General features: G+C 37.4%; 1 protein-coding gene and 1 long non-coding RNA gene across 2 annotated transcripts; one reads left to right on the top strand and one right to left on the bottom strand.

The window, feature by feature from the left end:
- Window positions 1–38101: 38101 nt before the first annotated feature.
- LOC113907769 lies at window positions 38102–38863 on the bottom strand. The gene is made up of 2 exons (XR_003515272.1): window positions 38772–38863; window positions 38102–38604 (listed from the first exon to the last, which is right to left on the bottom strand). It is a non-coding gene; the product is annotated as an uncharacterized LOC113907769 (long non-coding RNA).
- SLC7A11 (solute carrier family 7 member 11) lies at window positions 38504–125459 on the top strand. The gene is made up of 12 exons (XM_027567367.1): window positions 38504–39003; window positions 42512–42638; window positions 48838–48953; window positions 58881–59006; window positions 64260–64359; window positions 71123–71167; window positions 101671–101794; window positions 103711–103814; window positions 104557–104653; window positions 106411–106560; window positions 108026–108203; window positions 117547–125459. The coding sequence occupies exons 1-12, from the start codon at window positions 38727–38729 to the stop codon at window positions 117612–117614; spliced, it is 1512 nt and encodes a 503-aa protein (XP_027423168.1). The 5' UTR covers window positions 38504–38726; the 3' UTR covers window positions 117615–125459.
- The last annotated feature ends 18720 nt before the right edge of the window (window positions 125460–144179 follow it).

Genomic DNA, 144179 nt, shown 5'->3' with positions numbered 1-144179 from the left:
ATGTTTCTAAGCATACCCTTCAATGTAAAGAAAAAATGAAAAATATTGAGAGGTCAGGGATTATGAGGTGGGTTAGAGATTGAAAAGAGATGGAGCAAACCCTAGAATGCTTCAGAAAATAGAGACCTTGAAACAAACAATTAGACATAAGATGCAATATGCTTTCCTGGAAGTAAGAAATTGCCTATTTAGGGCCTCAAAATTCACTCTGCAGCAAGAGAACATACTGTCAGAGAGGCCATGAAATAGAGGTTAGTGAGAAATGAGCTCAAGGGAAGTATAATTGTATGGTAAGAGAATCTGTCTCCTTTCTCCTACACATGAGTTCAAATTTCATGTATAAATAGTTCATACTGAACACAGAATTGTGGACAAGAGCGTGGATTCTAATTTAAGGGTTATCTCTAATTGTAAAATGTAGATAATAATTTTACTTACCAAATGATTAGCATTATTGGAATTCTTATTATAAACTAGGAACACTTTGCATATGTGAACTCATTAGACCTCAAGATAACCCCTTGAGGTAAGTTCTCATGCCCTTGTTATAAAGATTAAAAGGAGAAATAAATGCCGAGCACTTCAATGAATGTAGCAAACTCTCCAAAAAGCTAGCAACTAGGATCATCTTAACGAGATGGTCTTTAAATTACAATGAGTGTAAGTTTATTTTTTTTGTTGAAGTATAGTTGAGTTACAATGTTGTTTTATTTTTTTATTTTTAATACATTTTTTAAAAATTTTATTTTATTTTTAAGCTTTACAATATTGTATTAGTTTTGCCAAATATCGAAATGAATCTGCCACAGGTATACCTGCGCTCCCCATCCTGAACCCTCCTCCCTCCTCCCTCCCCTACCCTCCCTCTGGGTCATCCCAGTGCACCAGCCCCAAGCATCCAGTACCGTGCATCGAACCTGTACTGGCGACTCGTTTCATACATGATATTATACATGTTTCAATGCTATTCTCCCAAATCTCCCCACCCTCTCCCTCTCCCACAGAGTCCATAAGACTGATCTATACATCGGTGTCTCTTTTGCTGTCTCGTACACAGGGTTATTGTTACCATCTTTCTAAATTCCATATATATGTGTTAGTATACTGTATTGGTGTTTTTCTTTCTGGCTTACTTCACTCTGTATAATAGGTTCCAGTTTTATCCATCTCATTAGAACTGATTCAAGTGTATTCTTTTTAATGGCTGAGTAATACTGTATTGTGTATATGTACCATAGCTTTCTTATCCATTCATCTGCTGATGGGCATCTAGGTTGCTTCCATGTCCTGGCTATTATAAACAGTGCTGCGATGAACATTGGGGTACATGTGTCTCTTTCCCTTCTGGTTTCCTCAGTGTGTATGCCCAGCAGTGGGATTGCTGGATCATAAGGCAGTTCTATTTCCAGTTTTTTAAGGAATCTCCACACTGTTCTCCATAGTGGCTGTACTAGTTTGCATTCCCACCAACGGTGTAAGAGAGTTCCCTTTCCTCCACACCCTCTCCAGCATCTATTGCTTATAGACTTTTGGATCGCAGCCATTCTGGCTGGCGTGAAATGGTACCTCATAGTGGTTTTGATTTGCATTTCTCTGATAATGAGTGATGTTGAGCATCTTTTCATGTGTTTGTTAGCCATCTGTATGTCTTCTTTGGAGAAATGTCTATTTAGTTCTTTGGCCCATTTTTTGATTGGGTCATTTATTTTTCTGGAGTTGAGCTGTAGGAGTTGCTTGTATATTTTTGAGGTTAGTTGTTTGTCCGTTGCTTCATTTGCTATTATTTTCTCCCATTCTGAAGGCTGCCTTTTCATCTTGCTAATAGTTTCCTTTGTTGTGCAGAAGCTTTTAAGTTTAATTAGCAGAAAAAGAAATAAAAGGAATCCAAATTGGAAAAGAAGAAGAAAAACTCTCACTGTTTGCAGATGACATGATCCTTTACATAGAAAACCCTAAAGACTCCACCAGAAAATTACTAGAACTAATCAATGATTATAGTAAAGTTGCAGGATATAAAATCAACACACAGAAATCCCTTGCATTCCTATACACTAATAATGAGAAAACAGAAAGAGAAATTAAGGAAACAATTCCATTCACCATTGCAACGGAAAGAATAAAATACTTAGGAATTTATCTACCTAAAGAAACTAAAGACCTATATATAGAAAACTATAAAACACTGGTGAAAGAAATCAAAGAGGACACTAATGGATGGAGAAATATACCATGTTCATGGATTGGAAGAATCAATATAGTGAAAATGAGTATACTACCCAAAGCAATTTATAGATTCAATGCAATCCCTATCAAGCTACCAACGGTATTCTTCACAGAGCTAGAACAAATAATTTCACAATTTGTATGGAAATACAAAAAACCTCAAATAGCCAAAGCTATCTTGAGAAAGAAGAATGGAACTGGAGGAATCAACCTACCTGACTTCAGACTCTATTACAAAGCCACAGTTATCAAGACAGTATGGTACTGGCACAAAGACAGAAATATTGATCAATGGAACAAAATAGAAAGCCCAGAGATAAATCCACGCACATATGGACACCTTATCTTTGACAAAGGAAGCAAGAATATACAATGGATTAAAGACAATCTCTTTAACAAGTGGTGCTGGGAAAACTGGTCAACCACTTGTAAAAGAATGAAACTAGAACACTTTCTAACACCTTACACAAAAATAAACTCAAAATGGATTAAAGATCTAAACGTAAGACCAGAAACTATAAAACTCCTAGAGGAGAACATAGGCAAAACACTCTCCGACATACATCACAGCAGGATCCTCTATGACCCACCTCCCAGAATATTGGAAATAAAAGCAAAAATAAACAAATGGGACCTAATTAACCTTAAAAGCTTCTGCACATCAAAGGAAACTATTAGCAAGGTGAAAAGACAGCCTTCAGAATGGGAGAAAATAATAGCAAATGAAGCAACCGACAAACAACTAATCTCAAAAATATACAAGCAACTCCTACAGCTCAACTCCAGAAAAATAAACGACCCAATCAAAAAATGGGCCAAAGAACTAAATAGACATTTCTCCAAAAAAGACATACAGATGGCTAACAAACACATGAAAAGATGCTCAACATCACTCATTATCAGAGAAATGCAAATCAAAACCACTATGAGGTACCATTTCACACCAGTCAGAATGGCTGCGATCCAAAAGTCTACAAATAATAAATGCTGGAGAGGGTGTGGAGAAAAGGGAACCCTCTTACACTGTTGGTGGGAATGCAAACTAGTACAGCCACTATGGAGAACAGTGTGGAGATTCCTTAAAAAACTGGAAATAGAACTGCCTTATGATCCAGCAATCCCACTGCTGGGCATACACACTGAGGAAACCAGAAGGGAAAGAGACACGTGTACCCCAATGTTCATCGCAGCACTGTTTATAATAGCCAAGACATGGAAGCAACCTAGATGTCCATCAGCGGATGAATGGATAGGAAAGCTGTGGTACATATACACAATGGAGTATTACTCAGCCATTAAAAAGAATACATTTGAATCAGTTCTAATGAGGTGGATGAAACTGGAGCCTATTGTACAGAGTGAAGTAAGCCAGAAGGAAAAACATAAATACAGTATACTAACGCATATATATGGAATTTAGAAAGATGGTAACAATAACCTGGTGTACGAGACAGCTAAAGAGACACTGATGTATAGAACAGTCTTATGGACTCTGTGGGAGAGGGAGAGGGTGGGAAGATTTGGGAGAATGGCAATGAAACATATAAAATATCATGTAGGAAACGAGTTGCCAGTCCAGGTTCGATGCATGATGCTGGATGCTTGGGGCTGGTGCACTGGGACGGCCCAGAGGGATGGTATGGGGAGGGAGGAGGGAGGAGGGTTCGGGATGGGGAGCGCATGTATACCTGTGGAGGATTCATTTTGATATTTGGCAAAACTAATACAATTATGTAAAGTTTAAAAATAAAATAAAATTGGAAGAAAAAAAAAAAAAAAAAAAAAAAAAAAAAAAAGTATTCTTTTCCATTATGGTTTATCATAGGATATTGAATATAGTTTCCTGTACTGTACAGTAAGATAATGTTATTTATCGATTCTATATAAAATAGTTTGCATCTGGTAACCCAGACTCCTACTTCATCACTCCCCTGTCCTTTCTCCCCCTTTGGCAATCATGTCTCTGTTCTGTATGTCTGTGAATCTTCCGTTTCTTAGCAAAGTTCACGTGTGTCATATTTTAGATTCCACATACAAGTGATATGGTTTCTCTTTCTGACTTACTTCACTTAATATGATAATCTCTAGAGCCACCAAATTACTGCAGATGGTATTATTTTGTTCTTTTTTGTGACTGAGTAGTATTCCATTGCATATATGTACTACATCTTCTTTAGCCATTTATCTGGCAATGGATGTTTAAGTTGTTTGCATGTCTTGGCTACTGCGAATATTGCTGCTATGAAAACTGGGGTGCATGTGTCTTTCTAAATTATAGTTTTGTCCAGTCACATGCCCAGGAGTAGGGTTATTGGATCATATGGCAAGTTTCTTTTTAGTTTTCTGAGGAATCCCCATACTGTTTTTTATAGTGGCTACACCAATGTACATTCCCACTAACAATTTAGGATGGTTCCCTTTCCTCCATACCGTCTCCAGGCATTTGTTATTTGTAAACTTCTAAATGATGGCCCTTCTGACTGGTGGGAGGTGGTACCTAATTGTAGTTTTCATTTGCATTCTTCTAACAATTAGCAGTGTTGAGCATCTTTTCTTGTGCCTATTGGTCATCTGTATGTCTTCTGTGGAGAAGTGTCTATTTAGGTCTTCTGCCCATTTTTCCACTGGGTTGTTTGGTTTTTTGTTGTTGACCTGTTTGTATATTTTGGAAATTAAGCCCTTGTGAGTCATATCATTTGCAAATATTTTCTCCTACACCATGGTTGTCTTTTTGTTTATGGTTTCCTTTGCTGTGCAAGAGCTTGTAAGTTTGATTAGATCCTCTTTGTTTATTTTTGCATTTATTTATGTCAGAGAATGTTTTGCCTATGAAAGTGAATGTACGATTACTCAATATCTAGTTAAAGTCATTGTTGGTAGTGGCATGACCAATATCAAGAGAGTAGATGAACAGTTATACATGAAATTATTTATGAATCTGAGACTCATAGTATCTGAAGATCATAACAAACCATCCTGTCTATGTTATGTGCTTCACATTTGTAGTTCAACTAATTTTATTCACTCCTTGTCTTTTGGAAGGTGCCTATTTTTACTGCACAAAGATATGCCTTGAAAATGGGTTTCTAAGGAATACATTTTTTGTTTGTGTCTGCCTGATTCTGCTCAAAATATAAAAAAATACATTGTGTGGGTGTAGTAAAATTTCTGATTGTAGTTGTATTTGGTTGAGTCTTCAAGAATTTTCACCCCTTGTCCACAGTAATTTTGAATGTCTTTTCTCACTATGCCAAGAGCTACCAAAATTTTTGTCTTTTAAAACAGAGCTATGGCTGAGATCCAAAAGTCTACAAGCAATAAATGCTGGAGAGGGTGTGGAGAAAAGGGAACCCTCTTACACCGTTGGTGGGAATGCAAACTAGTACAGCCACTATGGAGAACAGTGTGGAGATTCCTTAAAAAACTGGAAATAGAACTGCCTTATGATCCAGCAATCCCACTGCTGGGCATACGCACTGAGGAAACCAGAATTGAAAGAGACACGTGTACCCCAATGTTCATCGCAGCACTGTTTATAATAGCCAGGACATGGAAGCAACCTAGATGTCCATCAGCAGATGAATGGATAAGAAAGCTGTGGTATATATACACAATACAGTATTATTCAGCCATTAAAAAGAATACATTTGAATCAGTTCTAATGAGGTAGATGAAACTGGAGCCTATTATACAGAGTGAAGTAAGCCAGAAAGAAAAACAGTATACTAACGCATATATATGGAATTTAGAAAGATGGTAACAATAATCGTGTATACGAGACAGCAAAAGAGACACTGATGTATAGAACAGTCTTTTGGACTCTGTGGGAGAGGGAGAGGGTGGGATGATTTGGGAGAATGGCATTGAAACATGTATAATATCATATATGAAACGAGTTGCCAGTCTAGGTTCGATGCACGATACTGGATGCTTGGGGCTGGTGCACTGGGACAACCCAGAAGAATGGTATGGGGAGGGAGGAGGTTCAGGATGGGGAACACATGTATACCTGTGGTGGATTCATTTTGATATATGGCAAAACCAATACAATATTGTAAAGTTAAAAAATAAAATAAAATTAAAAAAAATAATAATAAAGTTTAAAGAAAAAAAAATAGCCAATGACAGAAACTTGTAAAAAAAAAAAAATGAGCTACCAAAATTTTTGTCTTTTACAACAGAGCTTTGCAGCAATAGTTGGCACCAAGGTTCTCCAGCATATTGGAAAAAGCACTTTTTCTAAGGGTCTGGAAATGAATGATTTTAGCTAAAGCCAAAACTTGCTTTCACATCTCCCTGATCTGGGATGCAGAGCAATGAGAGTTAAATAAGATTGGGATACTGAATCCCTGTAACAAATGTAAACTGGTGCCTGTATATATTGCAAATGAATAAAAGGGCAAAAAGTCAATGCCCTTTGAATGTTCCCCCTAGAAATAAAATGAATAAAGTATAATTATGACCTTAAAATATTTAACATTTCCCAGTTTTTGAATAGTGTATTTATATATTGCAATTTAGGGCTTCCTCAATTGCTCAGCAGGTAGAGAATCTTTGCAATTCAGTAGACACAGGAGACTCAGATTCAACCCCTGGGTCAGGAAGATCCCCTGGAGGAAATGGCACCTACTGTAATATTCTTGCCTGAAAAAATCCCATGGACAGAGGAGCCTGGCAAGCTACAGCTCAGTGGATCACAAAGAGTCAGATACTACTGAGGGACTAAGCACACACATATGTACACATTGCAATTTAGTTAAAACAGTTATTAGTCAACAAGTGCAGTATGAAATACACGATAAAGTGATTGGCCAGTTAGATGCACGATTACTTTATTAAGAAAACTATAATTGGACAAACATTTGGGGTATATTTTAGATATAATTTTTAAAAATAGGAGAATGACACAAATCTCTAGCTATGAAATATCCTTGGAGATTGTTGGAAGTAATTTATGCAAGCCAGTCAGCTCAAAATGATAGCATTTTTCTGTTGAGCTTTGATACTTTTCAGAAAGCCAAGAGAGAAAGAGGTGGGAATAGATTTTGAAAAATATTTGTGTTGCTAAAATAATGGTCTCAATAAAATGCAGAAATAAAATATAGGCTGTGCTCCAATAAACTGGTAATCTCCTTGGCAGGGCTCCGAGTAATCCTTTTTTCAGATTGAGCATTTTTTTTCTTTAGGAAGATGCAGTATGCACATTGATTTGTCAGGAAAATAAGCCCCTCTAGAATCAATTGACAACAATTCAACTCTAACTCTGTGAGCATTATATGCTATCTGATATTACTCACACAGAAGAATTTTTCACACTTGTGGGATGTTTTCTCCATCTTTATTTTAATTTCTTTCTTAGTACAGAGAATCTGCCTTGACTCCAGTGGTTTTTTTTTCCCCTTCCTCCTTTTGTTTTTAGTTTTGTCTACATTCTTTTGAAAGTGGCTTCCTTCCAGTGGTTTGCTCTATTCCTTAGTCAACGTTATAAATGAGTTTCTTCCTGGATCCAAGTTATATCTTAAATAGATATCCTGATTATTCTTACGCCATCCCTTTATCAACAGAAGTGATGACTGCCTTCCACAATGGTACAGAGGATGTTTCACTAAAAAGCTATATTTGGAGTTTCACATATTATAAAAAAAAACATAAAAAGAAAGCATTTATCTTTATGGGAAATTGCACAGAGTAGAAATATTTGCACATGCACTTCAAATAATAATTTATCTCTAAGGATACAAGAAAATAATGTGGTTTTAGACTTCAAGACACTTTGAAAATGATATCAGACCTTCCACAGTTGAAGAGTCAATAAAGCAAAGTGCCAAGAACATAGACTTTGGAAAAAGATGCCTCTACATTGAAATCACTCCTCATGGGACTTATTAACCTTGTGTCAGGTTTCTTAAGCTCTCTGAGATTCTGTTCCCTCATCTGTAAAATAAGGATTGTAGCATATAACCCACAGAGTTATTGTAAGCATTAAGTGGGACCATATGTGATTAGAAGGGTAAAGCATCAGTAGCAGTTAGATGGCTGTTGCTAGGGAAAGAAACATTTCATTGAATTATAATAGAAAGTTTTGGGCTTTTCCCATTATAGAAGATATTTCAGTCTTTTTTGGTTTTCTCTGTGAGAATTGAGAATTAAACTATATGTTGCTGCTGCTGCTAAGTCACTTCAGTCGTGTCCGACTCTGTGTGACCCCATAGATAGCCCACCAGGTTCCTCCATCCCTGGGATTCTCCAGGCAAGAATACTGGAGTGGGTTGCCATTTCCTTCTCCAAACTATATGTTGCTGCTGCTGCTGCCAAGTCGCTTCAGTCGTGTCCGACTCTGTGCGACCCCAGAGACGGCAGCCCACCAGGCTCCCCTGTCCCTGGGATTCTCCAGGCAAGAACACTGGAGTGGGTTGCCATTTCCTTCTCCAATGCGTGAAAGTGAAAAGTGAAAGTGAAGTCGGTCAGTCGTGTCCGACTCCTAGCGACCCCATGGACTGCAGCCCACCAGTCTCCTCCGTTCATGGGATTTTCCAGGCAAGAGTACTGGAGTGGGGTGCCATTGCCTTCTATGTTAGGTATACATAAAAATTTTTGTAAGGGAAACCCCATAAACTGTTTCTGACAATGGAGAAAAATAGAGGGGAACATGCTGTTCTGATGATGTTAGAAGTTTGCAGTGCAAATAGGGCCCTGGTCTGGCACTTCCTTAATAGAAAAAAACAAAAACAAAAACAAAAACAAAAAAACGGTTGAGTCATCAATTTAAATAATAGCACCTAAATATCTTATATCTTTGTAGCATTATTCTAGGTAACAATGAACAAATGAGACAAAATTTCCTGATGTCTTAGAGTTTATATGTGGGTGGGAAAGACAAGCATTAGGTAAGATAAATACGTAATTTATGACATATAACAGAAAGGGAGTAAATGCTTTGGAGAAAAATCAGGCAGAAAATGATTGGGAGCGCTGTGTGGAATTAAGAGCTATTTCATCCAGGGTGGTCAGGAATGGCCTCCCTGCTCAAGACTGGAAAGAGGGAGGGAGCTGGCAGATTCCTGGGGCTCAAGTGTTCCAGGCAGTGGAGAGAGCAAGAGTAAATGCCCTGAGACAGGAAGGAATAAGCATTCCCCAGGACTGGCAGGAAAGTGATACAGGAATGGACTGAAGGGAGGAGAAGTAAATGCTGGAGAGAAAAGGACTGAGGGAACTTCCAGGCCCTTCTGCTTTCACAAAGCCCCAATAAAAAGCCAGGGGAGCAACCAAAGGGGACTCAGTGCTTTAGAACAGTAATTACTCTGGGTTTTGCATTCTCAGTGATCTGTGAAAAAGGGAACATGATTTATTTAAAATCTTAAAATGTGAAATGAGTAAGTAAATAAGAGGCATAGCATATGTTTACCGAAAGCTTTACTCAATGGCTAAACCCTGTAAAGATTTAACATTGCACAATATGGAGAAGGGAATGGCAACCCATTCCAGTATTCTTACCTGGAAAATTCCATAGACAGAGGAGCCTGGTAGGCTCCATGGGGTTGCAAAGAGTCAGACATGATTAATACTTTTACTCTCAATCTCATCTAATCCTTACAACTAATTAAGAGGTAGTATATACATTGCTTATTCTCATTTTATAGAGAGGAAAATGAGTTTCAGCAACTTGTCTAAGATCATAAGGCCAGTGAGTCACATTGCTGCTGCTAAGTTGCTTCAGTCGTGTCCAACTCTGTGCAACCCCATAGACAGCAGCCCACCAGGCTTCCCCGTACCTGGGATTCTCCAGGCAAGAACACTGGAGTGGGTTGCCATTTCCTTCTCCAATGCGTGAAAGTGAAAAGTGAAAGTGAAGTTGCTTAGTCGTGTCCGACTCTAGCGACCCCATGGACTGCAGCCCACCAGGCTCCTCCATCCATGAGGTTTTCTAGATGATCTAATTCCACATTTCAGAGTCCAGATTCTAATAGTCTTCTTTAGCAATCTTTGGAGAGATATTATTTAGCCTATCACTGAAAGCAAGCGAAGACTAGCCTTTCTTATAAAATGCAAAATAATCTTACCAAGTCTTACTATCAAAATAGTCTTACTAAGACATTAGATGAGATTTAAAATGTTTATGTCTGTGTATGTGTTTAAAACTTTTTCTTTAAATTCTTATTTTGCTATAAAGCCTTATTATTAGTTTTTAATAAAATACACTGCCTTTTGTATTAATGACCATGAGAAGATGAAAATACCTTCATATTTCCACCTAATATACTTTGTAGCAGGTCTGAAGCTCAGGAAACGGTTTTCTGTGTCAATATCAATATTATTTCAGTTCACATGTTAATACTCAATAGTGTCAGGCTATTTAAAAAATTGATTCATAAATGTGTGCTCTTTACATTTTGACTCATTCCATGAGACTACCTTTACCGTCATACCCAAACTAGACAAAGATACCACTGAAAAAGAAAATTACAGGCAAATATCACTGATGAACACAGACAAAAAAAAATCTTCAACAAAATACTAGCAAATCAAATCCACAATACATTAAAAGAATCATACACCATGATCAAGTGGGGTTTATCCCAGGAATGGAAGGATTTTTCAGTATCTTCAAGTAAATCAGTGATATAATGCATTAACAAATTGAAAAGCAAAAACCATATGACCATCTCAGAAATGCATAAAAAGCTTTTGATAAAATTCAACATCCATTTATGATAAAAACTCTCCAGGAAGTGGGCAGAGAGGGACCCTACCTCAACATAATCAAGGCCATAGATGACAAACCCATAGCTAATGTCATGCTTTATAGTGAAACGTTGATGTACAGTATTGTACAGTACATTCTGATGTACAATTTGGCATTCTAATTAAGTATTTCTAAGGAAATAACAGAGTTTCAACTAGATTCAAGTGAATAGATATTTACCTTCAATCTAAACCTTCTTTTTTTTAATCTTCGAAATGACTTCTGTTCAGGTTCCAGTGACATAGTTAACACGCAAACTTTTCCTGAGAAGCCTGAGGAAATTGTTTAGAGTTCTAGTAGAAATGTGAACATAAGTGAAGATGTTTTCTCTTTTGCATTTCATAAGAAAGGCTAGTCTTAGCTTGCTTCCAGTGATAGGCTGAATAATATCCCCCCAAAGATTACACGTATCCTAGTCTCTGAAACTTCTGATTATGCCATTTTATTGTATTGCAACAAAAAACTTGAAGATGTGTTTAAGGATCTTAAAATGGGATTATCTACGTTAGCCCCTCTGTAATCACAAGGGTTCTTCTGCAAGAGGCAGGAGCTCAGAGGGAAGAGTAGGAAAAAGGAATTTGGAGTGAAGAGGAGCCATGAGTCAAGAAAGCTTGTATGTATGCTCAGTTCTGTCTGACTCTTTGCAACCCCATGGGCTGTAGCCCTCCAGCTGCCTCTGTCCATGGGATTTTCCAGGCAAGAATGCTGGAGTAGTTTGCCATTCCTCCTCCTGGGTATCTTCCTGATCCAGGGATCAAACCTGCGTCTCCTTCTTTGGCAGGTGGGTTCTTTACCTTTGAGCCATTTGGGAAGTCAGGGAGTGTCAAAAAGCTGAGTAAGGCAGGGAAATGGATTGTCCCCTAGAACCTCCCGGAGGAGCCAGCCCTTGCTGACATCTTGACTTTAGCCCAGTGAGACTGATCTTGGAACTTTTCACCTCTAGAAGTACAAGATAATAAATTTCTCTTGCTTTGAGCCACTGAGTCTGTGGTAATTTACTACAGCAACAGTAGGAAACTAGCATACTTCCTATTTCCCTCAGATTTTTGCCCCAGTGTCATGTTACAGGTTGAGTGTCTCCTTAGCGCAGGCTTCATCCTGGAAGGTAGCTTCATCTGCTTAGTTTCAGGAGCCTGGTAGGTCCAAATCCTCCAGCACAGCCACACCACACCTTTCTGTGGTCCCTTTGTGCTCACCTATGAACGGGAGCAGCAGATCCACCTGAAGTTTTGATGCTGTGTAGAACCGGCCCTACTTGGCTCTTCATTGAGTACCTCTTGGCAATGTTTGGCTTCTCCAGCCACCAGGGCCCTCAGAAGTCCCCTCTGCCTTTCCACATTTTCCTTAACAGTTGCAGACACTCTGGTTCTTCAAGCTTTTGATGGATTGTGGCCACTGACTCCTTATTTGGGGATTTGTAATGAGACTCTCACTTAATTGTGTTGTAGATGTTATTTGTGGGTTTCAGGCCTTTGCTGCTTATATGGGAGATATAGAGAGATCCCCAAATAAGCTTTCCATGTCTTATCTTCCCAGAAATTTTTAATGTCATTTGTGTATGTGTGCTCAGTCGCTTGGTCATGTCTGACTCTTTTGTGACCCCATGGCAGACTGTAGCCCACCACGCTCCTCTGTCCATGGGATTTTCCAGGCAAGAATATTGGAATGCGTTGCCATTTCCTACTTCAAATATCATTTGTAAATATGCACAATTTGGGGAATGGAGCTTTTTCTTCTTTGTCTTTGTTTTCTTAAATAGAATATGGAGGAACCTCCAAAAAGCAAAAATACATTATTCAGGGATTTTAAGTCAGAATTTTTAATGACACTTGCTAAATAAACCAAGGGCCCAGTATAAATTTATACTTATTTTTTTCTGTTGATTTTGGCTGGCCTTGGCCTGGAGTGGCTTGAAACAGGATTTCAGTTTCCACCCAGAGACTGAAGTCAGGCCTTAGCAGTGAGAGTGCTGAATCCTAACCACTAGACCACCAGGGACCAGGGGTCAGTGACAAGGCCCTGGCCCATCAGACGTGTAGAAATGGATTTCTATGTAGAGTTGCAGAGTTGTCAAACAAGTAAAGAATTTATTTGGAGTAAAAAAGAGTACCTATGGCTAGACACACGGTTGGACTCAGACAGTTTCACTCTTACGGTAGCTTGAATCACTTTTATGAGGCAGTCATACTGATTTTCCTTTGGTCAGTCATTTTTGTTTGTTTATTTGCCTGGTTCTGAGTTTGTATTTGGTATATCTCAGGGTCCTCCCCATTTTTGTTTTTTTATTTCCCTGGTTCTGAGTTTGTTTTTGGTAATCTCAGGGTCCTCCCATATGTGCACATGTATCTCTTAGCCATGATGGACTCTAGCGAAGAGGCAGCTATGAGCAGTTGATATCACTTACTGTGAGGTGACACCAACTGAGGCAGTCTGAGCGCAGGTTGGAAGAAAATTTCCAGACACAGAGCATTTCAGAAGGAAGTGAGTTTATTAAGGACAAAGAGCAGAGACAATGTGCGTACTACAAGCATAGGGGGCCATAGACCAGGGAGAGTTGACAGTTTTTGTGGGTTAATAGCCAATTTTTATAACCTGAAGATGAAGAAAATTCCTGCTGGAAGGTTGGTGTTAGGTGATTGGTTAGCTCAGCTGGTAAAGAATCCACCTGCAATGCAGGAGACCTGGGTTCGATCCCTGGGTTGGGCAGATCCCCTGGAGAAGGGAAGAGCTATCCACTCAAGTTTTCTGGCCTGGAGAATTCCATGGACTGTATAGTCCATGGTGTTGCAAAGAGTCAGACACGACTGAGCAAATTTCACTTTAGGGCACTTTAGTGGTTATTGGAGTTGGCATCTTTGCCTAACTGGCAGTCAGGAAGCCTGTTAGTGATGACGTGGGCTGGGGGATGAGGTGCTTTTGTTAGTGGTTACAAAGAGACTCAGTCAGCTTCAGACGTGACTTCGGTTCTGGGCACTGCTTCTGTGGCCTTGGTACAGGGCCTCACAGTTGTGGCCTTGGGGCAGAACTCAACAACACCACATCCCTTTTTGATCTCTAAGGAGCCTTTCTGCTCATGTGTTGTCATGAGGGTCTCCTTGACTTTGAGAATGAGGAATATGTGGTCTTTTATCTGCACAGGGCCCAGTTCCTCTTTCACATCTGCTGTTTTGGATTATCTGTCCACAGGGGACAAACTCCAGCTGCTTAGCCCTGGACCCATCTGTCTCCTGCCTCCCTATGACTTCCCTTCTTTTGAAAGGAAGCCAAAAGCATTTTATGTCATCTGTTAGGCACTGCGCTGAGTACTTTGTGTTCATTAGGTCACATGTTCCTCACAGCCTCATGAGGATATGTTAGCTGAATGTGGCAGATAAAGACTCAGGCTTTGTGTATTCAGTTTGCTGGTGGTGGGTGGGAGTTTTACAGAACTCTGGCTCCTGAGAGGGATGGAAGGTCAAGGGCTCATGCAGAGATGCATTCAAGGTAGTAGGGGTCTACTTACAGTGAAGACAACGTGTGGAGAGACTGAGGCAAAAAATTATTCACATGAGCTGGGCTTGCGTGTTGTGGAGTTGAAACAGATTGGGCATGCAGGTGACCAAGAGCGATCTCATTCTTGACTATGGGGGAAATGGTGACAAGACTTTCTGATCCTAACTCCTAGTGAGTGAGGCCGAGCCTCACTGTGTGTGTGCTGTGCTCAGTCACTTCAGGCATGTCTGACTCTTTGTTACCCTGTGGACTGTAGCCTGCCAGCCTCCTCTGTCCATGGGATCCTCCAGACAAGAATACTGGCATGGGTTGCCATGCCCTCCTCCAGGGGATTTTCCCAACCCAGGGATTGAACCAACCCATGTCTCTGTATGGGCCACTTTAGCGAAAGGTGGATTTAGTTGAAGGATTACAGTAGATCAAAAACACAACAAAACATGTTCTGCTGAAAGGAGGAAAAAGGATGATTGAAGGATGACAGCAATAAATAACCTGATTTACCATTTTCCTTAAGTGTGCCACCAAAAATGTTCTCTTTGGAAGACTTTCCATGTCATACATTGCCCCACCTTCATCTTTTAAAATAGCAAAAATATTTTGATTCTGTCAAACCTATAAAAATGGTCGACTTCAATTTCTTCCTCTCATATTTAAAATGTCAGAGAAACATGAGTTATTATAATTGGATGCTTTTCTCATATGGCATTCTCAATTAACATGACCATAAAACATCCAGCCATAAACATATTTTTTAAAAAGTGACTTCCTTCCTTATTTCTCTCCTCTCTCCATCCACCTCTCCCTCCTTTCTTTCTTTCTCCTTTCTTTCCTTTTCTTAATATGCAAACCAGTTTTAACTCAGTTTGCTAGGAAAAGATACATGACACCAGTAGGTACAGTTTGAACCTTACTTTTTGGCATATTAAATATACAAACTTCAGTGCTGTAATTGGTAGAATTTCCTACCATTCTCATTAAGAAGTCAAAACCACAAAAATGTGGTCAAATACTAGTTATGACAAATGCAGTGAATTTTGCAGTTGGCTGTTTAACTGAAATGGATGCATTCTGACTTGATGTTCATGGAAGGAAAAGGCGTCTTTGCCAAATTAAAAACTCACTTCCAACTTAGAGCTTTGCAAATTTAAGTTACTGTCAATCATGCTGTACTGGGGTCTGCAATCCCCACGCACAGCAGAACCACCTGCATTGCTTCAAAATGGTCAACACACTCTCTCCACATCAGCTTCATTTATCATCCTCTCCCTACCTTTTCAGCTTTCTTCTGAACACCTGTCAAGTCTTGATATTTTTTCCTTTACTTTGTGTTAAAAGTGTTTGTTCCAGATTCACTGACACTTTTCCAGGATGTGATGTATGTTTTTGGTTAGCTGTATGCTGGCTTTCCTCTTTGGTTCTTTCACAAGTGTGGTGTTTGATCATCGCAGGCTTGGATGGGACAGATTGCTATGTTGCAGTTTGCTCATTAACTTGGCAGATTGATCAGCTCAGAGTTTCAAGGGGAAGCAGAACAAATGGACACCTTGCTGTGTGTTTTGTGGTTGTCATTTCTAGTTCAATAGAAATACACACACATACACACACAGACTTGAACAACCTATATGGTCATAATGTAATAGGGAAGAGCGAATCTGACACCACATTGAATCTGTTTCTTTTACATTAACCTTTGTGTTCTATTGCTTTTGCTATAAGTTAATCACTAAAGGGATGTTACCTATAGTTTAAAGTATACATATTAGCCCGTCTCTGGGGACTGTGCCTCCCATACCTGACTGTTAAGCTAAAACACCTTTTATTTCGCTCAGGACACATTCTGACCTGACCCACCTGTGAATGGCTTCAGGAAAGAATAAATTACCCTATTCCCTCTGGTGTCTGGCTGGAAACAGGAAATAGTCACAACAATTTATCACCTTTTTACTTTACCTCTCACCTCCTCATCTTTGTTCTGGAAAAGAAATTAGCACCCAAATCCAGACAAGATGGTTCTTTGGGATACTGGTCCACCATTTCTGCAGTCTGCTGACTTTCCAAATAAATTTGCTATTTCTTGCCCCAACAATTCGTCTCTTGATTAATTGGCCTATCTTGTGTGAGCAGTGTGAGCTTGAACTCAGTAACAATCACTGTGCCTGTATTTCTGAGGTTTCTCTTACCACTTGACTGCTCACCATAGTTTAAATTCTTCGTTTCTCCTCACAGTGTGTTATGCCACATATTAGACTATTTCTTCCTATTTTAGAGACTGTTGGATACATAGACATGTTGCAGGATGGATGCTAGCAAGAAGGATTCTGGGAAGTAGACGGACACGCGGTGTCTCCTTTAGACCTTTCCCAAACTCTTCTGGTTAGGGGTGGCTTATTAGTTCCGTATTCCTCATCAGGATCTCCTGTCATAAAACAACTCATGCAAATGGCTACCATGGTACCTGGCCAGGGTGGGCGCTTTCAATCAGTGTGCTTCCCCTAACAGACACACACACATATATGTATACAAGGTGAATAAAACTTGTATTTGTGGGAGAGAATTCCATTATAATTGCTTCAGTGTAGTGCCGCTTCTATAAGGCACTAGCCAGAATTTGTAAACATACTTGCTATAGCATATTTTACCTTTTGATATTATTCCTTTGCGATTGATTTGTTCTGTTTGCTTTTGCTTTATCTTGCGTTTTTATTCACAATTATATTTTCAAAATAATAGTGAGGAAGAAAAAGAACCTGTTAGTTTAAAAACTAGGAAAGAATTCCTCTTTGGTGAAGCAAATGCCTTCTCGAGACCAGGGCTGTGATGGCGATCTGGTCTGTGGAATGATGTCTCTTGGTGTTAAGTATAGACTGGACTAGGAGTGAGGCAAAGGCAAACCAATTGCCATGGCTTGAGTTTCCCTGTGCTGCGCTTAGTCGCTCAGTAGTGTCCGACTCTTCACGACCCCAGGCCCCTTTGTCCCCCGACTGTAGCCCACCAGGCCCCTTTGTCCATGGGAATTTCCAAGCAAGAATACTGGAGTGGGTTGCCATGCCCTCTTCCAGGGGATCTTCCCAACCCAGGGATCGAACCCAGGTCTCCCACATTGCAGGTGGATTCTTTACCGACTGAACTACGAGGGAAGCTCTAGGCGGTCTGAGAATGAGAGAGAAGATGAAAGAAGGTAAGGGGTAACTAGCAACTTTCTAATAGTTGGCATTCTCTCTGGAAGGAGGATTATCAGGCAAAAGTCTCCAGATCAGGAAGGTGACCTCAATACTATGCAACGCTGTTTCCAGGGACTTATTATTGCATTACCCTGGAGAAGGAAATGGCAACCCACTCCAGTATTCTTGCCTGGAGAATCCCATGGATGGAGGAGCCTGGCGGGTTACAGTTCATGGGGTCACAAGAGTCGGACATAACTTAGCGACTAAACCACCACCACCTCTAGTGCGTTACAGTGTTATCTGCATGTAGGAAGGAACTCTGAGCATATTTATCTCATGGTGTAAGTTATGCGATTTGTGCATTTATGTGTATTGATGGCCAAAGGAGATAAAAAGGAACACAAGGAGAAAAACAAAAGGGAGAGGAAGAAGAAACAAGGGAGAGAATAAAAAAGGGATGTCAGAATTCTCCAATGTTTTCAAAATTGATCATGAACTTTCTGTTGGATGCTCTTCTCTCCCCCTTTCATTTTTCTCTCCACTTTTTTCTTTCTGTTCTTTTTTCCTCTTCTTTTATTCTTTCTTCCTTTCTGCCTTCTTGCTCTCATTTATTCCTTTGCAATGAAAGAGGATGGATGGCAAGGTAGGAATGAGGGAAGAATTTTGGGAAAAGGTAGCTTTCAGTCAGTAATTCCTGCATTCTCTTTGGTTTTGCTTATTTGATGCAAGAAAGTAACTGCTCGTGTGTGTTCATGTGAGTCTTTGCACATTCATTAGGATAAAAGATATTTGCCTAACTATGGAGATGGAGGCCAAGTATGAGTTTATTATCAAGGGCAGGTCAGGACATGGGAAAGAAAGGGGTAAGCAGTAGGAAAAGGCTGAGTAAGGTCCGTGGAGTACAGCATCGGTTTTCAGAGAAAAGCAGTATTGGGCAACTGGGATAAAATAAGGAGGGGTGGTTGGTGGAAATCAAGGATGTTCCTGTGCTTTCTCATGGACATTATCCGGACTTTCAGACCATTTCCCTGTCACTTAGACTCCTATAGAATCCTTTCTTACCAATTATTCTAATCAAAATAAACTTATTAGCTGCTTCTGCCCTACTAAACTATAAACTTCATGAAGGCAGGGATGGTAAAGTGTTTATTCAGTGCCAGGTACCAATATATAACACACATTATTATTACCACTATTATTATTTTTATTAGCATACTAAATATTCTCACTTTGTGTAATGCCAGGCACATGATTAAATATGCATCAGATGTTTGCTGAAGGAAGGAGTCAATTGACAGATGCACATGGGAAAAGCATAGATTGAAGAGGTCAATGAATTGGGTTGGTTCTTCCAAAGTGCATGTTCTCATCTAAGAGCTATGTATGGTAGGTTATACGATTTCATATATCATTTATATGCTTTTGCGGGACGTTCAAGTGGAAAGAGAATTTGCTTAAAAAACTAATTCAAATACTTACTAAGCAAATTTTAAAATAATCTAATTTCAGTGAAATAATTTTACATTACTAGTTTTTGATTTTGCAATTTATTTATAGTACTTTGTGACACCTGCTAAAGTGAGTTAGACATTTTATAGAAATTACTTTGGTGAATTTTGGCCCTGAATTTCACAATGAGATTTTCATATAACTCATGACTGAATTAACTAGGTTTGAATTCACAGTTTATTACTTGTTTTGTTTAACAGATAAAATGTGTGAATAAAATGTCTAGTCAAAGCTATGGTTTTTCCAGTGGTCATGTATGGATGTGAGAGTTGGACTGTAAAGAAAGCTGAGTGCTGAAGAATTGATGCTTTGAACTGTGGTGTTGGAGTAGACTCTTGAGAGTCTCTTGGACTGCAAGGAGATCCAACCAGTCCATACTACAGGAAATCAGTCCTGATTATTCATGGGAAGGACTGATGCTGAAGATGAACTCCAATACTTTGGCCACCTAATGTGAAGAAATGACTCATCAGAAAAGACCCTGATGCTGAGAAAGATTGAAGGCAGGAGGAGAAGGGGATGACCGAGGATGAGATGATTGGATGGCATCACCGACTCTATGGAGATGAGTTTGAGTAAGGTCCAGGAGTTGGTGATGGACAGGGAAGCCTGGCATGCTGCAGCCCATGAGGTCACAAAGAATCAGACATGACTTAGCAACTGAACTGAGAGAAAAGGATTTCACCCTCCCTTCCATACAGCAATGATTTAATTTGTAACTACTATTTGGAAAATTTCTTTAATAAGCTTATTCCTGATATGAAGTACAGGGCCTCTAACAATGAATCTACTGAACACTGACATTAATTAGATTGTAGTTATGCTGTCAGTAGCAGTAAAGGGTGTATCCTTTTCAGGGATTATAAGATTTCCAGCTTCTTAAAAGAACAAAGAGTGGAAATCCAAGTTGAGACTTGACTATACCTATATTGTGATGACTCAATATCATGATTGAAATCAAAGAATGTGATTCGTTTATAACTTGAGTTTCTGAAATGGAAATATCATAAGAATCATATTTAAATTGCACATATTTATATCTACATTTATACTTATAATTTGTATCCTTTGTTGTTTCTGAGTATTTTCTCTGGAGTTCACAGATTTTCCAAAAAAAACCAAAGTGCAGAAAGCTGAAGATCTTAATTACTCTAGGTGTTTTGAAATTGCTCATTTATGAATGATTTTAGTTTGTTTAGGTTTAATATAGCCTCAACCATCTGTTACAAAAGAGGGCTTTCAGACATTCCCTGATGACTGATAAAAAATGTATGTTAATAGGAGGATAAGTATTCTTCCCCAGATCTCTTTTGAGTCACAATTTAGACTTAGTTAAGTAAAATAATTACAAGCAAGACTAGACACATCCTACCATACTAAAGATTCCAGTGATTCCCTTACTGGTGTGTGTTGTGAATTCTTCCTGGAGATGATGGTGCTTACTGGGATTTTACATGAACTTTGAAATGTCAGATTTTTGTCATATGATTCCATTACATTTTATTGATGAAATCATTTAAACACACGGAAAACTTGGAAAATAATATAACAAACACAGCGTGCACAATTTGAACTTAACAGAGGTTGTTTTGCCATGTTTTCTGGAGCTCACATTTTGTTTTATTTGAAAGAAATAAAACATTAACAATCCCAGCAGAGCCTCATTCCTATAACTCTTCCCCTCTCTTTTCTCTTCAAAAGTAGCCACTCTTCTGGAGTTCGTTAACTCCCTATGTTTTTTGTTCTTTCACTACATATAGAATGGATTCATAAATGCTATGCAGAATTGTATTGTGTACTTTTAAGCTTTATATAAATGGAATCATGCTGTGTGTATCCTGATGGAACTTGCTTTTTTTCAGTTAATCTTATGTTTTTGAGATGTTAATACATGCAAATTTGGTTCATGCATTTTACCAAGTGTATCACATTTTATAGGAAATAAACAGTTTATCTACTCCTCTATGACAAATGGTTAAGAGGTTTCCACATTTTTTGCCATTATAAACATGTTGCAATGTGAGATCCTGTGCTTGTCTCCTTTAAGCACTTGAGTGGGAATTTCCTTAAGGTAGATTTCTGGAAGTGAAATTTATAACTCATATGGCAAGTGCAACTTTACCTTCTCTAGATATTTCTAAATTGCTCTCTAAAATTGTTGCATAAATTTACACTCTCAGATCAATATTTTGATTTTTCCCCATATCCTCACCAAATGTTGGTGCTATCCATCTTCATATTTGTCAAGCTGAAAGGGGTGAAATGTTAATTTTTTTCATTTCCTGTTGTAAAACAGCTGGTTAAGATTTGTTACCAGGAGACTGGAAGGTACAATTACTACTTTTATTTCCTTTAGGATCACAAGTGTTACATTCATAATATCCCTAGGTTCAAGATGCAAAACCATTACTAGTCCATGCATAGCCATATTTTTATTTACCTGTCTCTTTGTTTATAAATAATGTCATGAATGCATATGAACTCTCATATAGATCCCATAACCCTGAATTTTAAAATGTTTATCATTTCCTTGCCACTTAGGAATTGTTTGTGTGTGTATTTGCTTTTGCTTGCTTTTAAACTTCATGAAAAGAGTTTCCCATTGAGTGGTTTTGGGACTTTATTTTAGTTCACATTATGCAAGATTCAGCCATGTTGTTGCATGCAGCGTATCGTTTCTTAATTTTCACACTCCATCGTGTGGAAAAAACATAATAATTCTGCGGTAGAAGGGAATTTGGGTTGTTTGTAATTTTTTGCTTTCTGGTTGTTCTTGTGGATGTGTAAATCTTTCTCTTAGTTAAATTGCTGAATAGAATTGGTGGGTTTTAGGGTAAGTAATTTCCAACTGTACTACTTTTTAGAAGTTTTGGTAAGATTCATCTGTGAAACCATCTGTGTTACTGTTAACATTCTACAACTCTTCAATTTCTTTAGTAGTTATATTGCAATTCAGGTGTTCCGTGTCTTCACAGATTAGCTATGTTAGCTGAATTTTCTATTAAGAAGTGTTTTATGTTTTCAATTAAATCTAAATAAAATTGCTGATGATATTTGCTTGCTATCTTTTTAAATTTCAATTACATCATCAGGATTATGTTTCCTTTATCATTCATAAAATTTTGTGTGCATTCTGCATCTCTTTCATCCATCTGTATTACCAGAGGATTGCTTTTGTCATCTTTCAAATATCCAACTTAGAGTTTATTGACCTCTTTATTCATCTTCCTCTTTTATTTCATTTTTAAAATTATTTTCTTTTTTTAACTTTCTTTGGGCTTATTGTTTGATTCTAATTTCTTATTTTGGACATTTACTCTTTAGTTTTTATTCATTCTTCTCTTCTAAAGTGAATAGTTAAGGCTATACATTCCCCTCCTAGAAAGGCCTTAAACTATTCTTCACAAATTTAGATACATAATGCTTTTATTTTTATTCATCTCTAAGAATTTTTAAATTTCTTACCATTTATTTTTTGATCAAAGTTTCTGTTTAATGTGTATTTTCATTTTCTTATTTTCAACTTCTAACTTAATTGTATTATGGTCAGAAAACATAATGTGTATACATTTTCTCAGAAAAGGTGTGAAATATGTATTATGGTTTTAGTGTATGTCAACCGTGGTACCTGTTCCACGTGTATTTGAGAAGAGTGTGTTTTTTCTTTTAATTCTGTCTTGGATGAGACTATACTGACCCCAGGGAGGCTTATGAGGCTGGCTAAGATGTCTACGAGTAAGACATACAGAAAGTTATCAAAGAGTGGGTTGTACACTCCTTAAATGGATAAGTTAGACCTGGCCCTGGGGAGGCGGTCCAGGCACTTACTCAGATTAGTTTACATGCAGAATTGCCCCAGGATTATTACATCAGGCCAGATCTGGAGAGTAGTTGCCATGCTAACAGAAAGCCAGGGGGAACTCACTCATCTCATTCGTATGTCGTGGTCGAAAGCTGGTGAATGGTCCATAGATGGTGAAGTCCCATCACTTCATGGCAAACAGGTGGGGAAACAATGGAAACAATGACAGATTTTATTTTCCTGGGCTCCAAAATCGCTGCAGATGGTGACTGCAGCCATGAAAATAAAAGACTCTTGCTCCTTGGAAGAAAAGCTATGACAAACCTAGGCAGCATATTAAAAAGCAGAGACATCACTTTGCCAACAAAGTTCCGTCTAGTCAAAACTACATTTTTCTCAGTAGTTATGTATAGATGGGAGAGTTGGACCATAAAGAAAGCTGAGCTGAAGAATTGATGCCTTTGAACTATGGTGTTGGAGAAGACTCTTGAGAGTCCCTTGGACCACAAGGTGATCAAATCTGCCCATCTTAAAGGAAATCAGTCCTGAATATTCATTGGAAGGACTGATGCTGAAGATGAAGCTCCAATACTTTGGTCACCTGATGTAAAGAATGGACTCATTGAAAAAGACCCTGATGGAGGGAAAGATTGAGGGCAGGAGGAAAAGGGGACGACAGAGGATGAGATGGTTGGATGGCATCACCGACTCTATGGACATGAGTTTGAGCAGGCTCTGGGAGTTGGTGATGGACTGGGAAGCCTGGCATGCTGCAGTCTATGTGGCTGCAAAGAGTCAGACACAACTGAGCAACTGAACTGAACTGATAGCTGGTGAACTTGAACCTCTGTCTATGCCACAGAATGTAGTTAACAACTCTGAGGTATAGACTTGAGTGCACTTGCTGCCTTCTCTGTGCTTTTGGTACATAAACCTCATTTGATTTCCCAAAGTGGTGCTGGCCTCCAGTAACATTTATTACTAGCACTTTTCAATAAAGTGGTTGTGTACCTAATGAGGTACACATTCTTATGTTTTCTCCCAGTTGGGTTTTCTTATCTGAAATATTTGATTAAGTCCTTTCTGTCTTGGATTGTTTACCTTTTCTCATAGATTTGCAAATAGATATTCTAAACTTTGTGTTTCTCTTATTGAAATAATAAATATTATTTTTCAGATAAGGCCTATCTCTATGTTTATGGTAACTTTTGTGTCAACTTAATGTGATAAATTTATAAATACTTAATTTTGGGGGTATTTTTATAATTCTACATGTGTTATTGAGGGAATACTTCATGCTAGGTACTAGGTCTTGGGAAATAGTCTATTTCTATCTCACCAGTGATGAAAAATAAATTGTTATGATGGAAAAATAAAACAGGGTAATTACTTTATATTACTGAGATAGCCTGATGATCACTATGAATTATTATTTAATAAATATGTAAGTATAATACATTAAGAATATAATTAAAGATTTGGAGTTTTTTCTCTTTTATTACTTTGGGTGACAGTTTGCTTAAGACATGAATTATGCATTCTTAGATTGTTTATGGATCTTTCCTACATAGATACCTGTATGCTTTTTGTGCATTTGTTATGCATGATTTTTAAACTGCTGATTAATTGCTATTGAAGAATTTGAAATTTCTGTTTACCCTTGAATCATTGTGGTAATATAAATATATTTTAAAGATGGCTCATTTAATATAATTTTTGAAAAAGTTGTTTTGAATTTGTACTACTTTAGCATAGTTCTAAACCTGTATTTTGTTGGTACATATGAGCCCTATTTTTCTTTTACAAGGATCAACATCTGCCAAGTCTTTTTACTTCGATCCATCTTGCCAAAAGTATGCTTAACTTGATAGCTTTTCATAGAAACCTATGTTGCTTTTGTTGTTTCTTATTTTATTTATTTCCACTTTTATTATTACCTAATTACCCTCTTTCGTCTACGTTTTTTGGAACTTTCTCCATTGTTATAATTTTTGTTGTGGTTATTAAAATGTTAATTCACAGTAGTATCAAATAGCACTAAAAAATGTATATAGTGAGAATTTCCCTCCTATTCTAACCCCATCTGCTCAATTATCTTGCAGAGATCTTATGCAGTGACATTTATATCTGTAATTATTGTCCTTCATATATTTCACATTATATTCCATATATATCACATCATATATATTATATTTTATAAATCTATCTATATTGGCATATATTTAAAGTTTTTTAAAGAGCATATTTGGATAATTATTAAACCATTTCAATTTTGATGGGCATTGATGTTTTGAAACTTTATAACTACAGATTATGATATGATAATATTTTACTGACTTAATTTATCTCTCTTTATAAATATTTTGGTGAACAATTTGGAAATTTGCATGCATCATGACATATATTTCATACCTATTGCTGAAGAATATTTTTCTATGCATCACAATTGTTTTATTAGGCTTAAGGAAATGATCAAAAGTTTCCTATATTATCCAAAAAACACAACTTGTATTTAAATATCCCCAGATTTCCCAAATAAATCTTTTATATTCTTTTTTTTTAAATCTGCATTCCAATTAAGTTTTATAAATTGCATTATGTCTCTTTAGTTTCCTCTAACATAGAATGGGCTTCCCAGGTGACACTGGTGGTAAAGAACCTGCCTGCCGATGTAAGAGAAATAAAAGATGCAGGTTCGATCCCTGGCTTAAGAAGATCCCCTGGAGGAGTGCATGGCAACCCACTCTAGTATTCTAGTCCATGGGAGAATCCCATGGACTGAGGAGCCTGCTGGGCTACAGTTCATAGGGTTGCTAAGAGTCAGATATGACTACCACGCATGCACTGCAATATAGTAATACACCCCCTACTCCCTTGTTTATTACACTGAGTTTTTGAAATTTTAATTGTTAAATAGACTTTCTCCTACTGTGCATTTTTCTGATTGTTTCTTTATCACTCAGTTCAGTTCAGTCACTCAGTCGTGTCCAACTCTTTGTGACCCCATGGACTGCAGCATGCCAGGCTTCCCTGTCCATTACCAACTCCCAGAGCTTGCTCAAACTCATGTCCATAGAGTCAGTGATGCCATCCAACCATCTCATCCTCTATTCCTCCTGCCTTCAATCTTTCTCAGCATCAGGGTCTTTTCCAATGAGTCTGTTCTTCACATCAGGTGGCCAAAGAATTGGAGTTTCACCTTCAGTCCTTCCAATGAATATTCAGGACTGATTTCCTTTAGGATGGACTGGTTGGATCTCCTTGCAGTACAAAGGACTCTCAAGAGTCTACTCCAACACCATAGTTCAAAAGCATCAGTTCTTCAGCACTAAGCTTTCTTTATAGTCCAACTCTTACATCCATACATGACTACTGGATAAACCATAGCTTTGACTAGATGGACCTTTGTCAGCAAAGTAATGTCTGCTTTTTAATATGCACTCTAGGTTGATCATAGCTTTCCTTCCAAGGAGCAAGCGTCTTTTAGTTTCATGGCTACAGTCATCATCTTCTGTGATTTTGGAGCCCAAGAAAATAAAATCTGTCATTGTTTCCATTGTTTCTGCATCTATTTGCCATGAAGTGATGGGACCAGATGCCATGATATTCGTTTTTTGAATGTTGAGGTTTAAGCCAGCTTTTTCACTCTCCTCTTTCACTTTCACCAAGAGGCTCTCTAGTTCTTCGCTTTCTGCCATGAGGGTCATGTCATCTGCATATCTGAGGTTATTGATACTTCTCCCTGCAATCTCGATTCCAGCTTGTTGCTTTATCCAGACTGGCATTTTGCATGAAGTACTCTCCATATAAGTTAAATAAGCAAGGTGACAATATATAGCATTGACGTACTCCTTTCCAAATTTGGAACCAGTCTGTTGTTCCATGTCCAGTTTTAACTGTTGCTTCTTGACCTGCATACAGATTTCTTAGGAGGCAGGTAAGGTGGTTTGCTATTCCCATTACTTTTTAAGAATTTTCTACAGTTCATTGTGATCCACACAGTCAAAGTCTGTAGCATGGTCAATGAAGCAGAAGTAGATATTTTTCTGGAATTCTCTTGCTTTCTCAATGATCCAGTGGATGTTGATAATTTGATCTCTGGTTCCTCTGCATTTTCTAAATCCATCTAGAACATCTGGAAGTTCTTGGTTCACATACTGTTGAAGCCTAGCTTGGAGAATTTTGAGCATTACTTTGCTAGCGTGTGAGATGAGTGCAATTGTGTGGTATTGAACATTCTTTGCCATTGCCTTTATTTGGGATTGGAATGAAAACTGACCTTTTCTGCAAGATTTTACACAAATGATATTGAGTTTTATCAATATTGTTTACATCAATTGTCTTTATTGATGATATTTACTTTGATTACTTAACTAAGGTGGTAACAGATCTCTGGAGAGAGAACTCAAGATTATGTGAATATTTTCTTTTATGACACATTTTATCCACTGATTTTGATATTCAGTATTAATCCTCATCTGAATCAATTATTGCATTGAATTGCAAGAATATTGATTTTCTAATTCTTTCCCTCCTTTTACATATATTAGCAATGAGTCTTTAGAAAACTTTTCTTCTTTTCTCCTTTTCCTTCTCTCTCACTCTCTTTCCTAAGTACACCGTATTTGCTATTATAAAAGTATGTTATAATCTATTGTATTCATTTTCTTTTCTGATACTCAGATTATCCCAAATTTGTACCATAGGAGCTGCTTCAAGAAAGTGTCTTTTTTGACCAGTTCTGTCATTTTTGAATACATCCTTGATTTATGGAATTGTGTTTATTTCAATATGAGTTAGGTCGATTATTTGTTTATATGAATGCCTTTGGTATTTCCTTTTCTATGAAGGGTTTATTCATATATTTTGCTCATTTTCTGTTGGATTGTCTTTTTCCTTATTTCAGTTCAGTTCAGTCACTCAGTTGTGTCCAACTCTTTGTGACTCCATGAATTGCAGCATGCCAGGCCTCCCTGTCCATCACCAACTCCTGGAGTTTACCCAAACTCATGTCCATCGGGTCGATGATGCCATCCAGCCATCTCATCCTCTGTTGTCCCCTTCTCCTCCTGCCCCTAATCCCTCCCAGCATCACGGTCTTTTCCAATGAGTCAGCTCTTCACATGAGTGTCAGTAATGCCTAACGCAGTAATGCCTGACACATGAGGCGGCCAACGTATTGGATTTTCAGCTTCAACATCAGTCCTTCCAATGAACACCCAGGGTTTTTCTTATTTACTTGTATAAAACTATTTTAAAAGGTTAGATCTTTGACTGTGATATTAAAATATCATTCCTATTTTATTTTTTTCATTTGGTTTTTTCTTAATTGCTACATGGATTTTAAATTTCATATCCTCTTAATATTATCATTTTTATGACTTCTGGAGTTTTTAGCAGTTCACTAAACCTCCTTCATTCTTCGATTCTGAAGAATTCTGCCATGTTTTATTATAGGACTTTTAGGATTTTATTTTTCCATGTATACCTTTGACCTGCTAGGGTTTTGTTTCTCTGGTGTTTAGAACTGACCCAACTTTGTTTTTCTAAATGATTATCCAGCTTTGTCCATGTCATTATTGAATAGTCTGTATTTTCCTCTGTAGTTTGAGATGATACTTTTATCATAAAGTTCTGAATGTATTTGGATCAATACTAGGCTCTGTCTTTTCTTCTATTACTCAATTTTTAATGTACTGGTGCCATACATTTTAACTAATGAATGCTGCTGCTGCTGCTGCTGCTAAGTCGCTTCAGTCGTGTCCGACTCTGTGCGACCCCATAGACGGAAGCCCACCAGGCTCCCCCGTCCCTGGGATTCTCCAGGCAAGAACACTGGAGTGGGTTGCCATTTCCTTCTCCAATGCAGGAAAGTGCAAAGTGAAAGTGAAGTCGCTCAGTCGCGTCCGACTCTTAGGGACCCCATGGACTGCAGCCTACCAGGCTCCTCTGTCCATGGGATTTTCCAGACAAGAGTACTGGAGTGGGGTGCCATTGCCTTCTCTGAACTAATGAATAGCTGTAGTATATTTTGATTACCTAGTATTCCCTTAATGCTCTTATTTTTCATAATTAAGAAATAATATTCTTCTGTAAGTGCAGAATCTATTTTCTAGTTAAAAACAAAATTAACTCAGAATTTTCATCTAGATCATGTCCTGTGTATCAACTAAGAAGTTGACAGCTGTATGATATTAGTCTTCCTACCCACGAATATGACATACTCTTCTATTTGGTGAAGCTGATTCTTTTAAAAATACAAGTTTACAAATCTCTTTTAAGTTCACTGTTTAATTTTAAATTTGTCATTGTTATTATAAATGACATAACTGGTTTCATTGTTTTCATTTAACTTTTTGCCTATGTAAATATTTATAATCTATAAATATATTTTTATATTTATTTGTTTTTATTAATTACTTTATAAATTCTTTGACCCTTATAGGAATTTTTATTATTATTGCTGAATGTTTTGTTTTTCCCAGGTAATTTATCATAAAATGGAATTTTTGTCCTCTCTTTTTTATTTTAAATATTTATTTTTCTTGTCTAAATGCGGTGATAGTACCTCATAGATAATATTAAATAATGGTAACAAAATATTATTTTTTTTTACTTAGTTTTGATATTGAGGAATGTTTCTCATGTTCTCAAATACCAAAGAGCTTGCACGGGGCAATGTATTCCTTTCCAATGGTAGGTTTTTTTCCCCCCCCATTTTACCTTAGGCAAGAGTCTTAGTAATTGCAATATAAAAGCCTGAAATGGGCTATACATGCTCTAATTGCCATTAGTGATGGGGTCCTCACTGCCATTTGACAGATGAGTGAGTAAACAACCCTAGCACGTTTTTTTTTTAGAATTTACATTCTGGACTACTTTCAATATATCAATCATCTTAGTTCAGATTCTATAGAAAAAGATTGTGAGATGAAGGATCATATGTAAGCGATTGATAAAGAAATTTTTTCATGAAAACTAGTAAAAGAATACAGAAAGCAGAGCAAGGAGGAGAAATAAGATAGCAAATATGCAACTTTTGTTATACAACTTTTCAGGTAGTTTCAGTTTGATTCTTCAGGAAGAACTCTATAATTAAGAATTATACCTTAGAAAATTTCTCAACTCAAGGCAAGGATTTTGGACTTTCATATAATCAGATCAGTGTGTCATTGATATCTCTTAAGGGATGTAGACTTCGAGGTACTTTCCTTTCTATGAACCTAGGAAATGACTCCAATAGTCTACAGGCAGTCCTCTGAGGACAGTCACAGCTATGCCTTTATAAACCAGAATAACAAGTCAGGAAATGGGTACACAGAAACAAAAATAGTGATATAAGGAAATTTGGTAGAACATCAGTAATTGCCTACAATTGATAAAACTCTTTTTTATTGATTCAACAAATATTAATAGTGTTGATATTACCAAGAACAATTGTGTATGAAATTTTCCTTGTAATTCGATCATAATTGCTTCACTTATTTTGTGTCTATATTTTAGGTACATAAATGTCTTAATTTTCACAATGACTTCATCCATAATAATTCTTTATCTTCAAGTTATTTTGCTTTAATTTCATATGCTCTTTGTAAATAGAACCTAACTGTATCTTCATTCTTTATAATTCAGTCTAAATCATTGTCTTTTAACATATGCTTTTAATCCTTTTAAATTTATTGATATTACTCATATATTTTGATATATTTTTATAATCTAATTTTGTTCATTTTATTTAGCTTGCCCATACTTTGCCCTTTCACCCCTTTTTTCCTAATTATAGTTTGGGATAATTGAGGTTTTGCTCTTTTCTTTTTCCTTTCTTTTGATTTGGGAGTCATGGATCACTTCTTTTTTCTCTTTTTATCCTTCCTGCATTTGTTTCTTCTTTCCTTCCCCTTTTATAATTACTTTTAAATAATTCATATGAATACATGACTATATAATCTAAATTGATTAATATATCTACCTTCCTAATGCTCAAATAAAAAGCTATTAGAAATTTTGATCACTTCCTATTTTTATGCTATTTTATCTGAATTTAGCTATTGTTGTTGTTCAGTCTCTCAGTTGTGTTTGACTCTGTGCAACCCCATAGGCTGCAGCATGCCAGGCTTCCCTGTCCTTCACCGTCTCCTGGAGCTTGTTCAAACTCATGTGCATTGAGTCAGTGACTTTATTTATTTTTTTTGTTTTATTTTAGTCAAAAATAAGATAGTTTGAAAATTCAAGTTATTCTACAAAGTTTTTAACAGGAACAGATGTCCCTATTTTTTAATACCTCTTTTCATTCTTCCCCTACCCTTTTTCTTGCTCCCCAAACACAACACATGCCCCAGAGCCTGATTTTCTCCTATTCTTTGTGTCTATATATCTAAATAATATGCATATCCTGTCATAATACAGTTATTTTTGTTTTTATTATAATTGTAAAATATAAAATTTTATACTTATATACAAATAATATAGATTATATAATATAACATATACATTATAAATTTATATATAATATAAATAAATATAGAATGTAAATTATAATATTATTTATATTTATAATACAGTTATTATTGCTTTGTATGTTATATATCAACTTTTTGCTATGAAAGATAATGATGTGACTTTTTGGCTAGTCCTTTCTTCTCTCAATCCACTCCTATTTCTTTCCCTATAGAGCTATAGAATAATATTGTTTATATTTCAGGGATTTAATAATTGTCAAATATATATCCAATACTTACTAGTCTATAATACATTATAGGGTAGGCATTCAAGATACAGAAATAAAAATTCAGTCCAAGATGAGGGAGCTCACAATCTAATGAGGTACAGAGAAAATTAATAAAACTAACTGAATTAAAATGATTATTTGTGATAAAAGTTTGTATAGGAGGTGAGAATGAGACCTGTAAATGTTAAGGGAATAGAATTTCAGGCAGAGGGAACAGCATTTGCAAATGCCCTAAGTCTGAAGCATATCTATGTTATAGGACTAGCAATCGATGAATGTGCAAGAAGAGTTATTAGTAGGAGAAAATCAAAGAAGAAATGGGTTAGCAGTTCCCTTAGGCCAAGGTCGTCAAACTTTTTGTATGTTCCCTTAGGCCTTTATGATAGCTTAGGCCAGCATCATCAAACTTTTTGTAAAGAGTAGGATGGTAAACATTTTCCACTTTGTGAATTACTCAGTTTCTGTTGCAGTTATTCACCTCTGCTGTGATACTGTCCAAGCAGCCAAATACCATAACAAATAAGTGGGCACGCCAGTGCTTCAATAAAACATTATTTACAGAATCATCTGACATAGTTAGCTCAGTGACTTTGCATTACTTTATCCTATTTGCAATCAAAGTACTACTAGACCAAGTGTTGGTAAACTGCACAAAAGCAAAGAATAATTTTTACATTTTTCTTTTTTTTAAAATTTTATTTTATTTTTAAACTTTACATAATTGTATTAGTTTTGCCAAATATCAAAATGAATCCACCACAGGTATACATGTAAAGTGTTGGAAAACACAAATGCATGCACACATGAAGAATACTGGACAAAGAATATGTGTGGCCTTAAAGCCCAAATATTTACTACCTGGCTTGTTACAGAAGTTTGCTGATTACTACACTAGACTCAGAAAAATGAGTTGGATAGTTACTCTTTTTTTTTCATTTTCTTGAATAACTTACTTAATTCATAAATAAGTTATACAATAAATAAGAACTAAAAAAACTTTTTTAGTTCATAAAAATTTGGTATGCCTCCTCCGTAAATCACAGATTCCTGTGATTCCAGGCTCAGTGATAAAGAATCCACCTGCAAACGCAGGAGACACAGTTTCAATCCCTGGATCTGGAAGATTCCCTAGAGGAAGAAATGGCAACCACTCCAGTATTGTTGCCTGGAGAATCCCATGGACAGAGGAGTCTGGTGGGCTACAGTCCATGGGGTTGCAAAGAGTCTGAAATAACTGACAGAATAAACATGCATGCATGTCTGTAAAGCAAATGAAACCTAGTTTTTTTTTTTTTGCATTAAGGATATCCTTGATTTTCACCTTAAATGGTAATTCGATTTTTCTGTTTGTTTAATTTTTCTCTCTTTTTTTTTTTTTACTGCCATTTCAGTATCTATCTGTTTTCCAAAAAGATGTCCATTTACCGCAGGTTTTTATATTACTGGCACATAGTTCTTTTCATTATATTTCTTTGTTGCTGAAAAACTTTCTCCGTCTTGCTAAGATATTTTCTCTATTTTTATTTTACATTTAATTAATTTCCTAAGTTTTTGTTAAATTTGTCAAACTTTTATATATTAATCTTGGCAAAAATTACAGTTTGCTATTAGAAATGTTTTCTATTGTGCTTTTATTCTTACTTTTCTTACTCCTGAATTTTTTAGTTATCTCAAATTTTGTGTTAAACATGTAACTACTTTGCTCTAAAATTTCCTTATTTTCTTATTAATGTAATTTATAGCTTTCAGTTTTTCTTTAAGTAACTTTTCACGGAGTCTTACAAATTCAAACATATACTTTTTATTATTATACAATTTTAATTATTTTCTGAATATTTTTTCTCACAATCATTCTTTAACCTAAAAACAAGTTGATGGTATGATTTTTAACTTACAGACATGCAAGATTTATTGTCTTACATTTTATGCTGCTGCTGCTGCTAAGTCACTTCAGTCGTGTCCGACTCTGTGCGACCCCATAGACGGCAGCCCACCAGGCTCCCCCATCCCTGGGATTCTCCAGGCAGGAACAAGGCTTTCTAATTTTATTGCATAATGGTAAGAGTGTGTAGCTTGTGTGTAATTTTTTGAAACTTTATTGGGTTTCAGTTGTGTCTTAGACATGGCATTTTGGATAATGCTTTCTATATGCTCTAAAATAATCTGTGTTTTGTTTCTTTGGTGAATAGGAAGTTCTCTATAGAATGACCATCTTAAATTTGTTAATCATAATCTGCAGATTTTCTATGGTGTGCTTATTTGTCTGCTCGATCTATCTATTTTTGAGAGAATGCCATGAATTTCCAATAAAATACCTGTTTTTAAAAAGATGAATTTTAACATGCATACAGAAAAGTATTAAATATAAGTATGCAACCCAGTTAAAAGACATAGGTATTTACCAGGTTGTTAAATTGCACACAGGATCCTAGAACTGCCTCTGTGCCCCCTTCTCCCAATCACTTAAATCCACTTATCCCCCAAAGATAGCTATCAGAGTTTTCACACAATAGAAGTTATTTGTTTTTAAATTTTATGTAAATTAAGTCATACAGTATGTATGCTTTGCATCTATCTTCTAACACTATGTAATAGCTATCAATATTGCTGTACATTGTTATATTGTCCATTCTTTTTCATTATCTTGTAATATTTCACAGAACAAATACAGTGATGCATCTGTCCATTCTACTGTTTATATATATATATGCATTATTTTCAGTACTGGCTACTGTAAGTAAAGCTGCTATGAATATTCTCATCCATGTATTTTGGTACATGAATGTCCTGCCTTGTTATTGGGGAGGCAAATTCATAAGAGTGGGATTTGTTGGTTAAAAGGTATCTATATGTTTAACTTTAGAGATACTATCAAAGAACTTTAAATCCCATTTTAATGATAGCTTTATAGAATTAAAGGAAGATTTTCGGGATCCACAGCCCATCTGGGTTACTTAGGAAGTAAGAGAGGGCTTGATGGTACTGGGACTTTCTAAGTATCCCACTTCTTTCATTACTCTCTTATTTCATGAGGGTTTCCTCAACATGGCAGGGGACAGGGCCACCAGTTGTTCTGGGGTCATATCTTTACAACTTCCAACAGATGAGAAAAAATAAACCTAATCGGTTTAGAAATATCCTGGCTCAGGCCACATTCCTCCTATACCCTGCAGGTGGGGAGATGATTATCTTTGGCCAGGGTATTCATTATATGCCCATATTAATAATCATGGGACAGAAGTTATCACCAGAAAAGGGGAGCTACAATGATATATTACATCTTTTTAAATATTATTTTTATCCCTATTTTACGGAGGGTAAAATAGGATCTAAGATAAAATAGATCATCAATAGCTAGATTCTTTTTTAAAAAAGCAATTAAAAATTTTCCATGAACAGCATTCATGGAAATGAAAATGAAAGAGAAGAAGCCAAATGACAAGGATTCAGTCACCCTAACACCCTGACAAGGCAAACTGAGTTTTCACCCTGCCAAGTCACCCTAACACCCTGACAAGTCAAACTGAGTTTTACCTTCTAGTTCTTGTCTTCTATGCAGACATAATTTTAATGTTTTAATTACTGTGTCAAAAATTGTTCTGTTTTCATTTAATAGCTTTTTATTCCACATAATCTTTGTAAACTTCAATGATCTGTATTATAATTCATAGTTCATGTAACTTCTAGTAACTGGATATTTAGTTTGTTTTAAAAATATTTGTGATTGTAAACAATGTTGCAGTAAACATCACTGGGACTATAGGTTGTCTTTTGTATTATTTTCTTGGGAGGGAGTCAGGGAGCATACATACTTTTATGGCTCTACCAGGCAGTTTGAAGATGGAAAAATTCCTTTAAATTATAGTAAAAGTGTTTGAGGTTTCTGTAGGTTCATTTCTTTTCTGTCCCACAATACCTAATTCTGTGCTTTTATCTATTTGGATCTTTTTTTTTTAACTTTTTACTTTGTATTGGGATATAGCCATTTAACAATATGTGATAGTTTCATGTGGACAGTGAAGGAACTCAGCCATACATAGACACGTATCCATTCTCCCCCAAACTGCCCTCACATCCATGCTGCCCTGGATAGGGCCTTGTTGGTTATCCATTTTAAAGATAGCAGTGTGTACATGTCCATCTCAAACTCCCTAACTATCCCTTTCCTTGATCCTTCCCCTCTGGCAACCATAAATTCAATCTCTAAATCTATGTGTCTCTTTCTGTTTTGTAAGTAGTTCATTTGTATCATTTCTTTTTAGATTCCACACATAAGAGATGCCATTCTATTTTTCTCCTTCTCTGTCTGACTTACTTCATTCAGTTTGACACTCTCTAGGTCCATCCATATCGGAGCAATGCGGTATTTCATTCTTTTTGATGGCTGAGTAATATTCCATTATATATATATGGAATATTATATAAAGAAGATATGGTATATATACACACCGTATCTTCTTTATCCATTCCTCTGTTGGACATTTAGGTAACCCTGCTGTGGTGGCTATTCTTTGGGCACTAAGTTAATATTTGTGAATAACACTAGAATAATCTCCCAATGCTTAAAATAAGGCCTAAAGCAGGGGGAGACTATAAATGCATTTGCTTAGAACTGATTTTTATGGTAACACATATTTGAAGATCATACAATTTTTTAATTTATAAGTTTAGGACTATTGATTTCTAAGGTAATCCTGAAAATAACTCAACATTTTCTCTGTAAACTACATTTTCTGCAGATTTCCATGTGATTGGATGAGATATACTGGTGTCTTTGGTAACTATTTGCTGCTTTGCAGAGTTTTGGAATGTGACTCTATTTATATGATAGTCCAATCCTTTTGGCCATTAGTCAAACTTCAACAACTTTTCTTCAACAACATTTTTTCCCCTCGTTTGGAGGGGGAGTGTTATTTATTCTTAAAAGAATATTTTTCCTCCTTTAGACTTTATCTAACTTCTGTCTGAGTGCAGCCTTACTGTCAATTTATTAGCTCTGTCATTTAGCACAAAATTTAAAATTAAACTGTGGCTGTATGTTAGTTAGAGATGGGAAACTGTTCCCTGAGATTCTAACATGCTACTTTTAACTCATATTTCTTCACAGCTAATCTGTTTCCCCTTTTTGGAAAACAAAGGCCTCTCCTCTCTTCATTATGTACATGAATCAAGAGAATTGTGTGATTGAAGGACATGTAGGAGGAGGAAGAGAAATAGAGGAAGAATTTTCCTTTAGCTTCTTTTTTTTCCCCTTTTCTTTCTTTCTTTGGCATTTCAACAAGATTGAATGAGGAAAACTAACCATTTTCATTTTTTTGAAAAACATGCAGCTGGGAAAAAGTATTTATTTTGGCTTGATAAAAACCCTAACTTGGTATACTCAAAGCAAAGTACTTGGGTTTAGGTAGATTATACAAGAGGGAAATGATGCAGCCTCAGTTACTTGCATTGATGTGGTGTAATCTGCTCAGGTGCCAACAGAACAGAAAATGGTCTGATCTCCACTTTTACGTGGCTGCCTCTTTCCTGTGTCATCCTGGCTTCCCTCCTCATCCCCATTGCCACCTCTCACACGCACGTTTGCTGTTGTTTTTGCTCAGATGTTCAGAAACATATTTAATAGTGTTTGTAAATGTAGATTCAGAGTAATGATAACTCATTCTCCTCACTAAAACCCACAGCCACCTATGACCACAGCCAAAAGTGGTAGCTGAGATTTCTTTTGGTATTTGTTTTATGAACACTTGATTAAGAAAGTTAATAGGGTTTAAACATGTTTGCCTTTCTTACTATTTCAAACAAAACATTTTAATTTTAGCTTATATTTCTAATATATTTAAAATTTATAATCATAATGTAACAATAGTCTGTACACTTTAGACAAAAATCCTATATAATGTGAATACTTTCTCAATTTTATTCTATGTATCTGTTTTCAAGTTTTGTTATATGCATGTTTTTATATCATTTAAATGTTAATTTTGAAATTAGATATTTTTGGTAATTGGTTGGAATAACATGCAAATGAAGGGTATATCTTTTATGAATACTTAGTTTAGGAGGTCACCTAGCACTAATAAGAATCAAAAAATGTCTATTTTCTGGAGTCACTAATTTTTGAAGTAGTCCTACTCAGGTGGCAATTTTAAGTACTGGTGTATTATTGGTAGTAAGAAATAGTTTTTATCTTTAAGTAAAGCTCACAGTTTGTGCGTGACAGCAGCTATACAGAATCCTTCTAGCTCTGTAAATATTAGATTTGACTGTGTTGCTAGGAAACCCCAAATAAAAAGAAATTTAAGTAAGCAGGAAGCATTATGAAAACTAAATTTTGTTTTTATAAACAGTGCAGCTTTGTATTATGCTCCGTGATTAAAAGGTTGGTGTAAACTATTTCATATGTACATTAAAGAAGAAAAAAAAAACTTACAACGTAGTGATCGTTTCCTGTTTCATTTTTAATTTTCTTCTCGTGTAAAGAGCTTTCACTAGGAGTTGCTTGAAATCTCTGGGAAGGTCTGTTCTGAATTTACTACTTCTGGATTGGTTAAAATCCCTTTTAAGTGTGTGCTTTGTTCTTTGAAAGCTTTGGTCAGTTGAGCAACTTGCTGCTCGTGTTAAAAAAAAAAAAAAAAAAAAGAGCTGAGTAATGCTGGAGCTTTTTCATGTGGCTGATGCAAACCTGGAGAATTTGCATCATCATCTAGCTGGAGTAAGTTGGTGTGACAGGCAGGCGCTTAAATACCAGCCCATGAGGAAGCTGATCTGGTCTGTAGTGATAGGGCGGCAGCAGCAGCCGCAGCAGCAGAGGTAGTCGGGGAGGTGAACGAGCCAGAACACCATGAAAGACCACACAGGTGTTTCTGAGGTGTGATTAGATCGCGGAAGGTGAAAATACACCTTAGATCTTTTACCTGGCAGCACAATATCACTGAGAACGAATCTGAAAGCAAAAAGGAGAGATCAGATCGGTCAGTCACCCCAAGAGACACCACAGTTGAAAGTTTGGAATTAAAAAACAATTTTTTTTTTCCATTTCCTTTTTCCCCCCTGTGGGTCACTACCATGGTCAGAAAGCCTGTGGTGTCCACCATCTCCAGTGGGGCTTACCTGCAGGGCAGTGTTAATGGGAGGCTGCCTGCCCTGGGCGGCAAGGAGCCACCTGGGCAGGAGAAAGTTGTCCTGAAGAAGAAAATCACTCTGTTGAGAGGCATCTCCATCATCATTGGCACCATCATCGGAGCAGGAATCTTCATCTCTCCTAAGGGCGTGCTCCAGAACACAGGCAGCGTGGGCTTGTCCCTGGTGGTCTGGACGGTCTGTGGGGTCCTGTCGCTGTTTGGTGAGTGCTCCTGCTTCTCTGGGGGTGTGTCTGTGGGGTTGAGCACTGTGCTGTCTGGGAGAGCAGAGGGAGATTTCAAAGCAATGGCAAAGGCTACCCCAGATTTTTTGATTTTAGGGGAGGTATGCGAGCTATCTAAGCACACTGTCCACTGTTGGCAGAATGCTGAGTTCCCTGAAATTGCATCCTAAATCTATGCTCTTTTTTCCTGACCAAGGCACTCTATGTTCTGACTTTTCCCTTTGGCATTGAATGTTGATGCTAACTTTGATGACCCAGTAAAATACAGGTGAACTTTCTGTACCCGGCACTTGTGCTCAGTTAAGGTATGTTTGGGGTGTCTTGGCAGCTGGCAAGCTGAATGAAACACCTGTGAAGTGAAACCCAGTGTGGCCTATTTAGACACAGAACTGAGTGCTCAGCAGAAGTTTTACTGACTTTTTATTGGCAAAACAAATGGATGGCAGTCTTTTCCCTTTTAATTTTTTTACTTCATGTGCTTGTCAGTTCCTAGTCTTCTTTCAAAAGTCCTTGAATGTGGATCGAAGTGTGATGGCACATAATTCAGCTCCTTTTGTAATGGATTATTGCAAGGGTGTGAGCATATTTCACATTTTTTTATACTTTTCATCTCTCCCCAGTACCCATAAATTTTTGCAATATGAATTGTAAAATTGGAATTGGGTATTAGTTTGCTTTTTGCCCAGCTGTTTTCTTCGTTTACAGTTCACTTGATCTTTGGAGACACAGGTCATTGGTCCACCTATCTGCAGAGTTAGTCTCAACAGAACTGGTAGAAAAATGTGATTTTTAACTTTTTTCAAAACCTAGATCTCTTTTATTGATGTGATAATTAATAATAAAGAGGTAATAAATGTCCCCTCATGAGGTGTGCATATGACTGGAATGCTTCTTGGGTTAGCTGTAAAGGTGTTAAAGACTGGTGAATGGTCAAGAAAATTAAATTGTATTTATACTATGGGGAAAATGTCTAAGACATATTTGCTCTTCTCTGGCAAATAGTGCTTTTTTATTCCAAAAGATACTGCTCTTTAAAGGTATTAACTCTTTGTCCTAACTCTCTAGGACCAAGTACTACTAACTCTTGGTCCTACATGGACCAGCCTGTTTATTCTGAAGGTCTTGGCAATGTTTTCATGCATTGGTTTGAGCATTTATCTAGAGAACTCAAATTTTCATGGTTAGGAAGAAAGTATTTTAAAGAAAACTTGTTGAAATAAAAACTTAGTATAGAAATATCAACAGAGGAATTATATTTAGGTGTTTACAAAGGGTTTATGGTATTCATATGGTGTGGCATACACATTTATAGACAAAAAGAAACCTAATTATTGATCTTCTTAAATGATTTTGTGTGCCCTCAGCCTTTAATCTTCTCCAACACTTGGTATATTCAGAATAAATCAATCTAATAGGAGAAACCATAACCAGTTTCCTGGGTTTTATGTCCTGTGTGCATGCAGCTCCCAGTACGTAGTTCCATTTTTGTACACTATAAAAGGCTATTCAGATATGATAAAATGGGTGGCTCTGAGCATTAACTAGTTAAAGTGGTGTTGACTTGTACTAAGAAAATATGCTTCTGCGTAAGTATGTCATCTCAAGTGATTAAAAATAAGCTAATGGGACTAGCTAAGTTTACACTTGAGTTGGTATTCTTTGATTACTAATCACAGGGAATATGCTTCTATACTAATCTATTTATCGATGTTTGCATTACATTGGTCACTTGAGCTACTAGGAACTTTTGACAGGAATGCCTTCCTAATAGGAAGCAAAGCAAAATATAAGGGAAAAAATTCTTTGTCCTAAAACTCTGGAACTAAGAGCATAGAATGTGTATATTGTGTTTACAATTTTGTTTAAAGCCAGGTTTAATACATGGGTTCTTGCATCCTATTTTGAACTGTTTTCATCTGACTAATATGGTTATGGAGCTTGAGACCTTTAAATGAAAATTTCACTTCCCCAGAACTCAATTTAAACCTGGGGCAACCATCCTGGAGTTTAACCAAAGAACACACAGGTCTAGGTATTGAGTCTCTGGAGATAAATTCTGAGGTTCTTAAGGCACTTTCCAATAACATTTAATATTGGATGATTTTTTGTACAGCCTACCAACATGGCAACTGGTTTCCAATAGAGAATGAACTGCAACTAATTATAGTTAGTTTTAAATGGACAAACTGTATTGGTAATTCCCAACTATCCATCTGTAGACTAAGTTACTTTAGAATTAGCTGTGCTAATTTTAAAATAATAGATTTTCTTTGATGCCTCTGTTGAAGAGTCTGGCCTTTCTTGATCAGAGAGTAGGTCTGGGGGATGGCCTTAGTGCTAGTATTTTTTATTTTAATTAAAAAATTGTTCCCAGGTGACTCTGATACAGTGCTAGTTTTGGAAATAGGATAAGCAACACTAAGATTTTGCTGAATATCCAAATTACATTTATGTTGGACAGTTCTACCTGAAGCTCTACTGATTAGTAATGATTTCTCACGCTTTTAGTCTCCAGAATAGCTCAGGCAGAAATTATGTCTTACATTTGAGTACTTAATAGTATGGGTAGAACTTTTCATATAATGTCAAGATATACTTTTCATTATATATACAATAAGTTGCTCATAGTAGTAGGTAAAGCTGCATTTCATGAGGTGCTCTCAGTGTACCAGGCCTGTTACTATTCTTGGCATTCATTTTCATACTTATACACACAATCCCCTTATGAAGTGAGAATTAAAATCTTTATTTCTCAGAGGATGAAACTGAGGTTTGGGGAGATTACATAATCTGCTCAAGCCTTTGTGAATTTTATTGCTAAATGTTAAAAATTGGTTCGTAATTAATTTTATCTCCATGTTCATAAATATGTTAAAGCATCTCTTTTTCAGAACTTTTATTTCAGTCACCCAGGAAGGATACTCTGAAATACATCTATAACAAACTTTCCTAAAAATAGAATATCTGAGTCAAATTAATTTTGTTGATAAACAAAATATATCCTATAAATTGAATGAAGGCTTCCAAAACCTTGAGTCCATACTTTACAGAAGAGAGGAATTTTATTTATTTTGATGTGTCACAAAAACATTATTTATTAAAAGGATGCTCAATATAATGAGGTCAATATAATTCTTTGTCTTGATGTGAAATTATGTTCAAAAATGGATTGTTATTGGCATCTTTCTCTTGTTCTCAGATTTGAGATTTAAAATTCTTAATAATATTATATTGTTTTAGAAGTTTGTCTTTACCATTTCAAATAAAATTATCTTGAACAGAATGAACCAGAGTTCAAGCATGAGGAAGTTACAAGGGGAATTTGGAGGTTCTTAGGAATTTGATTCGTATTGTTTATTTTGAAAAAGGGTGTCATTCAAACCAAAGGATGTAGTATCATCTCATGAAATATTGCTGTGTCCATTCTACTGCCGGATGACTTGGTAATATTTTAACTTTGTGCCTTTTTATCACAATTATTTCACAGGAGCCTTGTCCTACGCTGAACTGGGAACTAGTATAAAGAAATCTGGTGGTCATTACACATATATTCTAGAAGTCTTTGGCCCATTACCAGCTTTTGTGAGAGTCTGGGTAGAACTGCTCATTATACGGTAAGAGCCTAGACAGAAAAAAGATTAAGGAAAAATAAATCTATTCATTATCCCATTTTTGAATCACTTTGATTATTTTTAAATAATTAGAAATACGCATGACTTTGTGGTAAATAGGTCTCCTTCAGGACATAAAATCTGGGATGAAATACCTTTCTCAATTAATGTTTTTAGTGCCATTTTGCCGCTGGCAGTAATCTTCTAACCATGCCAAACTTTCAAAACATCTGCTTGTTGTTAATATTCAGCTATTCTCTAAGTCATTTTCAGGAAAAATGCTGACCTAAAAGAATATGAATTGTCAAAATCTACCATGATAAATCAGACCTTTTGTTTGATTATAAATTGTAATTTGACAAAATTTAAATGTTCTCCTAGGAACTGGGGTTTTCCTTCTTGTAGATTACACCATTAAGCCGTCTTAAGTTTACTCAGTTTTTTGTGACTAGGAAACCTCTATTCCTAGCAACTTAGTATGTCATCGAGTTTTATATTCTACCAAAAAAAAACACAAAACAAACACACACACACTTGTCACAATGACTCATAACCTCATATTAAACAAATCAGTGAACTACAGTTGCAAAACGCTTTTTGATTATATTGTTGTGAGAATACATTCCCCTTCCTGATTGCCTTGGTTTAAAATCAAACCAAATAATGCTAAGTCACTCTGAATAGCAAATTTCCTCCAGTTTTGTGGGAAACTTATGATGTCACATGAGAACTTCAGATTATCCTTAAGGCAAACTGCTTCCATGAAATGTGACTAGCACCTTCTAACAGCAGAATTTAACAGAAATAATTAAAGAAACTTGTTCTTACTGTAAACTTATCAGACTTACACAGCTGAAAGCTCCTGTGAGCTCTTATCCTATCATTTAGAGCTAAGTGGTAAATGCAGAGCTAATATGTATTGACTTAACACTAATCTTGATTTTTATAGTCCTAGGAGTCTCTTTTGTAGTAAAAAGCTTAGAATAGTATTTACATCTTTGTTAAGTCTGTTCTCATTTTAAGCAATTTTGCATTATTTAAAACTTTTTATTATGAAATAATGATAAAGAAGTATTTTGTTCCTTTTCTAAACTCTGGGATTTGCCTGGGAGGTGCCTTCCACTATTTTCTGATAACATGAAGATTACTCTTCAAAGGTCAACTTAAGTTCTATCTTTTCCACAGTTAATTTCCTGTTCACCCTGGTTTATAGTATTTCTTTCCTCTCTTAATTCTTCTGAAAAAAAAAAAAAATGCAGTCTCTGCTTCTCATTTGACATTGAACATGCTGGCTTATATTCTTATTGAATATTTTAGGAATCTGTGCTCTGTTTTCTTGTTAAAACTGCAAGCATTTCAAGTATATAAAACCAGGTCTCTCACTTTTTGTAACTCTAATACTACTTATTGTCATATATTAAATGCACTGATTGTCATATATTAAATTCTTTCTGAATAGCAGTTGAAAAATTTAGTAATCATTCAATCTTTCAGTAAGTTATATTGGGTTGGCCAAAATGTTCATTCAGGTTTTTCCATTAAGATGGCATGGAAAATCCTTAACAGATTTTTTTTGCCAACCCTAATCAGTTCAGTTCAGTTCAGTCACTCAGTTGTGTCCAACTCTTTGTGACTCCCTGAATTGCAGCACGCCAGGCCTCCCTGTCCATCACCAACTCCTGGATTTCACCCAGACTCACGTCCATTGAGTCAGTGATGCCATCCAGCCATCTCATCCTCTGTTGTCCCCTTCTCCTCCTGCCCCCAGTCCCTCCCAGCATCAGGGTCTTTTCCAATGAGTGAACTCTTCGCATGAGGTGGCCAAAGTATTGGACTTTCAGCTTTAGCATCAGTCCTTCCAAAGAACACCCAGGACTGATCTCCTTTAGAATGGACTGGTTGGATATCCTTGCAGTCCAGGGAACTCTCAAGAGTCTTCTCCAAAACCACAGTTCAAAAGCATCAATTCTTTGGCACTCAGCTTTCTTCACGGTCCAACTCTCACATCCATACATGACCACTGTAAAAACCATAGCCTTGACTAGACGGACCTTTGTTGGCAAAGTAATGTCTTTGCTTTTGAATATGCTATCAAGGTTGGTCCTAACTTTCCTTCCAAGTAGTAAGCATCTTTTAATTTCATGGCTGTAATCACCATCTGCAGTGATTTTGGAGCCCAAAAAAATAAAGTCAAAACATCTATTTCTACTTTATTGACTATGCCAAAGCCTTTGACTATGTGGATCACCATAAACTGTGGAAAATTCTGAAAGAGATGGGAATATCAGACCACCTGACCTGCCTCTTGAGAAACCTATATGCAGGTCAGGAAGCAACAGTTAGAACTGGACATGGAACAACAGACTAGTTCCAAATAGGAAAAAAGAGTACGTCAAGGCTATATATTGTCACCCTGCTTATTTAACTTATATGCAGAGTACATTATGAGAAACGCTGGGCTGGAAGAAGCACAAGCTGGAATCAAGATTGCCGGGAGAAATATCAATAACCTCACATATGTAGATGACACCACCCTTATGGCAGAAAGTGAAGAGGAACTAAAAAGCCTCTTGATGAAAGTGAAAGAGGAGAGTGAAAAAGTTGGCTTAAAGCTCAACATTCAGAAAACGAAGATCATGGCATCCGGTCCCATCACTTCATGGGAAATAGATGGGGAAACAGTGGAAACAGTGTCAGACTTTATTTTGGGGGGCAATAGTTTGAATAAAATACACTCAGTATTCAAATAAGTACAATACTTATTTAGAGTGGTGGCCTGTCAGAATAGTGGGCTTTGGGGCCTGATGCAGCTGAGCTTGAGTCCCTCTCCAGCCATGTACTGGCTAATTGTATTGGCTGGTTAGCCATACTTTGGTTAATTGCTCAGCGTTATAATGGACTTGATCATTCCATTTGCAGTAGTAGCACCAACACAGTGCTCATTCATTCATCTATTCATTCCACAAACTGCTACTGAATGGTGTATGGCAAGTTAAAAAGATCTGAAGTGAAGTGAGCCTCAGTTCTTATTCTCAAGTAGCCTATAATCATATTACCTTAGATAGCTACTTCACTGGGTATGTGTTTATGGCAGCAATTACCTAACTATATTCTAGAAGCTTTTGTAATGGATTCATGTATTTCTTTGTAATATGGATTCACATTACTCAGTTGTTCTCTCAGAGTAATGAATGACTTGAAGCTTGACAAAATACCTGAGTAATATAACATTCCTCTTCCATTGAAAGTACCCATGGTACCTAAATATTTACTATTAAAATTGTACTTCAGATTAAGCCACTTTTGTCAGAAATAATCTGTAACAAATCTTAAAAAGAAATCATACATCAGGGGTCATTTGAATTCATACATTCACCATGTATTTATTAGTTTTCTGTTGTGTGACAGACACTTTACTAGACACTTTACCCATACACTGAGGATGAAATAGTGATTAATATGGACACAGTCATATGCATGAAGCTCATGGTCAAGTGAGGGAAACAGTTATCAATCAAGACATCATGTAAGAGAATAAAAAGTTACTACTGTGATACACATGTGAAAGGGGAGCTATGAAGTTCCATATGAGAGTATACTCTGGGAGATCTAATGCAATCAGAGGACTGAAGAAGCTTCCTTGGGAAAAAGATTGAACTAAGACCTGAGATATAAGAAACTGTCAGTGAGTTTCAGGGGCTCTAGGCAAAGGGTATTCAGATCCTTCTAGTGGGAGGAAGCACACTGAAGAGGAAGGAAAAGTTTTGACCAGATGGAGCCTTGTACTGAAGAATTTTTGTGGATTCTATGTTTGGAAAGCACTAAAATGACATGACTAGATTTTAATTTATACATCAGAAATTTATAAATGATATAGAATAAGAAAAATGTCTTGCTGTGGTCAGGAGGAGATTGTCTTGGGGAAAAAAAATCAAGAAATCTCACTTCTGCACATCTACACCAAGGAAATGATAATTGAAAAAGACACAGGCACCCAAGTATTTATCACAGCACTGTTTACGATAGCCAGGATATGGAAGCAGCCTAGATGTCCATTGACAGATGAATGGATAAAGAAGAAATACATATATACAATGGAATGTTGCTCAGCTATAAAACAGAACACATTTGAGTCAGTTCTAGTGAGGTGGATGAACCTAGAGCCTGTTATACACAATGAAGTCAGAAAGAGAAAAACAAATACCGTATATTCACCCATATGTATGGAATCTAGGAAGATGGTACTGATAAACCTATTTGCAGGGTAGCAGTGGAGATGCAGACCTAAAGAACAGACTTATGGACATGGGCGAGGAGGAGAGTGGGGTGATTTGAGAGAGTAACCTTGAAACATCTACATTACCACAGATAAAATAGATAGCCAGTGGGAATTTGCTATATGATGCAAGGAGGTCAAATTTGGTGCTCAAATCTGGTGCAACCTAGGGGAGTTGGGGTTGGGTGGGAGCTGGGAAGGAGGTTCAAGAAGAAGGGGACATATGTATGCCTATTGATGCATGGCAGAAACCAGCACAATATTGTAAAACAGTTATCCTCCAATTAAAAATAAATAAATCTATCTTGCTTTCTAATACCAGCAGGTCAGGGTTGGAATGCATAATGGTGGTTGGTTTCCTGACAATCTAGGGGTTGGACCTGGAGGTTGAGTAAGCATGAGATGGGAGATAAACTGAAATGGAAGACTTGGCATGGGAAATTTAATAATTCCATTGACTTGCCTGTGTACTAACAAACATGCATTCATATGCAGTATATTTAAACTGGAAAGGCCTGTGTCATTTTCTAACAGAAAGTTGAAAAGCTAAAATAGAATCATTTGCTACCTGTTTTACTATATACCTGACCTTATTTCATTTTCTTATCTCATTCATGTTTTCTCTATAAAATTACAAGACTAATTTTGTTTTTCAACACATACTTTTCACCTAAATATTTCTATGGAATTAAGAATAATCACTTGGCTCTCAAGGTTTTTCTGTTTGGAAAAATCTAGACTAATACAATGTCAAGCATGTAAGCATATATTTGCAATGAACACTTATTAATACTAATTTTTTAAAGTTGAGTTCTGTGTTCCTTTTCTGAACCCATTAGACTGTGCTATTAAAACTCATTCCTACTCTGCTGGAGTTTAATTGTTGACTTACTGAGAAAGGAGACTATTTCTTGTGTGGCCCAGCCCTGTTGGATCTCAAGTAAAAACTAGATTTTTAAGAAAAAGTCAAATATGGGATGGAAGAGGAAAAACTGATAGCACCCAGCCTTGTTCCTAAGCAGATATGAAGTTTAAAAACTAGCTATCAAAGTTGCAGACAGTATTTCATTTGGAATATCTGTGAGAACCTAATCAAATATAGGCTAAAAACTCAACTGTCAGAAAACTAAGATCATGGCATCCAGTCCCATCACTTCATGGCAAATAGATGGGGAAACAATAGAAACAGTGACAGACTTTATTTTGGGAGTTCCAAAATCACTGCAGATGGTGACTGCAGCCATGAAATTAAAAAACGCTTGCTCCTTGGAAGAAAAGCTATGACAAACCTAGACAGCATATTAAAAAGTAGAGACATCACTTTGTCAACAAAGGTCAGTCTAGTCAAAGCTGTGGTTTTTCCAGTGGTCATGTATGGATGTGAGAGTTGGACTATAAAGAAAGCTGAGTGCCAAAGCATTGATGCTTTTGAACTGTGGTGTTGGAGAAGGCTCTTGAGAGTCCCTTGGACTGCAAGGAGATCCAACCAGTCTATCCTAAAAGAAATCAGTCCTGAATATTCATTGGAAGGACATGCTGAAGCTGAAACTCCAATACTTTGGCCACCTGATGTGAAGAACCAATTCATTAGCAAAGACCCTGATGCTGGGAAAGATTGATAGAGGGAGGAGAAGGGGATGACAGAATATGAGGTGGTTGGATGGGATCACTGATGAGATGGACATGATTTGAGGAGGCTCCGGGAGTTGGTGATGGACAGGGAAGCCTGGCGTGCTGCAGTCCGTGGGGTCACAAAGAGTCGGACACGACTGAGTGACTGAACTGAATCAAATATAGATTTCTAAAAATCATAGACTTCTCTATTTATGTTCCATGTGCTGAGTAACAGTACCTCAAGGTAGAAAAAGTTAGTGAAAGTGCTATTTTTTTTTTCCTGTGGTTAACCTAAATATGCATTTCTTCTAGCCCTGCAGCCACTGCTGTGATATCTCTAGCATTTGGACGCTATATTCTGGAACCGTTTTTTATTCACTGTGAAATTCCTGAACTTGCAATCAAGCTCATTACAGCTGTGGGCATAAGTGAGTATCATAGGTATAAATATGAAAAATAAAACAGTCCCTACAAAAGTGATTGGAGACAAAATTTCTTGACACTTTTTGCATAGTGGTACTATTCCTCACATGGTGTTCTTGCTTACAACTGCTCACCAGGTTTGTGTTGGAAAACAAAGAAAAGAATAAGGGTTTGGTGTAATGCCTGATACGACATTATAAGCCTATTTTGTATTGGGTCAATATATGTGATGGCTAATCTTTTAAAACAGGCAAACAAAACACCTTGTTAGTAAAATAGTAACTTGATTGTGCATAAAAAGAGACTTTTACAAGGGAAAACCCCATTTTTAAATGGGTGTTCTGAATGATAAAATATCCTTCCTTAGCAATAACATGGAGAAGTATAAGCACTTACCCTCATGGAATGGTGTTTGTGTGTTGGGTGTGTATGTTATGTTCATGAATTTTCTAGTGTTACCACCTGCCACTCTGTGTTCAGATTTTAGCTGTCCATTGATGGTCACTAGAGTCTTCTTCCAACATTTGATTATTAGTAGCATTTCTCAATGGAGAAGGCAATGGCACCCCACTCCAGTACTCTTGCCTGGAAAATCCCATGGATGGAGGAGCCTGGTGGGCTGCAGTCCATGGGGTGGCTGAGGGTCGGACACAACTGAGCGACGTCACTTTCACTTTTCACTTTCATGCATTGGAGAAGGAAATGGCAACCCACTCCAGTGTTCTTGCCTGGAGAATCCCAGGGACAGGGGGAGCCTGGTGAGCTGCCGTCTATGGGGTCACACAGAGTTGGACACGACTGAAGCGACTTAGTAGCAGCAGCAGCAGCATTTCTCAAATAGGAGTTTTCTTTATCATTTCCGAATTAGGAAGTTGCTCATTTTCATCATTGGGCCCAGATATTAGAACCTTTTTTTAAAAAAAAGGAAGTAAAAAAAGAGGAACATGCACATCATGACATAAGTGATGTGAGGCGCAATATGACTCCAACTTCCTGTTGTGAGAGAAAGGTGAACATTTCACAGTAGACAGCTGGGTGATTAGCAGGAAAGAGTGAGGAGTTACACACAAAATATCTCTAGTACGGGGTCCATATTTCTGCACTTAAATAGATTCATCCTGGATTCCCCCCTTAATTCATGAAACAAAATAATTGTTATGTGGAATATTTGAAGGGAGACCAAGAAAAATACTTGAATGAGATATTTCTAAGTTCTGGAGTGGTAATCGTGTTCTCGATTGATCTTACCCTTTCCACACACTACGGCTGTGAGACTTGGGGTCAAGTCACTTCTCCTTTCTGCACCTGAGTGTTCTTATTTAGAGGATTAAATGATATTAAAAGAGTGTATATACAGTGTTTTGAGTAATGCTGCTGCTGCTGCTGCTAGGTCGCTTCAGTCATGTTCGACTCTGTGTGACCCCATGGACTGCAGCCTACCAGGCTTCTCTGTCCATGGGATTCTCCAGGCAAGAACACTGGAGTAATGCTAGAAAAGTTTAAAGAGTGAAATTACAAATGGTAGCTTTTTATACTCTTGTGGGAACACGTCTTATCAAGTTCCATAAGACCAGGGGATTAACTAACTGCTGTGTTTCCAGCCCTTCACATAGCCCCTAGTATATTGTTTGTGCTCAACAAATATTTGTTCGTGATTGATTTTAATTAGAAGAGATATAAGCATTCTTCTCTTGTAGAGAAGCTAATGGAATGCCTATGTGTTAAACTTAGAGGATTACACATCTTCACGTTTCTCAAGCAGCAGGAAATGGAGGTAAATGAAATAGATTTTGCTCAGATCTAACACCATGAAATTTTGATTTTTGGAACCATTTTAGCACTGTGGCTATAGCTCAGGCTCTGGAGGCAAACAATCTGCAACTGAAACAACTGGAATAGTGTAGGGGTTCTCAGTTATGTGATTTGGGGCTAAATATTAAATCTCATTAAGCATCAGTTTTATTTATTCGTAAAATATCTGTGAGATGATAATTTATCTTGAATGGCTCTGGAAGGATGAAGTTAGATTTTTAAGACTTTAGCAGAGTGGTGCCTTGTTCATAGAAAGTTTTTGATAAATCTAGTGTTCCACTTAGGGACTGGATCAGTAGCCACTGTTATACTCATTTTATTTTTGTTTCTCAACTGAGTGAGGCAGAATCATATCACAAGTATTGTATTTGAAAAGAGAAACACAGTGGTAGCATTTTGAGAGCTCTGTAAATTGCCAATCAGAGGTTACTGATTAAAAGCTGTAACAGCAAACTTTCATTATATATTATGTAAACATTTACAAATCCACAGCTTGGATTGAGAAGGACTGGTAATGAATTAGATAATGACAACACATTACCATTTTGGTAAATCTAGATAGCTCTTTTATTTGTCCCAATTCTGTTAAACATTTTAAAGGGAAAACTGTATTTTAGAAGAGTAAATGGAAACTGTTCAAATCAAAAAATTAAAGCAATTATAGGTAAGAATGATTAAATATGTTGCAGTTTACAAAAGCTGTAGTAGAGTTTGGTGATGGTGTAACTAACAAAGAGCCTGAGTAAATCTTGGATGAACTTAGTCATGTTCTTCCATTTTTACCATTAGTTATAACATCAATTTACAGATTTTGATGCAAGCTTGAGTTTCTGAGGAAATTTGTTCCTAAGATCAGAAGCACTGAAAGATGAAATGAGATAGTCTTGCAACTCGGTGGCAGGTGATATAAATCAATGGCCTAATTGGGAAAGTCAGACTGTCTCTGAGAACTTAGCTTTAAAGCAACAGCAGGTGGAGATGGAGATAGAAAAGGAGACATTTACCTGGGGGCAAATCTCACATTCTGTAGGGTTCAAAGCGAGGAGAGAGGTGATTTTCTGCCTGCCGGGGGTGAAAGGTTAGTGAGATGTAGAAAACAGAGTTTAATTGTGTGAATTGCTTCCCTGTGTTCTCCTACAGGGATGGAAGCAATTTGTGGTAGTTTGAATTCTCTAGTTCAAGTGTAGAAGAACAAACTTGAAGGATATTGTTATCATCAGATCATAGAAGAAAAGGAATTTCAGGGTTTGTGAAATGTTAACCGATCACTTGAGAAGTGAGAGTCGGGTGGGAGTGTGGCATTGCTAAATACTAATTACCCCTCTGGGGCTTCCCTGGTGGCTCAGACAGTAAAGTGTCTGCCTGCAATGCGAGAGACCTGGGTTCGATCCCTGGGTTGGGAAGATCCCCTAGAAAAGGAAATGGCAACCTATCCCAGTACTCTTGTTCCAGTACTCTTGCCTGGAAAATCCTGTGAATGAAGGAGACTGGTTGGGTTTACTCCTCTCCTCTTTTGAAAGTATTCAACTTCATTTCTCTCAAATTAATAAAGGTGAAAAGTTTTGGAGTACTTCTCTGGTGGTCCAGTGGTTAAGACTTCTGCCTTCCAGTGCAGAGCATGCAGGTTTGATCCTTTGCATGGTACTGGATCCCACATGCCTCGCTCAGTCGTGTCTGGCTCTTTGTGACCCCATGAATCACAGCGTGTCAGGCCTCCCTGTCCATCACCAACTCCCGGAGTTCACCCAGACTCATGTGCATCGAGTCAGTGATGCCATCCAGCCATCTCATCCTCTGTCGTCCCCTTCTCCTCCTGCCACCAATCTCTCCCAGCATCAGAGTCTTTTCCAATGAGTCAACTCTTCGCATGAGGTGGCCAAAGTACTGGAGTTTCAGCTTTAGCGTCATTCCTTCCAAAGAATTCCCAGGGCTGATCTCCTTCAGAATGGACTGGTTGGATCTCCTTGCAGTCCAAGGGACTCTCAAGAGTCTTCTCCAACACCATAGTTCAAAAGCATCAATTCTTTGGCGCTCAGCTTTCTTCACAGTCCAACTCTCACATCCATACATGACCACAGGAAAAACCATAGCCTTGACTAGACGGACCTTTGTTGGCAAAGTAATGTTTCTGCTTTTGAATATGCTATCCAGGTTGGTCATAACTTTCCTTCCAAGGAGTAAGCGTCTTTTAATTTCATGGCTGCAGTCACCATCTGCAGTGATTTTGGAGTCCCGAATGATAAAGTCTGACACAGTTTCCCCATCTATTTCCCATGAAGTGATGGGACCAGAGGCCATGATCTTCGTTTTCTGAATATGGAGCTTTAAGCCAACTTTTTCACTCTCTTCTTTCACTTTCATCAAGAGGCTTTTTAGTTCCTCTTCACTTTCTGCCATAGGGTGGTGTTATCTGCATATCTGAGGTTATTGATAGTTCTCCCAACAATCTTGATTCCAGCTTGTGTTTCTTCCAGTCCAGCGTTTCTCATGATGCACTCTGCATATAAGTTAAATAAGCAGGGTGACAATATATAGCCTTGACGTACTCCTTTTTCTATTTGGAACCAGTCTGTTGTTCCATGTCCAGTTCTAACTGTTGCTTCCTGACCTGCATACAAATTTCTCAAGAAGCAGATCAGGTGGTCTGGTATTCCCACATGCCTAAAAACCAAAAAACTGAAACATGAAACAGAAGCAATATCATAACAAATTCAGTAAAGACTTTAAAAATGGTCCACATTAAAAAAAAAAATCTTTAAAGAAAAAAGGGTTTTGCGTACTCCAAGTCTTGTCCATTCTGGCAAGCATGTCAGGCATGTGGAAGTTGAGTAGGGAAATCTTATATATTCACATTTGTCTTCTCTCCTCTAGCCCAGTGTCCCTAGGTAAAGGGACATTGCTCCCTTTACTTTCTATGGAACTTCATGAATTTTCACTCTCCTTGAAGCTTCAATAAACACTGAAGTATGTTCAAAAGTTAAAATGACATTTAGTTTTTGGTTCTGGTCTCCTGAAACCAGACCCTGTTTAAGTATACACTTGAGTAGCAGAATATTCTAATAAAAGTACCTTATGTCAGATGTGGGCTCTTATCTCAGACACATCTAACAACCTCTCTGAGTCTCAGTTTTCTTATTTAATTTACATAGGTGAATAAAGAACGTTATTCACCTGTGGGAATAATTGGAGAAAGCAAACAAAATAACACTTGTGATTATGATGTGAGAAAAAGAGATAGCTATTTCTATAAATGCATTACTGTATTTTCTCAAACTGTACTAGCATCATTAAATTACATGAAAGAAAGTCTAGGCTGAGTTCTGTGCTAGCTTTTCAAATATTGCACATAAAGTGGCTCTGTTTAAACCCGAAATTGGACTATCTTTACTCCTCTTCTACCGTAACTAAATACCATGACAACCAATTCTTAGGTAGAGATATGTAGTATTGAAATATACAAGGACTTCAAAACAACAATCATACCCTTCAGAAGGATGAGAAATAAAATGTGGAATCTAAGTGTCTTGAAATCCCAGCCAAGATAAACATGAGCCTTAGCAGAGAGGAGGGACTTCCCTGGTGGCTCAGATGGTAAAGCGTCTGCCTGCAATATGGGAGACCCAGGTTCGATCCCTGGGTTGGGAAGATCTTCTGGAGAAGGAAATGGCAACCCATTCCAGTATTCCTGCCTGGAGAATCCCAGGGATGGAGGAGCCTGGTAGGGCCTTGCGACCCCGGGGTCGCAAAGAGTCAGACACGACTGAGCTACTTCACTTTAGCAGAGAGAGAGCATCAGATGTTTGAGAGAACTTGTGAAATCATATGTGTCTTTTGACCTGCTTCCTCATTGTTACCTGTGCACTGCTGGTAAAATTGTGGACTCTGGAGTCAGCTTACTTGGCTTCAATCTTATCTTCACCTTTAGCTTTGTGTACATGGACAAGTTAAGTAATATCCGGGTTCTCAGCTGTTCATCTGAAAAATAATGTTAATGATGGTAACCAAGTCATACAGATATGAGGATTAAATAATATTCATGTAAGGTCCTTGCACAATATGTGTCATATAATAGTGTACATTTGTTTAATGCTTACCATTTTTATTCCCAATAGTGAGATCCTAGATATAGCCTCTCTCCTTCATAAAGGTGTTTATTGCTACATAGCTTCTGTGCAATGAATCTGTCCAGGAAACAAATGCTAACAGAAAAATGGAGGCAACCCAGGCAGCTGCTACAAAGAACAGTGGAACAATTCACTTCAGCTCACCATGATGCATCCATACAGTGTCCATATATTTTACCAGCTTAGCAAAAAGTAGCCAGAAGCCAGGGAGAACCTGAACCTGGGGGGGAAAAAAACCCAATATATCCAGACTTAGTAACCTCACTCTGCAAAACAAAAGACAAACTTGAATTACTGAAGTACAGAAAGAAATGCTTGCTAGTCCTTAAATCACTGTATCAGTTTTTAACACTCCCCTAAATATCCTCTTCAAACACAATTCCCTTCCCTATGTATTTCTGATTGCCAGAGTTTATACCTATAACTTTCATTGCTGCATTTCAGTTCTTAGGAACCAATCAGCACCATTAATAAGTAAATAAAAGCTATATGTCTATTTTCATTTTGGTAACATTTAAGGTCAGCAAAAAAAATAAAATAAAATAATAAGCTCAAATCAATACAGGTAATTTCTAATGCATGAATTTAGCAATTATTATTCAAAGGAAGGAAAGCTAGGATGAAAGCTTGCTCAGATTTCTTTAATCATTACGGTGTAAGTAGATAGTGTATAAAAACCAGAGTAGATACTATTTGTTTCAGAAACTCTGAAAGCTCTTAGCATTTAGTGAATCCCAAATCCCTTTTCAATATTGTTGGGTAAGCAACATACGCGGACTTAAACTTCTGTGTAAAGACACATGATGGAACAGCAGTTCTCGCCACTTGAGGACCTCCGCAGGCCTCAGTACTGGCTGCCTCGGTGCTTGTTAAGCTGTATCCCTTCAGGGTCATAGAGGTACATCTCAGCTGGAATTTGGCGTACGGAGTAATGAGGGCGATTTCTGGATGCTCAGATAAAGCAGGGTTCTGAGAAACCTTTTGAGAGAAATCAGGCTTAACCAGAATTTTGATTTCAGCTGCCTGAGAGGAAAGCAAGGTGAGATTATCAATTCATATTTGTTTGATTTTTGTCTTCCATTTTTCTAAGAAAACTTTACAAAATATAAAATCCCCAGCACTCAGTTTTGTTTTCTATTTCAATAGGCATTGGATTCTAACCCTCTATGAAAGTAACAAACCTTCTTTCCTCTTCCCAAATACATAGAGGTTCTAATATGAGGATGCCTCTCCTTTCCCTCCCCCCTCCTTCTTTTCCTTCCTCTCTCCCTCTATTCCTTTTTCTCTTCTTCCTTCCTCCTCTTTTCCCTTCCTCTCTTTACAATAGCTCTTTTCTACTGTGGAGTACTCTCAGAAATGGTGTTTGGGTTTTTAGGAGCTCTGCTTAAAAGGAAACAGTGCTCTTTTGTGTTGGTGGGAACATGAGTCCAGTTATTTTCAGACCAATGCTGAATCTCCTTAACTAAAAAAACAATCCCTTTCATATGATGATTCATTTATCACAGAGTCATTTGCATAGAAAAAGGACAAGAATCACTGGATGATGACGATGAGTGCAGAGTTGCATTAAATTATTTTCAGTATATAAGTGCTTTTTACAGGGATGAGAAAAATCATTTTACTTTTTATCTTTCTGATAAAATAATGCACTTGGCAATTAACAATGGACCTGTCTAGTTCTTCATGTTTCCAGCTTCAAACACAGGTAGAATATTTCTCTCAGCCTACCATATAGCTTATTCGGGGCTTCAGCCTTTCTAATCATTCTCATCATTTCTCCTTTGAAACATTTCTTCATTAGTAACCCCCTATTTAACTTTGTATGGTTCCTTATTCTTCCCATCTTTGAGCTTCTTTCAAAGATGAAAATTGCTTTTTTTGATTTTTTTTACCTAATGCTTCATGTTCATTGTAAGAATTATTTTAAAAGTGTAGAGAAATAAACTTTTAAACTTAAAACTTATTCCATATTCTATCATCTATAGATACCTTCTCTTCATGTTTTGGTAAATAGTCCTTCAAAATTTTTCCTTTCCTTTCCTTTCTATGTTTGTAGCTTTGTCTTCTATCTATCTTCCTGTATGTCAATTTAGCATGTTATGAACCATCTTTTATGTAATAAATATTTAACTGTGTCATGATTTTAAATGGCTGCATAGTAAACTCTTAAAAAGATATACCTTAATCAGCCTACTTTTAGAAGGCTAGATTATTTAAAATATTTTTGCTATTGTATATTATGTGTTGAAAACATTTGTACCAATTCTTAAATTCTGAAATGAGCTAATGATTGTATCAGGCAATGAAGATCAGTCATTAGTGTACATATGGAAAGCTTTCTATTGCAACCTGAATTGTAAGAATTCTGTTTTTTTTTTTTTTAATCCCCCAAGAAGTATTTTCATTCATTTTTGTTGTTTGTTTAGGGAGAATATACCTTTTAAAAATAAAGCTTGTAGCTAATAACTACAAATGTCAGGTATGAAGCAGTTTATTTGTTGGGAGTGGGGAGGAGAGGGTGAGTGACACCAAGTGTGAGGGTTTAGAAAGTGTATAAAGTTGAAATCTGCTGTCTAGAATAACTCAGTCATTCTAGAATAGTATAGGAGGCCTGGCCTGAAAGTACCACCATTTATTTCACGCCTTTTTGGCTGAAGGTATTATAGATTTTTTTAAAAACTGAGGATCCAGCTCATTCATTTATTCAACAAAACTGTTAATGGTCTTCCTGGGCCATGGATGAAGCTGGATACTAGCAAGACAGAGATGAGTTATGCTTGTTCTGTTCTCAAGATTCTCATGGTCCACAGTGCGGGCGAGTGGCTGGTTGAATACTGCAGAGGACTTTGTAGATAGCATCACCAAGAAAGAGAGATTCTGCTGGCTTCAGACCCCGTGTGCACCCTACTCTGGAAACACTTTTGGATTTATCATTCAAAACATTTTTTCAAGTTCCAAAACATATCTTGGAAACCTGTACATTTAGGGTAGGTTGAAAGTCACTCCTTACTATGCTGATTGGAAAGTAGAGACAAAATACAAAAAGTTCTGGCTAAGGCTAATTCTGAAAGTAGAATAAAGTCCCAGCCCACTTTTCCACACATTGTCCCTTCTTGAGTGTGATCCCAACTCTGTCCCTTTTTTAATGTGATCCCAAGTTGGCAGGTGACTCTGCATGTGGACGAGGGAGGAGAAGAGCTGTTGCTGTGTCAGGCTAGAGTCACAGTCTGCGTGGGCTGACCTCAGGATTTGCTTAGAAGATATTTTTATATGATTGTTCAGATCAGATCAGATCAGACCAGTCGCTCAGTGGTGTCTGACTCTTTGCAACCCCATGAATTGCAGCACTCCAGGCCTCCCTGTCCATCACCAACTCCCAGAGTTCACCCAGACTCATGTCTATTGAGTCAGTGATACCATCCAGCCATCTCATCCTCTGTCGTCCCCTTCTCCTCCTGCCCCCAATCCCTCCCAGCATCAGAGTCTTTTCCAATGAGTCAACTCTTCACATGAAGTGGCCAAAGTACTGGAGTTTCAGCTTTAGCATCATTCCTTCCAAAGAAATCCCAGGGCTGATCTCCTTCAGAATGGACTGGTTGGATCTCCTTGCAGGGCACCACAATCCTTGTTCACTCTTACTGACATAAACAAGGAATCAAACTATGGTCTCCTGCATTGCAGGCAGATTCTTTACCAACTGAGCTATCAGGGAAGCCCATACAAAGAACAAGAGATAACTTTTTACTGTCTGCAGATTTTATCCAGTTTCTCAAACCTCAGGGTGCATAAAAATCACCTAGAGATCTGGTTGAAATGCATGTTTGTAGTCCTTAGGTCTGGGGTGGCATCTGAGATTGTGCATTTCTAAAATGCTTCCAGGTAATGAATGGCAATACTGCTGGTTCACGGTTGGGACTTTGAGTAGCCAGGACCTAAGACGTCTTCACGTATACTAGTGAGGATTCACCTTTTGAAACTTCATCTGTTTGTTTGCAGCTGTGGTGATGGTCCTAAATAGCATGAGTGTCAGTTGGAGCGCCCGGATCCAGATTTTCCTAACCTTTTGCAAGCTCACAGCAATTCTGATAATTATAGTCCCTGGAATGATGCAGCTAATTAAAGGTATGGACTGAAAAGTAAATGCTTTTTAAAATACGTGTCTGCTTTTGGTCTCTTCCAACACTGGCTTTCACTTGTACTAGCAGAATCCCTTAATTAGTCTCTCTGCTCATGGAACTTAGACTCTATACTGTCATCTAATTGATTTGAAAGCCTACAACAGTGGGGGGAGAATTGGTATTTACAGCTGATTGGCAACAAGAGGATTAAGCCTGGGCCAAGCAGCAAAATAAGGCATCAGTGAATTTTCTCTTGGTCTAAACTGTTTGTAGTGAAAACACAAAGTGGAAAAAAAAATAAGCTGTTAGCTTTAACTATAGATAAATATGTCTTCTTATTTTTACTTTAAAGTAGTTCAAGCATATATTAAAGATTAGAGAGAGAAAAAGATATCTGGAAAATAATGAAAAATGATAAAATATTGTTTTACTTTTTCTTAATTATTCCTTTTACCTTGAGAATGGAATTTTGACAGAAGGAGAGTCAGATATGGAAATAGCATTCATTAAAAAAAATGCTATCTGACAATAAAAATAGTTGTAAAATGTATTTTATTGTTACCTTTTTTTAATGTAAAATCTGCATTTCTGTAGAAATGTAACACCAATTTCTGGGAGTATTTGCCTTTCTAGAGTTGAGATGGTTGAGAATGATGTCATTTAGAGTTTTAATTGTTCTAGGTAAGAAGGCACAGGCAATTGCTTGGATTCAGGGGAAATTATTGGGTGAGAAGGAGGTCTGCTGCTGCTGCTGCTGCTAAGTCACTTCAGTCATGTCTGACTCTGTGCAACCCCATAGATGGCAGCCCACCAGGCTCCCCCGTCCCTGGGATTCTCCAGGCAAGAACACTGGAGTGGGTTGCCATTTCCTTCTCCAATGCATGAAAGTGGAAAGTGAAAGTGAAGTCGCTCAGTCGTGTCCGACTCTTCGCGACCCCATGGACTGCAGCCCACCAGGCTCCTCCATCCATGGGATTTTCCAAGCAAGAGTACTGGAGTAGGGTGCCATCACCTTCTCCGGAGAAGGAGGTCTAGTGAGTTATTTAACTAACAATGGGTACAGTAGTAGGAAATACGTAAGGAAGTAAGAAGAAATGATAAAGGAGTGATGTGTAACTTTGGCACATAAAATATTTCATGTTCACATTGATGTTGTCTGTTCCAAGAAAAGGAGTTTATAGAGAAATTTAATGAAGTTGCAAGAGTAGGATCACTCAAGACAAAAGGAAATTCCAAAATTAAACAAAAAACCATTGCTGATGGTAGAAGCCTTAAACGACAACAAAGGTGGAAAGATTTGTCCTTCTGTACCTGGGGAAAGGGAACTACTGCTGTGCGTTTAATAAAACCTAGTGGGACTTCTTAGAACTCTCCCGGCTAAATGTTTGCATCAAATTCAGCAACCTCAGCCAACTCAAAATAAACACAATGAAGAGCTTTAATACGATAGCTTACACTGAAGGGAAAACATGAACTTTTCTAATTCATGTTGGTCTCCACAGAGCTGGCCTTCTCATACTTTATCTGATCCATTAGAAATGTAGGGAAAGTAACTTATTTTGTTACCGCTTTCCTTTTCTGGGCTCTTTATATTTCTGTAAAGAATTTCTTACATTTTTGGAAAGTTCAGAAACTGAGTCATTTAGATTCCAAAAAATGACATGCAGTCCTTTAAAACAAAGATAATTTTTTTCTCTTCTCTTTTTGATGTAAGACTGTAGTCAGTTTTTACCACTTAATTATATATGTTGGTGAGGTGAGGTGTAGTTGCCCAAATGTTACTGTATTGCAAATTCCTTGAGAGCAGAAGTCATGACATATCTTTTAGCTTTTTTTTTTTTTTACACTTACAATAGAATGATCCTTTAATATTTATGGTATTGTTACTGAATCATGCTTGGGTCGGCTTGCCCAAGGGCCAGCAATGCCAATCTACTGACACCAAATTGTGGTGAAGGAAAGCATAGTGTTTGTTGCAGGGAGTCAAGCAAGGAGAATGGGCAGCTTATGTTAAAAAAATCTAAACTCTCCAGTAGCTTTTAGGAAAGGCTTTTTAAAGAGAGTGTGAGGGAGAAGGTCACAGGGTACCTGATTAGCTCCTGCACAATACTCTGATAGGTTGATGATAAAGGTGAGGTCACAGAGGTCAACATTATCAATCCTTAGGTTCCAGCCAATTTGCAGGCTATGTGATTGTGGTCATCTTACAATTAGCTTCTTCCTCCTGATACAGGCTTTAATGTCCGGGAAACAACTCAAGGATAGGACTCAGGATGTCAGCTGTAGCCCTAAGGAACAACTGGTGGTGGTGGTTTTAGTTGCTACGTTGTGTCCAACTCTTGCGACCCCCGGACTGTAGCCTGCCAGGCTCCTCTGTCTGTGGGATTCTCCAGGCAAGAATACTGGAGTGGGTTGCCATTTCCTTCTCCAGGGGATCTTCCTGACCCAGGGATCAAACGTAGGTCTCCTGCATTGCAGGCAGATTCTTTACCAACTGAGCTACGAGGGAAGCCCAAGGAATAATTAAGGAACTTTAATTTTGCTTTATAGCAAAACTATTACTCTTTTATCTTTCTTGACTGCTTTCCTTTGTTTCTGCATTTTCTCACTTCTATGATTAAAATCGCTCTTTGGAACTCAGGGAAGCCTAGGAGGCTAAAACTTTTCTACAAACACGCGGCGGAGGACATGGCAGTGGTCTGTCTCCAGTTTCATTATCAGTGCTTAATGTGACCAGGTTTCCTTATATATCTCACTTAGCAGAGAAATGACCTGGGAATTTTACCACATTTAAAGTAAGTTAAATATTTTGGAGAGTATTCTTAGCAGGTATATTTGCTCTATTACTATAAAACAATGATATTTCTTTGTCTCTAACTTATCACATATGTTTCACATTAATACAAAAAACTTCAAGAGGAGAAAATTTTTACTTACCCAGATTCTACATTTATTTTGATCTAATGAAATTCAGAAAATAATTGTATGTTCTGTATTCTCTTATGAGGATTTGTTAAACTTTCCTCTGAATCTAATAACTTTCATCTTCTTGAGATCTCTGTTATGCAGCCAAATACTCCTGAAATTTGGAAACAATTCTCTTTTGTAACACTTTGTGCTCAGGATTCAATCTTTACAAAGTTTTGTATCTTTTATTGATTATTCAGCATTGCACTTTAGCAATATTGTCCCATAAGGCCTAGGAGACCACAGATCATGATAAAGCAATATACAGCAGATGTTTTTAATCTGGGTTCAAAGATTTATGTGTTTCTTCTATGAGGACACAGAGATGTTTTAGTAAAACAGATATTTCTCAATTGACAGTGTCATTTTAAAAAATGAGATATATTTAGGAATTGGATATTTTGAGAGAGTCATTTAGTGGATAACACAATATTCTCCATTTTTGGCTTCAAAACTCACACACTGTATTGATATATATGTTGTTGTCTGGAAACTGCAAACAAAAACTGAGGTTTAAGTGTGAAGAGAGTTTTATGTACACCATCTATCTTCCACCCCCCCTTTTATTTACTTATGTGATAGCCAATTTTGAAATAGTCATATTTCCCATTTAGGTAATCTCATTTGTATTTTCTTTGGGAAACAGAAACTCATTATGCTTTACTTTGAATATTGACTGACTAAATCTGAATTTCTATTTTTTAATTATCCAAAAGATATAGAAGAAAAGTCCCATCACAAAGAGGAGAAAACTGTGATGCATAAAAGCAGTCTACATGTTGATGCAACAATGTGTTTAAACCTATTTAAAGTTCAATATAGTTTCTTTTCCATGCTTCTAGAAGGAAACAGTGCTGTTCTCTAGGTAAGGGTCCACAGACCTTCTCTGTAAACGGGCAGATAGTAAATGTTTTCAACTTTGTGTGCCGTGTGATCTCTGCAACAATTATCAGCCCTATTGTTGGAGAGTAAAATTAGCCATAGACTAATGGTATCATGGCATCCGGTCCCATCACTTCATGGCAAATAGATGGGGAAACAGTGGAAACAGAGGCTGACTTTATTTTTCTGGGCTCCAAAATCACTGCAGATGGCAATTGCAGACATGAAATTAAAAGACGCTTGCTCCTTGGAAGGAAAGTTATGACCAACCTAGATAGCATATTCAAAAGCAGAGACATTACTTTGCCAACAAAGGTTTGTCTAGTCAAGGGTATGATTTTTCCAGTGGTCATGTATGGATGTGAGAGTTGTACTATATAGAAAGCTGAGTGCAGAAGAATTGATGCTTTTGAACTGTGGTGTTGGAGAAGACTCTTGAGAGTCCCTTGGACTGCAAGGAGATCCAACCAGTCCATCCTAAAGGAGATCAGTCCTTGGTGTTCACTGGAAGGACTGATGTTGAAGCTGAAACTCCAATACTTTGGCCACCTCATGCGAAGAGCTGACTCATTGGAAAAGACCCTGATGCTGGGAAAGACTGAGAGCAGGAGGAGAAGGGGATGACAGGATGAGATGGTTGGATGGTATCACCGACACAGTGGACATGGGTTTGGGTGAACTCCGGGAGTTGGTGATGGACAGGGAGGCCTGGCGTACTGCAGTTCATGGGGTCGCAAAGAGTTGGACACGACTGAGCAACTGAACTGAACTGAACTGATGGTATCTAGATGAATAAGTAAGCCCAACTGTGCTCCAATAAGTTTTTCTTTATAAAACAAGCCTGGAAGTGCCAAGGAGATTTGTTTCACAGCATTTTGCAACCCCTGTAGGGTATCTAATGAACTATAGGGAGAAAGCCAAAAAAGCAAGTTCAATGATGTGAGAAGGTGGTTTTGGGGTTTCATGCCACCTCCTCATTGAAGATAGACCCTTGAATAATTCTTCCTAAGCACTGTATTATCATTGCTGTTGAGAATTATATCACACTCTAAACACTATAATTTACAGATGATCCTTGAGTCTTCTTTCGTGGTGAAACTCTGTTAAGAGTAGAGGCATGCTAAAGCAAGGGACTGTTTTGGAAATGTTGTTTTCCTCTTTGCCATGATTTTATTAAAATAAATGTTAAGTAGTGTTAGTGGCAATCAGCATATGTTTGGGATTCCTTCTCTATAATGGATACAGCATTAGTAGATAAAGTTGGAAATGAGCAGAGAGTAAGAAATCTAGACCTGAAATGATATAGTTCATCCCCAAGCCCCCTTCTCCCCCTTTTCATGTTTATGGTTAAAGAATGAATAATAACCAGCTGTTTGAAAAGTCCTTAATCTTTCTATTCCTATTTCAGGGCAAACACAGTATTTTAAAGATGCCTTTTCAGGAAGAGATGCAAGTATTATGGGGTTGCCACTGGCTTTTTATTATGGAATGTATGCGTACGCCGGCTGGTAAGTTGATATCACTATCAACTGGTGATTTGGATGATTCATTAATTCCTTCAAGTACTTCAAGTGCCAAGTGAGCTGCTAGGTAATTGTGAACAGCCGTAATTCAACATGCTATGCTGTACTTGAAGAGAGGAAGGTAACGTAGCTCCCTTCACCAGGCCAGGCACTGTGTATACAACTCAACACAAAATCACTGAGGTTTCCAGTCAAGGCACATACTAGATTTAACTTGATAATGTAAATTTAACATGATAATGTAAAAAATAAACAAATGCTGGGTCTTGAGAGCCAATACAAATCATTTATAAGTATGGATCAGTAAGGGCATAATAGTGCCGAAAGCCATTAAAGAATAGTACTTTGTTTGTCAAAAAGCCTGCCAAGCTGAAGCTCCAAGGTCTGCTCAAATAGTGATTAGTTGATTTTTTTTTCCACCTTCCTATGAGAAAGAAAGAATTCAGATATAGAAATAAGTAGCGTGTTCCCAGGAGGTAAAATGGTACTCTAAAGGCAAGAAGGAGTAAACGGGATAGCGAAATCAGATGTACTAGATAGTCTGATACATTCTAAAGGACTTGATGCATTCCTTAAAATTTCCTCGACATTTGAAAACAAAAAATGCAGAAAAGATGAATAAAACCACAGTGGCATAGGTACATTTCCGTGGATCCATGTCAAAATGTGATGACATTTTGGTTGAAGCATTAAGCTTTGTATTTATGTCTTGTTTTGTTTAGGAACTTGAATACAATAACCATGGTTCTGAGTGGGAATTTTTTCTAATTAAATTTTATTGATCTAGTAAGATTCAGTTGAGGTGATTATTGCAAGAAATGCCACTAGAAATGCCATTATTTAAACATCAAAATGATTGTAGTAAAATTAAATTTCAGTTTTGAAGTAATTAGTAGCAATATTTCTTTAAAAAAATAATTTATCGAGCTAATTGTACAGTTGCAGTTAGAATGTTCTATGAGCCTAAAAAAGCAACAAATTATACTAGCTTAAAATTATGTAAATGCATCTCAAATACAAACACAATTTCTTTTTGTTCAGTTTTTAGGATTTTATTCTCTAATGCATGGAATATAAAAATATATTTTTCAATAAATGAAATTTTTACCCTATTAATCTCACTGAATTATGGAAATTCAGAGCACTAGAGGAGGATTAGGAAAGTAAAGGAACTAAAGATTTTAGCATGGCATCTGAAGCATAATGTTTGAAGTTCTTAGAAAATTGTAGCTCTGAAGAGTCTAGCATAAAATATTTGTGTACTTTTGGAATATTTTGATAGCCATTGTGTATGTGTGTTAGTCTTAGTATTTTTGAAGTCTTTATTTTTGTCCAAAGCACAATGTGGTGCTGAGCAAGAAAAAAAAATTAAAAAAGGAGTTGTGCTCCCAGGGTTAGCAGTGGAATCATCTATTCTATGGCTATTCAGCCTGATCAGAGCTCCAGTGCCCTGGGGCAGTGGCCAAGCCCTGGGAGGGTCACCAGGAGGGGCCAGAGCAAGTTGGGGAGGTGACAGAAGCTTTCAGTTAGAGCCAAGTGTTGGGGGCTTGGTAGTATTCAGTCAGGAATGTGGAATGTGAAGATCCTCATGAGGGAGTTTTGATTAATTCTATTGAATGAAGTTTCTTTTGCCTGTGAGTGCCATGCATCTGTTCCCACGGAATCTTAAAATATTCTTCTACCCGACTCACTCCCCTACTACAAGGGCTGAATACTCAAGTCACCTGCTTTATGGAGAGCAAATCTTCACTTTTGTAAGCTTTTGAGGGCTGATAGCTTTCTCCAAGTATAAAGAGTCTTTTCATTTTGAATTATCTTATTATCTTAATCTTTAGTTTTGTTGATACTAAACCCAAAATGTTACTCTTGTTAGAAAGATTTTAAAAAGACAGTTTTGGTGGTATAAACAAGAGTCCAGCCAAACTTAAAAATGAGGTGGAAAACAAGAAGCTTTTATGGGATGAAGAGTAAGGAACAAATAAGAGAAAAATGGAAAATGAATGTAAAATAGGGAAATAAGTGTAGAACTCAGGGTTGACTTGCAGATTAGTGGCTCCATCTTAGACATAGAAATTTATTTCAGTACTCTGTTTACAGGGCAAATGGGGTTTACATGAACCCTTGTTTATATTATACTTTTCCTCATAGAATCCTCATGTCCATGTCCTATTTTAAAGAACAGGAAACTTGGTTTTCTTATATTCTAGAGGGTTCAGTCATAAGACATTAAGGCCAAGATTTTAAATGAATGTCATCTGATACAAGTGATTTATGTATGGGACAGATAAATAACTGTATGTCTCCAACAGCTGTTCAGCTACCTGAATGCTGCTTTGCAGGTAGGTAGAAATAACCTGCTTGTTAATATGTGGCCATCCGTCTTAGAAAAAGGGAGCTGTGTTTAGAAGAAATAGTCTGCTGGTTTGGAATTCCAGAGGAAAAAGTTAATATCTGGATATAAATGGAACAAGATGGAAACTAAAAGAGTGCCCAAAGCGGGAGTTATGTAGTCACTTTCCAAATATGATCCTGCCTCTCTGACCTTTCTTTGTCTTTCATGATGGAATTAAAGACTATGTTGTGGAATTATAAGTGGGGCACCATAAATGAGCCTCCACTCCCTGTGCTCCTGCCCTGACAATGTTTGATGCAAAAATAAAAGTGTAGGGGGCATTGCAAATAAGGAGACAGAATCAGTCATTGTCCTCAGAACTTAACCACCCACGGTGTAAGTAAAAGCAGCGAGACCCTTGTTGTCTGGGAGGCCTTGTTCGTTTAGCAAGTCACCACCTACCCATTGAATAGGAAACAGGCTCGGCTAGACCTTGGATGCGAATAGAGCAGGCTGTTGGGGTATGAGGAGTGCTGGGCCTTTTTAGAATGATGAAAACTCCTTCACAGAAACATGATTGGGGGAAAGAAATCATTAACCCAGCCAGGTCACAGAGGTGGGTCAGAACAACTTTAATATTATTGCCAACGTCTGCATTAGGAGAAATATGTCAGTCTCCCTGTGGCCCAGGGGAACTCAACCAATTTCAGTCCCATATCCTGATCCAAAGCTAAATATTGCTTGGTGGGAATTTTTTTTTTTTTTTTTTTTGAACCGTGTGATAGGAAATAGTTTTTCATTGTGTGTGTGTGTGTGTTTTCCCTTTAAATCGTATCCTCAGGGGATTTAGTCTTCTAAAGCATCTGCTGGGATTATTTTCTAGCATTGTGTGAAATCTAATCTAAAGAATAAGCTTTATTTTTAAAATAATTCATAGTTGGGTATTAGAATGCATGGCTAGCTTTGCGGTGCCTTTTATACGCAATCATGGAAAAGCTGGAACAATAGATCTTGTGAACATTCTCTAGAGAACTTGAGTAGATGTATAGAGAACGCTACGGATGCGTGACTGGAGACTAGGAGAGCATAAAGGTATATTTCCCACAGGATGTGAATGTTTGGACCAAAATAAGAAGCTTTCTCCTTCCCACCCTGCTACCATGTCCCAAGTCCTTTCCTTTTCTCTATGGAAAATATTTGAAATTGGGTTCTTTTTTCATAAATATTTCCTTTCTTTCCTTAACGTTGTTGGAAAAAGACCAGTTTCTAAAACAACTGTTTAGAAGGAACTGGCTATTTTTGAAGTGAGAGGCCTGGAAAGATTTCTAAGTGTGTGTGTGTGGTTTTTGTGTGAGTTTTTTTTTTTCTCCCTCCTTGGATTTTGTTTTGTTCATTTTCTTCTTGTACTTCCCATTGCCTTGGGCTTATAACAAACACATCAAATCCCTCAGAGTGCATATTCCAGATATAAGTATTGATTTTTGCTTGCCTTCCTGGTATAACTACAACCTCTATTTTTAGAAAATTACTTTCTAGTCATTAAAAAATATCCTTGGCTGCTAACCTTTTAGATCACCTCTGCTTCACATATAGTCCTTAAAATATCAGACACCTTAACTTTATTAAAATATAAACTGAATCATATTAAAATTTTTAAGAGTTTGAGAAAAAATCGATATGAATTGACAGCATCCTATCTAGCAGATAGAACGGAACTCCAGGGAGCTGTACAAAAGAGAAAGCTTTTTATAGGCTGAAAGGGTGGGAACAAAAAAGTTATACTAAGCTAAAAAACAGGTTGATTATTATGGAGTTATTTTCATTTAGGGGCTAGCAAGAGTCTACCAGGCAGAATACTTAAATAATGCAATTCCTAACTGACTGGTTTTGGATTCCATTTCTGGGAGGTGTGAGACTTTAACTGAATTATGTTTTGGTTTGGTGGCATGAGGCTTAAGCATAAACGACTCCATTTTGGGCCTGTTGTCTTGGCTTTCTTCAACTATGAGCATCAAGTGCCTGCTTGTGAATAAAGATGGAATAAGACAGGTTTTCTTATCTTTGTTTTAAGTTATGAGATACTTTAAGTATGTTAAAGGCTGATGGACTATATTCTAGTCACTTGGTTTTAGATTATATAGAGAATTTGTTCCTATTGACCAGTGCTTCTGTGGACCTATGTTATGGCTATTTTATCTTCTAAGGAATAATAAGAACACGGAAGAGTACAATGAAAATATGACTTTTTCACTTTGTGGACATTTTCTAAGCCTCTACAATGAAGAAATGGAAAGGTCTTTGTCCTTATATGTCTAGCTCTATTCATTATGATCCCTTAGTTTCCCCATCTTCACGATTTGGTTATCTATGTGTGCATATCTGAGGGGTCTGCTGCATCTTGGAACCTTGAAAGAGAACTTTAAGGGCTTTAAAGGGTCTCCAGCAGTCCTTTTAGACTGGAAAAAGAAGTCAAGGATGCGAGGCAGCCACCATTCCTGGGTGGGATAAGGAGAGTTGTAAAGTGAAGGAAAGGAATCTGAATTTTTCTTGGGCCATAAGTTTAGGGTAATATTTGCAACCCTGTGGGGCTAGAAAGTGAAATATCATGTGTCTAGAATGCTTCTTGTCATGTAAGAGATGACAGAAGTGTTCAGGTCTTGGGGGAAATATTCAAAATGTTATGTTCTTTCGTATCAGCCTATAGTGTATTGACTAACAATGGACCTAAAATTAGCTGCCTAAATATACAAAAAAATTGGCAACTTCATAGTTACTATTATGCATAAGGCATATTTACCTCATGTTGTTCTTATAGTTGCTTTATGACTTGAGATTATTTGGATGGGATGCATATTGGAAAACTGAATTGAAAGGAAGAAGTGCAAATTGCAAATTGCAATTTAAAAGTGCAAATCTTTTATCCCATTTTTTATTTCCTATTTGCCTCAGTGTTCATATCTAGTAAGCCAATTCCCTAAAACTGAGAAATGTTATTATCATACTTCTATTTTCCTACAAGTTTTTATTGACCTGTCACCCCTACTGAAATCTAGATTCCCAGAAGCCAGAGGGCATCTTGTCCTTACACTCTATTCTCTCTCCCTGGGCACCCTTTGTACTGCAGAATACCTATCTGTAGCTCATATCTCTGTGCATGTAGAGCTTTACCACACTCACATGTGTATGTGTTATACTCCACCTGGAATGTCCTTATGTCATTTCACCAGGGCTAATAGTTAAGCATTTTTGAAGCCTCAACTTGGGTGATGCCTCCTCTCAAAAGCTTTCTATGCCCTGCCAGTCTGGTTTTGACCTCACCCCTGGCTCCTGGTAACCTGGACGTGCTCTAGCATTGCCCACTGTGTCGTTATATCCACAATGGACCATTCTATGAACAATGAGCTCTTTAAGGAGAGGGATTATAGATTTCCTACTTTTATTTCCCCAGTGACTAACACATAATAATCTCATATATTGCTGGAATGCAATTAGGAATCCAAAAATGGTAAAAAAAAAAAAAAAAAATAAATAAATAATAATAATGTAATAATAAACATGTACCTACCCTATGATCCAGTGATCATATTCTGAGTATATGCACAAGAGAAATGATTGTATGGTCCCCAAAAGGACATGCACAAGCATATTTATGGTATCCATATTCATAATAGCTATAATTGTAAATAATTCAAATACCCATCAGTGGTAGGCTGTATTGGTGTTACATTCATACAATGAAAAGCAAAAATAAAGAATGATGAAATATTGCTAAATACAATAACATGGATGAGAGCCAACAGATATAAAGTCCAGCAAAAAAAAAAAAAAAACCAGACACAAAGGAATATTGTATAATAGTTATACAAGCAGATATTATTAGTCTATTGTATTGAGATGAGCAAAACTAATCTATAGTGATAGAAATCAGAATAGTGGTTGCCTTTATGGGAGGATGAAAGAGATGATTGCAAAGGGCCTTGAGGGAACCCTCTAGGGTACTGGAAATGTTTTATGTTTTGATCTTTGTTTTGGTTGTGTAGGTGTATAAATAAATAAAAATTTATCAATATATGTTGAGATTTGTTTGCTGTTTATACATTATACATATTTACACATTTACTGTTTACATACTGTTTACATGTTTATACATTAAGATTTGTTCACTGTTCACTAATCAGTTTGCTGTTCATGTTATACCGCCATAAAAAAATTAAGAAATAGAAAAGAACTCCATAAATAATGTTTAATAGAAAAAATAAAATGCGGGAGCATTTAGTGTTGGAGAATTTCATCTTAGGTTATTTGTTTATAAAATTTTTATAATTCTGAGTTTGATTATAAATATTTAAAATGTGAAACTTTGGATAGTGATCATAAAGTTTATTAATGGTTTGTACTTTATGTATGTCTTTTTAGGTTTTATCTCAACTTTGTTACTGAAGAAGTAGAAAATCCTGAAAAGTAAGTAGTTATATTTACTGTGAAATATTCATAAGGAATAAAATGTAAGGTTATATGGTTAAAAAGTGGACCTAAAGAAGGAATTCAGCAGGGGCTAATTAGCTTTCTCATCATCATCATCAGTGTCTTGGGCAGTAAAATGTACTTGATTTTATCATAAGTTAGATGTAAATAACTTTATTGTGTATTCTACATCCAATATTTAAATTGTCTGATTACCTGAAAGCATAAAAGAATAGATTTATATTTTAGGTAATTCATTTCTTAAAAATATACATACAACTTAAAATGGACTCTTGGCTGCTCACAAATGTTCCGTAATTTGTGAACTCCAAAACTTGAGTATTTCTAGGATTCATGTGAATTTTTTTCATAACTATCCAACTAAGGAGAATGATGTAATTAATGAACAAGTAGTTATGAAAGCCTGTAAATAGCTGTAGAATATCATAGGAACTTGTAAATTTGAGAAGCTGGACGACTACTTTTACTTTTTGTTGTTGATAAAAATCCTTTTATAATTAGGTGGCATGATGGTTTATATATGTTCCAAAATGAATTATTTTTAATCTAGAACTTTGAAAAATGAATTTTTATGATTTGTATAAAAAATGGACTTTATACAGGAAAATCACATAATCTATGGCCAGAAAGTCAAAAGAAGGACAATTGAAGTAGTACAGTGTAAGATAAAGACAGAATTTTGAAGCTATTTAATCCATCTGACTTTTATTAAATATCTACCATGTTCCAACTATTGAGCATCATCTTACATGATGAATAAGACTTGCATTCAAGATTTTATTGTCTAGTCATTGAGTCAAATATGTAATCAAATAACTGTAACATGGTGTGATTGGTACCACAGTAGATTATTTTCTCAGTCTCACAGAGATGAAAGGAGGAAATATTATCTAGAGAGATGTTGCTTATACAGAGACTCAGATGATGAGTAGGTGATTCTTGTTGTTTAGTTAAGTTGTGTCCGACTCCTTTGTGACCTCATGGACTGTAGCCCACCAGGCTCCTCTGTCCATGGAATTCTCCAGGCAAAAATAGTGGAGTGGGTTACCATTTCCTTCTCCAGGGGATCTTCCAGACCTGGGGATTGAACTCATGTCTCCTGCATTGGCGGGCATATTCTTTACCACTGAGCCACCAGAGAAGCCCCAGGTGTTCCTTAGGTAATAAAGGAGAGAGAGAAAAGAAGATAAAGGGAGAGGAAGGGACAGACTTTGAAGAAAGGGAAACAAGCACGAAGGTGAGTCAGTATGAAGTAACCTGGACTTCAGAGAACATGCCTAAGGGTTGACAATTCAAATGAAGGTAGACTAAAGTTCTGGCGGCAAGTATATTAGAAGCTGATTAAATCTGGCCAAATACCAGAGTTGTCAGAATTTTGGACACATAAACCAGCATGTGTGAATGCTAAGTCAGTTAGTTATGTCTGACTCTGCAACTCTATGGACTGTATGTAGCCTGACAGGCTTCTCTGTCCATGGGATTCTCCAGGCAAGAATACTGGAGTGGGTTGCCATGCCCTTCTCCAGGGGATATTCCCGACCCAGCAATTGAGGTTAAAACAGTATTTCATACTATCTGATGTAACCTTTATGCAAATTACTTTATGCAAATTTAAACATGTGAAAAGGTTCTTTTATTGAGAAATATAAATTTATAGCAATCTTTTTATCTTTTAACTAGAACTGTGGTTGAGAACATATATTTACCAGAAACTAGTTTTTCTAGCATTACTCTGAAATGATAAACTACATTTTGACTCTAAATCTATTGATTACAGAGATAAATAGGTTGCTCTGTTGTTTTTTTTTTAAATAATTCATGTGTAAGTAGCAATGTGGAGAAAAGACTTCTCTTACTAGGTTTCATGTAAAGTATTTATTGAATTTGCTTTGTGTGAAAGAGATAGCTGTGGTTTATGGCTGTCTCTTAAGTCTAAAAACATTTTAAGAGACCTATTGCTAAAATCCATTATCAGAGATAATTTCTTCTGAAAACAAGGGCAAACTGTCGGTTTGGATGTGAACCCATAATATAACATTTATGACATGGTACCTCAGTGGCATGGAGATAATTCATATTCTTTTTTAATGTTATTTAATAATTTAAGCATAGGTTTTGTTTTCAATGTATACAATAATACTATTGTGCATATTAAGCATATCAAGACTATGCCATTATTAGCTTGATCTGAATTTTTGATGTATTCTGTCAGAGAGATGCCAGTCAAGGATTCTCTTTCTCCCCTTTTCTTTTTCTTAAAGAGCCTTAGTTTCACACATAGATAATGTCCACGATCAATAGATATACAAATACTAAAGAACTTTGATGTATTGGTTCAATGATTTTCCATCATCATCATTGTTGCAAAGAGATTTCCTCATCTCAAAAAGTAATCATAATAATAGTATGTGCCTTATTGGATTGTAGTAATGAGTTGATATGTATAAAGAATGTAGATTAGTGACTGTTATTTTGATCTCTACACAATTGGTTGTTGCTAATACTTTTATATTCTTACTTTTGGAACAAGGTAAAATGTTACTCCCATAAGAATGTTTTCTAGTTTTCAATGTCCTAAGCAATTCTTTTTTTCTGGTGTTTTTGAAGGAAATACAAAAACATTATTTCATACCATATTGAAACTTGTATAAGACTAAGGTTGTTATCACTGGTTACATTGGATGAAATGTTGTCTTTTATTGCAAATTATGATTCTGCAAATTTCATTAACTCTTACTAGAATATTTTTAATTTAAAATTATATTTTAAGCTCTTAAACTAAGGAACTTTTCAGGAAAGAGTACAGATCCCTAGATTTTTAGTTTAAGATGATGAGTAACTGCCAAGACTTCAGCTGAAGAAAGAAACCTCTGATTTCTTTCTGTTCTTTTATGTTAGGTACTCAGATATTCCATTTTTTTGCATGGAAGATTCTTTGTAAAACTCAGACAACACATTTATTTTCTCAGAATCAGAATATGAGAAGTTTGCAGAATCCCCTTAATAAAAAGTACTATGGAAAGTACCTAATGGAAAGTATTAATTTGTAATATGTATTTATCAACCAATATTCAATGCATTAATTTTAAAAATAATAATCCTCTGAAATGTTGACAGTTAATCCAAGTCTTTTAAAACTCATAATTGTTTTAAAAAAACAGACTGCTTTGGGAAATATTGATGGTTGAATATAGAGAACAGATGGTAAAATTATGCAGACCTTGTCCGGCTGTGTAATTTGTATTATTTTGTAGGGAGACACAGCTCTCAAATACCTTTAGTTACAAGGGAGAATAATTATTATTCCATCTCCTTTGTGACGTGCCAAGATAAATGTGCTTCCCAATCAGTCAGGGGTGCATGTGTCCAGGTGTGCTGTAATGGGCACCATTCTGGCAGCTGGTGAAATGAATCATCAGCTGGAGATACAATACTTTTTACTATCCTTTTCCACCTGGGCAGTATAATTTCCCTAAAATTGTGACCTGATAGAAAAAGAGATCATTAATTTAGATCAGTGAAAGTAGTGATGTGGTTTAAAATATACAGAATGTAGAATAAGGTTTCATGATCACAATTAGTTACCCTTTACATATAATTTAATTTCAGTGGAAATCTTTCAAATTAACTAACATTGCTCTATGGAATAATTTCTGAACTGCTATTATGACTATGACTTATAGAACAGTTCCTTAATGTAGCAAATGAGAGATACACTGGGAAATTAATGGAATATTAATAATGGAATCCAAATAGCTCATGACTTCTTTCTTAAGTCTCATCTATTCTTTAAAGCTTATAAAACACTAAAATTTGGGGCAAAATTCCTGTTATATGATTATATTTGTAGTGTTAAAAAATGTTCCCATGGTGTTTCTTATAATTTATATTTTCTTCTCTAAAAGTGGCTTTGGATCTATGGAAGGAGTTATTGTTTCAGATCAGATCAGATCAGTCGCTCAGTCGTGTCCGACTCTTTGCGACCCCATGAATCGCAGCACGCCAGGCCTCCCTGTCCATCACCAACTCCCGGAGTTCACTCAGACTCACGTCCATCGAGTCAGTGATGCCATCCAGCCATCTCATCCTCTGTCGTCCCCTCCTCCTCCTGCCCCCAATCCCTCCCAGCATCAGGGTCTTTTTCAATGAATCAACTCTTTGCATGAGGTGGCCAAAGTACTGGAGTTTCAGCTTTAGCATCATTCCTTCCAAAGAAATCCCAGGGCCGATCTCCTTCAGAATGGACTGGTTGGATCTCCTTGCAGTCCAAGGGACTCTCAAGAGTCTTCTCTAACACCACAGTTCAAAAGCATCAATTTTTCAGCACTCAGCCTTCTTCACAGTCCAACTCTCACATCCATACATGACCACAGGAAAAATCATAGCCTTGACTAGATGAACCTTTGTTGGCAAAGTGATGTCTCTGCTTTTGAATATGCTGTCTAGGTTGGTCATAACTTTCCTTCCAAGGAGTAAGCGTTTTTTAATTTCATGGCTGCAGTCACCATCTGTAGTGATTCTGGAGCCCAGAAAAATAAAGTCTGACACTGTTTCCACTGTTTCCCCATCTATTTCCCATGAAGTGATGGGACCAGATGCCATGATCTTCGTTTTCTGAATGTTGAGCTTTAAGCCAACTTTCACTCTCCACTTTCACTTTCATCAAGAGGCTTTTGAGTTCCTCTTCACTTTCTGCCATAAGGGTTGGTGTCATCTGCATATCTGAGGTTATTGATATTTCTCCCGGTAATCTTGATTCCAGCTTGTGTTTCTTCCAGTCCAGCGTTTCTCATGATGTATTCTGCATATAAGTTAAATAAACAGGGTGACAATATACAGCCTTGACGAACTCCTTTTCCTATTTGGAACCAGTCTGTTGTTCCATGTCCAGTTCTAACTGTTGCTTCCTGACCTGCATACAAATTTCTCAAGAGGCAGATCAGGTGGTCTGGTATTCCCATCTTTAGGAGTTATTAAATATTCACTGTGAAAACACAGTGAATATCATTAAAATTTTGTAGTAATATAAAATTATTTCATTTAATAATTATTTATAGCATGGTAACTGGCTCCCCAAACAATAAATATTAGAGTAAGAATCATATTTTGAGGAGCACAAATGTCTAAAGTTTGGACCATTAAGGTGATATATAGTCCCAAGGAATATCTGAATTTTAAAATGATATTTCCCCCCAAAATGAAGTGTGCAATAGTAATAATTGTTAATGTGTATAGTTGTTCTTAAAAGTCAAAATGTTTTTATTTGAAAATATAATGAGTTTTTGCTTCATGACATTACTTTTCTGGCAACTGTGCAATCTATCATTGTTCAAAAAGTTACATGGTGCAAAGAACATATCGTTGAGATGTATAATGTTTGTAATCCTGCTTTCAGATGGATAAATCATGTCTTGTGTTGATGAAAGCCAAGAAATGGATTGCTTTAGTTTGACCTTGGGGGTCTGAGATTAGTCAGTCTGTCTATTAGACTTGTTCCAGTGTTCTTCTCACTTCATTTATTCCTTCTGTTCTGAAGAGTTGGAAATAGTGGACTTGGAGAAAGTCAGTAAGCCTTGATATCATCTGTCATTACTGAAGAGCAGGCTATCAACATGCTATGATTAATCAGCTTTAATAGAAGGTTTAAATAATCAGAGTGTCAAGTTTAATTAATACTTTGCCTGCTTTCAATTTGTATGAATTGATGCCTGAAAGTCATCACACCTTATACCAATGATAATTTAGAAGAGGAGAAATTTGGTTTGGGAAAAATGCCCAAAGACCTTTAAGGTCCTGGGATCGATCAGAGTGGTTCATAAATGGTCCATAACCATGTTATTTACATTCAGTTCAAATGATGCAGTCTTAAATTCTTAGTATGTATGTTTTTATCCTTATTGATTTGTAGTAAGCCAGAGTAAAGGCATTTGTTAATAATATTTTATGATTTTATATGCCTATTGCTTATAGGACATACGAAACTGTTAATATGATTAAAGTCATGGTAAAACAACGCAATTTAAAAATTGTCCAAATATGCTGAAGCAAAATTGCATGACAAAACATTAAAAGTTGACTTGAAATCTTTTGTCTTGCATTTTGGCATTTAAAGGATGTAATTTTCTATGAAAGACAAGTCTTCTTAAATGCTTTCTAGCTTTCTAATGCAATAGTTGCTAGAAAATAGCATATAGTGTATATATGCACAGATTATAGTAATATTGTTTTGTGATCTTTTTAACAGTAAAAAGTAATATTGTTTTCATTCTTAGAGTATTCCCAAGGTGTCTTTTATAAATACTTAAATGTTATATGCTCTTAAGGTATGTAAACTAATTTTCACAGAAAATTACCTCACTATAGGTAAATGTATCTAGAAAAATACGGATTATTAAGCAGAATTAATTTGTAAAAGTCTTTGCCACATGAACTTCTTAGACATGATGTCTCCTAATGAAGCTAATTTGTAAAATTGAGTTTATACCCAAGTTTACAAAGATTTCTTTGGCAAAATGAGGCATCTCTTTATTAATGGCAATAAAGCATTGCTAGGATTATTTTAATATGTGACAGTGTTTCTCTTCAATTGTTGAAATAATTGAAACCTAAATTGAAATCATTCTACTTTATGTATTTCTTCTGGAAATATATATAAAAAGTTTGGCAGATGTATTTTTAACTATTTTCAGAGTAGGAGGATAATTATGCTGGTTGAGCCACTGAGGCAGACAAAAGATCAGGATTTGTACAAATGACACAGAGAAGAGATGATTCTGTGTTCAGAGAACAAGGTCACCAAGTTACTCCTCTTTGCCTTTGTGCGGTCTAAAAATTTCTCTCTAATGGAACATGAGGTTGATGTACCCTGCGATCACAATTTTCGCATTTCTCAGCTTCACATATGCATAAATTTGGCTCAAACACAGTTTGTTCATGTAAGGCTAAAGTGTCAAATAAGTGGTGCAGAAATTACAGGATTATGTTATAATATTTTATCAAGCAGTAATCAAAGAAGACAGATATTAATCCTTCATGTGCTTTGTGGAAGATATTTAGAATATTTTAATTTTTAGGATTCGAACCCTATTATGAGGCAAAAATCTGAAGGTGAATGCTTTTGACTGTTTTATGTCCTTTCAATTTAGTTGTCTCTAAATTTGAATTTTAATTTTTTTGAAGTTTATGTTTTGAGTCTAAATCCATAAACATATGTTTTAGGAACAATAGTGTTGGTTCTACCCCATGTTTCTGTTCCCATTAATTATATGTAAAACAAGAGACCGCAAGTGGTATGATGAATAGAATCAAAGAATTTCAGAACTGGAGGGGGACTTTGCATGCTGTCTAATCTAACGCTTTACCAAATATGAATCTCCTCCATATCTTTAAACAGATAAAATTCATATAAGAAACATTGGGAAACTTACTGTAGCCTTTTTGAACTGGGGTACCAATATTTTTTACTTGCATCTGTTGATTATCAACATGCTAATTTCTATAAGCATTTTAAACATTGATAAATTGGCTGGCTGGCATAAATAGGGTGGATCAAATGTCTTGACTTTATTAGGTACAACAAGAATGTCCTTTGGGGGCTTCCCTGGTGGCTCAAGACAGTAAAGAATTTACCAGCAATGCAGGGAGACCCAGGTTTGATCCCCAGATCAGAAGTGCCCCCTAGAGTAGGAAATGATAACCCACTTCAGTATTCTTGCCTGAAGAATTCTATGGACAGAGGAGCCTGGCGGGCACCTGTCCATGGGGTCGTATAGTCGGACATGACTAAGTCACCAACACTTTCAAATGTCATTTAATTCCTCAAACCCTAGATGTTGCAGAGTTAGAATCCTCTTATCTGAAAGGAAATACCTTCCGCAATTAGAAGTAATGTTGGTCATTAGATTGTCTCCTTCTTTTGAGTTCATCACTGTAGGAGCTCCCATCATCAGTATTCTGCTTTATGCAGATAAGCTACCCTTCTCTATGCCTGGATTTGAAAATCAATGATTGTACTCAAAAGATGGCTCATAACTAAATCTTACATTCTGGATTATACTAGGTAAAAACTTATTAGAACACTAATATCTAGTTCTTGAACTGCTGCTTGGTATTCATTTATTCGTTAAACAGAGTTTAAGATTCTCACAAAATAGATGGATATCCCATATTGTTTATCATGGGAAGAAATAAGATGTGAGTAGGCCACTAGCTGTGTGCTTGCCATGCCCTGAAATAATTTTGACAATTTTGTTCTAGTCGTATTCAAACATTGACTCAGCTTATCGATCTACTCAGGAAAATGAGCAACTTTTGAATCTGTATAGGTGTAAGCTAAAAATGTATTCCAATAATGTAAACATCTAAAATGAACCCAGTAGAGTTGAGACTTTCCAGTTAAGCAACATTTCCTTCAGTTTTATGAACTATAAAAATATTTACTTACTGAATCTTTGAAAATAGCATTTGCTCAGGGAATAAAAATTCTAATGCTGTCTCCTCTTAATGAGATGTTTCACCTTGGTCAGACCTCTAAATTTCTTCTGAATCTTTATTAACCCCCCTTTAAATAGAGGGTATTAATCCCTATATTGCGGTTCCCATGGGGTTGTAAGGATAAAATATGTGAAAATAAAAAAATGTTAAAGAGCCTGACAAGTAATATACAAATACCATCTGCAACTCAAACCTATGTTCTTCAAAGATTAGAATATTTAATAATCTTTGGAAAAAATTAGAGGATTCGCATAATTGTTTTATGAACAAAGGTGCCTTTTCAACACACATGACCTATTAATCAGCTTGGAAAGTTGTTCTGCACCATCAGCAAAGTGCCCAATTATTAGTAGTTAAAGGGTTCAGAAGATGATGAGAACTGCTTTTTATTTAATAGTTTCTAACCTCCCTCAGGTGGTAATAAGCTCATGCATCTTAATCAGAATGAATTTCTTGGCAGGTTTTTTTTTTTTTTTTTTCTGTCTGAACCAAATATTTGCACACCCACACCCATACTGTCCTCATCACTCCACTGGCCAATGGTGCTGCCATAATGGATGGACTATTTGTATTTCCAGTGCAGTCACCTATTTTTAGGTTCCCTCTCTTCCCAAGAAACTCCTTTATGAAATCTGACAAACAGGTTCTTGATCTGAGTGGCTGGTATCATGTGCTGAAATTTTTATTTCCAGAGAGGAAACTACAGAATTGACACAAAATAGAACACAAGTACTAGTTTAGCCCTGAAAGGTGTGTATGTATGTGTGTGAATGTTCACCTAATTTAAAAATGCATTATTGAAAATATGATACTTGTTATCTAAGTAATAGATGGATTACTTCAGGGTAACACTTCACTATTTTTAACAATATAATGTGTCTTATTTCCATTCTTCAGTTGAAAAAGCACATAGAAGTGAATTAACGTCTCGTGGCCATGTAATTAGTACATGAGAAGACTAGGATTATAATCCATGTTTGATATAATAATGGACTATTTCTCTGGCTCCAGAACTTTTCTTTTCTTTTCTTTTTTTTTAAATTCAAGTATAGTTGATTTACAGTGCTGTGTTAGTTTCTGGTATACAGCAAAAGTGATTCAGTTATATAAGTATACATATATGTAATTCTTTTTTAATATTCTTTTCATTATGGTTTATTACAGAAAATTGTATACAGTTCCCTGTGCTATACAGTAGGACCTTGTTGTTTATCCATTCTATATATAATAGTTTGCATCTACTAGTCCCAAACTCTTAATTCACCTCTCTCCTCCCCCTTCCCCCTTGACAAGCACATATCTATTTCTTAAGTCTGTGAGTCTATTCCACAGGTAGACTCATTTGAGTCATATTTTAGATTCTGTATATAAGCGATATCCTGGTATTTTTCTCTTTCTGTCTTACTTTGCTTAGTATTATAATCTCTAGGTCCATCCATCAGAGTTCTTCTCAAATGCCAGCTCTTCTCCTTGGAGGCAAAACAGATGTGACCCATGGGTATGCAGGGTGATGGTGTAATGCCTGACTAAGGATGTAACTTGGCTCTGAAAGAGGAAGTTTAGAGAAGGGCAGAACCTGGAAGGCTAGAATAGAGAAGTGAGGGCATCTCTGATAGCAGATGGGCATAGGGTTTTAGGGAATATTGTGTGGACTCCTTTAGCTAAAGTAAAGGGTTGTGAAGATGAATAAGAAGACCCAGTGGTAGTTAATATGTGGGTGCTGGCGTGAGGTGAGCTTTATCCTCCATTACAAAAATTTAGGACCTGATCTAGGAGCCCTATGGGATGGGGTGGGTAGGGGTATGTTGAATGTTTTTGGTGTACATGAAGCAGTGATCGGGGAGGATGACCCTGGTGGCATGTTCAGTGGATTTTCTTTTTGTGACATATATACAGTTTGAAGAGAATTCCAATCGAAGAAGTCACATTTCATTCTTCTTTTATATGATTTTTTTTTTAATTGGAGTACAATTGACAACACTGGAGCTTTACAGTGTTGTTTTCATTTCTGCTGTACGTTGAAGTGAATCAGCTATATGTACCTTAGAAAAGGTAGTTGTGTCCTGGACTTGAACCATTGCTAGAGTCAGACAAGGTGAAAAAAACGTGGCAGAAAATTCTATCAAATAGCATCTTAATCTCTTTACTCCCAAGCCTAAAGATATGGACTAAACAAACTACTTAGAGAAAAAGACTGAATCAGCATAGTCTACATATAACTCTCCTGAAAATTATACAATTGTCTTTTTTAATGAAAAAAAATGGTGTCATTTATTCTCCATACCAATAAAAGAGCAACTGAGGCTAAATTAAATGAGAAGAGGGTTCATTTTAGAATACAATTTCTATTGATATGTGTTGAAACAAAGAGAATTTGATTAGGCATTAGAATGATCAAAATCAAGCTAAACAGGTTATCATTTAGCCACAATGATTTAGATATTCAGGTTGAAAAAAATCAGAGAAACCATTGCCTAAACTTGCTTCCAGTTCTATAATATAAAGATTCTCTTTTTAGATTACTGAATATATAGGAACCAATGTGGGGAAGCATATACAGCATCACAGGTCTATATTATTGGGGAAGTTGTCACATACTAGGAAGACAGATGAAATCCAGAAATCCTTAGTTAGATTTTTAAGGTCAAATAGAAATCACAATATTGTAAAATAATTATCTTTTAATTAAAAAAATAGTTGGAAAAAAAGAAATCCTGTATCAGAGTTTGGAAGTATTTAAATAAGATGGGTTTAAAAAATCTGACATTCAAACATTTGGATTCTAGGGGAAACGAGTGTAAGGAGGCAAGGAAAGTAGCAATATCAGTACAGGACAAAAGTTGGGCTGGGAGGCAGTTAGCACTGCTAGGCACAGTGAGATTCACACTGGTGTAGAAAAAGCTCTGAACTTGAAGTAAGTGATGACGAGTCTGGTTCTGGAGATACTTGATTTTGTGTCTGTAACTGCATCCTTTATCTTCTCTGAGCCTTTGATGTCTCAGTGCAAAAAAAGGAAGGGTAGAATAGCAAATCTTGAATTTTCTGCCAACTCCAGTATGTTCTGTGATTCTTATAGATGACATGCAAGTACCTAGGTTAACAAGTAGAAGGTGTCTGGGGAGCATGGCCAAGGGATGAAACTTATGAGACCTCTCTGAGGAAGAAAAAGTGTCAACTGTGACCACTTTCTAGATCACATAGTGATTGGGAGATTGGACAGGACTGAAGTGTTTGAGTTACTTTAGAAAATGGTAAGAAGTTTGGATGGACATGTAGGGGTAATAAAGCCCAACTGGCATCCACCCTCATCCCAATGTGAGAATTTATCAGACCTGAAGATTTAGGGGGAGATACAAGCTCTGAAAACTGACTCATTGGGACCACCTTAACCACAGGATCTTATGATATGTGGAGTGTGCCAAGAGGAATATAGATGTTAATACACTTGTTGGGATGATCAGTAAAATGTGATGATGAACCCTGGATCTGTTTACTAATTTTATCACATATATGATAGCTGTATTATCTTAAGTGTTAGACATTTATAATAATTAGGTTAGAATTATTGATTTATTTAGGATTGTATGCTTCCTACCTAAGGAATGAGAGTTTTTTTTGTAAAGACTTTCAAAAATGTATATTCATTCTTCTACTCAACTGTTCAGTGGGTATTCATATGCTTATCTTGCAAAGTTTTGGTGACAATCAGAAACAATATACCGATGTGTCTGACATTATTTTGGTCATAGTAGATGCTTATTTAATGATAGGCCACTTACGTTTTATTGTTGTCATCAAACACCATGTCATCAGCTCTTTTGTAATCCAGTAAGGGTTATCAGATCAGGATTTGTAAACTTGGGCAAAGTATTTTTTTTTTCTTTTGCACTACTTAATTGTTGGGTTTGCAATCCATTATGACAAGGTAAAAGACACCCTTGTTTGAAATGCTTTGCCATGGGAAGCAGAAATTATCTCAGTCTCAGAGTTAGGCTTTTCTGATCTCTGACATCGGAGGCTGTTTTTCAAAGACATGTAGTATTTCATCGGTTTTCTAAGGAGACTAGCTCATAGCTTTTAAACATCAGATGATTCTTGCAACTATTTACTCTTGTACCATGTTCTCATACCCCACTTTTAGGTATTCTTTATTCCTCTCTTAAAATTATAAACATGTGACAGATAGAAGTATCAAAAGCTTAACAATAATCATTACTGATGCAAATTTGTTGAGAATGCAGTGATGAAATACAAAGGCCACTATTTTATATGGTGTGCTGTGCTTAATTGCTCTGCTGTGTCCAACTCTTTGCAACCCTCTGGATTGTAGCCCCCAGGATCCTCTGTCCATGGGATTCCCAGGCAAGAGTACTGGAGTGGGTTGCCATTCCCTTCTCCATGACATCTTCCCAATCCAGGGATCAAACCCAGGTCTCCTGCATTGCAGGTGAATTCTTTACCATCGGAGTCACCATATATTTTATATGGTAGGATATACTATATTATATGGAAGATAATTTATGAAATTAAGTCTATGGCATAACAATCAAATATTTTATAATATGTGAAAAAGTAAAGCTTATAATACAATCATGTACCATAAAATGAGAAAGAGACTAGCGATTATAATGCATGATTTTTTTAAACTGAGTTGTTTCCAGAACCTGGTAGGTTGCCTATCACACTGAGCTTTTTATAGGCATCTGCTGTCCTAAAGTGTCTAAATCGTCTCTCCTTTGGCCTTTCATGACGTCATTTTCTCTTCTTTTCCAATATTGTACAGTCAAGGTCATTCATTCAACAATAGATCGCAAAGCATGTAATAATATTTCTAAAGGGCTAAATTATTTCAATTTTCATGTGACCTCTGTGTAAAAATAGTTCTCTACCCATTTACCTTCTTCCATTCACACATTGGCATTGTTGTGGCCCAGTTTATTAGACTAACTCACTGTCACAATTAACAACACATTGAACTTGACCTTGAAAAAATAAACCACAAAGGCCTGGGGTATTAGAACTTGAAGGAAAGTAGCCATGAAAATTTCCAACCCTTTCCTTGTAAAGATAAAACAGTTGAAGTCAGTTGTTGGATTGGTGGATTAATTTGCTTGTATTTAGGAGTTTCAGTCTTGATCCCTTTCCAGTCCTCTTTCTAAACAGGTAATGATGTTTGAATTGGAGAAGGCAGTGGCACCCCACTCCAGTACTCTTGTCTGGAAACTCCCATGGATGGAGGAGGCTGGTGGGCTGCAGTCCATGGGGGTCGCTAAGAGTCGGACATGACTGAAGCGGCAGCAGCAGCAGCAGCAGCAGCAGCAATAATGTTTGAATACAAATCTAAGAGATGGATAGGGCAAGATTGTAGCCTTAAAATTGTTAACAGTTGAGGGGAGAATATAATCATTAGGAATCACCTGTATGTCATTTGAGAAGAGAACAAAACTGCTTTTCAAATATATTAACATTTACCTACATTCGACTTTCTAAAACTGTTATTCACACACTTAATCAAAGAAGTCCCAGGCTACTTGAATTAAGTATTCTCTTCCAGGTCGTTTATTGAAGGTCTTTTAGTTGCAAAATCAAAACAGAAACTTGATGATTAGGAAATATTGAATATTAGGCCATTATAAGGAAATGGTTAGGTTTTTAAAAACTTTTCTCTAACTAATCTTTAGAGATAGACTAGTTCTTAAAAGAGCTCTGAAGTCTCTCTGAGGGGCAATATTTAATTTCCCTGCATTGATATTGTCAAACAGTCAAAATCTCACTTCCTTTATTTTGGCCTGAGGCAGGCAAAAGAGAAATTGATATAGAAGACACGATTAATTCTTTTTTTCTTCTTTGAGCCAGAAAATGACAAAAAAAATGAATGAGATAGATAGCAAAAGGAGGTCATGATTCTAAAAGACTGTTTTATAGCTGCTCGGAGTCTGATAGAGGAAAGGTTAAATGTGTTTTAAATGTATGTATTTAGCTACTGATCCTCATAATGCCATGTGATCTCGCCAGGGAGAGGGGATCCAGTGGCAAAGATGGGGGGTGGAATGGAGCTGCAAATTAAACTCAGTGATATCTCTGTCTGGGCCATGAAACTGTCTTTCTGCCAAGCCACAACCTGAACTCTGAACTGCAGCAAGGGAGAAAGCTTTCACTTGAATATGTAGGTGCTTTCAAACTGTCGAATTTATGATGCAACTCTGTGACTAAACAGAGCGGCAGTTTCCTGTTCTCTAAAAGATAGTGCTAATTCAGTTCCTACTGTTGTTATTTCTTTTTTTCAGTTAATTTTTATTGGAGCATAGTTGCCATTTCTACAGCAACTCCTCCCAGAAGTCCCCCACCTCTCAATCTGGCCTCCCCAACTTCACATGGCTACTCCAGGGGCACCCAGGAACACAAGATACCCTGTATCTCGTTCTCATAATTCTCCTAACACACCTCGTTTATTCCATTTTTAACTGGCTAGGACACAAATTTCCATATGTAGTTGTGGTCAAATGATTTAGTCAAGAGATAGAACAGAAAATTTCTTTTTATGTCTTCTGTACCCTACCAGGAAATATCAAAGTAAAACTTTATGATTTTCATAGTATTTTCAGTAACAGTCTATAGTCTCTCTCCTTTTATCTTAATAATAGATGATTATTTTAGAATATCAAAATAGGTAGAAGGAAATTAAAGTCAGCTATCATCTCATGATTAGATCAAATGTAAGTACTCATTGTTATTGATAGTTTTGTTTTGTCCCATTTGTGTGTGTATTTGTGCCATGTGTGTATTAGTAGAGGTAAATATACAGAGGCATTTTTTCATAACCCTGGCATTTTAATATGTATTTACTTGTTTGATTATATATTGGCAGTTTCTCCTGTGTCACTCATTGCTGCATCCGCAGCAGTTTGAAGAAACTATAAAGTCTTCTCTGCCATCTAGATCTGCTGTTTGTCAAGCTTAACTCTTTCTTTTATCTAGATCTATCTCACTTTTTAAATGTCATGTCGTTATTTTCCTAGATCTTTAAAATCTAATACCATTTTTAATGGTGGTATAATATTTTACTGGGTAGGTGCATCAGTATGTACTCATTTTTCTTTTAGACATTGAAAATGTTCCCAGTTTTTCTTAGTCTAATAATGTTGTTTTTATGTATTTAATATGTAAATCTTAGTACATAGTCAATGATTTTCTTAGGAAGATTGATAGAAGAGCCTTTTACTGTGCCAAAGGCAATGAAATTTTAAAAGGCCTCTTTTTGCATTACCAAGTTGCTTTCCAAAATGGGTACATATATCAATTTCCTTTCCCAATAGTGATAATAAGAACACTTAATCAGCATTGTATCATTATTTATAAAAAATCTTTGTTAAATGAAAAGCAAAAGTTAAACTTCCTTAAGTTCCAATTTCACACAAGAGGCTTAATACTTCTTCCTTGTCAGATAGCTGTGTGGATGCCACGTGGGGGCATGAATAGTCATGATTTAACATAATTCTTTGTTTATCATGGGCACTGATTCTTTATATCCTGTTTTTTTTTTTTGTAAACATTTTTTGAATTTTTCATATAAATAAATTTTTCTTTATGATTCAACTTATAGAACTTTGACTTTAAATATAGTAACTAATAAGTAAAATGTTTAAATATTTATTACATTTAAATGTGGGGCTTCCCAGGTAGCACTAGTGGTAAAGAACCTGCCTGCCAATGCAGGAGACACAGGAGATGCTGGCTAGATCCTGGGTCAGGAAGATCCCCTGGAGGAGGAAATGGCAACCCACTCCAGAATTCTGGCCTGGAGAATCCTATAGACAGAGGAGCCTGGTGGGTTACAGTCCATGGGGTTGGAAAGAATTGGACATGACTGAAGTGACTTAGCAGCAGCAGCACATTTAAATGTAACCATTTAAAAGTTTTTTCTGTATATTGCTTTTATATCATAACTGTTTCTATATCCTAGATCATTTAAATCTCACTCATGTTTTGTTTGTTTTTCCTTGATTTTTTTCCATTGAACATTTTGTCTTATCTGAAATGGATTTCTTCAAGTGTGATCCATCCAACATATCCATCTATCCTTTATTTTTCCCCAATATTCCAATATCCCATCATTTCTTGAACAGTCATATTACCTTTAGCTTATGATATTTACTTAGTTTATAACATTTACTACAGTTATTATATATTAAGCTTCTATGTCATGTACTAGGTTTTATTTCAAGGTAATCTATTCTGTTTCACTTATCTCCTCTATTGATATATCAACCAATTAATATGCAATTTTTATTATTAAAAGTTTTAATGCTTTTTTTAATTAAGAGGAAAAGGAGGCCTTAATCACTATTCTTTTTCTCTAGATAAACCAACATGAGTATAACATATTTGTATAAAGACAGTTTCTACTCTTAGCTTTCCATGCATAGGAAGAGAATCCATGCAGTACTTTGAAATTTAAAACTCATGGTTTTTCAAGTTATTTTGGTAATATTATCTCATAACTTGCACTATATAAAGATATTTTCTGCATATATGCATAGAGAAGGAAATGGCAACCCACTCCAGTATTCTTGCCTGGAATATCTCATGGACAGAGGAGCCTGGTGAGTGACAGTCCTTAGGGCTGCAAAGAGTTGAACATGACTGAGTGACTAAGCATGCCCACATTGCATATATGACTAAATTCTTTATAGTCTAGAAATTTCTTTTGCTGTGTACTATGGTTAATTTTTGGCTTATTATTTTTATTCTATTAGATTTTTAAAATGCTGACTAATTAAAATAACCTACAAGTTATCATCCAATAATATTAGTCTTAATCTTTTCCCCTTTAGCCTTTCTTTTTTTAACACCTCATCTCTACTGATAAAGCACCTTTTGTAATGATTGTCTCTGTTGCGGAATATTTTTAAACAAAATGCCAAATGCCAGAATATCAATAGAAATTTCAGTGGAAACATGCAAAAGTTATTTCTTTATGATGCTTGTAGTTGTTGAATCAACCGTGTAAGGGATTAAACATGAAAGAATGTAATTATTATGTATGTATCCAACTAGTTCAATTTATACTCCTGAGAAATAATCTTTTGCCACACAGAGTATAACCATGGCAATATACACAATTCCTAAGCAACATATATTAGAAATAATAAGTTTTTCCCTTGACATCTTTCTTATCATTGAACCAAACATCTGTGGGAAAATACTCAAATCATGTTTTTAATGCATCTCTTAGACACTTGCTACTTTTCTTACAAAATGAGAATGCAGTATTGAATTATATCATTTCTAGCACTTATTTTCTTGTGGTGGTTCCAACTCATTTGGTACAGTTCCAAATGTATGCATAGAAATCAACTCAAGACACAATCGCATTGCTCTTTCAATCCAATAGTCAATCAAGAAGCTCAGTGCTTTGACCAGAAGTGAGTCAGCTGCTATCACGTATTTAGAAGTGAGCCTTCCTCGTGCCTTTTCCCTTCCTCAGTGGTATCTTTTCAGTCTGTGATCCCTTTCCACTGGCTGCCGCCTCTAGGTTGCAAGCCCTGATCCTTTCACGGTGTGGACACCCTGTTTGTTCGCACTGCTATGTCTCTGCCAATGGTTGCCAGCTGCCGGTGCCATGCTGTGTTCATGTTTTATGGGGAAACGTTCATGTGTGGCTGCTGTGTTTGATATTAAATCTGAGATGAACTTCAGGAAACCTCCTGCTTTTTATTAAAAATGATTTTGGCTAGGGGCTGTGTTATCCTGTTCATAAATCAGGTGTTTGCAGAGATTTAATAATTTAGAATTCACGTGAGGTTTGGATGGAATAAACATTCCTTTTTTTCGTTAAAGCTGCCTCTTAACATTTTCCTCCTTTTTCCTCTTCATTGCTTCCATTTATTTATTTTTTTAAAGTCTTCTTTTGGGAGATTTGTACAGATTTATCTCATAGCTGTGAAAATAATATAAAAGGAAGAGTCAAAACGATAGCTTAGTTTGCTTGAAGTAATTTAACTTTGCTAAGTTTTTTGAGTTTTTCCATCACAATTATAAACACACTTCTAAGTATTTTAATCCCTTTATACATCCAAAGTAGTTATCTTCTCTTCTTGCTTTAATGTCTTTTAGAACATGTCCAAAAATAACAGGTTGATAAAAAGCAAATAAATAAATGAATAATAGAGGCCAAATAGTCCAGGAACTCTCCACATGTGATTACAATGTTTGTGAAAAGCAGAATTATCCTTGAGAGTGTCAGAGTCCTGACAGCTCCTCATGAAAATATTTGCACTAGAGTTTTAGAGCAAATGCTTGCAGGACACTTGATGTGCTCAGTTGAATGTTCTTAATTTCTCTGTTGAATCTGGTTAAGTGTGAAAATACAAGGATATTTGCAAAGACTTTTGGAGTTAAAAATGTTTTGTTTTCCTCACATTGAAAATAGTAGAGAATGAGGAGTACAGGGGTTGTGGAGCATACTCTGAAATAGAGAGGAGGCTTCCCTAAGGGGAGATTTCAATCCAAGCCTGACTGACTGGGGCATCATGTGAAGAATGGGAGATGTGGAGCTCCATGTCTTATCCTGTTCAAATTTTGGATTCCATAAGAGAATGAATTTTTTATTGTAGTTTATATCTTTATCACTTTACTTATAACAATGTCTAGCATAAATAAGATATTTGACAAACAGTGGTGAAGTGAATGAACTTTTTTATAAACAACTCTGATCAAATGACAATATCCTTAATAATGTTATTACAAATGTCCTAAAATTCATATAATTTAAAAAAATATATTTGTAATAACATTTTGATGAAAGCTAAAGGCAGGAAATATAAATGTCTTTGATAATATTGTCCATTTAATGTGGCATCCAGAGGTCTGACCTGATCTATAAACACTGTCTTAGAATTTGGAGAAGGGACAGACCACTTAGCCTTTAAATGCTTTTCTGTAATGGTCAGCCAGGCTGATACAATGTAGGTAGTTGTAATGTGCTGGTATTCCTGATTGAGGATAGAATCATAATCTCAAGACCCAGAAGAAGAGTTTGAAAGTCACGCCGAAGAATTGATGCTTTTGAACTGTGGTGTTGGAGAAGACTCTTGAGAGTCCCTTGGACTGCAAGGAGATCCAACCAGTCCATTCTGAAGGAGATCAGCCCTGGGATTTCTTTGGAGGGAATGATGCTAAAGCTGAAACTCCAGTACTTTGGCCATCTCATGCGAAGAGTTGACTCATTGGAAAAGACTCTGATGCTGGGAGGGATTGGGGGCAGGAGGAGAAGGGGATGACAGGATGAGATGGCTGGATGGCATCACTGACTCAATGGATGTGCGTCTGAGTGAACTCCGGGAGTTGGTGATGGACAGGGAGGCCTGGCGTGCTGCGATTCATGGGGTCGCAAAGAGTTGGACACGACTGAGCGATGACAGAACAAGGCAAAAGCAGGCATTTCCTTGGATGCTCTGATACATTAGCAAGGGCTTAGCTGAGTATTCAAAGGATTCTATTAAACAGTCTTTACAAATCAGCTTTATTTGCTAAAGTGATCAAATGATGATCTTCCAAGTGAAATGGACACTGCATTTCATTAATTCAGCACCCTCTTTAAGGAGGAAGTTTAAGCCTGAAGAGGTCCAGTGATCTTCTAGGTCCCTGCGAATGATTGGAACATGAACCAGCCTTCAGACTGGAGTCCATAGAATTTTTCATAATTCTATGAAATCAAGTTAAAAACAAACATCAAAGGCAAAACTTCAGAGAAAAGGTTTTGCATAAAGAAAGCTTACACTTGCGATGGTGTATGTACATTTTTTTCTCTTCTTGGTTATAGGAATTTGAGGATGGGGCTAAGGGAGACTATGTAAGAGAAGGGGAATTACAGGGTGGGTGAATGAGGGAACCACTTCTCTTTCTGAGGCAGGTGGCCCCTCAACCATTGCATGTTGTGTTGGACTTTGTAATACAGTGTATCCCTAAGGAGAGAGCTTGCCTGTGAATCCTTGCAATCTAAGAAAAGGCATTAGCAAATACAAGATAAAGCACAAAAGCTTATTTTTCAAAAGGTTTAACTTTTGAGCTGAAAGATAAAAGATGACGATATCCATTTCTACTGGGTATACAAGTCTTGGTAACGGGAAAGCCCAAGGAGAGCAGAGAGGAGCTTGTAGGAAGTTCTGCCATTCTGGGGGCCTTTGTGACCTTTGCAGGGAACTGTCAACTGTTCCACACAGGAGTCTTCATCATCACTTTCTTGATAATGACATATTATCTCTCTTAACTGGCAAGGTGCTTAACCTATCAGCTCTTTTTCTTCTCATCTTCGCCGTTCTCTGTAGCTCCATTAAGCTGCTGTGTCATGTTCTCTGGAGCCTGGCCTTGTGAATTTACCATTTTGATTAAAGTCAAGACATAACTATTAGCTCCCCTATCAACTTTATACCTTTCCTGCTAAGAATTTTTCCCTTAATTACCTATATGTAGGATTTGTGGCGGTGAAAAATTATTTTAACTTTTAGGATCAAATATATCCATATATGCAATCATTCATAGATAGGCAATTTATGAAACCAATTCATGTACCTTTAATAGGAAGCCAGTATTGAGTCCAAAAATTATCTAAAGACATGATTTGACTTGTAGCATCTGGAGGAATGATGTTAAAACTATTCAAAAGCACTGGATCACTTCAGTTGTGTATCAATACATAAAACAAGTAAAAGAGGACTGATCTGGTTGAAGTGAGTGAGAATAGGTTCACCTACTTACCTATTAGTTATTATATCTATGCACATATGTATGTTAAGTTGCTTTAGTAGTGCCCGACACTATGTGGGGAGAAGGCAGTGGCACCCCACTGCAGTACTCTTGCTTGGAGAATCCCATGGACGGAGGAGCCTGGTGTGCTACAGTCAGTGGTGTTTCAAAGAGTCGGACAGGACTGAGCAACTTCACTTTCACTTTTCACTTTCATGCCTTGGGGAAGGAAATGGCAACCCACTCCAGTGCTCTTGCCTGGAGAATCCCAGAAACGGAGGAGCCTGGTGGGCTGCTGTCTATGGGGTTGCACAGAGTCGGACACAACTGATGCGACTTAGCAGCAGCAGCAGCAGACACTATGAGATTCTATGAACTGTAGCCCTCCAGGCTCCTCTGTTGGATTTGATTTATGGGTTTATAGTAGGAGAAGTGTTATCAGTTCCTTCTGAGACTCATGTTAATGGCCTGAGGGAATTTTGACTCTTAATTCCCACTTACTATGCCAAAGTGGGTATATTTATTTTACATCACCTTGTTCTTAGCCTAAGAGTATATTTATTAAACATTGCATTATCTTATTATGTGTCCTTGGTCAAAAAAAGGCAATTATACATTGATCTCAATTATACTGATTGATTTCAATTATACATTGAAGTGCAGGGGATATTATATTTCAAAAGAGTGAATAATGGGGTCTATGTTTGCTCTGTTTCTGGGAAGTTGGAAGAATAATAGAATTTTCACTATTCTAACTTTTTCAAATGTTTTAATTTATTCTCATGTGGGACATCATTTTAAAGACTTTATGTCATATACTAGTCTCTTACAAAACAAAAGACATAAGATAAAAATTAATGAGGACCCATTTTGTCTCATATAAATTAATTCACTGAGATCGACAAAAAGTCTTGATAAAATGAAGTCCTTCATTCTCTTATTAGTTACGGTAATGCTAGCTGCTTTAACAAATGAGCCACAGATTTTCAGTGGCTCTTAACAATCGAAAGTTCAAATTTTTTTTTAATTTTATTTTTTAACTTTACAATATTGTATTGGTTTTGCCATATATCAACATGAATCCGCCACAGGTATACACGTCATTTAATTTTTAAATCATGTAACAGTTCACCGTTGGTGTCCCTGGCTGCGGGTGGATTTTATTCCACGTATTGGTTCTGTGGCCCAGATTCCTTCTTCCGCATTGTGGTTTTGCCTCTGTGTAGATCCTCTGCAACTAGGGAAGTAGGGGTGGAGTGCAGGGGTGAACAAGGCAACCCACTCTTAACCACCTTGTCTGCAATTGCCACATCAGTCGACATGGATGAATGAGCCACACTCCCACCTAGATACTGGAGAGTCTGGGAAATGTCCATCTAGATAGCTGCTTCGCAGGAATACTTTGGAAAGAAGAACACAGAATTGTGAAGAGTAGTTCATTTACTCAGCCATATGTATCTGAGGCCTTCCCTGATAGCTCAGTTCGTAAAAAATCCGCCCACATTGCAGGAGATCCTAGTTCGATTGCTGGGTTGGGAAGATCCACAGGAGAGGGGATAGCTATGCACTCCAGTATTCTTGGGCTTCCCTTGTTGCTCAGCTGATAAAGAATCTGCCTGCAATGCAGGAGACATGGGTTTGATCCCTGGGTTGGGAAGATCCCCTGGAGAAGGGAAAGGCCACCCACTCCAGTATTCTGGCCTGGAGTTGGACACGACCAAACAATTCTCACTTTCACTTTATGCATCTGAATCTCAGGAACTTGCTTATTTTGAAAAAATGGTTTGTATCACCTTAGAGTACTTTACACAAAATCCCAAGGAAAATATAACATTTTAAAAAGTATAGTGTAAAAACAATATAACAAAAATAAGGATTGAACATTAGTGTGAAATATAATTTATTGTTATTAAAATATTTTATCTTCTGATTTATTTACTTGCTAACATTTTATCAAAAACCAATTTTGTTTCTATTTTTGTGCACTCAAACTTTCCTACTAATATCTCTACATTCATCCATGATAAATATGGATAACTGTAATACATCTGGAAGACACACTCTAAATCTTGAGAAAATAAGAAAAAATGAGATGCAGACAATGCAAATTTTTTGTGCATATGAAATTCAAGCAAATGAAAATTTACTCTCAAGCTATTTACATTTTGCTGAATAATTTTATTTAGGCATGAATTTATTCTAATAGTGGGATAAAAAATCAAGTGTTGTTAGGGCTGAAAATGCTTATACTAATGCTTCTGATTGCTTATTACCCTGTTTCTGAATTATAAGTTTCTACTTTAGTTCATTTTTCTGAGCGGTTTTGCTGCACTTTTCTCTCTCTCATGTATCTGTGTACATTGTTCCTTGAGCCTCCTTGAGCCTGCAGTCTTTTAATCTGTTTCTGTTCATTTCTTACATCTCCCTACAGGTTTCTCTATCTTCTTTTTGTTTATGGAGTTCTTCATCTGTGGACAATGGAAAATGGTGAGATTTAGATTAGACATTAGTGGTAATGAAATTTACAGCGTCTCAGTGAAAATACCCGTAACTTTGCCAGAGTGCAGTTAAGAAGCAGAGGGCAGGTGTTTAATGCTTGAAGTCAGTGGGATCACTGTGTACCTTAATGTGACAATCTGCTTGTCACATCACTGTGTTCAGCCTTGGCCCAGAAATTGTCATTAAGTTAGAATGTGAACCGTGGACCTCTAAGAATGTTTCTAAATAGCTTTATTGAATGTATTCTTCCTCTTGCTCCATTTTCTCCTTTCAGTGACAACCCTCACCTTCTTCCCAACTGTCTCCTCAAGTGCAGTTCTCTTGTAGTGTTATTAACAGTCCAGTTCCCACTCGCGGTGTATAACTAGAGATATGATAGCACTAAATAACAATGAGACAAAATCACTGAAAACATATAAAGCAATTCATCAGAGTCCAGTCATCTGTAATCTAACTGTTTCAAGTCTGGAAAACAATCCAAGAACTCTTCTTTGTAATACAGTCCCTGCTGGAAACATCAGAAATCACCTAGCCAGATATTACATTTCCATTCTAGAGGGCATCTCTGGAGAGTTTGAGATGAGCAAGAAACAGGGAAATTATGTAAAAATGTATGAAAGAAGAATCACATGAATGAAAAAATATAGATTTCCTTTGATATATACTATTATTTATCTTTTGGTTTGTAACATATTTGGAGTGAGATAAAATTAACAGTAGTGGTAATAAAATAAACTGAATAATTCTTCAAAATTAAATTGGTGGATCAAAAAGGGATTAGTAAGACATGCTTGAGTCACTTCTGGGTCAGATCTAGAGAAAGGTTTTCAAGGTTTCCTCAGGGTCCTTATAAAGAAAATGGGAAATATGTATGATTCTAAAATAAGTACTCAGAAGCAAAAAAGTATTTATAATATTAAATATTTTGTGTTGACATCAGTCATGGCTTTTTTTCAGTTATATAGAAACAGTTTACTAAAAATTTTAAAATTCTGTGAAAAATCCCATTTTCCTTTTTATTTGTATCTCATATTAAGAAGTTTGCTGTTTTCATGCCCTTTTCTTTAATTTTTATTTTTAAAATTTTTAATTGGAGGATAATTGGTTTACAATGCTGTGTTGGTGTCTGCCATACAACAACGTGAATCAGCTCTAAGCATGCATATGTCCCTTCCCTCTTGAATTTCCCTTCCATCCCCCAACCCCACCCCACCCTCTAGGCTGTTACAGAGCATCAGCACCAGGTTGAGCTCCCTGTGTTATGTAGCAACACTTAGCTTCCCACTAAGTGGAAAGTACTTAGCTGCTCAGTCCTGTCCGACTCTGTAACTCCATGGACTGTAGCCAGGCTCCTCTCTCCATGGGGTTTTCCAGACATGAATACTGAAGTGGGTTGCCATTTCCTTCTCTAGAGGATCTTCTCCACCCAGGGATAGAATCTGTGTCTCCTGTGTTGCCTGCATTGCAGACTGATTCTTTACCCACCAAGCCATTGGGGGAGCCCCAGCTTCCCACTAGTTATCTATTTTGCTTATGCTAATGTTCTTGCCCTTCTTAATTTCTCTTTTTTCCCCTCCCTGCTTCCTCCTGAATGCCAAATACTTGCATTAAAATATTAATGATTTTTAAATTAAAAAAATGTGAAGAATCAAGCACTTCTCTTAGAAGTTTCCAGTATACACAAGAGTAGGTTTTAGCAGAACTGTCATCATGCCCAGTTCATGGCTCAAAGACAATTTTAGATGCCTGGGGACCAAGGAGTTTTGTGGTCCCTAGTGGGTATATCCACAGAGGAACGTATGAAACTTACTTTCATTCACAGAAATCTCAGAAGATTTTATGCCATTTATAAAACAGCTTTAGAAATATCCAGAAATTCAAGTGATTACAGAATTACTCAGATGTCTGAATATCAGAAATCTTTGTGACCTTCAGGTTCCTCAGCTCTGAAGAATCAAGCTAGGTTTGTTAATTCTGTTTTTGTGGCAGGAGTCTTTTTAGCCAATATGAAGCTGGAAACAATGATCATTTTTGATGCTCAATCATATAGATGCAAAGTGTATTAAAAATGCATCCCATGCTGCATCATTTGTGATGATTAAATGCATAGTAAAATATACTTGGCTTAAAATGTGTCACATGGTAACATTAGAAGATATCAGCCTTCTGATCTTTGTATTATAAATAGAGTATGTGTTTGTCAGCATGTAAAAATCCTAGGAACTTTGTACCTAGAGTTCAGGTAAGCACAAAGCAGACATGTTATCCTGGATGAGATAAACTCCATGAATGTGGAACTTAGCATTGGAAGATCTAGGTTCAGATCCAGCTCTCACGCTTACTACTTTTGTGACCTTGGCCTGTCAAGTCGTGTAACCTCTCTGAGCCTTGATTCCCTTGTTTGAAAATACAAACAAGGGAAAATTGTTTGAAAATTGCCTCCTGTTTCAGTGAGTTTTGGATTTTGTCATTTGTTCATATTCTATTTTATTTCACAAAGGATATGATATGCCATGTGTGTATTTGGAGATAAAATGTATTTGCCAGCACTTTGTAGATTATGCAAATATAATCTACCTGCCATTCCTATTGGGATTATTTAAATTTCTGAGGAAGCCTACCCCTAGAATGAGAGTGCTTCTAAGCAGATGTTCCAGAGACCTCCATTTAATAATTTCTGATAAAATAAACATTTATCCATGTGTTACATAGACCAGTTACAGATGCCAATTTAAAATAAGCCTACAACAAAAGACTATCCAAGACCTTTTAATTGGAGACTATTTTCAATTAATAAAAATATCAGATTCTCACTTAATTCTTCCCATTAATACATAATTGAAAAGACTATATCCATCTGTCTGTCGACCTGTGTATATAGTTTGTTGTTTATTGTTGTTATTTAGTTTCTAAGTCTTGTCTGACTCTTTGCAACCCCTTGGACTGCAGCCCACCAGGCTCCTAGTCCATAGGAATCTCCAGGCAAGAATACTGGAGTGGGTTGCCATATCCTCCTCAGGGGATCTTCCTGATCCAGGGATCAAACCCCTGTCTCCTGCATTGGCAGGCAGATTCTTTATCACTGCCATACCTGGGAAGCCAGGTATATAGATAGATATGACAAAAAAGCTCTTAAGGATTAAGTCTCTTTTCCCAATACTATCTTTCTAATAATTAGTATATTGTTAATCATTAAAAAAATGCACAAACATTTGAGAGAGTATAAGTCATAGGTGCAAATCATTTTTATTCAGCTTAAAGACAATGCTTTTGTTGCATTTACAATTGATGCATAGCCCACAGTAACACAGGGGCTTTGAAATATCAGTGGCCTACCAGTTCCCTTGATTCCTTTTGTTATCATATGCCATTTGCCTTAATCTTGGGTACTAACTGTGCTTATCTGCCCTCTGCATCTAAAGCCTCCAGAAAGATTGCTTCTGCATGGCCTAAGAGCTTTTATCAGCTCACCCAGTGGCTCTTAGGCTTTGCTGCTTGAAATCCAGGAGTTACGCACATGGTGCCAAGCCCTTCTGAACAAATGAACTGTTCTTGGTAAATGATCGCTGTTTATGCCAAGGCAGCCACAACCTCCTCTCCTTCCCTTTGTGAAAGTGAAATGGAACCTTAAGGACAGAAGCTAGTGGCTATCTGGCCTCATCCTCTCCAATTCCCATGGCTTAATTTTACCTCAAGAGGAATTACTGGGCTTATTGTGAATTGCTGCAAGTTTAGACCCTTTTCCTCTTTTATCCTATAGTTTAAACTCCTTTGATTTTTTTCCCCCACTCTGGTATCTATACAGTGTTTTTGGCTGATAGTAAAACTGTTAATAATCTATTTAAAATTATCTGATGTGTATGCTTACTTTTCCTCCTTTTCTGTAAGAGTTGTCTAGGGAAGTTTATTGAGTGAGCTTTTGTTGTTTTTAAATTAAGGAGGAACCAGTATTTCCTAAATATTGAGATTTTTGAAAACATTTCCTTGACATTATAGTTCACATAAGACAGAAACACTGAAGTATAGCTCTTAAGAACTATAATGTTTCATAATTTACAAAAATCCTGGAATAAGTCTTTTCCTTTCCTTCATACTACATGAAACTGCATTTTCAGTGAATACATGAAGAATACAGCCATGATAAGAGCTTTCCAATGAACATTATACATATTCAATAGTTATGATTTCTCTGAAAATTGAGTTTGAAGACCCACATCCATGAGAGAGAGTTTTCTTTAGTGGTTTTAAGTGCTTTGACTTCAAGATAGGCTAGATCTGTGGCTGAATTCTGAGGTTCTACTTATCAGCTGTGTATCCTGAACAGTTCTTTAAACTAAGACTTCATTTACTCATATATAAAATGGTGATGATGCTCCTAAATAACAGAATTTTCCAAGGATAAAATGAGACAAATATGTAAAGTAGAGGGTACATAGCAGAGTTGCTGCTGTTGTTTTTGTTATTGACAAGTTGAGGAAGGAAAAAAAGAAAGGGAAACTAACCTGGAAACTTCAATTTTTTTTAAGATCCCTTCTGCTGGAGTCAGTTTAGAAATCCCCCCTCAGAAAGACCATAATCTCTGGGCAGGAAACAGGGAGGTTGCCTTGGGAGGCTAGGTTCTCTGCTGGGAGAGCCACCATCAAATTTCAGACTCACTCCTCTCTGCTCTGTGGCAGCATCACGTGATTGACAGTACTACCTGTCCTGGACGGGTTAGGTGACTTCACTGCACTGAACAATAAATCACTTCACTTTTAATTAGTAGAGCCTTCGCATTTCTTAATCCTCTTGCGAGGAATCTCTAGAAAGTCTCTCCCTCTCTGCTTCCCTCCTCCACAGAAAGAACTCAGAACCCTATTTGGGATGTTATAGAAGCTTAGGGATTCAAATTTAAAGAAATACAGTGAGTGATTGAAAAGCTGCCTGTTCACCTTCTTGCTCAGCTGCTTCCGCCTTTGCGTTGATCTGCCACCTGTCTTTCAAAGAAACAGGCATCCTTGTGTGCTAAGTCACTTCAGTTGTGTCCAACTCTTGGCGACCCCATGGACTGTAGCCTGCCAGGATCCTCTTACATGGGATTCTCCAGGCAAGATTACTGGAGTGCCCTCCTCCAGGGGATCTTCCCCACCCTAGGATCAAACCCATACCTCTTATATCTCCTGTATTGGAAGGCAGGTTCTTTACCACTAGTGCCGCCAGGGAAGTACCCAAAGAAACAGGATTCATCTTTAATTTGCCCTGTGCCATTTACCCCTCTGTTTTGTATTGGCCCAGTGATTTCCTTTGCTTACACTTAGCATTTATCAATCACAACGAGCAATGAGTGTTATGGTGTGAACAGCAAATTCCATAGGACCCTCTTCACGCTGGGGAAGTGGAATATCTGCTCCTTTCCTGTTAGGATGCCAGGATTTTAGAGGTCAGTGTGTTTCCCCATTGAGGCTTAAGGCTTTGGGGATCAGTGGAAGTGTCAGGCTCCAAGCGCCGTAATGAATGGCAGTTGCTGACTGGCTGGGTTTGCCTGTTCTCAACAGGGGATAGAGAATTCAGTGTAATGAGCTGGGACTTCGTGTGCTCAACACACCCAGCTTGGGGAGTGAGGCAGGCTGTGCCTTTTTTCCTTCCTGTTTTCAGAACTGTATTTTCATCTTGGAAGAAATTATATGGAGGTCTTCATTAGTGGCATCCAGCAGGGTTAAGGCTCCATGAGGGCTGATAAGTTCTATGGCTAAAAAAAACCCCATCAGCCTTTGTGCAGGGAGCTGAAGGTTTAAGTTGCTTGAACCGGAAAGAGTCTGAAGAGGTGATTATGTTAAGCAAGTAATGTGTATCGGTAACATGGAATCAAATTATTAGGGTCAGTAACTTCCTGACTTTCCAAGTGCATTAAATGAAGACATAACATTGCATTTGTGCCGGATACTTCATGATGCTGCGTGGTGTCAGTGCTGTCCGGTCATATGTACTTCACAGCATGTCACCTCTAATTTCATGGGATTATCTGTGCTATGGCTTTAATAGATACTCATGATCTTGAGCTTCCTTTGAACTCACAGCAGGGCAGTGCAAAGCCATTATTGGAAGCACTTTTAGGCTTTTTGTGTTATGTACAAAATTATTATTGCCATCATTTAGAAAGGTAGATACCTCCTGTTCCCGTGCTTCCAATACTGTACACTTATTTGATGGCAAGGAGAATTACTGAAGGGGAAAACACTGAATGCAAAATACCTTTTTGGAAACTAGTTTTAGAAAGGTTGTCAAGCCAAGTGAATTAGTATTTGAAAGGCATTTGAAAGGCCAGTGGATCTCAAAGTGTGGTACCCTGGCCAGCAGCATCAGAATCACCCAGGGAGGTGTTACAGATGCAAATCCTCCTGAATCAGAACTTCTTGAGGTGGGCTCAGCAATCTGTGTTCCAACAGACGGTCCAGGTGATGCACGCTCAAGTGTGGGAAACACTGCTCTAAGATCTATGGAGTAAAAGAATGGGACAGACCCATATGTTCTGGGGCAGAGCTGTAGGCAAGACAAATGTAGTATCTCCCCTCGTGGCCCTTATTAAATTACAAAGGACTATGTGGTACTTCACCCAGATGAAGTGTTTATACATACCCAACAGAGCCTGTAATTATCCATACTGTTTTATTTTTTGCTTTGAACGAGCCTGTTATTTTCTTTGGTCTCAGAGAAATGACTAACAAAAGATGACTAATAAGCAATTCCTTTGTGCATTTCAGAACCATCCCCCTTGCGATATGTATATCCATGGCCATTGTCACTGTTGGCTACGTGCTAACAAACGTGGCCTACTTCACAACCATTAGTGCCGAGGAACTGATGCTTTCAAATGCAGTGGCGGTGGTAAGTCTAAGTGGGGCTAATGCCGGTTTGAATTTAGGCTAATGAATTGATGCAGTTTTAGAGTAGTTCCCTCCAGTGGAAAGTGTTTTGGTAATTTAGTAATTTTTTTGAACTGAATGATAATGAATATTTTAAAAATTTAGGACATACCTTAGCGTATTCCATTTAACTAAATTAAAGCTATAGCTACAGCCGTAGCCATTGATACAACTACAATCCTATACAATTTCTGTATTATTAATTTCATGTAAAATATGTCCACATATACCGGCTTGAAAACACATTTCCACATACACATTGAATAGAAGGCATTATTCTTCCAATGTGTCTTTAAGTACAGGTGGGCAGTTACTGAATTTAAATGAATTCATTTTGGGGATATGCAAATTGCAATTTATTCTGTACTCTTTCCTGTTTAGACAGTTTTTAAATGCTAACTTAAAATCTTTTCCCCAAAGTGTCACTTTAGAATTTCCAAATAGACCATATGCATTTGTTTTTTTTTCCTAGTATATACATCCTTTTGAATACTAGCTCCTAGGATATTATTAATTTGGGGAAATAGAGTTATTCAAAGTTAAACAGATGTCATTTTTATTGTACTTCTCAGAATATCACAGAAGCTAATGTGTATTTTAACTCCTAAAGAAGTGGATACTTATAATTTCACAGCATTTTCCAAAATTTATTTGACTTCAAGACCATCTTTTGCTTCCAGAGGTCATGTTAGGGGACTGTTCTTCTGTGGCACAGACTTTTTGGTATAAAAACTTAGCTAGTAAGAGAGCGCTCATTCATGACCTTGTAACAATGAAGGGTGGAAAAAAAGAACTTTCCACCACTAGATGTCGGTTCCTTTTAAAATAGTCACTATTACCTCATAATAATCATCCGCAGGGAACATCCACAGGGAACAAATTATCCCATTTCGTGAACCTATGTACGAGTTCACTGTATTAAAGAAGACTTTGCCCACTGCTGTAACTTCTACCAGACAACCAAATGCACAGAGCTTTCTGATGTCAGGTCGTCATCTCGTCTTACTAGACAAAGGGCAGCACTTAGTCTCCGAGCGTAATGTGGTCCATTAATTACATAGCGCCAGCTGCTCAAGGACAAGTAAAGAATCCCACATCTTTTTCTTTTTTTAAAATATATCCTTCATGAAAATCTGCAGTCTTGCACATGCCATAGAATAAAAGGAAATGTCATAAACTTCGCTTCTCTTTTATATTTTCTGTGACTTGATTCCCTCAGACTTGTATTGGTATTCTAAGCTTTTAATAAGAAACTACAGAAGGAATTGGCAGATACCTGAGAGAGTGGGATTGACTTGATAAACAGAGATGCAGCTGATGTGATTTTTCCGGGGCAGAAGATTTTCAGAACTGTTCTTATCCATGATACACATATTAAGTCATCACTTATTTTTCATCACACTTCTAAGTCATAACTCTAGGATTGGTATATGAAATAAGTATCTGCAGCACTTCTCAGTCTTCCTTTGTACTTCACTATAAACATGTGGCTTTCCAGACTAAAGAGAAGGTATCATACAGAAGGATTTCTGTCTCCAAAAGGAGAAATTCTAAATTGAGCTTTTTTTTTTTTTACTTCCCAGAGTCAGAGACAATAGATATCATAGTTGATAGATTTGATAAATGGATCACTGCTTTTTGAAGGTAGAGGAAAGATGCTTGTTTAGACCGTTGTCCACAGTTTTGTAGCAAGCAAGGCTACCTGCCTTTGATTATTATCCTAAGAGGTTAGTCTGACCCTAACCCAAAAGAAGGATTGTAAAACACACACGTGTCACCAGGTGAACAGAGAGTCATGGAGCGAGTTTGGCCTAAACTGTTTCATTTTATTCTACTTTCTGGCAAAGCATTAATTTGCTCCCTTCTGCCGTTCACTAGACCTTTTCTGAGCGGCTCCTGGGAAATTTCTCATTAGCAGTTCCGATCTTTGTTGCCCTCTCCTGCTTTGGTTCCATGAATGGTGGTGTGTTTGCTGTCTCCAGGTGAGTAGTTCAAGCATTTCTAGAAAAGCATTTCTGTTTTTGAGATGGGATGTGATAAGGATAAGTTTAAGAAGAAAAGAAATAGCGCCTCCAGACTTGTTGCTTTTAAAGGGACACGCGAGATTGAAATCTTCCTCAGCACGTCCTTCTCTGTCCATTAGAGGGCACTGCTTGTCTGCTCATAGCCTACTCTGAAGCCAGGCATCAAGGGTTTTTTTTTTTTTTTTTTTGGATGTATGTCTATAACAACAGCTTTTTATTTCTAGTAATAAAATCTTTGGTTTCTCTAAAGAAAAGGTGACAAGAAAAAAAAGTAAAGTCATAGACACAAGAAATCATCATCCCACCATCTGCAATCCCTTTTGTTCTGTTTCATCTAGAAATCCTTTTTGATTTAATATGAAAACCCAGTCAGATAAATATGAATGTTTGGTGTATGTGTGTATGTTGTGTTGGATTGACAGCACACAGGTAATAATAGGAATCTAGAACTAAATCCCCACCAGCTTATGTATATGGGGGCAGAGCTGTACTAAATCGGATGTTGCTATTGTTTCTCCTCAAGGAATCATATTTTGGCAGATATTTATAAAATTCAAAATTTGATTTCTCATAATGTACTCTACTTTAAAAAGCAAAACCTAAGTAATCACCATTTGGTGCAAAGAAGGTGCAAGTTTTCTCTTAGCTTTCTGGATTTTCCCCCTTGGAAATGATCAATTATACATTTTTCTCCCATCAGGTTATTCTATGTTGCATCCCGGGAGGGTCACCTTCCAGAAATCCTCTCCATGATTCACATCCGGAAGCACACTCCTCTGCCAGCTGTTATTGTTTTGGTAATGCATATTAACATGTGTATCTAGATATAGCCTCAAAGGACAGGTTAGTAAGGAGAATTTCTTTCTGTCCTCATTCATCTCTAAATTGGCTCTCTTTGTATCATGGTGGAGTTAGAGAGGCAGGATGCTTTCCACTGCTTCCCTTTATCCAGTATGCTGTGCTGTGCTTAGTCGCTCAGTTGTGTCCAACTCTTTGCGACCCCATGGACTGTAGCCCTCCAGGCTCCTCTGTTCATGGGGATTCTCCAGGCAAGAATACAGGAGTGGGTTCCATGACCTTCTCCAGGGGATCTTCCCAACGCAGGGATTGAACCCAGGTCTCCCACATTGTAGGCGGATTCTTTACCATCTGAGCCATCAGAGAAGTTCAAGAACACTGGAGTGGGTAGCCTATCCCTTCTCCAGGGGATCTTCCTCACCCAGGAATGGAACCGGGGTCTCCTGCATTGTAGGCAAATTCTTTATCAGTTCTGATGCACTTTTGATGCTTTGGAGCAATAACCAAATCACTTCTCTTTCACCTTTGTAAAAATTTGTGAAATGGAAGGGAAATGATTACCTGGGCTTTTGTCAATGACTTAGAGCCTCAGCAGAAAATGGTATAGAGTAAAAAGTCCCAATTCTATTGAAAGTGGAGCTAAAAGCTACAGTCCCCAAATATCCAGATGTCTCATCAGAGGCCCCATATGATGAAATGCATACAAATTTATAGAAAAAGTCGATGAAATCCTAGACACTGCAGTGATTTTGTGCTTAAAAGTGAGACTTTTGAGGGCAGCCTAAAGGGAAAAAAATAAAAGCACCACAATTTAAACTTGAGCTGTAGGATTCTTTAAGCAGAGAAAAGTATTTGCAAAATGTGGGATACAGAAGACTGTGGAAGGTGTGCAAGTCCGCAAATCCTCATTGGCAATGTTATATTCCTTTTTATTTACTATTTTGTAACATTTTTCTCTGGTGGAATCTGCTGTCAGGACCACCATAGAATGCATTGATACACCTTTTTTTTTTTTTTCTCTCCATGAATTTCATTTGTTTCAAAATGTCTCCTTGAAATTTCTTTGTCAATATGTTTACTCTCTGTGTGGCATCTGGATGTTTACGTCACTTTGGGAACAGAATGTATTTATTCTGTGAAGAGGGTTTTTTCCCCTTTAAGCTTCTGCTATCAGTCATGCCGTCCTTGGTATGTGCAGCTGGAGAGACTTGCTATGCTGATCTCTGCGCTTCATTCTTTTCTGTGGTCTTGAGGGTCATACGTGGCAGGCACATGGGGAAAGGAAGTGTGGGGGAAAGAAAGGTCATGTTTTGCATTCAGGAGACCACACAGTCACCCCGTGGCTGTCTCTCCTGTGTGTGCACAGCCAGGAGCTCACCAGACACCATTCACAGAGCTTTCTGTAAATGTTTGTATTGGATGCGCTTCTAATTTTTATTGTTAGTTATTAACCATCGCTGCCCTCTGGATCTTTAAATTTTGAGTTATTGAGTGTCCTGTGTTTTACTCTTGGAAAACACATTCTCTTAATGAAAAACAATGAAAAATAACACATCAATGTATGTGTGTATGTAGGAGTAAAGAGTAAGATATAGCTAGGAGGGTAGTGGAGTATAGATTTTAATCATGATGCTAGTTAATCAGTAGAAATAGTCATTTGGAAAATACAATAATATTGTGTAGTGATGTTATTGCTTGTCATCATGTTTGTTCCCTTTTAACTCACTGAGTGTGATTTTTCTCTTCCTTCCCCCAGCACCCTTTGACAATGATAATGCTCTTCTCTGGAGACCTCTACAGTCTTCTGAATTTCCTCAGTTTTGCCAGGTGGCTTTTTATTGGGCTGGCAGTTGCTGGGCTGATTTATCTTCGATACAAACGCCCAGATATGCATCGTCCTTTCAAGGTAACCTCAGCAATCTTCATGGGTTTACATAAATCTTCCTCCTAATATCTGGTCCTCTCTCTGTCATAACTTGATGATGAGGAGCTTGGGCAGAGGGCAGAATCCTCTAAAATAAAACGTTTAACTCTTGCAGGTAATGCCTTCATATGGGATTTATTTTAGTTTGGAAAAATTGTTGATTAGTTTGTTTGTGATGTACTGAGCTTTGTATGTCGCACTTTTGAAAAGGAGTATTAACATTAAATGGTCGTTACATTGATTTTTCATCAATGTGCCTAATCTGATACATTCAAAGTATAGACTACTCTTTTATGCTGAATAGTTGTGGACAATCATGCGGAGAAAGAGTGAGGCAGATACATATGGAATCATCACTAATTAATACTCTAAAAAGGAATTATTGTCATTTAATAACTAAATCATGTCTGACTCTTTGTGATCCCATGGACTGTAGCCCGCCAGGCTCCTCTGTCCATGGGATTTTCCAGGCAAGAATACTGGAGTGGGATGCCATTTCCTTCTCCAGAGGGTCTTCCAAACCAAGGATCAAAACTGCTTCTCTTGCATCTCCTGCATTGGCAGGCCAATTATTTAGCACTAGCACTACTAGGGAAGCCTCCAAAAAGGATGCTGCTTTTCAAAAAAGGCATTTTGAGTATTCTTGAATGTTATGACTTGTTACATTGCCCCTTTTCCGCATCATGCACTCCAGAAGTAATAAAGATGTAAAATACATACAAAAGTGAAGATGTCTGAATTTACCACTTAATAGAATGTCCATTTACCATAACGAAGCATTTCCTTTTGGGAAGGCTGATGAACATGCTTCTCATCTCCTTCAGCCTTGAATGTTCATGGTTTGATTTGAACTCACTATGTATTTGCTTTTGAGAAATAACACAGATACTGTTGTCCATCATGTTGTCAGAATTTGTTTCTAATTATATTCATTACCTAATGCCGGTGACATCTTTATTAGTGGTTGAATAGGAGTTGGCCTATTTTATCCCTGTCAGTTCGTATTGTGAATCTCCAACAGAAAATCAATATGCACTGAAAGGCTTTAACATGTAACAAGCAGCCTGTGCTCTTGGCTCTACATTAAAGTGGATTCTAATCATAATTATCAAAGAAGCAATCTTTTACAATCAGAAACGTAAATCATAATGGTACTTAACTAGTAAAATAATTCAAACAGAGCATCTCTAATGAAACACACTTATTTATCCTTAGATTTTGTTCTACCCAAAGATTTATTTTTAATTTAAAAGAGTGTTTTTAAATCAGTATCTGCTCTGTGCCCTAGTCAAGAGATTTTCATAGAAAGGTAAGTAGGATGGTGCCTGTCACCTGGTTGCATGATCAAAGTGTATCACCTGATCACATGACTGCAATGCTCAACTTGAATCTACCTTCTGTCTCTCAAGCCACGTTTGAAGTGGTTTTCTTTTTTGCTATGTTCCAGGTGCCGCTGTTCATCCCAGCTTTGTTTTCCTTCACGTGTCTCTTCATGGTTGCCCTTTCCCTTTACTCAGACCCATTTAGTACAGGGATTGGCTTCATCATCACTCTGACTGGGATTCCTGCCTACTATCTCTTTATTATATGGGACAAGAAACCCAAGTGGTTCCGAAGAATGTCAGGTAAGACTTTTAAGCAGTTTTAGGGCCTTTGAGAGACTGTGTTGTAGAAAGCCCATCTCTGTGTACATATATGATACACACCTTAAAGTCTGAAAATACCACTTGGGAAACTGCTAGTTTGAATATATTAATGCATTCTAGAAAAGGCAGGAAGGATATTTAGGGTAGAGTCACTGCATCCTTTGAGGGTATTTAGTTTGATTTTCTTTAATCACTTCTTAGGAGAACCAATTTTTGCATAGAATTTTTATCAGCAGTACTATAAACAACCTAATTGTTATACTGAATCCCTCACTTACCTAATTGTTTTTATCCTGGGCTGAATGCAGTTTATTGATTCTATATGATAACACACTACTTAATGAGTGGTGTGAGATTTGGTGGGGGGTCAGGTAGAGTCTGAAAAGTTCTCAAGTATCATGGTTTCTTTTATTATAACACTGCCCAACTCGTGAATCATGGAGAATCACAGGAACAGCAAGAATGATCAAGAAAAGAAGAGCAGTTGACAATTATTGAGTGATTTTTTGTGTTAACATATATATATATATATATATATATATTACCATATTTAATCCTTATATCAACTTTCTGAGCTAGAAAAATTTATCCATATTTTATAGATTTTGAGTTATAGTATGGAAGAATCCATATAACTTGTTCCAAGTCATGAAGATATTAAGTAGAAGACCTAGAATTCCAACTTGGGCAGATTTGTACTTTACAAAAGTCATCCTGATGATAGGGACAATGAGGATGGAATAGAGAGCATGAGGCTGAAGACATTCTCAAGAGTAGTGATTAGTGGTTATCACAGTAATCCTGACTGAACTGAGAAAAGTCTGAATACAGGTGATGTTGGCAGGGTCCAGAGGAAAATGAAAGATATTAAAGATGAAAAATCAACAGAACTTGGTGACCAGGTGTGTTGAGGGAGGAGAAAATACAGTAAATCAGTAGGTAGGAAGAGGACTTAGGAATAGCCTCTGCCAAAAGCCATCAAAAGCCTAACCCTCTGTCAGGGGCTGGGAGATTCTCTCTTATATCATCATCTCTTTCATTTCCTCCACAAGATCCATGTATGAATTTGTTGATTTCTATACCCAGGTAGGACAACCAGAATGCAGGAAGATGTAGCATTTTTTTTTTTTAATTTATTTCTTTTTGACTGAAGGATAATTGCTTTACAATATTGTATTGGTTTCTGCCATACACCAACAGGAATCAGTCATGTATATTAGGTACATACATGTCCTCTTCCTCTTGAACCTCCCTTCCACCTCTCATCTCTTCCCACCCCTCTAGGTTGTTACAGAGTCCTAGTTTGAGTTCTCTGAATCACACAGCAAATTCTTTCTGGCCATTTATCTTACATATGGTAGTGTATATGTTTGGAGAAGGCAGTGGCACCCCACTCCAGTACTCTTGCCTGGAAAATCCCATGGATGGAGGAGCCTGGAAGGCCGCAGTCCATGGAGTCGCTGAGGGTCGGACATGACTAAGCGACTTCACTTTCGCTTTTCACTTCCATGCATTGGAGAAGGAAATGGCAACCCACTCCAGTGTTCTTGCCTGGAGAATCTTAGGGATAGGGCATCCTGGTGGGCTGCCATCTATGGGGTCGCACAGAGTCGGACACGACTGAAGTGACTCAGCAGCAGCAGCAGCAGTGTATATGTTTCCATGTTATTAAGCTGCGATTTGAAGCCATAGCTTCTGGACTTCAAATTCATGCTCTTTTTATACTGGGTGCCTGGGGGAAGAGAGAAAGAAGTAAAAATATATCCAGAGGAGCAAATGTGTTCTTGCTGGTGAGTTTAGAAATCCTCTTTTGTTCTTCTCATTCATTTTAATTTACTTACTTTACCATCATTAATTTTTTAAAGTCTAGTGAAAAGTTCAGGGAGAGTTCTGGTAAAATTATTAATAAATAATGTCAGTGTTACTAAATATAAAAAAACAAACAACTTTATGTACATTTTGCATCTCTACTGTGCTGTACAAACTCATTTAGAAGCTAGTCCTTTAACATAGACTTAAGCTACTGCCTTTTATTAGCTTGGTATTTGATATCATTAGACCTTATACTACTATTTATACCTGCATTTTGTTTCCTAGCTAGCAACATTCTTCCCCAAAGAAGTGTTACGGTAAAAGTTAGGTTCTTCAATGCTAACAGGGCAACACTGTTTGCCTAGCAGTGTATTTAATCCTTGTTTCTTGTCAGATCACACTGGTTTTCTGTAGAATAGCTTTGGTAAAGTTTTCTCTGCTGTAGGCAGTAAATATAGAGCTTTTTCTGAAAAAAAAAAAAAAAAATCCAAGTCTTGTTACACGATATTTACCATTAGGATTGCTCATTATTAATTTTCAGAGTAGATGAGTATTTACCACTGGGAGGTCTTTGTCCATTGCAGAATAACTAGCTAAAGACAATTAAAATCCCTGAACACATGGTAAACCTTGAGAATTTTAGGAAGAGCAGGTTGCCTTAGAGTTGAACAATGAGAGAGATTACATGAGAGAAGGAGTTCCTTTTACTTCCCCTATCGAATAAACATTTTGTCCCTCCTGTTTGTAGTCAGCCAACGCTAACAAAGCTTTCCTTCTGCTAACATGTGCATATTTTCTTTCATTTCTTTGCTGGTGCATATTAACTACTGATTTTCCTGCTTGCTCCTTTGATGTTTTTCCGTGCTCATGTAATTTTGAAGTTTTCTGTTATTTTTCTGTCTCAAATAGCGTTTTGAACATCTCCAAGGACTCGAAATGTAGTGTTAGCCATTTGTGAAAGTAGCAGTAGTAGTAGTAGTCCCATAATGGTTATTTGGTTCTCAACAACGCCATTGAGTCTTACCAGGGAGCGTGGCAAATCTGCCTCTAAACTGCGATCATTGTAACCCTTTATCTTTATAGCTGCCTTGAAAGTGAGTCTGCAAAAAGCAACAATCCTCCGTAATTTTGTTTGATTTTCCTCTTAGGCAGCATTCTTGTAGTAAAATAAAGAAAGTTCATAATATTTATTGCAACTGTAGCAAGTATTTTCCTAGCCTTTGGCCAAAACAAATCACACACACAGACAACACAGCAGAGTCTGAACCACTGTCTCACCTCCTCTCCCGACTGTTTCTGTTTGGGGCGAGAGAAACTCAGTGTGAACTCAGAGGCCAGAGAGCCTCTGCTTGGTGCCCTGTGTACAGATTTAACATCAGATTGTTCTGTTGGGGAACATTCTTTAGCCTTGATACCATATTTTCACCCAAATATACATGAACAGATTAGCCCTGTGAAATGATAGTTTATCAAAACCCATCTTACCGAGGATGCTTCCATTAAAAAAAAAAAAAAGAGGTCGCCAGAACAACATTCAGAAAACAGGGAGGTAGACTGCTGAGTTCAGATAGCCAGGGAACTGCAGACCCGGAGGAGCTGAGTTTCAGAGACTTGATGAATTTCTGTGGCCACAGGATGCCAGTATTGAACCACGTTTCATTTGACAGCGTTCCTGGGATGAGAAGAAAAAAACGTGCTCTTAAGGGAACAGTCGGATGTGCAGAGAGCTTTTTTCCGCCATCTGTGACGGAGTGTTTAATTCTTCTGGATCTTTATTTATTTATTTACAGAGGCACGAGCTTCTCACCCAAGGAAAAAGGAGCAGATACCCCACCGATGTAGTGAAATTCATGGAGCTAGCTAGAGCCAGCAAAGCCCAGCCAGGCTTCCCCGCAGCCCTTTTACTTGGCTGCCTCTCTTTATCAGTCAAACCTCATCCCAGCTGAGACTGAATGGGATGACTGGAAGCTGATGCTTCTGGCTCCGGGCATGATGTGGAGGACAGCTGTATTTAAACAGAATCTTGAGTTATAGAGGATCACACTGGGCAGCACCAGCAGAGTGACTGTAGTCCGTTGTGGTGGACAGTGATTTTGCAAAATCAGAGTCCTGAGAGCATAGTCTGCATACAGTGTGTCGTGATAGTTTGTTTATGGTATTTCACTGAAAGCTGCTGCATGCATTTGACAGACTCCTCGTGAAACCTGCAGTGCAAGCTTTTCAATGAGTTTAAGCTTGTCTAGATTTCTCAGGAGGTCAAACCATCTTCACTGTAAGGGTGAAATGTAGCCAGGCCTGTGAAAGGGTTTTGAAGGCTTTTCAAAAAAACGTAAATACTGTTATTCTTATTATGATTTCTGGGAAAGCTTGGTTTTGTGCCAATACTTCAGTAGGCTTATTCACATTTGGCTGTAGCTCCTGTGCTTGTACCAGGCATGATTGGGTAAATCAGATTTGCAGGGTCAGAAGTTGTTTCATCTGATTTCAAAAACAATTTCTGAACATGAAAGGCAAAGCTAAAAATCCTACAATTGCTGTTTGGCTTTACATAACTAAGAATATCAAATGCAGACTCAGTAGCTCAACTTTATTTAAAGAATTATTGTGGGACTGATTTATCCCGAAAGCCAAAGACCTTATATGGGTAGGGATGCAGTTGGAGGCCACTGGCCTGCAGCTTTCCTGGACAATCAACAAGTTTTTGTTGCCTGTGTTTCTGGTAACTTATCCAAGAAATCATTGCCTAGACCAATATCAAGGATCTTTTTCCCTATGTTTTCTTCTAGGAATTTTATGTTTTCAGATCTTAGGTTTAAATCTTGGATCTATGTTAAGTCAATCTTTGTGAGCGGTATTAGGTATAAGTTAAGTTTTATATTACTTATTCATTTATTTTTTTGGCGTGTATATATATAGTTTTCCCAAATACATTTATTGAAGAAACTGTCCGTTCTCTTGGCCTTCTTGTCAAAAATTAGTTGGCTGTATACATGGGAGTTTATGTATGGACTCTTCATTCAGTTCCACTGATCTGTAGGCCTGTTTTTATGACAACACCATACTCTTTTGATTGTTCTATTTATAATATAGCTTGATATATAATCAAGTATTATAATGTGTCCAGCTTTCTCCTGATCTTTTAGGATTACTTTGTGGTTCTAAGCAAATTTTAGGATAGTTTTTTTTTTTTTTTTTTTCTTCTGTGAAAAATATCAGTGGAATTGTGATTGAGATTGCATTGAATCTTTAGATCACTTGGGGTTATGTGGACATTTCCCCAGTATGACCTCCTCTCAACCTAGAAACACAGGGTATCTTTCCATTGGTTTGTCTTCTTCAATTTCTTTCATTAGTCTTGTAGTTTTTAGTGTATAGATCTTTCACCTCCTTGGTTTTATCTATTCCTAGTTGTTTTAATTTTTGATACTGTTGTCAGTGAGATTGCTTTCTAATTTCTCTTTCAGATAATTCATTGTTAATGTATAGAAATGCAACTGATTTCTATGTGTTGGTATTATATCCAGCAATTTTACTGCAATTCATTTATTAGTTCCAACAGCTTTTTACTGGTCTTTGGGGTTTCCTATATATAAGATCATGTTGTCTGTGAACAGAGATTATTTTACTTCTTTGTTTTTGACATGGATGCCTTTTATTATTTTTTTTTTTTCTGCCTAATTGCTCTGGCTGCTTCTGCTGCTAAGTTGCTTCAGTCGTGTTCGACTCTGCGACCCCATAGATGGCAGCCCACCAGGCTCCCCTGTCCTTGGGATTCTCCAGGCAAGAATACTGGAGTGGGTTGCCATTTCCGTCTCCAATGCATGAAAGTGAACAGTGAAAGTGAAGTTGCTCAGCTGTGTCTGACTCCTAGCGACCCCATGAACTGCAGCCTACCAGGCTCCTCCATCCATGGGATTTCCCAGGCAAGAGCACTGGGTTGCAATTGCCTTCTCTGAATTGCTCTGGCTAGAACTTTCATTACTATATTGAATGCATCCTTACATTCCAGAGATAAATCCCCCTTGATCTTGGTGAATGATCCATTTAATGTGTTGTTGAATTTGGATTGCTAATATTTTGTTGAGAAGTTTTACATCTGTATTCACCAGAAATATTTGTCTGTAATGTTCTTTTCTTCGGGGTCTTTGTCTGTACTTAGTTTCAGGGTAATTGTTCTCAGTCACTCTCTTTGCATAGTGTCTCTTTGCAATCCTTTGGACTGTAGCTCTCTAGGCTCTTCCGAACATGGAATTCTTCAGAAAGAATGCTGGAATGAGCTGTCATTTTCTCTTCCAAGGGATCTTCCCTGACCCAGGGTTCAAACCTGCATCTCTTACATTGCAGACAGATTCTTTACCACTGAGCCATCAGGGAAGCCCATCATGGCAATGCTGGCTTCATAAAATGTTTGGAAGTGTTCCCTCTTCTTCATATTTTCATATATTTTCATGTTATTGATTTGTGTATTTTTGTTTCAGCTTAAAGAACTCCTAATAGGATTTCTTATAGGGAATGTCTGATGGCTACAAATTCCCTCAGCTTTTGTTGGTCTGGGAAAGTCTTTATCTCTCCTTCATTTCTTCATGATTGCTTTTCTGGGTAAAGTATTCTTGGTGGTAGTTTTTTTTTTTCCTCTGAGTATTTTGGATATATAATCCCATTCTGTCCTGGGATCCCAATCCCAATCTCTGTAAGATTTCTGCTGATAAATTTGCTGATAGTCATATCAAGATTCGTTCATATGTGATGATTCTTTCTTGTCTTGCTGCTTTCAAGATTTTCTTTGTGTCCTTGATTTTTGAGAGTTTCACTACAATGCATCCAATAAAGATCTCTTTGGGTTGAATCTGTTTGGGAATCTTTGAACTTCTCATACCAATACTATGGCCATATCTCTCCCCAGATTTGAAAGTTTTCCCCATTATATTTTTAAATAAATTTTTTGTATCTTTCTCCTTCTCTTCTTCTGGGATTCCCAAAATATGGATATTCTTTCTTTAGATCATGTTCCACAGTTGATATAGGCTTGGTTCTTTTTTATTTTGATTTCTTTATTCTCCTCTGACTAGGTAACACCAAGAGATCTGTCTTGAAGCCTACAGATTCTTTTGAGCCTACCTGTTGAAGCTATCACATTTTTCCTTTCATGTATTTTATTCTCCAGAGTTTCTTGATTTTTTAAATGATTTCTATTTGTTACATTCCTCATTCTCTTCATGTACTATTCCTGAGTTCATTCACTTGTCTGTATTCTCTCGTATATCACTTGGCTTCTTTCAAATCATTATTTTCAGTTTTTTTTTTTTTTTTCAGTTTGGTCACAGACCTCCATTTACTTGGGGTCAGTTACTGGAGTAGTATTGCATTATTTTGGTGGTGTCGTATTTCCTTCATATTTTTGATGGGTTTGTGCTGATGTTTATGCCTTTGAGGTGAAGTCATCTCTTCTGGCCTTTTCAGACTGGCTTCAGTAGGGAAAGCCTTTCCCCCGGAGGTAGCTATGAGAGCACTTGCTGGGTGAGATGCAGTGTCTTTGGTTCCCGAGGAGGCACAGTGATTCAGACTCCATGCTACTGCACTGGCTGACCTTGGCCAGAATAGGGGGTCTTTTATGCCTAAGGCTACAGAGGACAGGCAGCAGATGGGGCTATTAGTATCTTCGGAGTCTGAGGTTGCTCTTTGCCTATGGGAGAGGTCTAGTTGAGGAGACCCCTCTTGGTGCCTGGTCTGATGTGCTGACTCTCAGAGCTAGGGGTCATAGGACCAGGCACTCGTGGAACTACTACAGTGCCAGGGTCCTGGAGCATAGGCACAGTTGCGGTGGGCATGGCACAGGTGTGTAGGGTGTCGACATGTGTGCGTAGCCTGTGGAACTGGTCCTTGGGTTTCACAGGCTCTCTGCTGCGACTTGTGATGAGGGGAGGGAATATGGCGGTGACAAGGGCCCTGGGGTGACAAGGTGCACTGGTGGCTTGGGCTCAGAAGGCAGAATGCAGTAGTGGTACAGCCTTGGAGTGGTAGGTTGAAGTCTCCAGTCTGCCCGCACCCCTCCCCACCATGCAGAACACTCACAGGATAGAGTGGTACAGCCCCAGTAGTTGTTGGCTAGAGCTCTGTGTTGAGACTCTGGGGAACTGGGCACAGGGCAGTGGTAGCAAGGCCCTGGCAGTGGCAGTTCAGAGCCTCAAGCTGGGATGGGAGGTTCAGGGCAGTGGTAGCCTGGTCCCAGCCTTGATGAGTCAGAGCCCTGACTTGAAACCTGATGGGTAGCCCTCCTGGTAGTGATGGTTCAAGAGCCTCAACCTGGGATAGGGGTGAAGCTCAGGGTACAGGCAGCCTAGTCCCAGCAATGATGGATCTGAGTCTTAACCCCCACTACCTGCCAAGGCAGGGCTCAGGCCAGGAAGGTTGCCTTGGTAATGGTGGAGCAAAGCTTGGGACTGGGGTGGGCAAAGAACAGTGGCGGCTCTGGTCTCATATGGGGAGGTGTGCTGTGGTACCAATCTGTGAGAGTGGGGCATGGCAACAACTGGGCCCCTTGAGGGTAGGTCTCACTTTGGCAACAGCTCCAGCCTCTGGGAGTAGATCCAGAGCCCAGAGCCTTGATGCTACAGACTGCTCCATCAGCTAGGGTCAGCATCACTGAAGACTGAGACCCTTGTACCCAAAGCTGCTAACACCCATGATGGTGAGGCTTGCTGTGGTCCTTCTGCTCTCCTCCTCATGTGGTGACCTTCCTCTGAAAGGATTCCTTCTGGTGCCTAGCAGTTCCCTCCAGGGAAATGGGATAATGGGGGCAAAAAGCTCCCTTTATTTTCCCATGTGGCCATCCTTGATTTTTGAGCTCGCCATGCTTTTTGCTACTGCTTCTTTATTGTCTAGAGCTTTGCCTGAGCTGTTTTCTTCCATTTGTAGCTGTTTATTGTTCTTGGTTTTCTTTTTTTGTTTGCTTGGTTTAGGGGGAGAAGATAAGCATCCCTGCCCTCTGTCTTGCTGATGTCATTCCCAGGTCCCTCATTCTATTGATGAAGCAAATGAGGCCCTACCTAGGAGATAATATGTTTTGCTCAATAACATACTACAAGTTGAGACTGGAAATTATATTCTGATTCTTCTGATTTTGCTGCAGAATTGGATGTACTCTCGTAGGTGCAAAAACAACAAACCAATTTTAGACTCAAGATGAAGTGTAGTTTTGAACATTTATTTATACCTTGGTCCGATTGTCTCAAAAGATTCTCAGCCTCCTGGTTCATGAATAAAAGTCTTTATCTGAACACAAAATATTAATGTACTCTTGCTGAGAAGCCATCATAGGAAGTTACAGAGGTGACAAGTAAATTAATTGAACATGATAGGATTCTAATGAAATAAATATTTCTTGAAAGTGCTCTATGAAATAGGTGGTTGTGGGTTTTCAATATTCAACCCCAGATAACTTGCATTTTGTTGTTTGTATGCATTTCTGACATCCATGCATTTTAAATTTGTCTTCTTTATTTCTTTGTAGACATTATAACCAGAACATTACAAATAATACTGGAAGTTGTGCCAGAAGAAGATTGTCATAAATTATGAATTAATGCATTTGAAATCTTGGCATTCAATCCTTGGCTTTGTTTCTGTCCAAAGGCTGAAACAAACAAACAAAAAAATGGATCTTCACTCCATTTTATGAAAATCCAGAGGATTGCAACTATGGGGATGGATGAAAGGAATTGGTTATTTCTATTTAATTTTCCAGTGTTTTCAAAGTGGTTACTAAGAAATTTAGTTACTATTACTCCATGTAGTTCTAGAAAGCTGATATGTAGATATACCATAAGTTCGTATGATCATTGAGTTCCCTATACCTACCTGTTGAGGTTAGGGGAAAAGACTGTAGAATGTACAATTCTAGTCATCTTTGTCTGTAAGATATCTTATGGCTAAGAACCTTCAAACTGAAGACTGAGATGTTTTCTGCATATAAGGGTTTTGTAAAAACAATTTTTATGTACTGTAGATGACTGTACTGTGAAAATTGTTTCTACTCTTTTGGGTAAAGAAAAGTGTGTGCCATCGTTATGGACAGTGGAAAGAAATTTATTTTACGTGGGCATAGCACTGCTTCCCATAGATACCAACTTAGATATCATTCATGTTTTAATGGATTGTATCCAGAGCATTTTGAACAAAGAACAGAGAGGGTATGCCTAATTTTAATGAATCCATTAAAGAAGAGCTTCTAGGGGTTATTGTTTAGGAGGCAAATCCAGGAATTATGTTTAAGCAAAAAATATTCTTGAGAATATTGTTAGGATTTTTTTATTCATTCATTATCAGGAAGCTCCATGGATACATGCCATTTTGTTTTCATGGTAGCCTAATTGATCAGGAGAGGATGTAGCACCTTTCTTAGAGTAAAGCAATAGTCGGTTTGGTATTAAATTCTCTTAAGCACAGTCATGTGTTTCACTAATAATTTACTCTTTGATAAATTTATCTAAATATGTGCATTTTAAATCTTCAAGTTAACAATATCAACAGAAGACAGAAATCACCAAGAGAGAAAATGTCCAAAATATATTGCCCAGATCTATAGATCTGTATACATTGTTAGTGATTCTGAATAATATTTTAGTTTCATAGCTGTTTTTACGCGGTGATGAATTTTGACAGTTTGTACATTTTCTCTTTGGGCAAAACTGTCCAGATCAATTAGGAAAAGACATATGCAGGAGGCTTGGGTTCAGTCCCTGGGTTGGGAAGGTCCCCTGAAGAAGGAAACAGAAACCCACTCCAGTAGTCTTGCCTGGGAAATCCCACAGACAGAGGAGCCTGGCAGGCTACAGTCCATGGGGTCTCAAAGAGTTGGACGTGACAACATGCACGCATGCTAAGGAAGAAATGTCACCGCTAAATAAGATTTACAATTGATGTTTCTAAAAAATTTTCCATTTCTGCATTTAGGATTGGTCAGTAATCTCTTCACCTTAATTATCATTCAACTTGTGAAAGAGATAACTAATAAGAAATTCACTCAAAGAAACTGCATGCAGTGTATATATTCAGGCAGGTATTATTATGCCAGGTTTAGAAAACATTGGGGAATTTTCAAATAAGAATAATATAATGAAATTTCTTAACTCTTACTCAAGTCTTGGATTGAATAGTCACAGCCAGAATATTTTTCATTCTTTAATTTTTGTCCATGTGAAAAAAAGAATTTTTGGAAAAATTATACTGATTAAAATTAGTAACGGATATTGGGTTCATAGACAGTTGATAATTTGAGGCAATTACAATTCATTAACTTTCAGTTTATTAATTTCAATTTCAAAATTTGATTAATTAAATTTCAATTTAATATATATCTGAGATTGAAATTTTTTTGCCCAAACCTAGTGTTTGGGTCTTTAAATGAATTTACAAAAATTCCTTCCTTTTCTCTTACCATGGGTTCTTAAAACTGGATGTGAAATTTATACTTCTTTTACCCATTTGTCTATGTCTCTTCCCACTAAATAGTTGCTAAAAGTAAAAACAAATTTCTTGTATACTATTTTTTCTAGTCTAGGCCCATATAATCTAAACCAGAAAACTCTTCTGGAATTTTTTTTCCCCCCAATGGAAAAAAATAATGGTGAAGCATCATGGAGAAGTTTGTATACTTCTGGATTATTCCTGAGGTTAATGTGCTTATATCAACAGTGACAGATAGGTCTCCTCATTTTATTTTTTCTTTAGTTTTGGTTCTAGTTTCTCTTTTAAAGGACTTCCCTGGTGGCTCAGATGGTAAAGCGTCTGCCTATAATGCCAGAGACCCAGGATCGATCCCTGGGTTGGGACAAGATCCTCTGGAGAAGGAAATGGCAACCCACTCCAGTACTCTTGCCTGGAGAATGCCGTGGATGGAGGAGCCTGGTAGGCTACCATCCATGGGGTCACAAAGAGTTGGACACAACTGAGTGACTTCACTTTCACTTTCTCTTTTAAATATATCATTATACAAATTGACTAGATTACACATTATTTTCATCATTTTAAAAAATGATTTTATCATTGTTAAATTTCTAATTGTAATGCCATTTTAATGAGATGGAAAGTCAGCAATTTTTTTAAAGTGATGATTAATTTGTATTTCTACTTATTCTTAAGATACATCATGACAAGACACAGACCTTCTGTAATCATTCATTTAATATTCACAACATTTATTCGTAATGGTTTTATGTCAAGCAGATTCTAGTTTGAAAACTCTCCTACACACTTTTTTGTATATGTGTATTTTTATACTAAATAATTTTTTCTCATATCTTTAGGAAAAATTTTCTCATATATATATTTTATATATTGAACTTTTGCATGTGATATATTTGTACCAATGTACATTTTCAAATGTTTAGATACATTTTATCAGTTTATTATAATGCAAAAAGTGTAAGTAGCCAGTATAGTTTACAACAACTAATATAACATTTTCAAATGTTCTGCTTTTTTGGAACATAGATTCTCAAGTGTTTAATTATGAATTAAATGGACCTAGTAATGACTTCCAAAGCTCAAGCACTCTGATAGATGAAATGGAATGACTCTCCTCACACAATTATGAATATTTCAGTAAAAGTTTTTGACCCCCATTAAAAAATATTGGATTATTTTTCTGAGATTTTTTTCTTCTGTGTAATGAAGAAAACTGACCGTTATAAATGGTGTCTTGGTCAGCTAGAAATAAACTCCCTTCTTGTCTTTCATTAGGAGATTAAAGATTTGTCTTAGAAAAGATGGCCAAACATAAACAGTAGATTGTTATATACATATAACAATATGTATACACACATTTGCATATGTAAAATATATACATATTTGCATACATACTTGTACTGTATCTATCCCATTTGTGTGGTGCAAAATTAGGGCAGAGTATTAGGTTACATTAGCAGCTCATGAGAGTTTCTCTAACACTAAGATAATATATGTTGAAGGAAGTTTCTAGACTGTTTTGTGTGTCTGGTACAATTGTTTCCCCATTGCTATTTGATATATCAACAAATGGTTAACATGAGTAAAATTACATAACTCAATAGAATTCCATGTTGAACTGAATCAGTCTTCAGGAAACTCATTATCTCTAGTATTTGAGATGTATGTAATGCTAACTGAAAAAGGGCGTACCTTTGACCTGTAGCTGGTTTCTTACAGTCAAGGAATGGGTTATGAAAAGATAGAAGCTGATAGAGAGTAGCAGGAAATGAAAGGTAGTATGTGATTGGAGGTAGCAATACTTTGGTCTAACATTATGCAATATAGTCAGAGAAATTTGTAAAAATTAACTGCTGTACACAAATACCCCTAAAAGCTAATGAAATGTAAGGTTCAGTGCCTGTCACTTAGACATGCCTTTGTTAGGGTCCTGTATCTCATTTTGCATTAAGAATTTTGTATTACTTTTCTTGAAGAAGATTGGCAAAATTATATATTTATTTCTGGCCCTACAAAATCTGCATCTGTCCCTGTGAGAGAGAACAAAGGATTCTCACTCCTTTTTCCACTAGAAATAAGCATGGGATATTTGTTGGATATATTTTTTAAGGAATATAGTTGTGAGTTAATTAAATTATCTCTTTGTAACTATAGAGTGGCTTTCTCCTAATACATATTATATGTAGTATATAAGGAGAGAGTTGCACTTTTGACATTTTATGTGTCAATTCTGAATGATAGGAAAACAATGAATGAGATTTTAATTGTAGCTCTTTTTCTTAGTTTGGAAAGAAATATGGAGATATTTGAGATTTGAATGCAGATGAGTCAAGAAATTTGATTTTAGTTAAACCCTGCTTCATTTTACCCTGTGTAATATGCTGTATGTTGGTATTGATCATGTTTACAGAGCTACATTTCCTAACTTTCCTAACCATTCAAAGTCAGGAATCAAAGCATGTCATTGTGTAACTGACGAGAAGCTCACGGTGGATGCAAATTAGAGTAGATAATGAGTCATTTTGACAGCTTCTGTTTACATTATTTATGTATAAAATAATTATTAGGGCTTCCCTGGTGGCTCAGCAATAAAGAATCTATCTGCCATGCAGGAGATGTGGGTTTGATCCCTGGGTCAGGCAATTCCCCCGGAGGAGGGCCTGGCAACCCACTCCAGTATTCTTGCTGGGAAAATCCCATGGACAGAGTTTATTACCTATAAATGTATTTTAGGTTAATTTTCTGATAAACTATTTTTAACATATCTCAATATATATATTACCTAAAAGTGTAACCTCTAGGTATTATTAGTACTGTACTTAAGAAGATATTTTAATAGCCAATTTTGAGAGATAATCCTTTCTTCTTTCTGTTGCATTTAGAAATTAGCTGGCATCTAAAAATAAATGCTTGATCTATTTTTAGATCTGATACAAATTCACAAAGGTGTTCATTATGGTCTCACAGAAAGTTCATCAATTTTCCATATGTTGTGAGATATTGTCACCTCATCAGGATAAGTGATATTTTTGAAGCATTTCTCTGTTCCTTTTAGTTAATCAGCGATTCTTTTTATTTTTCGTTTTTTTTGACAAGTTATTTTCAAAATAAGAGTGAGCCTTAATTTACTTTTACACAATTACTTGATATTCTTAGCATGAAGCTACCACTTTGGTTAGTTGTGGGTACTTAGGAGTCCCGGCAACCTTCTCTTTGTTACCATTGGCTTTAAAATATTGGTGGAGGATGGTTACAATCTCCAGATAGCTATCTGTTACCTGTGTGTGTTTTGGCTACTTGGACCAAGGGTACATTTATAGTATCAATAACTGCCTTAACAGTTTTATAGATAACGATCTCTCAAGAAAGAGAAACTGTGGAACATTAGATGTCTGGGAGCCCATACAGATGGATGCACTGGTTTGAAAGTGAGCATACGTTTTTCCCTCAACAGATACACTACTGATTTTATTTTTGAAAGTATGACTTTCAAGTGAATTAATTTTCTTGGTTAGAAGATTTGCTTCCTGAGTCCTAACAAGGACTCTTGTTACCTCTTGTTGAAGCCTCTAAAGGGCATGTTGAAAGCTAGAGAGAGAGACAAAAAAAAGACCAATGCACAGTTATTTATCTCATTTGCAGTAGTGACTGTATTTGAGTACTTTGTGCAACAGGGTATTTTGCACAGAATCTTGTGGGAAAACAGTTTAGGCCTTTGGATGTCACAGCTGTGTAGCTGGTTGGGTTTGAGAGGCCTGACTTAAATGAGGATTGTGAAGTTGGACTCAGCTTATTTCTACTGATTAGCATCTTTCTGTGCACACTTGGAAACACATTCACAGTGCACTAGAGGGTGATGCAGTACGGTTCCCTGGTTTGAGTTTGAACTGTCTTATTTTAAAGGATTTCTGAATTATTTTTTCCCTTACATTCCTCCTTCATTCCAAATCTTCACTCACTGACTAATGGACTATAAAGTAAAAATACTTTGGAAAAGTAAAACACAGATTGTTTCAAATGAATGTATGATTATAATAGAATAGAAATTATCTACATTAAACTACTGTGTATGTCAATTACTTCAAACACTACCACACAGCACTTTTTAATTGCTCTGGAAGCATATAACTATGGTTTTCACACAAACCACAAGAACCCTTCAAAGATTTTAAGTGGTCTAGAATTATTTCTTCTTTGTTTTTTAAAGTCTGGGATTATTTCGATCCTCTTTTTGGAGAAATGTTTTATCTAATGGTTTTCCCTTGTGAATGTTATTACTACTGTTATAAATCTAGAACTAAACTATTGATGCTTATATCTTGAAAACAGGGTTCATCTTTTGACAATATCCATGTTCTAAGAATGGCATATCACTCTATTCTTGCTTATTGTGAACACAGGCATTTGCCCCAAATTTTTATCTTTTTGTAGATGGATTATAGCACTATAGTAATGAATTTTCAGTGGTACCTCTCAGTATTTGGGGAACTTTGCAAACATAAGCATTGAATGTTTTGTATTAAAAACAAAACAAAACAAAAACATTGCTTATTACCATGTAATGCAGTGTCTTCTCTTAGGGTGGACAAACGTGGTGTAGAATTGTTTAACTGATACTACATGTTGATTACCTGCAGTTTTATAATAAATACAAGTCACAAAGAGGAAAATCAAAGGACTTCTTGTACTGGATGCTTTGAGAACTTAATTTTTCCTAGTTTGCTATCAAAGTTTTGATGCTGGGCTTTGTTGTGCTTGGGTTTTAGTTTTCATAGACGGTAGCAATGCACTGGTAGAGATGGTTTTTACTTATTGACTCAGAATTCATTTCATTTTGAATCTTTCATGTTGTCTTTTGTATATATATAACTGTATCGACCCTATGAAAAATGGGTTTAGTGAATTTTTTGTTCAGATTTGACCTGGTAACAATAATTTCTTTTTCAACTATCAAGGGACAGAAAATATCCATATGTATTGGTATGTTCATTAACATATTATTAGGTACTATATGTGAATGTATTTAAATGTCTTTCATAGTCTCTGGCAAGAACCAGTAATTTGCACCAAGGGAATCAATTTAGCCCAGTGGGAAAAGAGTTCGGTTACCCTGGAGGGCTGTGTCGGCAGCTGTCTCTTTGATCTGGCTTAGATTGTAATGAATAGACCAGCCAGCCAGCCTAATCCATTAACTTGGGTCTGGAATGCATTCCCCAAGACCTTGGAATGTTTCTCTGATTGGAAGAGGGAGGGAGGTGGGGTTGGCCTGATGCTCTCAAGTAGAAGAACGAGAAGTCGAGAAGTCGGGCGGAGGGAGAGAGCCTCACCATTCTCACTGGTCCTCATCTGCGGCAGTGTTTCTGCCTCTTAGCATTGTGATTGTGAACCTTGGCAAATGGGACTGTGTGTATTTTATACACATTTTACACAGTATCCATTGATAAATTCTTACGGTGCAAAATTCCTTTTCTGCATCTGTATTCCAAGACAATAGAAGTACTAAGATATTTATGAAAATTCAAATGATGCAAAGGGACTTTCATTTGTGGAGTGTGCAGTGCTTCTTAGGATTCTCTGGCACTGATACCTATACCAGCATGTGATATGTGAAATAAAATGGATTTTTCTACAGCTTAATGATTGCCCTCTGGGGAGAGTTCTGGTACAGCAATCACACTACCAGATGGTGTTTATGGGCTATTTGTGTAAGTGGTAAGATACTATGAAATAAGTGTGCATTCATCTGGTGGAAACTCTTGATGCATGTGTTTTCTTGTGGAATAAATTTTGGTGCAATATGATGTTAGTGTTGCATTGCATTTATTTCAGTTGTATTTATGTACATGTATGCCTGTCATGCTTCTGGTTCAAACTTTGAATACGTATTTTTGTACATATTTTTAGTAGAAAATACTTTAAATGGAAATTAAATAAACATTTGATAGTTTACCAAAAAAATTTATGCTGTGTTTTTATTTAGCATACATTTTTTAGTGTACATTCCATTAAATTGAAGGTTTTGGTTTTAATGATTGGATTTTTCACTAATTATGTAAATTTGTTGGAGTGTCTCACTTAAAAACAATTTCCTATACTAAACCCTGAAAGTGGTGGTGAATTCAGCAACACTGTAGACATTCTTCCTCATGGCCTACATTCATCTGTCCTTTGCCCTGAAATATCTAGCAACTTCTCTCTTCCATTTTTGCCTGTCCTAGTTCGGTCCTCTTATTTCTTGTGTCTTAACAAATGTCTTATGTCCTATCTATCTCTAATTCAGCCTCACGTGTTTTCCCCAGGATGTTCTTTCTAAAACACAGCGATGATAAAAATCCTCCATAGTTTCACATTTATTAACTTTTTTTCCTGGGTGGGTAAAACCCATACTTCTGTATAGCATGCAGTATTTTCCATAATTTGCCACATTTCTTTCTCCAGCTGCAAATGGCCACCTCCATATTCTCTCCCACAATATTGAATGCCTTTTTAGTAGTCTAACAAAGAAAAAGATACCATCATTTCATCTGACATAGTTGAAACAATGTAGGGATTCTGCAGATACCTACAGGAATTATATTATCCTCCCCCATTGATGTTCTACACCCAACATAGCATACTTCTACCCAACATTCAAGTTTGAGTATCAGATCAGATCAGTCGCTCAGTCGTGTCCGACTCTTTGCGACCCCATGAATCGCAGCACACCAGGCCTCCCTGTCCATCACCAACTCCCGGAGTTCACTCAGACTCACGTCCATCGAGTCAGTGATGCCATCCCGCCATCTCATCCTCTGTTGTCCCCTTCTCCTCCTGCCCCCAATCCCTCCCAGCATCAGAGTCTTTTCCAATGAATCAACTCTTCGCATCAGGTGGCCAAAGTACTTGAGTTTCAGCTTTAGCATCATTCCTTCCAAAGAAATCCCAGGGCTGATCTCCTTCAGAATGGACTGGTTGGCTCTCCTTGCAGGCCAAGGGACTCTCAAGAGTCTTCTCCAACACCACAGTTCAAAAGCATCAATTCTTCGGCGCTCAGCCTTCTTCACAGTCCAACTCTCACATCCAAACATGACCACAGGAAAAACCATAGCAAAGTCACTAATTCCATCTTCCAAGTTGGATTAGGATCTGACTGCCGACCATGTTCATCTTCTGCAGCATGCTTCTTTAGTGGAACTCATAGTACAGCGTTGAAATTGATTTTGCCTAATTCCTTTCTCTGCCCGGATTTGCAACATGTAGTTATCTTTTACTCAACTGAAGTATATAATAGGTACCCAGTGTTTTATTTGATTTTTATTTATTTATTCATGTCTGTGCTGGGTCTTCATTGCTGCGTGCAGGCTTTCTCTAGTTGTGGCAAGGGGGGCTCCTCTCTAGTTGCAGTGAGGGGGATACTGTTACTTGCAGTGTGCAGGCTTCTCACTGCAGTGGCTTCTCTATGCTGCAGCACACGAGCTCTAGGGCATGCAGGCTTCAGCAGTTGTGCCTCGCGGGTTCCAGAGCACGGGCTCGTACTTGGGATGCACTGGCTTAGTTGCTTCCTGGCATGTGCAGTCTTCCTGTACCAGGAATGGAACACATGTCCCCTGTATTGGCAGGTGGTTTTTTTTACCACCTGGGAAGTCTTCAGTGTTTTAGATTCATACATTCAATAAATGAACAGTAATGGTTATTCATTAGGTTTCATTGTAAGGTTTTTTTCTTTTGGAAGCAGTTTGTATTACCTTTAAGCAATCTTTTTGATTCTGTGGAGTTCTATGAAATGTCTTACCTTCAGAACATAAGAAAAGTAGAGAGTTTCAGTCTTTCTTTTCTCCTCTTCTTTCTTTCTACACCCTCCTGCATTGCTAGTTCATGTTGCTAAGTGGGTCTTGAATAGAAAAAATGGCAAATGACCTACTATAAACTCATCCCATGAAAGATATTTGGGTTCCTATAGTCTTGATAAGGGAGAAGGCAACGGCACCCCACTCCAGCACTCTTGCCTGGAAAATCCCATGGATGGAGGAGCCTGGTGGGCTGCAGTCCATGGGGTCACTAGGAGTCAGACACGACTGAGCGACTTCACTTTCACTTTTCACTTTCATGCACTGGAGGAGGAAATGGCAACCCACTCCAGTGTTCTTGCCTGGAGAATCCCAGGGACGGCGGGGCCTGGTGGGCTGCTGTCTATGGGGTCGCACAGAGTCAGACACGACTGAAGCGACTTGGCAGCAGCAGCAGTCTTGATAAGGTATCTTTTTCATAACAGTAGCATGAAAACAAATAATGGTCTGAAATAGACAGAAAATTTATATCTTTGATGATTCAGCTTCTCTTTGAAGTAGACACAGGAGATTAAGTAGCACTTTTTCCTAATATATTTTAGGAGAACAATAAGAAAGGAAACTATTAATAACTTTTGCACCTGTTAAATTTAAACACTTGAAGAGAAATACAAACCATGTGATATGTATTTATACTTATTTTATATACTTATCTTAATGAATATAACTAGAAATGTATTTATTGAAAATGTGTTAAAAAATTAGAAAATACATAATTAGGCTCTTAAACCTCCTGGTTTAGGTTCACAATGACTTTGCACCTGAACTACATCTAATCATTTTCTACTGTGAATTTTAGGCTGTTTCTAATTCATAAAAATTTGAGCTGATGTATATGACCAACCTAGACAGAAAATTAAAAAGCAGAGACATTACTTTGTCAACAAAGGTCCATCTAGTCAAGTTATGGTTTTTCCAGTGGTCATGTATGGATGTGAGAGTTGGACTGTAAAGAAAGCTGAGCACTGAAGAATTGATGCTTTTGAACTGTGGTGTTGGAGAAGACTCTTGAGAGTCCCTTGGACTGCAAGGAGATCCAACCAGTCCATCCTAAAGGAAATCGGTCCTGGGTGTTCATTGGAGGGACTGATGTTGAAGCTGAAACTCCAATACTTTGGCCACCTGATGCGAAGAGCTGACTCATTGGAAAAGACCCTGATGTTGGGAAAGATTGAAGGCAGGAAAAGAAGGGGATGACGGAGGATGAGATGGTTGGATGGCATTACCGACTTAGTGGACATGGGTTTGGGTGGACTCTGGGAGTTGGTGATGGACAGGGAGGCCTGGCGTGTTGCAGTTCATGAGGTTGCAAAGTGTTGGACACAACTGAGCAACTGAACTGCACTGAACTGATCCTGGAATGGGTAGGAAGGTCCTAAATAACTGAATTGTTGCTTTTGCCTCCACATGCCCTGGAATTACATTTTCAGACTTTCTAGAAATCTGACTTTGAAGGTTGGGTCTTCATAGCCACATTATTGTTTTTATGGTCTTAAGTTTAAGAACACCTGGTCCCCAGCAGACATTAGCTCAAAACTATGATCTTAAAATGTTTTATGTTTGAAAGAATTTAGAAATAAAAATATAATTAGGATTCAATACCTTTTAAATGTTTAGCTTTGAAGATTTATTAATCTCTGAAAGACATGAAAGAGAATTTCAAAGGTGTTAATTCAGGTTAAATTACTATAAAAATTGAAATACCCTCTAGCTATAATAAAGTAAATTGGTAAGTATAAATGAGTATAACCCTAAGAAATGTATGAGTAAGCCAGTTATTTCCTCTCATTCTAATTTTTGTTAAAAATAAGAGACTAATCTTACTTTTCTCATAGTAATTAACATTGTAAATATACAATATATCATTATTATCATTCTGTACTCCATTTTCTAAAATCTCAATACACCATAAAATTTTCTTTCATGTTCTGGATTCTATCTTAAACTTATGTTTATTTCTCACTCCTGCATTGTCATTTTCCTTTAAAATTTGTTACTTAAGGTATTAAAATCAAAGTTTAATTATTCATTTACTGATTTGACAAAAATTCAAGCACCTGCCCTATGCCAAGCAGTATAATGATGCTAGAGATACAGTGCTTAAGAGTTAGTATGGCCTATGATTCAAAAAGTTGAGGACATAGATATTTTTCCCTTAATTACTCATATGTCTTGTTAAGAATTAGGGTAAATCTCAGGTGCTAGAATGCAGTATACTCCAATATGATCTGGTCTAGGAGGTTGGGGAAGGCCTTCCTAGTGATACGATGTGAATTCATATTGAAGGATGGGTGCTCATTAACCAGGTAAAGTGGAAGTGGGATGAGAAGGGTTATAGGCAAAGCAGTCTATGTGATAAAGGCCCTGAGCCAAAAAAAGCAACATTTGTTAAAGGAAATAGATGCAAGATCAGTGTTGCTAGAGCACAACACAAAATCATAATGTGCTTTCCAAAGAAGAAGAGCAGTTGCAGAGGACTTAGGCAATGTTCAAAATTGTGGTCTTTACCCAGTATGATGGAGATGGTAGAGACAAATGAAATTCGCATGTGACGTGAACATTGAACCTTATCAAAATTTCAAATTTTACCCTTTTGCAAAGTTTCTAAATATAATTATTTCAGTAGTAAATGATGAATTGTTTTTTTACCACTTTCTTGTTATTCTTATATCTTATCTAATTAGTTCACACTGCCAGAAGTATTTGCAAAGTACAATAGGCTCAACATATAATATTGAAAGAGAAAGTAACTACAGGAATGTGTAATCAACAAAAGAGATAAATCTCTTTTTCCAGGAATTTTATTGCTGGCTCTCCTTAGCATGTTTTCCCCTCTTTTGTTCAAGTTAGATCACATCTGATCTACAATGTTGAACCTCATCAACTATCATCTCTAGGAAGGTTTGTAATTTTTTTTTGAGAGGTAGTCCTCTGGTGCTATAAATTTACATCTCTTCTTAACTTCTAAATTTATTTTTTGTCCAAATGAAAATATTAAACAAAAGTCTACCTTGAATGACCTACTATAACAGAGTCATTGTCTCACAGGTAAAAGTATCATACATTTGACTCTAATGGGTTAATTTAAAAAATGTCAATACCATAAATATTTGAAATTTTTCTGGTTCTGTAGAAATATGGAGAAGAATGTTTAGTATTTTTTTTCCACTCTTCATAATCAACAATTGATGAAAAGTGACACTTCCAACAAGAGAACAAGAATTTTATTTGAGCAATTGGGAAGTAAAGTGACAAAAACGATTTGAGATTATTTAAAGAACAGATCCATGGAAAATAGGGAGTTCTCTGATACCATACCCCCCCCCCCCCAGCTTTGTTGAGATACAATTGACAAGTATTATTATGTAAGTTTAGTACAATGTGATGATTTGATACATATTATGAAATGATTATCACGTAAGGTTAGTTAACACATCCTTTGCCTCATACACTAACCGCTTTTTCCTGTGTTAACAACATTTAGAATCTATTCTCTTAGCAAATTTCAAGAGTACAGTACAGTATTGTTAATACAGTCACCATGTTGTATATTACATGTGTAGAATGTGTTCGTTTTATAACAGAAAATGTGTAGCTTTTGGCCATCTCCCCATTACTGCCACCCTTCAGTCCCTGGTAGCCATAAACCTGCTTTCTATGAATTTGACTTTTTAAATTCTACATATTAGTGAGATCAGACAGTATTTGTCTAAGAGTTTTTTGGTAAATATATAATCACGTCATCGACAAACGAAGACAATTTTACGTCTTCGTTTCTGATTTGGACTCCTTTTATTTCTCTTTCTTGCCTAACTGATGTGGCTAGGCCTTTTAGTACTCTTTGAATAGGAGTGGTGAATATGCACTCTTGTTCCTTATTTTAGAGCAAAAGCGTTCAGCTTTTCACCGTTAAATATGGTGTTAGCTGTTTGGTTTGCCATGCATGTGTATGTTGAGGTATATTCCTCCTGTATCCAATCTTTCGAGAGTTTTTATCATTAAAGGGTATTCTGCTTTATCAAATGCCTTTTCGTCATCTATCGAGAAAATCATATGATTTTAATCTTTCATTCTATTAATGTGATGAATCCTATTTATTGATTTGCATTGATTTGTACCATCTTTACAATCCTTGAAATAAATCCCACTTGGTCATTGTGTACAATCCTTTTAATGTTGAATTTCATTTGCTTGTATTTTGTTCACAATACTTGAATCTGTGTTCATCAGGCTGTGCCCCCCCAGCTGGATGGTGCCCCTGGTTGGACTCTGTGTTCAATCCTGGCTGAAGTCTGTAATCATGGAGTCTGCTGGCTGAAATTCACTCTTTGTCTCTGGCTGGGATCCCTGGCGGAGCAGGCCCTCCAGCTGTACCTTGCAGTTGGGTGGTGCTGGAGTCTGTGATCTGTAAGGGTTGCTGTCCAAGTTTCCTGGGCACATGGAGCCTCAGTCTACATACCATGGCTGGGAAAGGGTGGCTGGCTGGGCTCTGCCCAGAAGAGGAAGATGGCTGTGTTCAGCCTTTAAGTGGCAGTGTGGGCTCAACACGAGAATGCCTAGGGTCATGTTTTGGGCTCCCATGCCATGCCATGGGACTGGAAGTTATGTACTGTGGTTGGTTGGGGCAGCCAACTTGGCTCTCTGCCTCAGCTGGGTTCCAGGGTGAGCATCACAGCTGCTCAAGGTCTCTGGCTGGGCTTGCTGGTCAGGCAGGGCTGGAGGCTATGTCTAGCAGCTGAGTGAAGCTGCAAACTTGCTTCACTGTCTAGGCAAGTGTACAGAATTGGCCCTGCCACTGGGACAGCCTACTGGCTGTGGACTGAAACTGAGCAAAACTTCCTACTAAGCTGTCTGGCCAGACAGGGCCACCGACTTGGGTCCACAGATGGACAGAGCTGCTGGCTGGAATCTAAGATCAGGCGTCACCACCAGCAGAAAGTTGTCTGTCAAGATCTGTAAGCTCCTCCATCCCAATTCTAGCTGTTCCCCAGGGAAATCCCATGAGGCAATACCTGAGAGGGTTTCCTGGGAAGCTTTCTGCATGCTGGAAAAGCTGGGTATCTGCCTTGGGCCCTCCTTTTTGCCCTGGAGAAATTATAGGTCAAGTTGGTGGGGAAGGGAAACCTCCTGGATGTGGCAGCATACTGGCCTGGGGTAGGAGAGATTTGGCCAAAAGGAAGCAAGTTCCCTGACCCTTTTAATGTGTTTTTCCTTGGTTTTTGTGGTCCAGGTGTGTGCTTCAGCTTTGTCCCCATGTTCTGGGATCTTCACAAAGGCATCTTGTCTGTGTGCACTGCTAGTCACTCTTTCTATGAGGGGGACTGAAGTCAGGAACCATCCATTTTGCCATTTTGCTCTGATGCAGTTTTTCCATACCCAAGTCTCCCTAATCTGAAGTCCCATTACCAGATGTTTCTCTGTATTTATAGTGATATATTGATTTCCTTAAAAGAATAATTTGATATCATCCAGGTGTGGCTAATGATAAGAAAAGGTTAATGTGGAAAGTCTATGATTATTAGTAAAGCACTTTCTCAAATCACAGCTCTCAGATTCCAGTGAGAGAATATTGAATCAAAGGACTGAAAGGGCAGAAGAAATTGAACAATGGTTCAATTTCGTAATAGATGTTATTTATCATTTTTATTAAACTTTGTATTAGCCATGTGCTTTGCATTGACTAGGATACTCCTCAACACTTTCTATGAATAAGACAGATGACAAGTCTTACTTCCATTTTTGGATTAAGAAAATGAGTCCAAAATAGCTAAAATGCTTGCCTCGAGCCACAGAGAAAGTCAAAAAGATCAGAGTAGAAATTCTGATTACTACTTAAATCACTCTTAAGTTCCTGAATGTTGGATCAAATCATCGCTTAGGTTGAAAACAATTACTTTCTTATATTTGTAAGTCAATCAGTCATTAAATATTTATTTCATATCTATGATTTACAGTGAACTTTATGGTATGGGAAATGTACCATGATTCTTCAGCTGAATCTCACACAAATTCAGCTTGGATAAAGAAGAATCTGTAATAAACCACAGGGACACATAATTGAATACATTATGGGATTAACTGAAAAATGTGTGTTGGACTTTGCATTAGTCCTTAAACATTTGAAGGAGATTGTAGAGTAGAAGTTGATTTGGATGATGTGTATATATGGTTTACAATTTGGTGAAAGGCATATATTAAAAGGATAGTCTGCCTTTGGTTCATAAAGGATGTAAGTCCAAATAGAATTGAGGGTAGTAAATACAGAGAAGTTGACTGTATCCTGGTCACTTATGGCAGTACCTTTAAATCAGGAAAATGAGCGTAATCTGAGGATGGAAGCCACTGAAGTCATTTCTGAAGGGAATCATATGGTCAAAGTGGCAACTGGGCAGTTGTCAGCTCTGCTAGAGTTTATGAAGACAAATCTGGGTTCAGCAAAATCTAGCTGAAGAGTTTTTGCAATAAACAGGCATGAAGAAGTCTAGTTGGGATTGGAGATAAAAGGGCAGATGAATAAGAAATTTAGCAAAAAAGTCAAACCTTTGTGCCTGACTTACTTTGGAGGATTAAGAGGAGCAGGGGTCATAGGTGATTCCATGGTGTCAAGCCTGTGCTGTGCTGTCGTGTCCAACTCTGCCACCCATTGGACTGTAGCCCACCAGGCTCCTATGTCCGTGGAATTTTTCAGGCAAAAGTACTGGAGTGGTTGCCAGTTCCTTCTCCAGGGGATCTTACTGATCCAGGGATTGAATTTACATTTCCTGTGTCTCCTGCATTCCAGCTAGATACTTTACCTGCTGAACCATCAGGGAAGCCCAACCTGAACGAGCTAAATAAACAAATAAGGGAGCATGTGACTGAACAGACATGTTTGCTGGCAAACTTCTGATTTCCCTTTTTGAGCTGATTGGAGATTAGAGCACATTTTCATTTGTGAAGTGCTAAATTTGAGATAGTGATAATTCCATCTGGACACATCCCCTGATGAACAGATTATAAGTCAAGAACTCAGGTGAGAGGAGAGGATTTAGATACACATTGTTAATATTCTTGGGAAGGCTTATACATAACACCTCTCTTCCCTTTTTGAATTATAAATCAATTAAGCTATAAGTGGAAATTTTAAAGCAGATAGAATAAAAGATCACCTTTATTGTTGATGCAGCTAATATAGAAGAATCTGATTCTTCTATATTAGAAGCTAAGGGCAAGTGGGCTTTCTACTGTTGAATTCTGGGGTTAGAAAGATTTCCTCACTCCCTTGCAGGCAGTCTTGTACCCATTCACACCTCTTTCTTTGGGTCTCTGGCCCTGGAAAACTTAAGACATGAAGCAGGACAGCAGAATTAATGCCCTCTGAGGCCAGGATGGCTCCCAAGAGGGAAAGGACGTATAGTCAGCTTTCTTTTTTTTTCTTTCCAAACTCACCAGTAAGATTAGGGCACTACTTTTCTAGAATGAGGCCAAGAGTGTCTCATGGTGGTTTCTACATGGGAGTAAATATCAGTTATGGGAAAGAACCACTTCTTTTTCTCACCCCAACACTTTAGAAGTGCTCTGTATAGAAACGGACCTTCACGGGTTCAGAAAATATGTATTTTGTATCTACAATCTGATAATCTGGTACCTGGAAAATATTAATTGCCCAACAAATAGTTTTTGATTAAATGGGTAAATAAAATTGTCAGTTGAAAATGATGGATTTCCATTGCAGAAATCCAACGTGGTGGATTTCCATTGCAGAAATCCAAGTTGGTGGATTTCCATTGCAGAGAGTGTAAAAAGAGAAAAGTGTAGCCCCGTGGAATGAACTTGCCTGAGATGGGTAGGAAATGGAGCAAGGGAATTAAGTGGGAATTAAGGGAATTAAGTGGGAAAAGGACAGAGGGCACCTAGTAAGACTGTAGATCTGAGATGGCTGTCTATTTTGCATGACGACATGGTGTGTTGTAGTTTCAGAATACTTCTATTGATGTCATTCTCTATTTTTTCCATATTTTGATCAAGTTGACAGCTATTCTAGCCTTTGTGGTTTCAGGAATGTGATTAAAGAAAAGATGTCCAACAGTGATTACTGTTTCATCTTCTGATCCATCAAAAACACAATTTTCAGCCTTAATGGGCATTTTTCAGCCTTAACCAGGTTGTTGTGACATATTACTTAGACTTTATTAGATGCAGGTAACAGAAACCAGTTCAAGTAATGAAGCAAAAGAGGAAATGGGATGTATGGTTATAGCCATACCTTGAAGAACCATTTGTCAGGAATGTGGTCTGGCCTCAGAGAGGGCCCAGGCCTGGAACAGAGAGCTCCAGGAAGCTGGGAAACATTCTCTCCATTCCTTATCTCCATCTCTGTGTGACTCTATTCTACCTCTATTTTCCCCTGTACTGTCCTTCTGTATCCAGTGCCTGAATTTACGCACATCTTCCAATCAAGAGAAAAACTCAGATGAACTCTCAGATCTTTTAGTCAGGTAATGAATTTTAACCCCAAGCAGAATCCAGTTATGGTTTTCAGGTTCCTACACAACTGAATGGGTACATATTTTAGAGGAGGAAGAATTCTCAGAGGCTGCACTCACTATAAAATGTTTCCTCTCTATCACACACATACCGCACATACACAGACACATTCATGTAAAACATGAATAAATCCAGAAGCTGGAATGACTAGGAAGAGTGAAATGCAACCAGCAAGATAAAAATAGCTAACGCTTAACAAATGCATGTTACCTGCCTTTAGCACTATTTAAGCACTATACACTAACTCATTTATCCTGATGACAACATTTGGAGGTCCTCATTCTTAGGACGGAGAAGGCAATGGCACCCCACTCCAGCACTCTTGCCTGGAAATCCCATGGACGGAGGAGCCTGGTGGGCTGCAGTCTATGGGGTTGCTAAGAGTCAGACACGACTGAGCGACTTCAGTTTCACTTTTCACTTTTCACTTTCATGCATTGGAGAAGGCAATGGCAAGCCACTCCAGTGTTCTTGCCTGGAGAATCCCAGGGACGGGGGAGCCTGGTGGGCTCCCGTCTATGGGGTCGCACAGAGTCAAACAGGACGGAAGCGACTCAGCAGCAGCAGTATTCTTAGGAAAAAAATGAAGGCAAGCTGGAATCAAGCCCAAAACATCCAAAATCACAGTATGTGTCTGGAACATTTCAGATGTCTTTAAATAAAAACATTTGAAAATTATTCATATTCTCCAGCCACCAAATGTTTTATTTTTAGTCTGTTCATAATTATTGAATTTGCTTACTGAGGAAAAGTTCAGGAAACCTCCATTGGTAAAAGGATTGATAATGGAAAGGATTGGTGATAGTACTACTGGTTCTTTGGGATACTCATAGGTCACAGGGTGTGCTGATATTCACCTGGAGGATACCTTATCCAGCTGTGGGAAGATGTTAAGAGTGGAAGTGTAATTTGCCGGGTTCTCTTACCACTGGAAAATCCTGCAAATAGTAAAACAATTTAACTCAAATTATAGACTTGACTTCTGCAATCCTACCCTGAGCCTATAGCTAGTAAAAATGATTCTACTTCTAACTAACAATTCCATGTTCCTTTTAGTTTCTTGGCTTCAGAAACTTTATTAGTAAGGGTGCAGTGGGGGTGAGCAGTGGATAGGATGGCAGGGAGATTTGGATGAACTGCCAATTTTGATTGGAAGTTTTTAACACTTCCTCAGAAATTGTTTATATCAAACACATAAGACATGAAGCTATAGAATGTTTGAAAATAGTAATTATATTTATATAATTAATTACATATAAATTATATGTTGATGTATAAAATTGTATATACATATGTGTGTATTTAATACCAATAAGCAAATATTATTTTGAGCATCCATGTACCATCCACAGATATTTAGCTTCTGTTGGAACTCAATGAAAACCACCTAAATCTCAAGGAATCAGTATCTTGGAGACTATGATGATAATATGGTAAATTAGAAATTAGAAAAGTATAGCTTTAAAGTCTATAAATCTGTACTCTTGGGTAAAAAATTTATAGAATACCTAGAACTACATGATAATGAAGAGCACAAACCAGCCAGCAATTTTCCGTGACAGTTAAAGCATTTAGGAGGGAAATTTTGAAGGCAAGGAGAATGGAGATGCAGATGAACGGGGAAATCAACAATAATAACAACAGTATAACAGCCACAAAACCAGCAGAGGCATTGCACATGTTCAAGATGACAGGTCATGAACTGAGAAACTGCTTGCTGCTGCTGCTGAGTCGCTTCCGTCCTGTTTGACTCTGTGCGACCCCATAGACGGCAGCCCACCAGGCTCCCCCGTCCCTGGGATTCTCCAGGCAAGAACACTGGAGTGGGTTGCCATTTCCTTCTCCAATGCATGAAAGTGAAAAGTGAAAGTGAAGTCACTCAGTCGTGTCTGACTCCTAGCGACCCCATGGACTGCAGCCCACCAGGCTCCTCCGTCCATGGGATTTTCCAGGCAAGAGTACTGGAGTGGGTCGCCATTGCCTTCTCCTGTATTTTAAAAAGATAATAGTTTTGAAAAAATTAACTGCAGTAATGCAATAAGAATGTGTTCCATTTAAATCAGTTTTTAGAATGATTGATGTTGTTTAGTCCATAAATTGTGTCCAGTTCTTTGGGATCCCAAGGGTTGTAGCCCCTCAAGCTCCTCTGTCCATGGGATTTCTGAGGCAAGAATACTGGAGTGGGTTGCCATTTCCTTGTCCAGTGGTAGGGGGTTGTTTTACAGGAAATTAAATTGATACTGAGGAGCTGTAATAGAAATGTTTGTACCAATGAAATGTCAATGCATGTTATAAATTACCATCAATTTTTTAGTTACTTATGCATCTGTCATCCATAAAAGACAGTAAAACATTAAGAAGAATAAAGATGGTGAGTTTGCCATGTTAGCAAGAGAAGTCCATTTCCTTTGTGGATTACTGCAATCTTCTGCTTCATTATCCAGGGAATTCATTCCTGTTTCTGGGTTTCAGAGAAAAACGAAGCATAGAACAAACTTCCTCACTTCTCAGCTTGCCTGGCCAAATTTTTGACCTAATCATCTGAAGTTTCCAGGTAGTATAATTTTCAAATACTAATATCGCATGAATCATAAAATAGTCTCCACAATTTAACTCCATACTAAATGAAGCAACAAAAAGAAGCCTTGAGACGGGCTTATTAACCTTTCAGCTATATAATAAGATAAATATGGCAAAGGGAGATCATTCCAGAGACTTTCATTTGAGTTCCAATATGAATATCAATTTAAAATTACTTCTTATCCTATAAAATCTTTTTCCTTCATTGAGCAAATATGAGTCTTATCTGCATCATACCAATGCAAAGGTAATTTCTACTTTTAAACTAGAAATTTACCATTGCAACCCTGGGTTGTTTTATACACCATTTCCTATCTTAGATGGATTTTCCAGGTTATAAATAACAGAATGAGTTGTGATGTTTTATAACATGCGTTAAGATTTCTCTCACTGGTGACATATGTTTCTATCACAGTTTCTCAATATTCCAATTTGCTGTTAAATTATTTCCATCCCTTTGTTAGAAACTAGTCTTTGCATAGATGTACAATATTATGTAGTTTAATGGAATAATTAAATTTATGCAACATAGAAAAGCAACTACTGTGTGCCATAGTTGACTGTTGTGTACTGTTTTTCTCAACTAATTAACAGTGAAAAAGAGACCCATAAACAAATTTAAGACAGTGTTATAAGGGCTGGATAGAGGCATGCATGGGGGGCTTATGGGAGCCTTTAAGAGTAAAACCAAATCCCACCTAAAGAGAATAGAGATGAGATCCTGGAGGGGTGATGAATCAACCTGGCGTTAAAGGTTACCCAGGCAAAGGGGGTATGGGAGGGTGGAGACTGTGGAAAGCATTCTAGCTAGTGGGTGCAATGTGTGTAATGCCATGGAGGAAGAAATTGTACAGAGTGCACAGAGACCATGTTAGGCTCCAAGCTTGTGCTTCTCACCACGGGACAGGCCAGTAAATCAAAAGACAAGCTGCTGGGGAAAGGAAGAGCGACTTTATCTGGAAAGCAAATAGACCGGGAAAGTGGCAGGTTAGTGTTCCAAAGAATCATCTTTACCTAGGTTAGAATTCAGGCTTATTTTATACAAAAAGGGGAGGGAGTGTGGCTGGTTGTTGCACACTCCTTATTTCAGGAATCCTTTGTTCTTGCAGCTGTCTACATGGGTCAGGTCATGGGGTTCCTATGTTATTCTCTGTCTGCAACTTTTTATCTCTATATGAATGGAAAAGTGTTATTCCTTTAAAGATTAGAGCCTTGAGAATGGGGCCATTCTGTAGTTTCAGGCTTTAGGTAACATTCTTTTACAAAAGGAGCTGGACCAGCATGACTAAGCACAGGCAACAGAACACAAGGGTTAGAGTTAGGAATAAGGAACAGATCCAGTATGGAATCAAGTTTGTTCTTCTCTACTACAGGACCTCAAGTGGTGTTTGTGGGAGGTATAAAAGCATAAAGCTGGAGAAGTAAGCAGACGTCACATGGAATGACATACAACACTGGTGAACAATCTTTATATGATTCCTTGGGGGAAGCAAGGGGAAGTTTCACAAAACCCCGTAGTGGGTAGAGACTACAGTCTAGCATGTAAGAAGAATCACAGTAAATTGGTTCTGACAGTTTTTTAGACAAGACACATCAAGAACTAAACCAGAGCTGTGGACATTGAGACTGAGATAAAGGGGTGTATTGATTTTCTATTGCTGCAATACAGTGGTGCTAATAAATTACTACATATTTAAATGGGGGCTTCCCATGTGGTATTAGTGGTAAAGAACCCACCCACCAATGCAGGGGACATAAGAGATGCAAGATATTCCTGGGTCAGGAATATCCACTGGAGGAGGGCATGGCAATCCACTCCAGTATTCTCGCCTGGAGAATCTCATGGACAGGGGAGCCGGTGAGCTACAGCCCATAGGGTCACAAAGAGTCAGACATGACTGAAGCAACTTAGCACCCATGCACATATTTAAATGGCTTAAAACAATGCAAATTTCTGGAGGTCAGAAGTCTGAAATAGGTCTTAAGTGGCTAAAATCAAGATATCAGCAAAACTGTGTTCCTTCTGGTTGCTTTAGGGGAGAATCTGCTTCTTTGCCTTTTCCAGATTTCCTGCATTCCTTGCTTCATTTTCTCTTCCTTGCATCACTCTGACTTCTGTTTTTGTCATCATATCTCTGACTGTGACCCTCCTGTGTCCCTCTTATAATGACTCACATTGGGATTGACTCACCCAGATAATACTATCCTGTATTATTATCCTCATCTCACAAATCCTTACCGGAATCCCCTTTACAAAGTTCCTTTTACCATGTATGAACAGGTGTGAGGGATAAAGATGGAAACATATGTTATGGGTCATTATTCTGTCTACCACAAGGGACAAGTTGAAAAAATATTTAGGAGGACTTAGTAATTCATGATGGAGAAGGCAATGGCACCCCACTCCAGTACTCTTGCCTGGAAAATCCCATGGACACAGGAGCCTGGTAGGCTGCAGTCCATGGGGTCGCTAAGAGTCAGACACGACTGAGCGACTTCACTTTCACTTTTCACTTTCATGCATTGGAGAAGGAAATGGCAACCCACTCCAGTGTTCTTGCCTGCAGAATCCCAGGGATGGGGGAGCCTGGTAGGCTGCTGTCTATGGGGTCGCACAGAGTCGGACATGACTGAAGCAACTTAGCAGCAGCAGCAGCAGTAATTTATGAAGATGGTGTGGAATAAGTGAAAGAGAAAGTGAAACACTCCTAGCTGTTTAACTTAGCTGACTTTCAGAGGTGCCATCAATGGGGATGGGGTATACTGGAGGAAGAATTGTTCAGGTTATGCTAATTGTCAACTCACATGTGAGGTGTGGAGCACGTAGATCTGGAGGTACCTGTGGAACTTCAAGCCAACAAGAGATATCTAGTTATCTAGCAGACATGTTGCTATCAGAACCTGAAACCTGGATGAAAATTGTGTTGGAAGTCTAGATTTGGATGTTTTTAGCCTTTAGACAGCAGAGTTGAGGCCATGTTGGAAGAAAACACATCGGAAGAAATTGAGGGTGGGAAGAACAACAAGAAGCCGACTTTAGGGATGTTTGGAAGAAAAGCCCTCAATTCTGACTGAAAAAGGTTTTGTTAGAAAATTGCTGAAGAGAATATCTCAGGAGCCAAGACAACAGAGCAATAGTTTTTACATTGTACTCCTCAAAGTCCCTCTAGGGGTTACCTATTTCACAATAGCAAAAAGGAGTGAATAAGTGGGACCCTGCATCTGTCACCAAAATCAAAATGACTGTGCTTTTATTTGAGTCATATGCTCACATTTTCCCCATAGGGTTTTATTTAAATGAGGGTGTTTGTTATAGAATTGTATTAAAATATGAAAATCTCCAGAGTAGAGAATTTGGGATAGAGTGAATGATGAACGTCACATAGTTGCTTGGCTAGAGCATAGGGTGAATGTAGCCAAAATGATGCAGCTGTGATTGCTTTTGTCAATCTGTTTAATTAACGATTCGTGTTGTTGGTTCCCTATAGTCTCAAAGCATCTTGTGCAAAGTTTGATTGTGGCTCTTTTCATATTCCATTTTCATTTTTGTTTTACTTCTCTGTATCCTCCTCTAGATTATGAACACACTTAAAAATCTCCCCAGTGGCTTTCATCTTTGTATTGCAAGAATAAAAAGATGAGGAGAAAAAGCATTCCTTAGACTTTATCCTGGGGAGAAATTTTGCCTGTCTTCAGGTAAAGAGACAGACCTCAAAAGCATGCTTAAACAAAATACCATGCCTGCTAAACTGCTTTGTGGGAGAAAGAGAGATAGATTGTTTTGTTCCTGAGGAGAGAGGAGAGGAAAAGGAAGAATGAACAAAGAATAAAAAGAAAAAGTAAGAAAGCAAAGAGAATGCAGGAGATCTTAAGATACAACTCTGGCCCATAAATTGTCAATAACATTTCTGTACTTGTAAATCCTTTCATTTAAATCAATAACTGATAGAGGTTATGAATTTTTGGCTGAGCTAGGATAGAGCAAAACAGAGATAGTGTGTATAGAGGAAGTATTGGCAGAAGTGCCATGGAAATGTAAAATCTTAGAATTTCAAGAGATCAAAAAGAGGCTTTGAATTTTAACAACAAAAAAAGTATATTTGAATTAGGATATTTTAGGCCAGTGGTGCCCAATAGAAATATAATGTGAATTGCAAAAGACAAGCCCACATTGGTAATTTAAAATGCTCTTGTAGTCACATTTAAAAAAGTGAAAATAAATAATGGAATTAGTTTTAATAATTTATTTAACAAAACATATCCAGAATATTTTCACTTAAACATGTAATTAATGTAAAACTATCAGTGAAATATGTCACATTCCTTTTTTAAATGCTAATTCTGCAAAAACTGGTGTGCATTTTGTACTCACAGTACATTTCAATTTGAACTAGTCACATTCAAGGACTCAACATGTGTCTAGTGGCTTCTATATTAGACATTAAAACTCTACATTTCCATATTATAGGTAACCTGAAGCTGATAGTAAGAGTTCATTTTCAGGGCTCCCCTAATATTGTTGAACTTGAACCAAATATAGAACTACATCTTGCTGCTGCTGCTAAGTCACTTACTTCAGTTGTGTCCGACTCTGTGCGACCCCATAGACGGCAGTCCACCAGGCTCCCCCATCCCTGGGATTCTCCAGGCAAGAACACTGGAGTGGATTGCCATTTGCTTCTCCAATGCATGAAAGTAAAAAGTGAAAGTGAAGTCGCTCAGTCCTGTCTGACTCTAAGTGACCCCATGGACTGCAGCCTACCAGGCTCTTCCGTCCATGGGATTTTCCAGGCAAGAGTACTGGAGTGGGCTCACCATAGCTGCCTAACTGTTGGATGCACATAAGATTCAGCAGAGCTTCAGTGAACACAGTTTCTTGAGTAGGAAGTGAAGGTTTAAGCATCAAGTCTTTGATCCATTCTCTTCCTTTACTTGGAAAATGCCTCCAAGAAAGAACAAAGGTGACCTAGAAGGCTTCTTATAAACATCCTAATTACAGAACTGCTGGGAAATGCACTAATGGTATTTAGCAGTTTGAGAGTCTTCTATCTATGAAAGGCTGTGAGCAGATGCACCTGGTCTGTCCATGATTGCTTATGGGAATCGGTGAATTTGGGGGAATGAAATCTACGGATGTGTGGGCATCACCTTTCAGGAAATGTCATGGTATTTGGTATAAAATGAAGTTATTTTACAATTAAAATAGATCCCTTCTGTGTAGGTAGTGTAGGCACATATATTGTTAGTGATCTCATGTTAATCAGGGCTGGAAGGTATTCTGATGTGGCGAGAAAACACCAGGGAAGCTGTAGGAGGGCTTCTAGCCCTCTTTGTTTTGCTTGTTTCAAAGATTGATTTAAAAATCAAAAGACTTAGATGGTAAAAGTCTGCCTGCAATGCTGGAGACTGGCTTCAGTCCCTAGGATGGGAAAGTCCCCTGGAGAAGGAAATGGCAGCCCATTCTGGTATTCTTCGCAGAGAATTCCATGGACAGAGGAGACTTAGCAGGGTCACAGAGAGTCAGACAGAATTGAGTGATTAACACTTTCACTTTCAAAGTTTGAAACTCTGATTCAGGTGAGTCTAATTCATTAAATCAGTCCTTGTTTTTTTTTTTTAAGAGTTTAAAATATTTAATGTGAATAAAATTAGGTCTATAAGGATACACTTACTGACTTGGTTGCTAATATAACCCTGATTATTAAGTAAGTACTTGAATGCTTGGCAGAAGTTACTTGCTCTAGAG

Source organism: Bos indicus x Bos taurus, chromosome 17 (genome assembly GCF_003369695.1).
Source record: "Bos indicus x Bos taurus breed Angus x Brahman F1 hybrid chromosome 17, Bos_hybrid_MaternalHap_v2.0, whole genome shotgun sequence".
Classification (NCBI taxonomy): Eukaryota; Metazoa; Chordata; class Mammalia; order Artiodactyla; family Bovidae; genus Bos; species Bos indicus x Bos taurus.
Note: the sequence above shows the minus strand (reverse complement) of the source record. Positions and strands in the feature narration are given on the sequence as shown.

Coding starts and splice junctions, on each gene's coding strand:
- SLC7A11 (XM_027567367.1), top strand. CDS start 38,727: ATGGTCAGAAAGCCTGTGGTGTCCACCATCTCCAGTGGGGCTTACCTG. Junction 42,639..48,837: donor GTAGAACTGCTCATTATACG/GTAAGAGCCTAG, acceptor CATTTCTTCTAG/CCCTGCAGCCACTGCTGTGA. Junction 106,561..108,025: donor ATATGCATCGTCCTTTCAAG/GTAACCTCAGCA, acceptor GCTATGTTCCAG/GTGCCGCTGTTCATCCCAGC.